Source organism: Bos indicus, chromosome 5, assembly GCF_029378745.1.
Source record: "Bos indicus isolate NIAB-ARS_2022 breed Sahiwal x Tharparkar chromosome 5, NIAB-ARS_B.indTharparkar_mat_pri_1.0, whole genome shotgun sequence".
In the NCBI taxonomy this organism is placed as follows: Eukaryota; Metazoa; Chordata; class Mammalia; order Artiodactyla; family Bovidae; genus Bos; species Bos indicus.
Window position 1 is genome coordinate 30894027 of NC_091764.1, and position 110996 is coordinate 31005022.

General features: G+C 49.5%; 6 protein-coding genes and 1 long non-coding RNA gene across 8 annotated transcripts; 4 read left to right on the forward strand and 3 right to left on the reverse strand.

Annotated features, from left to right (window-relative positions):
- Window positions 1–10925: 10925 nt before the first annotated feature.
- Window positions 10926–13937, reverse strand: WNT1 (Wnt family member 1). The gene is made up of 4 exons (XM_019960036.2): window positions 13834–13937; window positions 12831–13084; window positions 11911–12176; window positions 10926–11414 (listed from the first exon to the last, which is right to left on the reverse strand). The coding sequence occupies exons 1-4, from the start codon at window positions 13935–13937 to the stop codon at window positions 10926–10928; spliced, it is 1113 nt and encodes a 370-aa protein (XP_019815595.1).
- A 6444-nt stretch (window positions 13938–20381) lies between these two features.
- WNT10B (Wnt family member 10B) lies at window positions 20382–25153 on the forward strand. Its single transcript, XM_019960669.2, has 5 exons — window positions 20382–20686; window positions 21565–21684; window positions 21807–22075; window positions 23806–24179; window positions 24695–25153. Exons 2-5 carry the CDS (start codon window positions 21611–21613, stop codon window positions 25151–25153), a joined length of 1176 nt encoding a protein of 391 aa, XP_019816228.2. The 5' UTR covers window positions 20382–20686; window positions 21565–21610.
- Window positions 25154–25277: 124 nt separating this feature from the next.
- On the reverse strand, window positions 25278–31692 carry LOC139183097 (uncharacterized). The gene is made up of 3 exons (XR_011566572.1): window positions 30677–31692; window positions 27816–27987; window positions 25278–25366 (listed from the first exon to the last, which is right to left on the reverse strand). It is a non-coding gene; the product is annotated as an uncharacterized lncRNA (long non-coding RNA).
- A 2401-nt stretch (window positions 31693–34093) lies between these two features.
- Window positions 34094–51953, forward strand: ARF3 (ARF GTPase 3). Its single transcript, XM_070789186.1, has 5 exons — window positions 34094–34309; window positions 46978–47217; window positions 48024–48134; window positions 48368–48492; window positions 49054–51953. Exons 2-5 carry the CDS (start codon window positions 47070–47072, stop codon window positions 49213–49215), a joined length of 546 nt encoding a protein of 181 aa, XP_070645287.1. The 5' UTR covers window positions 34094–34309; window positions 46978–47069; the 3' UTR covers window positions 49216–51953.
- A 7769-nt stretch (window positions 51954–59722) lies between these two features.
- FKBP11 (FKBP prolyl isomerase 11) lies at window positions 59723–63224 on the forward strand. 2 transcript variants are annotated; one of them, XM_019960671.2, is made up of 6 exons: window positions 59726–59976; window positions 60148–60213; window positions 60584–60671; window positions 60988–61021; window positions 61365–61435; window positions 62984–63224. In XM_019960671.2, the coding sequence occupies exons 1-6, from the start codon at window positions 59842–59844 to the stop codon at window positions 63199–63201; spliced, it is 612 nt and encodes a 203-aa protein (XP_019816230.2). In that variant the 5' UTR covers window positions 59726–59841; the 3' UTR covers window positions 63202–63224. The 2 variants fall into 2 exon arrangements, with proteins under 2 accessions (XP_019816231.2, XP_019816230.2); XM_019960672.2 differs by lacking the exon at window positions 60148–60213 and having other exon boundaries at window positions 59723–59976.
- A 603-nt stretch (window positions 63225–63827) lies between these two features.
- On the reverse strand, window positions 63828–72050 carry CCDC65 (coiled-coil domain containing 65). The gene is made up of 8 exons (XM_019960673.2): window positions 71729–72050; window positions 70811–70978; window positions 67568–67737; window positions 66571–66709; window positions 65529–65726; window positions 65113–65331; window positions 64341–64493; window positions 63828–64230 (listed from the first exon to the last, which is right to left on the reverse strand). The coding sequence occupies exons 1-8, from the start codon at window positions 71858–71860 to the stop codon at window positions 63913–63915; spliced, it is 1497 nt and encodes a 498-aa protein (XP_019816232.1). The 5' UTR covers window positions 71861–72050; the 3' UTR covers window positions 63828–63912.
- Window positions 72051–101827: 29777 nt separating this feature from the next.
- Window positions 101828–108783, forward strand: RND1 (Rho family GTPase 1). The gene is made up of 5 exons (XM_019960674.2): window positions 101828–102027; window positions 102789–102876; window positions 105404–105513; window positions 106591–106725; window positions 107671–108783. Exons 1-5 carry the CDS (start codon window positions 101908–101910, stop codon window positions 107914–107916), a joined length of 699 nt encoding a protein of 232 aa, XP_019816233.1. The 5' UTR covers window positions 101828–101907; the 3' UTR covers window positions 107917–108783.
- Window positions 108784–110996: the final 2213 nt, after the last annotated feature.

The window sequence follows — 110996 nt, forward strand, 5'->3', positions numbered from 1 at the left end:
GCACTCCCCCCACCCCCCATTCCGGGCAAGGGCTGAGTCAGCCTGGGTAAATTTAGCCGCCGACTAGGCAGGCGCGGGGGCTTCGCTCATACTCAGTCGCCGAGTCCTGGCCCGGCCCTCGGCCCCGCCTCTGCCCCCCACCCACCCCCACCGAATCCTGCCAACAGCAACTCCGGCTCAGCGTTCCGATCCCCAGCCCCGCTCTCAAACCACTTAGAGTTTTGGTCTCCAATTATCTCAGTGTCGCTCCCCACCCGCAACCGGAGAGACTGGGCAGGACTGGGAGTGGGGCAGGGTAGGGAGGCCGCTGGATTGGACCCTAAACTGGGCGTCTGACCTTGGTTCAGTGAAAGGGGTTGGGCGGCGGGTGGGAGCGGGGGGAGGGCGCTTTGGGGGCTTTGAATCTAAATGGATAACATTGGTCAGAGTCACCCAGAAAGGTCCGTCCATCTCAGAACCTGCCTGGAAACCATACTGCCAGGTTTCAAGTTAGCTCTTGCTGGAGGAAGTGAAGTAAGTAGGGGTTCACCTTGGGCAGAGATCAAAGGTTTCTGAGTTCTGTCTTCCTTCCACCTACAGTTCTAACTGCTGCTGATTCTAACTCCTAAACATTTACTGAGCACCTGAGAAGAACTGGGCACTAAGCTAAACTCCAAGAAAGAGATGAGTAAGACCTGCCTGATGGGGTGAAGGGAAAACACGTAAATAATGATAGATTGAGCAGTTGGTGTTAAGTATTATAAAGAATCAAACAAGGCAGATTGTACAGATTCTATGAGATCATGAAAGGCTCCATGAAGGAGGTAGGCATCTGAGATAGCATTTGGGGAAAGGGTTTCCAAGCAGAGGAGACAGCAAAAATAGAGGCGTGAATGTAAGGGAAATGGTTTGTTTAGGAAATTGTCAAATGGTCTGGTTTGACTGGAGTTGAGGATACATTCAGAGAAGATATGGACGATAAAGGCAGGCGTGAAAACAGAGGCCAAGCTAGGGTGAGCCTGGTCCAGCTCAGGGGTGTGTGCCTTTGACCTCTGGGCCTAAGAATAGGATGGACTTAAGGCTAGGAGGAAGACTGAGGAAGACCAGGGCAGTAGTGAGAGGATCTGCCTGGATTTTGCTGTAGGCCTGGGGCTCCCAGGCTCTGGGAGTGGCAGGAGAGGTAAGATGCATGGGAAAGTAGAGGGGCTAGCCCTGGGGAGGGGGTTCCACAATGCTGCCTAGGTTTCTTTGAGGGTGAACACACAGGAGGCTAGTTTTAAGAGCTTATGCAGACTGCTGTCATTATTAGAGAACTATGGTAGTGTTGTATCCAGAACATGGACTCTGGGACCTGGCAGCCTGGGTTTAAATCTTGCATCTACCTCATATTCGATCTTCCCTTGTAGTTCAGTCGGTAAAGAATCCACCTGCAATGCAGGAGACCCAGGTTCCATTCCTGGGTCAGGAAGATTCCCCTGGAGAAAGAAATGGCAACCTCCTCCAGTATACTTGCCTGGGCATGGACAGAGAAGCCTGGTGGGCTATAATCCACGGGGTCGCAAGAGTCAGACACGACTGAGCGACTAAACCACCACCACCACCACCACCACCTCATACTAGCTGTGTGACTTTGGGCCAGTTACTCGACATCTCTGTGCCTTAGCAGCCTCAGTTACAAAATGAAGTTATTAATAGTGTGTTTTTCATAAGCTTGTTGGGAGGATTAATGATTCAATATGTAAAGCACTTAGAACATCTCCTGGCACACAGTAAGTGATATATGTATTGAACTCTGTTATTTCTCTTTAGGGCACTTTCTTTAGTGTTGGGAGTATTAGGTTGGGAGATGGGAAGAGAGAAGTAGAGGTAGAGGAATAGGAGGAAGAGGCAGCAGAGGCTGAGAGGAGAGGGGATTCCTGAGGTGGAGACAAGCAGCCCCTTGACTGGGTGAATGGTGTACTGAGAGCACATGGGTGGTTGGGATGTCAAGTGCAATACCCCCTCCCCCAGGACTTCCTCCATCTTTGCCTAAGGATGAAATCAGCACCAGCTGCTAAAGATCTGGGAGAAAGGGTAGGAGAGGAGAAGGGGAGAAGCTAGTACAGGCCTGGGGGGCCAGCCCTGGGTGAGCCATATCTCAGACTGGCCCTGCAGGGCCCTGTGGGTGGGAGGCTGGAGGCTCCCTGCTGTGAAAATGACTTCTAAATCTGGCTGCGTCTGCCAGCCAGCCAGCCTCAAGACAGAGGCCACAACTACACCGCACCCCCTACCCCATGTTGGGACAGCCTTGTAGGGACGGCAATGCTGGAGAGTGTGCTCAGGTCGGGGCAGCAGCCCTCAGGTTACCACAGAATGCTCCTACCCTTCCACCAGCCAAGTTCTTCCCAGGGAAGCCCCTTTCTGAAGGCAGCTAAGAGCCCCCTCCCCCTTCAGACTCTCAGGAGAGCCCCGGGACTTCCCGAGATAGATCACAAATGGGTAAATGAAACAAAGAATCAGGCCATAACTCTGGGACTTTTCGTCAGGAGTGTGTGTGTGTGTGTGTGTGTGTGTGTGTGTGTGTGTGTGAGTGAGGAGGAGAGGACAAGGAGAGATGGCTGAACATGAATATGTAGATATTGTGCATTCACTCAGTTATTCATTTGTTCACTTACCCATTGATCATGGATGCCAGGACCTAGGGACACATAAAAGACTCAGACCTGTTACCTATCTTCAGGGAGTTCACACATCTAGGCTGTATGAGAAACACGGGAAGGGATTTGGAAGAGGAAACCCACAGAGTCATCACAGTGCAGGCAGTACAATGTAATATATGTTGATAAAGGCATTCCCACAGGGTCTAGGGGAGCACAAAGGCAGGAATGGCTCCCAAACTGTAACTGCTGAGCAGTCGGAATATACCCAAGCTTTTGAGAGACCAGTCACTGGGGGTACACGTGTTAGTGAAGGAGGCTCAGCCTGGGTCCATTATCTCCTCTGCATGTCCTGGTGTGGGGGCTCCCTCCTTTGAAGCCCCTGGTACAACTTAGCCTCTTTTAAAAGTTCTATTTAACATGGACCATTTTAAAAGTCTTCATTGGTGCATCATTTTTGCTTCTGTTTTATATTTTGGTTTTTTGGCTGCAAGTCATGTGGGATCTTAGCTTCCTGACCAGGGATCGAACCAAACACCCCCTGCATTGAAAGGGGAAGTCTTAACCACTGGACTGCCAGGCAAGTCCCTTACATAAGCTTTTGTGAATCTTTTTAGAGACGAGTTACTTCATCCATCCATCTATCTATGCATGCATCCATCCATCCTTTTGTTTATTCATCTGTGCATCCATACATCCCACCCATCCATTTATCCACCCATTCACCAACTCATCTGTCATCCTTCCATCAATTTATCCATCTATGCATTCCTTCCTTCCTTCCTTCATCCATCCATCCATCCATCCATCCATCCATCCATCCATCTTAATGAGGGCATGTGATACACCTAGCTCAGTGTTGCAAGAGATGCCAAGATGAACAAAACATAGAGTCCATGCCCTCAGAAAGCTAGAAGCCAATAAAAATATGAATAACATACACAGATGTTCCACCCATGGAGCAGCCAGTATGTGCTGTTAGTGAAAGCCCCGCCAAGAAGGTGCGTCAGGAGGCAAGGCCACTTCGCCAAGGGAAATTAGAAGAGCCTCATGAGGAAGGCCGGAGAAGGCAATGGCACTCACTCCAGTACTCTTGCCTGGAAAATCCCATGGACAGAGGAGCCTGGTAGGCTGTAGTCCATGTGGTCGCTAGGAGTCGGACACGACTGAGCGACTTCACTTTCACTTTTCACTTTCATGCATTGGAGAAGGAAATGGCAACCCACTTCAGTGTTCTTGCCTGGAGAATCCCAGGGACAGGGGAACCTGGTGGGCTGCCGTCTATGGGGTCGCACAGAGTTGGACACGACTGAAGTGACTTAGCAGCAGTAGCAGCATGAGGAAGGCAGCTTTGAGATGAATTTCAGCCAGGGGAGATGGGGAAAAGGTTCATTCCAGGGTGTGGGTGAAGGTAGAGAGGTGGGAGAGCACACAGCTTTCACAGGCACTGGGGAAGGCAGAGTTGCAAGGGGATGGGATCCTGGAATGATGTATGGGAACCACATCATGAAGTATCCCAGGAAAGCAGGGATAAAACATTTGAGGACTTCCCTAGTGGTCCAGTGGCTAAAACCCCATGGTCCCAAGGCAGAGAGCCTGAGTCGATCCCTGGTCAGGGAGCTAGATCCCACATGCTGCAACTAAGAGCTTGTGTGCTGAAACTAAAAGATCTTGCATGCCGCAACTAAGACCCAGCTCAGCCAGATAAATAAATATTAAACAAACAAACATTTGAGCTTTAGTGAGAGGAACTGAGGGAGAGATGAGGGGCAGAGAGGTTTTGTGTGATTCTCTACTGGACCATGAGCTACTCAAGGGTAGTGCCTTTGATTTAGTTCTGCATCGCCTATAAGCTTGGCCTGGAGCAGGCTCTCAATAGATGCTGGCAGAAAGAAGGAACAAATGATAAAACTGTGCCACAGGAACATTGGCACAGCAATTCAGGGTCCATATATAAGGGAGGGGTTGCTGCTGCCTGGTGTGACAGTCCTTCCTCTACGCCCCCCACCTGCCAGGGATGACCCTGCTTCCTTTGCTGGGGTCCCTCCAGTAGCTCTCCCAAGAGGCACCACAAGGTGGCGATGTTCCGAGCGTAGCACTGAGCTCTGCCAAGATCCTTGACACCAGTAGCTGGTGAGGTGCCCTTCAAGAACTGTCTGCAGATGGTCAGAACTTCCTTTCAGCAAGCCTTGAGGCAGAATGAAGAGTTTGTGTGCGGCTGTGGCAGAGGAGTCGACAGATCGTAACCCCAACGATCATACAGGCCTCACCTACAGTATACACTCATTTATCCTCACCTATCCTATACGCTCATTTGATAGGATCTACTATGTGCCACGCACAGTGCAGGCTCTTAGAAAAACAACAGTAATCAAGACACAGCCCCTACCCTCAAGGTAGGGGCTTACCCTCTAGTCCTTTCCAAAACTTCCTTTGCTATCTTTCTCTCTCTCTTTCTTTTACACCCCCCTCCACCCACACACACACAAACACACAAACCTGTTCCCCAGGGCCAATCCCCTTGACCTGGGAAGCCATCCCCATGTGAAATCTGCTCTTTGGCCCTGCTCCCCTCTTCACATCCAAGTTTCTCCCTAAGGCTATTGCATGGCCACAGTAGCATGAGCCCTCGGTGCTCCTTCCTGTGATGGCTCCTTTTGCTCTTCCCCTGAGCCCAAGCCTATTCTTTTTCCCCACCTCCCCCACCCACACTACTCTGCCAGCCCTGAAACTTTAGGGCCCTCCGTAAATTATACCTGGTATGGGATAGGGCCTCCTAATACCCTAGAACTCTGGAGGCTACAGGAACATGAAGGTGGGTTCACAGAAGGACCCTGGGAGACGCTGGCACCACCAACACAGAGATGAGGGTCCAGAAAACCAAAGACCCCAGAGGCATGCCCTTCTGTGGCTCGGGGGCTCTGCCAGCCAAACCTGTCCCCAGACAGGCTGCCTTCTTTTCTCACCTGCTTTAGAGGGACCTCTCCCTAGTTGCAACTCCACACCGGTTTGGAGGTGAAGCATTATGGGACATTGTCCACTTTCCCATCATGCTCCGGGGCTCCAGTTAGCCCTTGGCGGGTTTGGGAGAGGAGAGGAGGGAGGGCTGGTGCTGAGAGTGGGAGCCAGGCCCGTCGAGGTCCCGGGAGTGAATGCCGCATTGTTGGCCAGGCCAGAGTCACAGATAATTACCTCAATTAGTGACAATGGGAGAGTAATAAATACAGGCTTAGTGTCTCCTACCCCACCAGGGCTCCGAAGATTAATCCAGGCTGACGGGCGGGCCCTGAAAGGCGTGATGGACAATTCATTAAACTCCCCAAATGCCGCACAACCTGGGCGTGAAGGCTGAGTTAGCCCCCTGGGGGCTGCTCCTTTGTCCCGATTGTGTGTCTCCGCCACCGCAGAGCCGAGCAGCCCCCAGAGAGCGGGGAGGTGAGCGGGGCTCTCCCAGTCGGGCCAGGCGGCGGGGGGATTAGGCCTCGGTCCGGCCCTGGTTGCCCTGGCACACCAGCCCGGCCGGGCTGGAATGTCCGTGGCAGGGAGCGGGCCGAGCGGAGGGGCGGGGCCGACAAGGTGGGGTAAGGGGGGCACATAAAACCAGGGGCAGGAGGAGTTAATTAGACGCCAGCCGAGGAGGGCGAGGGGCCACAATAGGGCTGAGGGGCCGCCAGGGACGGCCCCTTCACTTCCGAGGATTAATAGGGAGGAGAGAGAAGGGAGGGGTTCGGCTCTGGGGGAGGAGAGCTGGAGCTTCCCAGGGTGGCACTGCCCCCTCTTGCCCGGCTTGGTACTTACTTGGCAAGTGGTTGGGAGGCAGGGGGCCCTGGCAGCCGGGGCAGGTACCCCCTAGGATCCCACAGAGTGGCTTTTTCTTCCTTGGGTGGTACCTCCATTGGTAGGATGGTTGGGCAGGGAGGAGAGAAGGGACCCTCTCATTTCTCAGGGAGGTAGTAAAAGCAGGAATATTTAGGGGGGCCCTGTTCTCAATGCCCCACCTCCTCAAACCTACTCTGAGGTGGAACCGGGAGCCTGAAGCTTTACCCTTCCTGATGAGGCTGGTAAAACCAAGTCTGAGGAGGGGCTGGAGCTGGTGTGCATGCATGGGTGTAGGGGCTGCTGTGTGCCTGCACACACACATGCACACACTTGTATGTGCAGACATGCTTGTGCACAGGGCCTGGCATTCAACAGGTCCTCTGTTAATATCTGTGGAGTGAATGAGTGAACTTTGGTGTTGGGTGTGAGGAGAAGCGGCGCTGGGCTCCACCGTGACATGGAGTGAATGGACTTGGGCCCTTTCATTCTGAGCTCCCAGTTATGGCCCAGGGAGGATGAGGGCTCCACCTCTGAGCAGATGAGCAAACGTCCAGGAAAAATGAAGTGGCAGTAGCTCTTTCCCTTTGAAAAGGGAGGAAAAATGCAGTGGCCTCTTGGAAGCCCCACTTCCTCCTGGGCCCCAGGGAACAGGGCAGCCCTGGCTCCTCCCTAGGAGCCACCCCACCCTATACCCTCCCAGGGGATGACAAGGGAGCGAGTTGGCGGCAGTTCCCCGGGCATATTTATAACCTGCTGCTCGCTCACCAGCGTCTGCTTTTAGCCCAGACGGGGGAGGGGGCAGGGGGGTGGTCTGTCTCATGCTGGGCGCCCTGGCTGGGTGTGGAAAGAGTGAGTAAGGGTGAGTGGTGGGCAGCTCTGCATGGATATTCCTGCTCACACCACAGCCAAACAGCTTATTTTCTCCTCATTTTGTTATTTTTCTCCCTCTGGCCTGGAGAGGAGGACTGAGCCAGCCTGAGGTGGGGGGTGGGGGGTGCTAGACCCTGGGGTATTTGCAGCCCCACTGACAGGGTTTTTCCAGGGTGCGTGTGGCAGGGTGTGTGTGGTGCCGGCTTGCTGACCCCCTGGGGACTGTGCAGCCTCAGTCCTCTCAGCTTTTCCGCTCCCCCCAGGATATTTCAGGACCAGTGCCTCCCTCACTCACTGAGCCAAGCCTGTGTCCGGGGTCCCTGCCAGTCTCGGATCCCAACTGAAGATCAGAGGTGGGCGGGAGGATAGTGACCCCCGCCTGGGCCTGCTCTGGGCACTGCTGCTTTCCTCCCTAGGGTTTACCTGCTCCGTGTGAGGATGGCACATGTGATCCTAATCAATAATTAGCTCCTAGGTAGTGCTTTGCAGATCTAGCCCTTTTGCTTTAAAAAAAATTTTTTTCTTTTGCTTACTTTTTTTTTTTGCTTTATTATCACATGTCCCTTTGAGGACCCAGCCCCATTCTGCACTTCCCTACCCCCTCCCTTGAAGTTCCTGTGGCTGGAAGTAAAGGACTTCCATGCTGAGGACATGAGTATGGGAGTCTGTCTTTAAACTTCATGCTTGTGCAGAGGGCTTTACACTTCATTGAGCCTTCACAGCACTGCTTCCATTATCCTGACAATATCTTGATGTGCCTGATTCCCTGGCCAGACTGTATACTTCTAGCAGGCTCCATGGCTCATACATCACTATATCCCCAGCATTTGGCATATCCCTGGCACAGAAGAGATGTCAGCAAGTGTTCAAATGACCCTGTATTTCACGTCCATGTACATGATCTTGTCTGAACCTCATCACCTTCCTGAAGAAGACTAAGTGCCAGTAATCATCCCTGTTGAATAGACAAAGCAGCTGAAGCCCAGAAAGCTACGGAGTTTTTGAAAGTCTAGTTAGGACCAGAACAGGATTCACTTCTTCCTTGCCCTTCTTCCAGCTCCTATGTGTCGGCGCAGCTCAGAGCCGCCCGCCCCCCCCCCCCCCCCCGCCCCAGCTTCCAGGCCTGAAAGCAGATACTCATTCTAGTTCGTAGTGTTAGGAGTTAGGTGAGAGTGGTTGGGGACAGCTGCCAACCCTTTGACTCTTCACCCTGTTGCTTCTCCCCGAATCTGGGTATTGTCTGGCAGGGGCCCACACCTCCTCTCCTACCTCTGGGGGGATCTAGTAGCTCTTTGGATTATAGACTGGACATTATTGCAGGGGGTTCTTTACTGGACACGCAGCCCTGTCAGGTACCTTCTGCCCAGGATCAGTAAGATTTCTATTCCTCCTCCTCAACTGCCCATCAAAGCTGAACTGGTGCTAGCTTGGTGGATGAGAGAAAGGAAAAGGGATATATCACTGCAGGATTGAGCAGCTCCTGGCTCCACTTCCCTACCCCCACACATATCCCAAAGGCCAACAAGGGTCAGAGTTCACACATCCAGGGAGGTGGGAGGCAGCAACAACAGCAAAGAGTCCTGGGGAGAGGGGGAAATTCTCCAGTAGGCTGGGATCAGTCGTTGCCCTTAGGGGGTGGGGTGCTTCATAGCTCCCCCTGTCCTTCAAGCCCTCCCCTGGGGCGGGGGAAGTGTTAGGATTAGAGACTGGCATTAGAGCTTAGCAAGCAGTTAGTGTTTGCCTGAAGTTAGGTTAAGGCTAAGGTTAGACCTAATCCTAGGGAGAGGGAGTGGATTCGAGTTAGAGAGAGGTTTTCGGGCTGTAGGAGAAATTAGTTCTCCCCTCCGATCTGGTGAAATGCACACAGAGGTATCATGTTGGTGTTGTTAGTAACAGAATTCTCATTTGGGCTTTCTATGGGAATGGCTAACCTCATGGTTTGGTTATGGACCACAGTTGGGTTTCCTTTCAGTTACACTGGTTAAAGTCTAGCCTCTATTTGGATTCTAACCCTGCTGTTCCTTTCTTCTCCCCCATTATCCTCTCTCAGCTTTTCACCTGTTCTTTGTAGCCCAAGGTTTGGAAGTTGATGTCCTAATGTGGCATTTCCCTGTCCTGGGAAGGAGAGTGGCTTCCCCGTTGCCCAACACCCTGACCACAGCTGGCCCAGAGAGGCTTTGGGGACCAAAACCTCTACACCCATGAGCCACAGTATCCTTTCTGTTTGGGTTTCTCTTTCTTCTTTGGTTTCTTTTCAGAACACCATCATAGCTACCACTCAGTTGTAGCGATTTTCACAACAGCTCTTCTACATAGGAAAGGCAGGGTCTCCAAGTTTGTTTGTTTAATCCCCACTCAGCAAGGCAAGAAACTGAAGTTATGGACTTTCACAGTATCATACAGCCAATTGGTGTTCAAATAGGAAGAAGGACCCTGTAGCATCTTTTGGCTCCTGACTGGGTTCATCTGGAGACCTGGATCCCCAGTGGCCTCATCAGGGTCATCCAAGGGACAGAATGTCAGAGTCCTCTTCCAGAGTCAGGAAAACAGTCCCTCAACAATGTATCCTATTTGTTTAAAGGAGGTAAGCAATAGTGTGTTCTGGATTCAAGGAAAAGCCACCAAGTCATTGATAAAAATAGAGATTTTATTCTGCAGAGGAAGATACTACATTGGTGGGGGGCGAGGAGCCACTAATAGCTACAGTGGAAGGAAATACTGATTCCGGAATGCAAAGGCATCTTGGAGAAACTAGGAGAGACAAAGAGGGGTCAGAAAAGGCTGGAGAGCAAAAGGAGAGAAGAATGGAGAAGAATTAGGTTGGGGAGGGAAGTGGTCTCTGCAAACCAGGCTGGAACCCAGCACAATAAATAGTTTTTATTTACAACAACCAAACTCGTGGCTTTGTATCCACGTTTCAGTGCAAATTATTTACACACTGATGAGGAGGCAGGACAGGAAGAGGGTAGGAGGTGGCTGAGGGAGGCATGGTTCGCAGCTGTTCAATGGCTCCATGACAGAGGCTGGGAGAATGGCGATATTTCTCGCGGGTCCCCAACATCATTTTCCACATCACCACAGCTGCCCTCTCACCCCGGAACCTCCCACTTCAGCTGTAGGTGGGGAGGAGAAAGGCCCTGATGCCCAGGTGTGTGTTCAGGGTGTGCACCCTTGACAGGAGAAGGGGAAGGGCATGTGGGGACCTGGAGAAAACGGAGGTTAAAAGAGAAGGAAGGAGAAAAGCAGGCAGGTCGCTGCGCCCGGTGGAGGAGGCAGAGCTTCGCGTCGGGAGCTGACCCTGATTGGGGAGGGGACCGATCCTTCTCTCACCTCCCGGCCAAGCAGGGGGCAGTGCAACAAGGGGGTCTCCCGCGGAGAGGGAGGGAGGTAGGTCCGGGGGCGGGTCAATCAGGATGGCCAGAGGGTTCATGCCGCCCCAGGCAAGTGGTTTCAGGAGTCCCCAGGTCTGAGGAGGTGGGAGAAATGATGGGATAGGTAGTAGGAATCCCGGAGTGTGGCTGGAGGGACGGGGTGGGCGCAGATCCGGGTCTGAGGTGCCAGTGGTGAATCTGGGGGTGGGCTTGAGGAGAGTGCTCCCAGGGGCCGAGTCCGCGCAGCGCCTCACAGGCACTCGTGCAGTACGCGCGTGTGCGTGCAGTTGCGGCAGCTGACGTGGCAGCACCAGTGGAAGGTGCAGTTGCAGCGCTCGGTGACGCGCTGCGTGCGCGTGCGGTGGCCCCGGCCACAGCAGAGCAGCTCGCAGCCATCCAGCGCGGGCGACGAGCTATTGCAGGCGCGACCCGCCGTGCCCGCAGTACCCAGGCGTCCGCTGTACGTGCAGAAGTTGGGCGACTTCTCGAAGTAGACGAGGTCGTGGGGCGAGGGAGGCTTGTGAGCCGGGTCCTCCGGCTCCAGGCGCAGCAGTTCCGCCCGCGATGCACGGTTGTTGCCGCGGTTGCCGTAGAGGACGCGCGAGGCACCGTCGAAGCGGTCCCGCAGCACGTCGCCCACTGCGCGCAGCGTGGGCAGCCGCATCCAGCACGTGCGCACCGTGCATGAGCCCGACATCCCGTGGCACTTGCACTCCTGGCGCATCTCGGAGAACACGGTCTAGGGAGGCGGGGGGGTGGGGAAGAAGAAGAAGAAAGGACGGCCCGGGACGCCGTCAGAGCCAGAGCCACCTTCCCGGATACCGCCCCCTCCTGGTCGTCGCCGCGATCTCAGCAAAGGCCCAGGCCTAGCCGAGCCCAAAGGCAGGGAGCCACGAAATGCCCCGCAGAGATTTGGACACCAAACCCAACTCTGCTCCACCCGGAGAATCTGTCTTTGCTTCTCAGCCTTATTTTTTGAACCTGAACAGTGGCGGGCGTAGGCAACACAGTCCATGGCTTACATGACTTCTAACCTCTCGGTTGTCAGACTATCCCTTTCATTCTGTGAATCCCTCCAAGCCCCCGCGCCCTCCGGACACCCTCGCCTGATTCCTTAGCCTAACCTCTAGCCTTAACACCGACCGTTACTTCCCAAGTTCGAGCTTAGCCTAAGGCAGGGACTCCAAGATCCCTGCCATTCCGTTTCGGGTGCGGACACCCTCAAGCAGGCTCACCGTGCGCCCCGCCTCATTGTTGTGAAGGTTCATGAGGAAGCGAAGGTCCCGCCCCTTCTCTCCCGAGTCCACAAACTCCCGGCCGAAGAGGCGGCCGAAGTCGATGTTGTCGCTGCAGCCTCCCCAGTGCCAATCGGGGCCCCCAGGACCGCGCCGCCGATAGTCGCACGTGCAGGATTCGATGGAGCCCTCTGAGCAGGAGCGCGCCACCGAGTGGGTGACCCCGGCCGAGGTGATGGCGAAGATAAATGCTGTTTCCCGACAGCCTATTGGGGATGGGAGAGGGGATCAGCGAGGGGGCACGCGGGGTGCAGCCTGCACCTTCAGGGGAGGCCTTGGGACCTTTGAGTCCCACGCCCTTAGAGTCCTGGAAGCCTGGCGACCGGCTGTGTTGGCAAGTTGGTCTCCCCGCGAAAGCACGTGTGTGGGCACGCTACCTCGTCCACACTTGTAATCACGCTTTACTGAGACTCCGGGCTCATTTTGACTTCTCGGTGCAAGTGGGCAGCCCCGGAGGGAAAAGAGAATAGAGGGGAGTGGAAGAATTCTGCACCGCCAAGAACTCTCCAGCTCACATCAGCGATGCAAGCCTTGCTGGGCTGGAGGCAAGAGAGCAGCCTCGCAGGCTTCTTTTAGAGGGACTGCGGAAAAGTGGTGGCCAGCGAGCGTCCACCATTCAGCACTCCCTTTCGCTGGGGCAGTGGCTCAGAAAAGCTAAGCTTCTTGCCCGAGGCACATGGGTTGAAACCTCCTGGTGGAACGAGTCTGGCCCAGAGCTAGTGCTGGCATGAAGCTCTTGGCAGGCTGATTCTGTGACCCTGCAGATACCCCAGACATCTTCCCTGCACTTGCCCGCCCGTGCCCTGAGGTGACCCCGCGCTCCCCTGGTCCCCGGAAGCATCAACTTGCGGGGTACCCACCTCGGTTGACGATCTTGCCGAAGAGGTGGGGCCCCGAAGCCGTGGGACAGTTCCAGCGGCGGTTCCGGAACTGCCACTTGCACTCTCGCACAGCGCTCTGCAGCCCCCCGCTCACGCTGTGCAGGATCCCCGGGTTCTGGCGGATCAGCCGCCGCTGTTTGCGGCTCAGCAGCTGCAGACTGGGCTCGAGTACCAGCTGCAGACTCTTGGAATCGGTCAGCAGGTTCGTGGAGGAGGCTACGTTCACGATGCCCCTGGTGAGATGCATGAGAGGAGTTCAAGCTCTGGAAGGGGACCTGCACCCTAACCCTAACCCTAACCAGAAAGGTCATGCTCGCTCTGTCCTCTTCCTGGAGCTATTTGCCCACAAGAGCGGGGAGAAATCAATAATAAGGTAACAATTCTGCGCTTAGGCACTCACTAGTTTGAAAGGACTTGGCTTTCAGACTTTTGTGTTCCCAGGAATCTTAGGGCTACTCGGGAACTGCGGGCTGCGCCCGGAGCTGGACAGCGGAGGGATGGAGAGCCCAGGGACTAGATATTCACCTTGGCTCTCAGAGCCTGTTTCCGGACAGTCTGGCTCGCAAATCCTGGCCTGCCGTCCATGCCCACCCAAGGCGTGAAATGCTTGGGAGTTCCACCCGCTTATTGGCTTCTTTCGGAGTGCACGCCTGGCCTTTCTCTCCAGAGGCTGGGAAGCCCTGTAGTGTGACTACCATCGTGAAGCTCCTTTGGGGGTTCTTGGAAGAAGGGCAATGCTAGATGAGAGAGGGCTCCCCTCCTGGAGTATCGTGGGCCGCCGGACGGACCATTCACCCCACTTCAGCAGAGCTGGAATTTCTGGACCAGCTCCGCTCCAGAGCGCCCCTCGGTGTCTCAAAGGGAAGTCAGAGCGCTGGAGGAAGTCTGTCTGCGGACGGATCCCAGAGCGTGGGAGCTGGATGGGGCTGGCCCCTGGCTCTGTGCCCCGAGACAAGTGGCGACCCCGCACCAGCTCACTTACCACCATCGGCCACTGCTGTTGGCGGCCAGGGCTGCAGGCAGAGCGGCCAGCGCCAGCAACAACGCAGCAGAAACCCAGCAAGGCAGCAGCGCCCAGTGCCCCATGGCCTGCCTGCCCTTGCCCGCTCTATGCTGCAGTTGGGGCGGCTTTGGCTGCTGCCCGCGGCGGTGGGACGGGACGCGGCGGTGGCGGCAAGTGGCGAGAGTTCGCAGTCTGGCTCTAACAGCCCTGGGGGCTGGCGACCGGCTGCATGGCTCGCGGTCCCAGCTGGTGGGCTGAGGCAGCCACGGCGGGCGGCACCGCCTCTTATAGTTGCGGCGCTGGCTGAAGTGACGATAGGAGGCTGCCCCGCCGGCCGCACTGTGGCACCAGGGCGCACCGGTCAGGGGCGCAGACAATGGGCAGCGAGCGGGGCCGTGGCTCCCGCCCGTCTGAGGCGAGAGCTGACGGGCTGGCCGTCGGGGCTCACCCCCGCCCCCTGCCCGGTGGCTCCCGCCTCCAGACCTGCACTGGCCGCCGACCCCTCCCCTTGGGACGCCCTCCCACGCGCGCCCGCCTCAGTCCTCTCCGCGTCCGGAGCCCGTCGGGGACCAGAGTCCGCCAGGGGGCGCAGCGACCAGTGTGCTGCGGGGACAAACGGCTAGGAGCTCAGCCACTTCGCTGCCCACTGTGGGGCTGTCCCTTCGACGTCACCCCGGTCCCCCATCCTGAGTGGAAGAAGGAAAGCTGTGGTTCTGGGCAGCAACTCTGGGGAGACTCCTCCCTGCCCATGAACCCCCGACGGCTGAACAGGGAAGGAGAAGGGGGAGACGCGTGGGGTTGGGGCTGTGGTCAGGGAAATCCCAGGGGTGGGTTGGGGTTGGGGGATGAGCTGAGCACACAGAGCCCGATCATGGAGAGAAACCTGAGGCAGCAGAGGTTTGTACTTGTGGGAGGAAAGAAGTGCACAAATGCCTGCCAGTGTGTGCATTAAGTGGGAGAGTTGTAAATGAGACTGCATGTGAGAATGTGCATACACCCATGAGTGTGTGTCCTCATGTACAGAAACTCCATGTTCTGAGGAGGGATTTTAGGAGCCTTTCTCAAGAATCTTGGAATTTAGCTCAGGTCAGAAGGCATCATCGAGTCATCTTGTCACAGACACCCCCTGGGACAGTGCATCATCTCCTATGTGTCAGGAAGGGGGTGGGCAGGAGAGACCCAGAAGGTTGACCGAGGAAGTGTCTGGAGCTGTGTGTGGAGGTGGGTGGATGAGTAGGAGATTAAATATGCATATATGTGTCACTCTCGCCCTGTGTACCTTGTGTCATCCTATAGTGTGTCACCCCATGGCATGTGTCAACCTGTGCATGTCACTGGGGGCACGGGACAAAACCTGTAACCAAGGTGGCATCATAATGGATGAGGCCTGGAGCAGCGGTGACTCTGAGACTGGGCTCAGAAAAGACAGGCATTAGACTAGATGTCAGGTGTGTGTGTGGAGGGGCTGGGAGCAAAAGGGCTGCTGACTAAACTGAACCCAGAGCAGAGAACCTGTGCATCCACATTTCTGCTTCTTTCTGAAAATTTCCACCAAGTTTCTGTCTTCTCCACCTAAAACTCTGGCTCTCTTTACTCTCACCATGCTGGGATACCTAACCCTAACACGCCTCCCTACATCCTCTCAGCTTCAGGGCCCCTCTGCCTCCTATGGAAGGAGTGGCTGCTGTTCCCCGTGTGGGGTATAGGGGGCACTGCCAGCCTGGTTATCAGGCCCCGCCAACACATGCAGTTTGCCCCTGGAAGAGGAGGATCTCCTCCTTTACATCTCTCCTCTCTCTCTCCATTTTACAAAGGAAAAACTAGATTAGGCAGTTTTCCATGGGCCTCGCAGCTAATAAAGGGATGAACGGTAGAGCCAGGTTAAAACCCAGACTGTTCTGACTCACACCCCATGCTTTTTCCACCTTAATGGCTGCTTGTGATTGTACAGCAGTAGCAGGCTGGGGGCCCTTCACCAAACTGGGAGATAAATAGAAATGGTCTTTAGGATCTTCCTGCCTCCCTTTTGATCTTCTCTTTTTTCATCTTCCCTGACTTTAGGATGTTTTTTTGACTGAGTAATGTATCAGGCCTGGTCCCAAAGAGTTCCAAGCCCAGAAATGATCAGGCCTCCCTGCCAGTGCAGGCAAATCACTCTAAAGAATAAATGCCTAATAAGTTTAATGAATCTTCCTGGGGCACTTCCTGGGGCATTTTAAAAGGATGCATATTACCCAAATGAAACCTGATGGAGGTTATTTTCCAGGGGAATATCTTTCCCAGGCCCTTTGCCCCTCCAAGGATTTGACCCTGAGGGACAAGGTGTACTGGCTTAGCATCTTCCAAAGGTCTAAAAGCCAGTGGCCCCTGTGGAGGCCACCCAGCACAGACGGCTCAAGTAAGTAGATAGTGTACCATGGGCAGCTTGCCCTTTGTCCCTTAGGAGTTTTTCCCACTGGGGCCTGGGTCACATCTTTTGGTTTAGTGGGTTGATAAAACCCCATGGAGGAGGGAGCTGGGCTTGAAGACAGGGCAGTCCTGTCTGTGGCCACTGGTGACAAGCACAAGTAAGAAGGGAGGAAAGAAGGATTCCATATCCTTTGTTCCACTATCTCACCCACCAGGAATAGTGGGGAAGAGTGGGAGGGCTCTAGGGCTGGTCAAATTTTGCAGGACCTGGCCCAAATTTATTTAGCTCAAATCATCACCCTATTAATTGTTTTCTCTTCCTTTCCTGTGTCATCAATTTACCTCTCTACTGGATCATACCTATCAGCCTACAAAGATGCCATAATGTCTCCCATCTAAAAAACCCCACAACTTTATTTGACATCACATTACCACCTAAGTGTGCCCCATTTCTGTGTTGTCTTTTACTGCACAACTCAAAGTGTTGCTTTAATCACCCCGGTGCCAGTTTCTTTTCTTTATTCTCTCTTTCCACCACCTTAATCACACCTTTGAACCCACTGCATTTCCTCCTCAAAATCATCCGTGACCTCCATTTTGCTCTACTGTCAAATCTCAGTTCTCATCCTAACAAACTTTTTAGGAATAGCAGACAAAGTTGAACACTTCTTCCTTGAAATAGTCTCACTTGATTCCTGGAACACCATTCCTACCTTCCTGACTGCTCACCTTCTCAGTCTCTTTATCTGGTCCCACCTTTGTACCCAATTTCTACATGACTCATTGGACTGCACCCCATTTCAATCTGGAACTTCTTCTCAGTCTACACTCACTCATTTGGTGAACTATACAGTCTCATACTCCCTACTTTTATCTCTGGCCCTGAACTCTGAACTTGCACATCTAACGCTTGAATAAACATCTCAAAATGTACAATATCCAGAACTAAACTCCCAGTTATTCACTTGCACCTACTCTTTATTCAGTCATCCCCATCCCAGTGAATGGCAACCCCATCCTTTGAGTTGCACAGGATGAGAACCCTAGAGCCATCCTTGACTTGTCTGTTTTCTTATACTCTAAGTCAAATCAGTCAAAAAAAAAAAAAAACAAAACAGAAAACGAAACTCCTGCTCTTCTGTCTTCAAAACCCCTGTAGGTTCCTCCCTCCAGCCACACTGGCCTCCTTGCTAATTCCTTGAACATACCAAGGAAGTATCTGTTTCAAGATCTTTGCACTCACTTTTCTGTCTTCCGGAATGCCCTTCCCTGATATCTCCATATGTTTGTTCCTCCACATCCCTTTCACTCCTCCCCCTATATAAAATGGAATTCTGCCACCTATCTCCTTTACTCTGCTTTATTTATTTTTTGCATCACTTTTGACCATGGATACCTTTAAAGGCTTAAAGTGGAAAGTCAGTAGTAAACTACCCTCTTAAAATAGGAATTGGAGAGAGAGATATCCAAAGGGAGAGGGGCTTTACCTAAATGGGGGTCTTGGGGGGAAGCAGGGGACCAGGGCTGAGAGCTGTGGGCAGAGGAGCCTACCTTCTTTTGAAGCACCAGCAGGTGGCACTCCCTCTTTGGGCTGGGAAGGCATCAGCCTCTGGTGGAGAAGGGTGCAAAGTTCTGTCGTGGGTAATTTTACTGATATGTGGGGGGCAACTGCTGAGTGTTGGGGGTTTCTCTGAAGTCCAGTGCAGTCAGCTGCGAACGCTTTGGTGCCTCTGGGTGGTGGCCCAGGGTGCTGCAGCAGAAGGCGTGAGAGGCGGAGGGTGGGCAGCACAGCTGAGCTCACCGCCGCCGCGGGTGCATCCATCCCTCCAGGGCCTATAATTTGGGTTCCCTGGGCCTGGCCGCCCCTATCAGCAGCTCAGCAATAGATGAGTCACACGGGACCCCGGGCCAAGGCAAACACGGGGGGAGGAGGAGGAGGCTTTTGAGGCTGCACTCAGCTTTAGCCACCGCCTCAGTTGCTGGATCCCCCAATCTCCAGGGACCCCCACTTTTTTCTTTGACCCCCGCCCTATAGAGTCCCAGTGTTCTCAGATTGCTCTTGATATGTCCAGCCCTATGATGGGAAGTCAGCCCCCTACTCTTCCCCGCAGGGGAAGGGGGACCAGCTTGCTCCCACTCCCTCTCTGAAGTAATGACAGCCCCTCACTTTCCCCCTGCTGTCATGGCCCCAACCCTTGTCAAGGTCTCTCTGGTTCCCGCCCCTCTCCTTTCCTGGAGCTGGCCGCGTGCTTGGGGTATTAGGCAATGGGTGTGTACCCACAGCCCTCTCCAGGCCCCGCCTGCCCCACCACCCTCCAGCCGCCTGCGGGTCAGTGCTCAGGCCAGCCGGTCGGGCCGAGGGCACTGGGGGCCAGCTCAGGCCACCCAGTCTGCCTGCCTGTGGCCTCCTGTCCCAGAGCTGGGCTTCTCCTGGGAAAGAAACAGGAGTATGGGTCTTTGGATTTGGGACAGGGCAGCCTGGGGAGCCCGGGGGTCACTAAGATGTTGGAATCTGTGGTAGTAGCTGTGATCCTGGCCCTTCCTTGGCACCTGACTATACCACAGCCCAACAAGGGTAAAATCAGAAGGAGCAGTCTGAAACCTGAGGGAGACTTGGAGTCACATGGAAAAATGCAAGTGTCCAAGAGCATGGGAAACCTTGTTCCCCTCCTCCAGGGACCTAGGTAAAGTTCCAGGCTGACATGCAGGAAGGACAAGGACAGGATCCAAAAGCTACTAAGATAGGGTGCAGATTCTAGTGGTCTCAAAAGCCACACATGGTTTGGTTCTTGGCCCCTAAACGGGAAGCAGGGACAAGAGCCCCTTCTCCTGTAGGGCTTCTCCTCTATTCCCCTCTCCACCCAGAGGTGAGAAAGCAGATAAAAGCACCCCTCTTTGATCACAGCTGTCCGGGGTCAGGAATTAGGGTACTTTCACCTCCCCAGCCTGCCTGCGGCCTGGCACATAAAGGTGATTAATAAATATCCCTACAGATAAAAGTTATTAATCTCTCTCAGACGGCTTTGCCCCCTAGACAGCAGTGCCCCCTGCAGCCCAGGGCAAGACCTGCAGCCACACAGACTAGAGGCTGGCTGCCCAGGAAAGCTGCATGGCCACTACCAAGGAAGAGATGACTGTGGCTGTGGGTTTCAACCCCGTGGCTCTTCTTCCCCGGGGGGCCTGTCTCTGAGTCAACGTGCCAGCCTCGGGCGCGCGGGGCCAGCCGTGCCTTGGGCTGCGGTCTGGCAGGGGCGGGGGGCGGCTGGGAAGCCTGGGGCCCCTCTCTGGCAAAAATAGCCCACAGTGGTTAGAGCTGGGAGGGTGAGTCAGGCAGGAGCGCAGTGGCGCCTAACCCCTTCGCTGCCACTGGAACTCCCTAGGGTGGTTTGCCTCCGTCCGTGCAACCCACGATCAGACTCTGCCTGGCTGTCCTCAGGCTGGGCTCAGTTTGGGATCCCTCCTCTTTCCACGTGAAGCAAGTCTGCGAGTCTGGAGCAGGAATATGGGCCACCCCGGAGTGGCGACTTGGGATCTTAGGAAGGGCAGGGGACCTCTGCTGGCAAGGATGTCTGTGAGCCGAAGGAAGCACAGCGGCAGGCTGAAGATCTCCGGAGCTCCCGGAACCTCTGCCACAGCCAAACTCTGAGGCCAGAGCTGACCCCTCCCAAGGGGCAGGCGTAGGGCTCCGAGGTGGGCGGAAGCCAAGCCACCCAGAAGGGAGCTACTCCCGCCAGCTCAGATTGCCCTGCAGTGCGCTCTCCCCAGGCTCTCGCGCGGAGACCAAGCCAGTCAAGCCAGGCAAGTTCGATCTGAGTTCCGTCTTCATCTGGTCAAAGGCACCTTCCAGTCACTCAGCTATCGGTGGGGGAAACTGAGGCAAAGAGACATGACCACTGGGGACCAGAGGCTTGGCTCTCTAGTCTGGGTCGCCACACCCTCCTTGCAGCCTTGGCGGTCCCAGAGCAGGTGAGTGGAACTCTGGCCGCCTCCCCCTTCGGTGGGGCCAAGCCTGAAACCCAAGCGTCGGGGGAGAGGGTGTGTGAGTACGCCGGGAGGAGGGGGAGCGGCTGGGCTCCCCGGGTCAAGGCGGGGGGTGTGAGGAGTTGGGGTGGGGATGCCCCGGGCTCGGGGAGGGGCCGCAGCTCTGTCAGCCGCGGCAGAGCCGCCGGTGAGCTCCGCGCGAGTAGAGCCAGAGCCCCCAGTTCTGTGCTTGCCCGCTCGCTAGCTTTCTCGATCACTCCCTCCCTTCCTCCCGGCGGCCGCGGCGGCGCTGGGGAAGCGGCGGAGAGGAGTGGCCCTGCCCTGGAAGAATGCGGCTCTGCCGAGGGGCCAGAACCCGACGCAGTCTCCCCACAGTTTGAACAGCTCGAGCCCAGGCGACCCAACCGCGCCTGTGGCAGACTCGGCCCCAGAGCAGCTGGAGGTAATCGGAATTGGGAAAGCAGGGAGGGCAGGGACTCGCACTCGGGGACGCGACAAGCACTCTGGTAGTCAGACAGACACGCATCCGCCCACGGGGGCGCAGAGATGCAGAGAGAGCCCGGGATATTGCCAGAGATAAAAGCCTAGCAAATAAAGGAGTGGCCCTAGATTTGGAGGCCAGTGAGTGGAGAGCGGAGGGGTGGGGGCTGAGGCTGAGGACCTGGTGGGGACCAGATGGGCAGTGCCAGGAGGAGAGGAACGTGTAGTTAGGAAAAGTATCAGACGAAGTAAAGGACTCAGCCGGCACCACGGCCCATTTCAAGAGGGAAGCAAGGTCCCCTCCCAGACTTGTGGCACCTGGAGCCTCCCCTGGCTCCCTAATGGGGCTGCAAAGGGCAGAGTGGGAGCGGGAGCCCATTCCTCCACCCTTTTCAGGGAAGCTGCTAGATGGCACTTGGAGACTACACTCCCCCACCCCGCCCCCTCTCAATCCTGCCCCTAGGCCTCCTGAGCGTGAGAGGGTGAAGCTTTGTTGGGCCTGGGAAGCCAATCTTGGGGCCCTTGAAAAGGGAGCAGTGGACAGGGTAATGGAGAGCTGTTTGTGAGACTATCCAGCTGTTTGCACGTGAGTGTGTCAGTGTGCCGGGCACTGTGTCTGGCTGGGTGAGCTCCAGGACGCTGGCGTAAGTCCCAGTTTCTAGGCCCATACTTCTTCCAGGGCCCAGGTACTCAGGGAATCAAGGGCGTGATCTTACTGTTTTGTTTGAGCGGGATTAGTGGAGTGGCCCTGGTGAGTTAGGAGCGGGAGTTGGGCATCCTTCGGTTGCCCGGGTGAGCCACCCTATTCTGGAGCGCTCCCCAAGTGTCCCTGTCCTGCAGGCCCTGCTCGATCTGCCCATCGGGGCCTTCGGGCCCGGGATTCGACATGCGGGAGGAGCCCCGGCCGCGGCCTCCGCCCTCGGGCCTCGCCGGTCTCCTGTTCCTGGCGTTGTGCAGTCGGTGAGCCGTCCCCCTGTCACCCAGCCCGTGAGAGAAAGCCCTGGGTTAGAGGCCGGTCGGGAGACGTCGGAGGGGGCGCGAAGGCCTGGACCGCAGACCTGAGACGCCTTCTCGGTTCCCAGGGCCCTCGGCAATGAGATTCAGGGCTTGAAGCTGCCGGGCGGCGGCGAGCCGCCGCTGACCGCCAACACCGTGTGCTTGACGCTGTCGGGCCTGAGCAAGCAGCAGCTGGGCCTGTGCCTGCGCAGCCCCGACGTGACGGCGTCGGCGCTCCAGGGCCTGCACATCGCGGTCCACGAGTGCCAGCACCAGCTGCGGGACCAGCGCTGGAACTGCTCGGCGCTCGAGGGCGGCGGCCGCCTGCCGCACCACAGCGCCATCCTCAAGCGCGGTGAGCCTGACCGGGAGAGGCTGCGCCGCCGCCGGGGCTGGGGGGTGGGGGGGCACGCCGACGCGAGCGGAGGCGGGAAGGGACTGGTTCACCACTCCGGGAGGGGCCTCTCCGGGAATTCCCCCCCGGAGCTGCGCGGAGTAGGGTCTGGCCACCCGTCTGGGGCCCCGTGCTTCAGACTTCCACCTGCGCGCTGCCGGCAAGGCAGCTGGGTCCCTGCTCCCCTACCCCAGGGCCCCCCTTTCCTGCCTCCGCCCAGCTGATCTCGGCTGCACCTGTGAGCAAGTGATGCCCCCAGCCCTAGAAGCTTTAAATGCCCCCCTCCTCCCCGTCCCCCAATTTTTCTGCCCCTCCTCTCTGCATGGGACAAGCCCAGGCTGGTGTCCCCATAGCCTCAGCGGGGGTGGGGTGACGCCCCCAACCGTTTAAGGGTTAAACCTTCTCCCCTAATTACTGGGGTTCCCAGGAGCAGAAGCTGGGAACAAAGACCCCGATGGCTTTGAAGCCAGGGAGCATCCCCCTCCTCAGTGCTGTGGGGGCCCCAGGTGGCTCTCACTTGAGCAGGTGAGGAAGCACTGGAGGTGTTCACTGGAGGTGTTCCCCACAGGAGGTCACTGTGGGGCCTGGCCTAGGGGCCCTGGTCTGGAAGTGCATCACTGTCTCTTGCCAGGCCATGCCCCAGTTTACTCCCTAAAGGAGTAAACATCCATCTCGGGCTCAGCCCAAGGGTGGGGGCAATACTTTGGGGACTATGGGGTTAATAGGCAGCTGCCATCTGTGGGGGAATTCCCAAGACTTGTGAAAACAGCTTCACCCCTGGAGGCTTGAGGTTGGGGGATCAGGAGGCTGGGCCAGGAGCCCTGCATCCTGGGACGGGAGAGGCCTGGCCCCTAAAGAGGTGCTCACATCCACTCAAGGCTCCAGAGAGGGAGGCTGCTTTCCTACAGGGCCTGGCATAGGGGAAGGCTTTGATGGCCCAGTGGGAAGCATGTCTATCTAAGCTTGGGGAAGGCTTGTCATCCTGAGCCTCTGTGACTCCCAAAACATAACAAAGAAGTCAACATTTTAAGAGGACCTTAGGGAGAATCACCTCCACCTCTCTCCCTCTCCCAGCATTTTACAGAGTAATAACAGGTTAGGATAAATACAAGGGGCAGTCTTAACAGGCAAATATAAAACTAGAAACTGGAAAGAGGAAGGACAGCTCCACAGCTCCAACTCTTTGAGGATTTTGGGCTGGTGGAGGGTAAATTGGTGAAAAGACTGATTTAAATAACCTTGATTAAAAAAAACAACACAAAACCAAGGCCTCCGCTTCCATCCCACCTGCAGAGCTGGGGAATTTCTAAGGCTTTCAGATATAGAACTAAGTGAACATATCTTCAAAGACCTCAAGGACTCTCTCTTAGTCATCTCTCATCCCCAGGGGTCTTTCCCTCTAGCCTAGCTCTTTCATCCACACTTGACAATCCCAGACTTAAACAGAGCAAGAATGGGCCTCAGGGATCATCTCAATTCATCCTCTCCCTTTATAGATGAGGAAACTGAGACTCTGTGCTTTTAGGTTCCCTTCCTTCTCCTGTGACTTGCTCCTAAACTACTTAACTGGTAAAGGCAGGATCTGGAGTCAGTTAGGAAATTCTGGAATTGCAGGTTGGCTGTTTCCTTTGGCCTCCTTACTCTCAGTGGCTTGTCAGACCTACCCCTATCCACACCCCTTTCATCCCCAGGTTTCCGAGAGAGCGCTTTTTCCTTCTCCATGCTGGCTGCTGGGGTCATGCATGCGGTAGCCACCGCCTGCAGCCTGGGCAAGCTGGTGAGCTGTGGCTGTGGCTGGAAGGGCAGTGGTGAGCAGGATCGACTGAGGGCGAAACTGCTGCAGCTGCAGGCACTATCGCGGGGCAAGAGCTTTTCCCACTCCCTGCCCAGCTCGGGCCCCGGCTCCGGTCCCAGCCCTGGCCCCCAGGACACGTGGGAATGGGGCGGCTGTAACCATGACATGGACTTCGGGGAGAAGTTCTCTCGGGATTTTTTGGATTCCAGGGAAGCTCCTCGGGACATCCAGGCACGAATGCGGATCCACAACAACAGGGTGGGGCGTCAGGTATGTGTGTGCGCAACTTGTCCTGGGTCTTCCTGGCGTTTTTAAGGCCTGGCTAGATTTGAGAGGGCACAGCAGCATAAGAGGATGAGCTGTGGGGGGTGATTGTTACCTGCGGGGTGGCCTGGAGCCAAGCAAGTCACTGCCTTCCCTAGAATTTAGGGGTTCTCTGGGCTAGACTCCCTGGTTTACCAGTGTTCACTCTGGAAAGAGCACTGGACTGGGAGTCAGGGCAACTGGAGCTGAATCCTGTTGCCGACTAGTTATCAGCCAAATCTCTGTAACCAGCTGATTGTTGAAGATGGGCAATTTACTCTCTGCTCTGGCTTCCGTTCTCCAACATGAAATGAGGGAGTGGGGCTATTAGCCGTCCCACGGTGCCCTTTCTCTTCTGATAGTTCTTTGCCATTCTTCCTCTGTTTGTTCCTGCATGTTCTCTGCTCCCTCCCCTTCCTGTACCTCTGTGCTCTGTCCATTTGCTGCCCTCCCCTCTCATTTCTTCCTCGCTGATGCTCTAGGTGGTAACTGAAAACCTGAAGCGGAAATGCAAGTGCCATGGTACGTCAGGCAGCTGCCAGCTCAAGACGTGCTGGAGGGCACCCCCAGAGTTCCGGGCAGTGGGAGCAGCCTTGAGGGAGCGGCTGGACCGGGCCATCTTCATTGATACTCACAACCGCAACTCCGGAGCCTTTCAACCCCGTCTTCGGCCCCGTCGCCTTTCAGGAGAGCTGGTCTACTTCGAGAACTCTCCTGACTTCTGTGAGCGAGACCCCACTGTGGGCTCCCCAGGCACGCAGGGCCGGGCCTGCAACAAGACGAGCCACCAGCTGGGTAGCTGTGGCAGCCTGTGCTGTGGCCGAGGGCACAACGTGCTCCGGCAGACCCGAGTCGAGCGCTGTAATTGCCGCTTCCACTGGTGCTGCTACGTGCTGTGTGACGAGTGCAAGGTCACAGAGTGGGTCAATGTGTGTAAGTGAGGGTCAGCCTCACTGCGGGGCTGGGGCAGGGGAGGGCCACCTTTGCAGCCTTTTGCTCTGATTTCTGTCCAGGGTCAATCTTGGCCCCTGGCAGCTCAAAGTGTCTACCTGGAAACAGCTTTGGGTCAGGTGGAGTCTGTGATGTGTGGCTCTCTCCCCCACAGTAGGAGGGCCTTGTCAGGGAGCTGTCACCCTCTTCTGCTCCTTGAACACCTGAATGGAAGAAGATGAAATGAACTGTGTTGCTCTCCCAGCCACCCAACCTGGGGTCCCTTTAACTCTCATATTCATATTCCTTTTGGCTGGGGAGTCCCTATAATTTGACCACTCTTTTCTTTTGCGGGATAGCCCCAGCATTGTGTGGAGCCATACAACCTATATCCAGAAAGAGACCTCTCACTCCTATTTGCTGTTTCCAAACTCCTCTACTGCAGCCTGGACCCCATCTTAGGGAGTCATAGGAGCCGGTTGTAGAGAGGTTTTTTCTTAGGGAAGGGACACGGTGCAGGGCACTCAAAAACCCTGAAAGTTGTCTGTCAAGGCCCTTAGGGAAGCTGTCTGCCCCTATTCAGATGTTGAAGGGAACCCTCCAAAGGAAGAATTTTACCCAAGACTCTCTGAGCCTCTTTTTCTTTCTTCAGCAGGAGGGGTGGGAAAGGCTAATTTATTGTACTGAGACTTGTTCTTGGTTCTTGTTTGTAATAAAAATAAATTAAGTTCCTGGAATGGTGACTATAGATGGTGATATTTCTAGCCACACTTGGGATCCCGGGCCTGGCTTCTTTTCCAGGTGAATTCTCTTACCCGCCCACACTCAGTGACTTTATGTATATCATGCCCCATTCCACAAAGGATTTGAAATGGTCTTCAGGTGACTCAGTTGACAATTTTTAGTGTGGAAAAAACTGGGTGGGGCAGGGGGACTTCTAGGTGTGAGGGACTCAAGAGGTAGACATAGGCCCCATTCTGGTTCTCTGTGTTCCGCCTCCAGATTTTGCCTTGGCCACTGCCCTATAACAGGGCTTGGATTTTTTTTTTCCTCAACTCACGGGCATGCCTATGTCCAATAAAACTTTATTCACAAAAATGGACTGCGGGGCCAGATTTGGTTCTTCGGCTGTGGTTTGTTTTGACACCTACCCTACACAGTAAGGTCACGTCTGTTCTGGGATTTTCAGGTCCTGAAGATGTCTCACCATTGAACCTGGACTCAAAAATGGCAGGTGCTTTTCTCTGTGGTTCCAAATTGGAGAACTTGATGATAGATGCAAGACTAACGGGAAACATATATAAAGGATTCCTACTTTCAAAATTGGGAGTTTTTTGCTCTGGAAACCAGCAAAATCAGCATGCTATCCCCCTGAATTATTTGTATATGTAGTTTGTCTTTCCTTATCAGAGCTCTTTTGCACTTAATCTCAGCAAAATAGCTCCTTTATCTTTTAAGAGATAACCATAACTAGAGAAAACAGAACTTCTTTTATTCCAATTCCACTTTCTTTCTATTCCTAGTCAAGTATCATTGAAAATAAACAATCATCTTTAAATTCAGAAAAGGAAGCTATAGCACAAATTTAGAACTTTACAAATAACTGATTGTTTATGGGGTTGCAGGATGCTGACTCTGTCAGGTCATCTCCTTGGCCAGGAGATGTAGAAATAGTCCTTTTCACACCTCTAGGCAATAGCTTTATCTGCCCCCAATTACCCTTAAAATCAGGTAGGATCAAGGTAGGAAAGACAGCAAGGGGTGTTGGTTTAGGGTAGTACTTTATGGTAAAACTTGATGTCCTAAATTTTCACTTGCACACTGAGAATTCTTGGTTTGGAAATTTGATGGAGGTAGGCCTTTAGGCACTGACTGAGCTTCGTGTATGCATGGGACAGCAGGAGAGAGATGGATGCAGCTAGAATAGACATAGGATATGAGGGAAAATAATGATAAGGAACATCCAGGCTAGGAATTTCTCACACTCAGGAAGAGGGAAGAGAATGGCCAATGAAATCACAGCAGGACTATTTCGGTTTTCCTCCAGTTCCTTCCTCTGTGCTCTCTTTGGCTCCTTTTCTCTTACTAGCTTTCTCTCTTCTTTCGTCAGACACACTCTGTGGCAAACTGAAGCCCCAAACCACAACCTTGAGAAATTCCAAATGGATTTTGTCAGTGAGGCCAACACTCCCCTCCCCACCCCTGCTCCCGGCACACGCACTGGGCTCAGGCCCAGGCCTGGGGTCAGTGGTGGAGGGGGAGTGTGCAACCCACAGAGCGGGTGGCTAAAATTTCAGCCTTGGTTAGCACCAATGGCAGCCAGAGGGATAGGGAAAGACTGATCAACTGCAGTCAGGCCTCTCGGCCTCCTTCAGCTCTGGATACAGCTCTTCTCCCCTTAGAGCATTAGCCTTTCAAGTGGCTGGGGAGCTGGGGAGTGGCAGTGGCTGGCTTATTGCTAGCTGAGCAGCAACCCTCCTGTCTGTGCTCCTGTTTGCTCTATAGGGAGCACCCAGTAATGCTGCAATAGACACTTCCCTCTCCAGACTCCAGAGGGTGAAGGATAGCAGGGCTGGAAGATTCTCTAGTTCCATTCATCAGTCCTGATTCAAATACCTTGGGACTTGCTGCTAACCATACAACACTGTCACCATTTCCTTCCTTCTATCATACCTGGGACTCAACCTTGAGAGGATCTGAAGACTTGGGCAGGAACACTGACAGGTGTCACCTCCTATCAGAGTCTCACAAGGCATCTTGGTATGGTTGAGGCAAGGGCAGTTGCAAAGCATAATTTTGGTGATCAGTGTGAGGGCATAATCTGGTGGTGTGTGCCTTAAAAAATCTAGGAAAAGAAATGGAAAGAAAAATCATGTGGAGGTATCATGGAGCCCACTCTGCTGCTGCTGCGGCTAAATCGCTTCAGTTGTGTCCAACTCTGTGCGGCCCCATAGATGGCAGCCCACCAGGCTCCCCTGTCCCTGGGATTCTCCAGGCAAGAACACTGGAGTGGGTTACCATTTCCTTCTCCAATGAATAAAAGTGAAAAGTGAAAATGAAGTCTCTCAGTCGTGTCCGACTCTTTGGACCCCATGGACTGCAGCCTACCAGGCTCCTCCACCCATGGGATTTTCCATCCAAGAGTACTGGAGTGGGTTGCCATTGCCTTCTCCGGGAGCCCACTCTCAGTTCAGTTCAGTTCAGTTCAGTTGCTCAGTTGTGTCCGACTCTTTGCGACCCCATGAATCGCAGCACGCCAGGCCTCCCTGTCCATCATCAACTCTCGGAGTTCACTCACACTCAAGTCCATCAAGTCAGTGATGCCATCCAGCCATCTCATCCTCTGCCGTCCCCTTCTCCTCCTGCCCCCAATCCCTCCCAGCATCAGAGTCTTTTCCAATAAGTCAACTCTTTGCATGAGGTGGCCAGAGTACTGGAGTTTCAGCTTTAGCATCATTCCTTCCAAAGAAATCCCAGGGCTGATCTCCTTCAGAATGGACTGGTTGGATCTCCTTGCAGTCCAAGGGACTCTCAGGAGTCTTCTGCAACACCACAGTTCAAAAGCATCAATTCTTCGGCGCTCAGCCTTCTTCACAGTCCAACTCTCACATCCATACATGACCACAGGAAAAACCATAGCCTTGACTAGGTGGACCTTTGTTGGCAAAGTAATGTCTCTGCTTTTGAATATGCTATCTGGGTTGGTCATAACTGTCCTTCCAAGGAGTAAGCGTCTTTTAATTTCATGGCTGCAGTCACCATCTGCAGTGATTTTGGAGCCCAAAAAAATAAAGTCTGACACTGTTTCCACTGTTTCCCCATCTATTTCCCATGAAGTGATGGGACCGGATGCCATGATCTTCGTTTTCTGAATGTTGAGCTTTAAGCCAACTTTTTCACTCTCCTCTTTCACTTTCATCAAGAGGCTCTTTAGTTCCTCTTCACTTTCTGCCATAAGCGTGGTGTCATCTGCATATCTGAGGTTATTGATATTTCTCCCGGCAATCTTGATTCCAGCTTGTGCTTCTTCCAGCCCAGCGTTTCTCATGATGTACTCTGCATAGAAGTTAAATAAGCAGGGTGACAATATACAGCCTTGACGTACTCCTTTTCCTATTTGGAACCAGTCTGTTGTTCCATGTCCAGTTCTAACTGTTGCTTCCTGACCTGCATACAGATTTCTCAAGAGGCAGGTCAGGTGGTCTGGTATTCCCATCTCTTTCAGAATTTTCCACAGTTTATTGTGATCCACACAGTCAAAGGCTTTGGCATAGTCAATAAAGCAGAAATAGATGTTTTTCTGGAACTCTCTTGCTTTTTCCATGATCCAGTGGATATTGGCAATTTGATCTCTGGTTCCTCTGCCTTTTCTAAAACCAGCTTGAACATCAGGAAGTTCACGGTTCACATATTGCTGAAGCCTGGCTTGGAGAATTTTGAGCATTACTTTCCTAGCGTGTGAGATGAGTGCAATTGTGTGGTAGTTTGAGCATTCTTTGGCGTTGCCTTTCTTTGGGATTGGAATGAAAACTGACCTTTTCCAGTCCTGTGGCCACTGCTGAGTTTTCCAAATTTGCTGACATATTGAGTGCAGCACTTTCACAGCATCATCTTTCAGGATTTGAAATAGCTCAACTGGCATTCCATCACCTCCACTAGCTTTGTTCGTAGTGATGCTTTCTAAGGCCGACTTGACTTCACATTCCAGGACGTCTGGCTTTAGGTGAGTGATCACACCATTGTGATTATATGGGTCGTGAAGATCTTTTTTGTACAGTTCTTCTGTGTATTCTTGCCACTTCTTCTTAATATCTTCTGCTTCTGTTAGGTCCATACCATTTCTGTCCTTTATCAAGCCCATCTTTGCATGAAATGTTCCCTTGGTATCTCTAATTTTCTTGAAGAGATCTCTAGTCTTTCCCATTCTGTTGTTTTCCTCTATTTCTTTGCATTGATCACTGAAGAAGGCTTTCTTATCTCTTCTTGCTATTCTTTGGAACTCAGCATTCAGATGCTTATATCTTTCCTTTTCTCCTTTGCTTTTCCCTTCTCTTCTTTTCACAGCTATTTGTAAGGCCTCCCCAGACAACCATTTTGCTTTTTTGCATTTCTTTTCCATGGGGATGGTCTTGATCCCTGTCTCCTGTACAATGTCACGAACCCCATTCCATAGTTCATCAGGCACTCCATCCATCAGATCTAGTCCCTTAAATCTATGTCTCACTTCCACTGTATAATCATAAGGGATTTGATTTAGGTCACACCTGAATGGTCTAGTGGTTTTCCCTACTTTCTTCAATGGGGTTACATCCCAATAAACCCATTGTAAGTTGAAAATATCTAAAGTCGAAAGTGCATGATAGCTTAACCTAGCCTGCCTTAAAGATGTTCAGAATATTTACACTAGCCTACAGTTGGGCAAAATAATCTGACAAAAAGCCTATTTTATAATTGTGTTGAATATCTTATGTAATCTATTGAATACTATCCTGAAAGTGGGAAACAGAGTGGTTGTAAGTGTGTCAGTTGTTTACCCTTGTGATGGTATAGCTGACCGGGAGCTGCAACTCACTGCTACTGCTGGGCATCACAGAAGAAAATCATACCACATGGCCTGGGGAAAGATCAAATTCAAATCACAGAGTCTATTCAAGGCATATCACTTTTGCACCATCATAAAGTAAAAAAAAAGCATTAAGTGGAACCATTGTAAGTTTGGACCATATGTATAAGGAAACACATGGCTCTTCCCTAAAGCTTGAGCCAAAATTGTCGATTTTTTAAATTTGATTTTTTGGGCCTTATTTCTTGTCTCCTTCCAAGAGGAACTAGACTGGTAGATAACTCTGTCTACTCCTTGTCCTCATCAATCCCTGGTATATACATTCACCAATCCCTTCCTCTTATCCCAGTCTGTTTTCGCTCTTGTTTTAACCTGGAGAATAACACAACCCTAGAATGTGAAGTCAGCAGGAGCTTAACTTAAAATCGTGAAGGATGAATGATAACCTATATGATAAAAGAATCTAAAAATGAACAAATATATGTGGTATAACTGAATCACTTCACTGTATACCTGAAACTAACACATTAGTTTAGTAAATCAACTATGTGTGCTAAGTCGCTTCAGTCATGTCCAACTCTTTGCAACCCTATAGAATGTAGCCTGTCAGGCTCCTCTGCCCATGGGATTCTCCTAGCAAGAATACTGGAGTGGGTTGCCATTCCCTTCTCCAGAGGAGCTTCCCAACCTAGGGATGGAATCTGTGTCTCCAGCATTGCAGGCAGATTCTTTACCATCTGAGCCACCAGGGATGCCCTTAAAATCAACTATACGCCAATAAAAGTAAAGTATTATTTTTTAAAAAGTTGGTGAAGGATGATCAAGAACAGACTTGTGGTTACCATATGAGAAACGCTGGGGGGCGAGGTGTGGCGGTAGGGATAAATCAAGAGCTTGAGATTAAAATACACACACTACTATATATAAAATAGATCACCAACAAGGACCTACTGTACGGCCCAGGGAACTCAAATATTCTGTGATAACCTATATGAGAAAAGAATCTGAAAAAGAATGAATATATATATATATATATATATATGAATAATATACATATGTATAACTTAATCACTTTGCTGAACACTTGAAACTAACACAACATTGTAAACCAACTATACTCCAATAAGATTTTTTTTAAAAGATGATGAAGGATGAGAGGACTAATAAGGAGTATGTTTATAACAAAAAGAATTGTATCCTATCCGTCCTGGGCTGTTGCCGTCAAAGGCCTTTGGCGATCCTAAGCTCTGTATTTTAAATGGCAGAAGACTCCTCCAATGTTTTTACAGACTCCTGGAGTGGGCTCATTCTGTTCTCCAAGCCAGGCTTCAGCAATACATGAACCGTGAACTTCCTGATGTTCAAGCTGGTTTTAGAAAAGGCAGAGGAACCAGAGATCAAATTGCCAATATCCACTGGATCATGGAAAAAGCAAGAGAGTTCCAGAAAAACATCTATTTCTGCTTTATTGACTATGCCAAAGCCTTTGACTGTGTGGATCACAATAAACTGTGGAAAATTCTGAAAGAGATGGGAATACCAGACCACCTGACCTGCCTCTTGAGAAATCTGTATGCAGGTCAGGAAGCAACAGTTAGAACTGGACATGGAACAACAGACTGGTTCCAAATAGGAAAAGGAGTACGTCAAGGCTGTATATTGTCACCCTGCTTATTTAACTTCTATGCAGAGTACATCATGAGAAACGCTGGGCTGGAAGAAGCACAAGCTGGAATCAAGATTGCCGGGAGAAATATCAATAACCTCAGATATGCAGATGACACCACGCTTATGGCAGAAAGTGAAGAGGAACTAAAGAGCCTCTTGATGAAAGTGAAAGAGGAGAGTGAAAAAGTTGGCTTAAAGCTCAACATTCAGAAAACGAAGATCATGGCATCCGGTCCCATCACTTCATGGGAAATAGATGGGGAAACAGTGGAAACAGTGTCAGACTTTATTTTTTTGGGCTCCAAAATCACTGCAGATGGTGACTGCAGCCATGAAATTAAAAGACGCTTACTCCTTGGAAGGACAGTTATGACCAACCCAGATAGCATATTCAAAAGCAGAGACATTACTTTGCCAACAAAGGTCCACCTAGTCAAGGCTATGGTTTTTCCTGTGGTCATGTATGGATGTGAGAGTTGGACTGTGAAGAAGGCTGAGCGCCGAAGAATTGATGCTTTTGAACTGTGGTGTTGCAGAAGACTCCTGAGAGTCCCTTGGACTGCAAGGAGATCCAACCAGTCCATTCTGAAGGAGATCAGCCCTGGGATTTCTTTGGAAGGAATGATGCTAAAGCTGAAACTCCAGTACTCTGGCCACCTCATGCAAAGAGTTGACTTATTGGAAAAGACTCTGATGCTGGGAGGGATTGGGGGCAGGAGGAGAAGGGGACGGCAGAGGATGAGATGGCTGGATGGCATCACTGACTTGATGGACTTGAGTGTGAGTGAACTCCGAGAGTTGATGATGGACAGGGAGGCCTGGCGTGCTGCGATTCATGGGGTCGCAAAGAGTCGGACACGACTGAGCGACTGAACTGAACTGAACCCCATTTTAAGACAAGGAAAATCTGTACTGCTGTAAATGAGGAGAAAGGGCATTTCAAGAACCTTCTGTGCTTAGCATTACTAGTGCCCTTCTTGTATGACAGCTGTGACTGTTCCAAGGTAACTCTCCATGTCTAGACCAGGTGCAAAAATGAGTGATGAAAGTGGGAGTGGGCAGGAATAGAGAAACACAGGTGCAAAATCCCTCACTTTCCTTGTAATACTAAAATTCATATTCATCTAGGTATACTTCCTCAAACCACACCTCTGAATACTAGGCCTCAACTGTTTGTCTTTCAAGTTCCAACTTCCTAACTGGCCCAGTGACCAGTTGCTTCCTTCAGTCTCTTAAATTCATCACTCTCCCTCTTCCTTATGAAAAAAGGTCTCTTGATTCAGACCCCCCCAGCAACCTAGTCTTAGCAGTGAGTAGCAACACTGGTGCAGTGAGGGCTCTCGGAGGCCTGCACCTATCCCTGGTTAAGAAATGAAAATGAGAGCTGAAGGAGTAAGGTCCAAAGCAAGAGATATTCACTCATTTTCTGGCTTCCTGACTTTGCCCAAGGAGCCCCAGTCTCCACTGCGCCCACTACGCCGCCTCAATCCTTAAATAACAGGCATAGCCCTGGGGCTTCTCACCTGTTCCCACTGTCTCACCCCCATTCCCTAGCTTCCGCCACCACCGCCCACAGATTCCAGCCCCCACATCGGACCCCGCCCGGACTTCGTCTCCAATACCGGATGCTTCTGCTGCAGCCGCTGCCATGGTGATGAATCTCGCGAGATCTGCCGCTCGCCGGTGCGCAGCTCTCGCGCGATCGGGGAGGTGGGAAGTATCCCGGTCTGGGGGTGGGGGTGCGCCGCACAGCTCCTGTCGCCGTCGCTGCTTCCGGTGCTAGGTGGAGGGCAGGAAGGAGGGAGCCGGGAGCGAGGCCAGGGGAGCAGCCGCGCTGAAATCGGCTGAGGGAGCCGGAGAGAGTGGAGCGAGAGCCGAGCGGAGCCTGTGGGGGCGGAGGCGGCGGCCGCAGCGGCGGAGCTGGGAGCAGGAACAGGTGAGGGGCTTGGAGGAGGGAAGGCGGGTCCGGGTAGAGGAGAGGCTCGGGGTGGGGGCTGCGAGGATAGAGCCCTCTCGCCCCGCTCTCCGCTCGCTCGCCCGCCCGGCACTGCCTGGCATGGAGCTGTGTGGTCCTTCCCTCCCGAGAGCTCGGAGAAGGGGCGCCGGGCCAGCCACACGCCTGCCCCCGCATTTGAAGGACGCTGAGCTGGTGTGGGGGTGGGGGGCGCACACGGTTTTGTCCTCCGCCTCGCACAAGGGGGCGACCTGGGCTGCGGTGAGGAGCCCCTCGCCTGCAGGAGGTGGGCTTTTGAAGGGTCGGGGTTGAGGGGGAGGAAAGCAGTCCTGGGTGAGGTGACGTGAGGGCGGCAATGACTGTTTTGTATTCTTTTCCTATTAAAGGGCTAGGGAATAGCGCTTTTTCCTACCCGCTTTCCGCCTTCACCTTGGTAATAGACCAGAGAGAAGCCTTGCTATGGTGACACCCCTCCCCCTATCGTGGGGCCGGGGTCGGTAGGGGGGTTAGGGATTAACCTGGAACACAGGCTGGTGGGACACCCCAGGGACACTATTCTGGTGGAGGTTAAGCTTTCGGGTCCTGGGAACCGCATGTTGAGAAGAGGGCAGCAGGTGGGGAGCCAGAAGAGAGGAGGCAGCAGAAGGGGGAGGGGGATCTGGTCTTGCTTGGAGAAGAGAGGTGGTGCCTTTCTCCCCCAGGCGTAGCGGGGGCGGTCTCACTGGAGGAGGGAGCTTCTGGTCGCCAGCTCTGAGTTTCGGTCTTCCAATCCGCTTTCTTTCTTTAGGAAGTATCAGGATTCCCGGAACCGAAAATGGAGCCGTTGCTTACACTAGTGTTTGAGGGAAGAAGGTGGGGGTGAGGGGTAGGATGGAATTCCCTGTTAAAACCGGGCCACTTGATTAGCTAAGTTGTAACTTCTCTTTGGGGAAAGTTCCCTTCTTTCTGGGTTGTATTACCGCTGGTCTCCCTCTGGCTAGGCCGAGAGGAGTGTGGTATGTGGTCAGGAGTGAGAAGAAATAGTGAGGTCATCGGGGGAGGAAGAAGTGTAACTTAAAACGTGTCTCCGTCGCTGTTGGATTGGGTCACTCCTGGTCTAGGGCATGAAAGTTTTATTTGGTAGGAGATCTGCTGCAGGAGTCTGATTGCTTAGGCCAGTGCAGCTAGGGTCTGCATACTTCCTTCCCCATCCCTATTCAGGTGGTGACAGTATTTGCTACCATTTTGTCTTGAGCTTGTTGTTGGGTTAAGTGTCTCCATTTGCTATGACAGGAATGGGTCAGTGAATTGGTCATTGTGCATTAGACTTGGGTTTGAATACCATGTCTATAAAAGCCCGTTCTAAGAAAGAAACTGATCCACCTTTTCACAGAATGAATCTTTGACCTTGGCTTCAGCTTGGAGGGGTCCTCTTGTATCACATATTAACATTCCTCCTGCCTCCCCGCATAGAGTTATTGCCTTGGGTAGTAAAAAAAAAATTTTTTTTTTCTTTTGTAGTCAAAATTTTTATGCGTATGTCTTGCTTTTCCAAAGAGACGAAACTTTGAGTGCAGGAATTAGATCTCGTCTTGTGTCCCCCACACTGCCTGGGCACACAGTAAGCTCTCATGAATACTGAATGTGAATGAATAGAACTTAGGTTTTCTTTTCTTTTTTTAAATATTTATCTATTTATTTGGCTGCACTGGGTCTCAGTTGTGGCACTTTAGTGCAAAATGCAGGATGGACCTGGTAACTCTTAGTTGTGGGATCTAGTTCCCTGACTAGGGATCAAACCCGGAAAGTCCTGAATTCCGGATTTCTGACCATAGTTTAAGGAAAGAGAAAGAGATGGCTTGGCTGTCATAGAGAGTTCCTGAAGATAGCTGAGTGAGGGTGTAAAGGTGTAAAGGTCTTTACCCTTTGTAATTAAGGTCTTGGTCTCCACGTTTCCTAAGAGGCACAAAACAGTTGTGGATAATGAAAGTTAAGAGTCCCAAAAGAAAAGTATTAGAACACAGAGTCATTATTTAGCAGAAATCCTAGATCTCCTTTAGACCTAGGTCCTGCAGAGTTGTCTGCAGATTGAGTTCCTGATAATTACGGAGAAGGAAGCCCGTGTATGTATCTGGTACCTGGCATAGAATTGGTGGCAATGAATGGTAGCTGCTATTACTAAACTGAATGCAAGTGTAAAGGAGGACAGACAGCAGGCTAGAAAGAGTGGAAGTGAAGTCTTACGTGCACAAAGAGTCATAAAGTGTGTTCGTCTCTGCTACTTTCTTCCACTGGAGTCATAATAGAGGAAATGGACTCAGAGAACAGTGGGCGGGATTTATTGGTTAGAAGGAAGTTCTCTAAAACCAGGTTTGTTAAAACTGATTCAATGACTGAGGGAAATTGTGGAATCTACTCTCCCATATACCTTTAGAAATGGATTTCAAGAGGCCTAAGACTCAAAACATGTCACTGTATTTCACTCTCCTCACCATTTTTTTTGTGTGGCTACTGTGGAACTTCCCTGACTTGGGATCGAACCTGTGCCCCGTGCAGTGGAAGTGCAGAGTCTTAACCACTGGATCACCAGGGAAGTCCTTCACATTTTTTATATTGCAGTATAGTTGATTGACATATTGTGTTCGTTTCAGGTGTGCAACAGTTTTCTTCACCATTTTTGTTACATGGTATGATAATTAAGAATGTGGACCTTGGAATTGGACACAGTTGGGTTCAAATCATGCCTCTGCTAATTACTAGTTGTATGATTTTGGTGAAATTATTTGTCTCTCTTAGCTTCATTTTCCTCATCTGTAAGGAGTATGATAATGATAGTGTCTGTTCATAGTGTTGGCATGGGAATTAAATGAGATAACATACACAAAGTGCTTAGGGTTATACAAAGCACACATAGTAAGCCTCAAGTAAATGTTAGCTGCTATTAATAATCACCATCATAACAGTAATAATAACATGAGCCCTCAGGGCTGCCTTAAAAAAGAGGAGGTTTACAAAAGAACAACTTGCTGCCTGAAGCGCCTATGTAGAGGGGTGATTGTTACCATGACTTTCTGTGCTGGTCGTAGGCTTATGAGCAATGAAATCTTTTTTCAGCATCAGCCTCACAGAGGCAGCTCCTGTTGGCTGAGTGGGAGGTGAAGCTGGAGCAAGGCAGGGGCCCTGAACCATCAACTGGGATGTAGAGTGAGGATGTGGGGGCTCAGAAATAGTGTTCATAATACAAAAGTCAGAGTGACTCTGAGGTAATGGTTGACTCTTCCGTGAAAGAGCACCCTAATTGGCCTATGTCAGGTGTTTAGATTCCTGGGTCCCATTATTTTAGATCTTGGTATTTTAGCATCCTCCATTTCCTGGGCCACTCTTTTCACTTAGTCATATCTCCTTTAAATGTCTGCCTCTGTTTCAGAATGTACTGTATTACAGTCCAGAGTTGCAATGTCTGTAAATCTGTCTACTATGCCTATTCCAACATCTGTTTCAAGTATAGGTGGAGTGCTAATAAAGGTTTTGGATAATGAAAGGACATGGGGAGCATTTAGAAAGAGTTCTACAAATGTTTGAAGGCTTTGTCTTATAGTCTGGGAAAGAACTGACTGACGTAGGGATTCTACCAAGGTGTTAGAGATTTGTCATGGATTTCTGCAGAGGACCTGCTGCATCAGATGGACCAGAAAAAGAAATGGCTCAAGATATTAGGGATCCACGGTTATCACCATATTCCTGAAGAAAGTTGAAATGACTGGGCATGGCAGATATTAGTTCCTTGACAACCAGGGATTGAACCCAGGCCCTTGGCATTGAAATTGTGGTGTCTAAACCACTGGACTGCCATGGAATTCCCATAACCTGCCCTTTATGAGCTTAAACACAAGCGTGTCAAGCATGAATGTTTAAATTTCAACATGATTTAGGATGCAGAAGAACATTAGCTTTCTGTTGGAGTGGTTTAATTCTTCATCCTCCCCTTTTTGAAAAAAAGGAATCTAACCATACCTTATATAAAATCTTATTTGAAGTCTAATATGTAAAATGGATAAAAGCAGTGCTGCTGTGGTAGTGGTGGAGAGTGGTGGACCATAATCAGAACCTCTCAGATAGTTTTCCCTTTCCCCTAGGCAGGCTCTGAATCCCATCCAAGGAACCTGAGAACATGGAAGCCACTTTGCCAGTTTGTCAGTTACAGGAAAAAGATTGGAGATCACATATAGAATACTGTCTTCCTCAACCTCACGAGCGTTTGCCACCATCAGTAGAACTGAGTTCAGCAACAAGTATATCAGTCACTAGCTACAGATCAGTCATGGAGCTGGATGCTGGGAGCATGAAACATGAATAAGGCACAGTCCCAGCTGTCAAGGGACTGAGAGTCTAGTGTTGTTTTCCCACCTTGGTGTCCTGAGAAAATGGTAACAGTGAAACAGGCATAGTTGCTTGCAACCCGAGATGACCGGCCCATGGGCTCTAGCCACTCTAAGCCCTAGCTATCCAGTATTGATGGGATCAGCATCTTCAGCTGACCTGTATTACATTAAAGGCACATTATTTGGGAAGTTCCAGCTCTGGAAAGCAAAACACACCAAGGTAAATAAAACATTCTGTGGTAAGTCCTAGAGTAGAAGTGTGTTTGAGGTGCTGAGGGATCACAAAAGGCTCTTATCCCCCAAGGTAGGACATTCCCTGTCTTCTGTATTCTTAGGCTGCTCTGTTACAGGTGGCCTTGTCCAAATCATGGCCTCCTGTTTTCATCTGTTCACTGGCAGCTCCATTTTGACATGCATAGTGGGACCAGATTGGGGCAAAGGTTTACTAGGACTTTAGGCTGATTACTCATGGGATTTCAGTGATTTTGTAATTAGGAAGGTACAGTGTACTGGATATCCAAGGCTAGAGATGTGGGCATTGGAGCAGACATCAAATATCAGGATATGGTACAGTTGTAAGGTGGTCAAATTCTAAGAATAGGGCACACTGAAAGCTTTGATTAGAGGGCAGTGCCACGGAATGTTCCAGGGAAAGAAATGAGTCTAGTTTTTATTTGGTCACTGTCTTATCTAGCTAGGTCATGTATTCTGAAACAGACTTGAGGTTCTGTTCTGACTCACTTGCTGAGGTTTGTCTTTGGGAAAAGCCGTACCCTTCTCTGGTGTGTGGGTCTATCAGGGCAGTTTAGAATCCTTCGCTTGACTTTGTGGCTTCCTTCAGGTTATCCTGAACTGGAGTCTTCCTCTTGGACTAGAAGGGAAACTGATGTTTAATGATTCTGACTCAAACCTAAATGCTGTTAGTTAAGTGGAGACTAATTTTAGTCATATGTTCTAATTTATAACAAGGCCATTCATTGATTGCCTAGTAGCTAAGTTCAGTAGGTATCTTTCAGGCCTTATCTTAATTTGACTTTTTCGTAGCCTTTGACCCTCTTTTTTTTCTTTCCTCATTGGTGTCTCTGATGCCTTAGTCTCTTGATTTCCTTTTTACCCTTTTGGTTGCTTCCTACTCTCTTTCCTGGCCTTTTTTTGCTTTAAATGTTGATGTGCCCCAGGTTTTTATCTTTGGGCTTTTCTCCTGTCTGAGCATACACACTCTCTCTAGATACATAGATTAGGATGTATCAGTTGCAAAAGATAGAAAACACACCTGTGAAGGACTTCCCTGGTGATCCACTGGCTAAGAATCCGCCTTCCAAAGCAAAGAACTTGGGTTCTATCCCTAGTCCCGGGACGATCCCACATGCCTCAAGGCAACTAAGCCCATATGCTGCAAGTGAGCCCACCCTCTAGAGCCTGAGCATCGGAGCTAGAGATAGCTCACATGCGACGAAGACTCAGCGCAGCCAAAATAAAAAAAGAAAGAAGAAAGAAAACACCCTGTGGCTCAAATAATTCGAGGATTTATTAAACACCTAGCAGGAAATCTGGGTGAAATAAGCCAGACACAAAAGGACAGGTATTGTTTGATTCCACATTAACGTGGTACCTAAAATAGTCAGATTCAGAAACAGTATAGTGGTTGTTTCCAGGGGGTAGGGGAGGGGCATTACTGGTTAACAAGTAGAGTTTCAGTTTGGGAAGATGCAAAAGTTCTGGAGATGCATGGTAGTGATGGTTGCACAACAGTGTAACTGTACTTAATGCCACTGAACTGTACATTTAAACTTAAAAATGATTAAAATGGTAAATTTTATGTATATTTTACCACAAGGCTTCCCAGGTGACACAGTGGGTAAAGAATACCCCTGCAGTCCAGGAGACTCAGGTTCAATTCCTGGGTCAGGAGGATACCCTGAAGGCGGGCGTAGCAACCCGTTCCAGGATTCTTGCCTGGAGAGTCTCATGGACAGAGGAGCCTGGTGGGCTATGGTCAATGGGGTTGCAAAGAGTCAGGCACAGCTGCAGCAGCTGAGCACACACTCACAGTCTGCCACATGCAGAAGTAGTTCAGGGGAAGAACATTCCTTCTTACAATTTTTTTTGATCTACCAACTAAACACTGGTAGGATCCAGGTTTTTCTGCTCTGATATCCTAGTGTTCTTGTGTCTGTCCCTTCATATACTCAAGATTACTCCAGCATCTCGCCCTTCTACATTAACATCCAAAAGCTAGAGAAGAGAACACTGATATATGTTCTTTTTTAAGATTGAGGAAATCTTTCCCAGTATTCCCAGTAGACTTTTCTTACATCTTATTGCCCAGAATTAGTGCTTGAGCATTTGTGACTCAAATCATGGTGAGAGAAATGAAATGCCCAGAGTCTTTACTGATCAGCTTTCATACCCTAGGTCTGGGGAGGGGTAGCTCATAACCACTGCCTGCCAATGTCTGAACAAATTAGGGGTTCTGTTAGAAGAAAGAAGGGAAGATGGCTGTTGGGGCAGGCAGCCAGTAACTGCTGCCACCCTGAATCTTCCTGGTTCCTCTTGGGGCTTCAGTTATTGTCTATGCACATGGTTCCAAATACCCTGACCAGACTTTTCTCCCGATCTTCAGACCTTAGCACTTCACAATTAATCTAAAAACAAGCATCTTTGCTGCCAGATCTGTTTCTGTAGTGTTTCCAGTCTAAAGAAGTGCCGCTGACTCACACAGGCCAGAAACCTGGGAGTCGTCTTTGACTCTCCTCTCCCTACTATAATCAGCTATCAATCCTGTGAGGTCTACTGTTTTGGTGTTTCAGATCTGTCCTGTCCTCTCTATTGCCACCTCTGTTTCAGAACTTTTGATTTTTTTTTTTTCTTTTTAAATTTTATTTATTGAAAATTTTAAATTTATTTTTTCATTGAAGGATAATTGCTGTACACAGTTTTTTTTTTTTTTTTTTTTTTCTGTCAAACATCAACATGAATCATCCATAGGTATACATATGTCCTCTCTGTCTTGAACCTCCCTCTCATCTCCCTCCCCATCCCACCCTTCTAAGAACTTTGGATTTCTTATCTGTATTACTGGACCTCCCAAGTGGTCTCTTTCCCTCTGTCTTTCCCCCTTATTCCCTAACTTATTCCCTAAACTGCTGTCAGAACGATCTTTCTAAAGCACATATCTGATCATGTTACTCAGTGTTACCTTTAGGGCCCTTCATGATCTGGCTCCTGCTTCCCTCTCCAGCCTCATCCCTTCTTTTTACTCACGATGCTGCATCCACATACATGGCCTCCTGGTTGCACCTGGCTTTGGCTAATCACTGTTCTAACTCATCTTTATGCCTGTGCCTACACTCCTCCCTCTTCCACCTTCCCTATTCTTTAGTGTCTGACTGATTCATATTCTTCCTTTAAGAGTCAGCTCAGGTGTGACCATAGAGTCATGTCTTGGAATTGGCCTTCATCCTCCAGCCTTGATTAACTGCTCTAGCTTTCTGTCCCCATAATACTGTGTGCTTATCCCACTCTTAGCCTCACACTGTAATCCTCTGTTTCCTAGTCTTTCTCTCCCATTGACTGAGTTTCATGAAGGCAGAAACTGTCTTCCTCTGTATCCCTAGTTCATTATACTTAATAAACGTTTAATGAATGAATGGAAACTGACATCAGAAGCTGTTTCTTGGCTTTGGGAAATCTTTGAGTTTAATAGAAGCCATTGGGATACTAATCTACGAGTTCTTGTGTGCTGATTACAGTGCTCTTGAGACAAAAATTTGGAAAGTTTACATAGGTCACAAGCCAGCTGCATTAAGGAAACCAAATACAGGCAGACCTTGCTTTGGTTTCCCTAAATTTTTTGGTCTATTCCATGGGCTGTGCTAAAAATAGCATCTTTATTAGTGATGTCTCAATTTGAAAATCATCTGGGAATATAGCTTTTTTTTGTGCACTCTGCCTGGCAGCAGAGGGTTTGGGAGACTCTGGTCTTCTTTTCCTTTAGCCCATGTAGCCTGAAAAGGAGGTGCTGAATCAGGAGTCCCCTAGGGGTGTCTCAGGACACATGCCTGTGAAAAGAACAGGGAGTGTGCATGGCAGACTGAGCTGTGACTCTCAGAATCACCTGGAGTGTGAGGCAGACAGGCCTCAAGTCAAAGTGACTAAACAGTCAGTGACAGCAACAGCCTGCCTCTCCTGGGGTGGTGGGGGTGGGAGGGAGGGGTTGGGGGCCGTGAGTGATCGTCAGTGAGGGCATCCTCAGGTGAGGTCAGTCGGTGTGCCCGATCCAACTGCACTGTCCAGCACTGCTGCTGCTGCTGCTAAGTCGCTTCAGCCGTGTCCGACTCTGTGGGACCCCACAGAGGGCAGCCCACCAGGCTCTGTGGTCCCTGGGATTCTCCAGGCAAGAACACCGGAGTGGGTTGCCATTGCCTTCTCCATTGTCTGAAAGTGAAAAGTGAAAGTGAAGTCGATCAGTCGTGTCCGACTCATAGCGACCCCATGGACTGCAGCCCACCAGGCTCCTCCATCCATGGGATTTTCTAGGCAAGAGTACTGGAGTAGGGTGCCATTGCCTTCTCCGACTGTCCAACACGGATTATACTAAAACACATTTTTAGAGTTCCTGTTGCTGCTTTTACCACTGATAACAAAGTTTGTAACTGTACAATAGAATGTTGAGACATCCTTTTTGTTAATAGAGATATTGCTGTATTCCATTTTTCATCTTGAGCCACTCACCTTCAGTGTTAACTGCTTCCTGTTTCTCCCAGCCCATGGAACCCTGGTATTTTGCCTTATTGACACAGGAATGCCATCTGTGGCAAAAGAGAATGACTATAGGCTGTACAGTACATAGACAATCCGAGGTTGGTTTGTTTGCCATTCTGCTTCCCAGAGCTGCTTCTAGCAATGCAGTGCTGTGAAAGTGAGAGCTGACTATATAGCCGTAGGTGTATGTTCATGGCACAGAGCTGAAAGTTGCCACCATCCTGGTGGTCGGGGCAGCATGCCATCTGGAAACAGACAGGAGCAAGGAAAGCCAAGACAAGAAAGCCAGCACTTGCTTTGGACTGTTCATCTGAGTCAAGCTCCTGATTATATTAAAGAAGAGTTGTAATGTTGATTAATTTCAAGGCCCTGGGGTGCCATGGGGGACGCATGGTAACTACTTGAATATTTCATTAGTTATCTGCCAGCCCCATTGAGTTTTAAATGCCAAGAGAAAATTTTACCACTTTTAGTCTTCTCGTCTTTTCATGGCTTTCCCAAATCAGTCTTAAGGTCAGTATGTGTGGAAAATGGCCAGGAATTGACAGGAAAGCTGAGCAGCCATCTGTGCACCACATGGAGACACCAAGATACCAAGTACTGCTAGGACAGAAGAAATGATACAAGCCTTAGATGAGGCTTAAATCAGCCAGTGTGCTTGCTTGAACTCCTACAGCGGGGCTTGGCACTGGGAGCAAGGAAAGATCCAAAATAAATAAGAGGCATAGTCCTTGCACATGGTGAGCACATGGTTAAACTGGGGAGACAGTAAAAGCACAGATTTAGAAGGAAGAACTCCACAACATAGTGGCACTTGAATGGTTCAGATAATTCAGGGGTCTTTTTGTAGCTTGCCAGGAAATAGAAATCAGTGTAACACTGGGATCCGCTTTTGAACCAAGACTTCAGTGTGATAGCTTAGCAAAGAAGCATACCAAAGGACAGTGTGTGCATGTTCTGGGGCAAGGGCTCGCTTTCAGCCACTGCTCTACTCACAGTTGGTAATCATTTAATCAGCAATACTTCTAGTCATGAATGATGGCAAGATAAATGTGTGGTATAAATTCAGTTCAGAATCTGGGCCAAAGCCTATTACCTAAGCTTTAAAGCAAAGTGTCATCTGGAACTAAAGGAAAAGACACGTGAGCGGGAAACAAGGTAAAAACTAGGAGGACTTGGGGAAGGTATAAGTTTCTGGAAGTGAAGGCATCAGAACCAGAAGTCTGACTACCACGGATTACCAGAGTTGGTAGGATCTGATCTTACTAGCTGGGTAGGTTTCCCCTCCTGCCTCAGGAATCCTCAGGAATCTGTCTGCCTGGGTGGTTGAGGCAGGAGGGGCCGGGTGGATGGCTAGTGGGCGACTTGGCTGAAGTTGCACCCTAAAGTTGAGCCAGGCCCTCCCCCTGGGGTGTGAGCCCTCTGGGTCAGGGGCTGGGCTCCTCTGTGGAACCTACCCAGAGCACCACGCCTGGTTTATTAGTGAATGTCTGCAGAGGCCTTTGAAGATGAAACACTCCATAAGCACTGATTGTTTGTTTTTTGGACAAACTAGTACTTTGGTCTCCAGGGGCCGTTGATCTGGCTCCTTTTTACCAGTCTGGAATTCACTGCAAACTGAGGAGAGTAGGAAACAAATAAACAAACCTAAAATAGTTTTTGAAAAAAACAACTAAACTCCCACCAAACCCCCGTGCTTTAGCTTGAAAATAGGATTCCTCCCTGTCCATCTTTCACATTCTTGGGTTTGGGTGCACTCTGTCTTGACCTGTTCCTTTGCCTGCTGGGTTTGTGGTATGCATATGTGTACCTCTGGTTCCCAGACTGTGGAGAACGCCAGCAGCTGGCATATGGTGATCGCTGAATAAGCTGCTGCTGACGCATCGGCTCCTGCAGGCACAGAGAGCTGGCTGGCATGGGTGATTCTGAACCCCTGCTTCATTGTTGTTTCAAGGAGTCATTTCTGTGGCTGTCCTGAGCCATCCAGATGGGAGAGAAGGGAAGAAGTCAATGACTCTATGATTCTGTCAGTCTGGGGCAGTGGGCAAAGTGGGCAGATAGGCATTTTGTACTTTGGTAGTGTGCTAGCTGCTCCCTCATTTCCACCAATGATTTATCAGGCAGAAGCGTCTAACCTGAGTGAGCTGCTAGTGAGGTCAGTAGAGACCTTGTGAGTTAATTCAGTTATCCAGCTATGAAGTGTGCCAGGCACTAGTCAAGGCACCAGGAACACAGCAGGGAACAAAATAGACAAGGAACTGACATGACAGTAGGAGGAGAAAACAGTACAGAAGGAAACAAGTACAGAACGTGTCAGACGGTGGTAAATGCTACGAGGAAGAAGCGGAATGATGGGTTAGAGAAGCGTGTGTGTGTGTCACAGGTGGCTGTGGAAGGCCTCTTTGATAAAGGGACAGTCGAACAGACACCTGAAGGAAGCGAGGGAGAGCTCCACGAAGGCTGTCTCGGAGATCAGCCTTCCAGGCAGAGTGAAGAGCAGGGACAAAAGCTTTGAGACTGGAGAGTGTTGGGGAACTGGAGTACGCACAGGGGAGAGTAGGAGGCCTGATGAGAGAAGCGGGAATGCAGACTGTGCCGGACTTTGTAGGCCATGATGGCTTTGGGTTTTACAGAAAGGGAGCTATGAAGCCCAGAGAGGGTTTTGAACAGAGGCACAGCCTGACCTGGTTTTGCTTTTACAATCAGTCTGGCTGCTCTGGAGAATAGGTTGAAGAGGGTGAGAACAGAAGCAGAGAATGAGCTGACGGCCTCATTGCAGGTGACCCTGTGGAGCAGCTGTCCCGGGAGGCACCACGGGAGCCCAGGACCTAGCTGGGTGAGGAATGAGGGGGAGCCTCTCCACACCCCACCTCCCAGCTCTCAGCTCACTGTTGTATGCGCAGAGTACAGCTTTAGCAGCTGGCAGTTCACAGAGTGGAAAGGATCAGCTTTTCTTAGGAGTGCTGCTTTCTTCTTCCTGCTTAATTTTGGTGTGTAGAAGGAAAGTGTAGAAACACAGGAAGGGAAGAAGCAGAATCTCTTGATTAGGGCTGAGAGCATAAACCTTGGGAACCTGACAAGCTTGAACCTTGTCAGGAATCACAAAGAGCCACTCCTTATTCCATTCCCTCCTCTCCTACCTTTTCCAGAAGTCTCAGGGCAAGGTTGGGGGAAAGAGAGGCATTAACGATCTCCCTATGCATTGGGATACAGTATAGAATGGCAGGACTGAAGGGACTTTAGAAATCATCTAGTTCAACCTCCTCCGTTTACAGGTGCGGAAAAGAACAGGTGAAATAACCCATCCAGCGTCACCTGGGTGGATTACTGGCAGAAGCAGGGGACCTGAGTGTTCACTGCTTTGTCTCTGCTCCCAAAGGCTCAGGATCTAAGTGGGCCTTGATCTTCATGGTACGCTCAGGCTCTCGGTTTGTCATAAAAGAACTCCAGCCATGACTGTGGCCAGTCCCATTATCTTGAAGTCCTGACAAGCAGATGGTAGTGAGTCTGCATTTCTTTGCCTAGGATCAAGCCCTCCATACCAGGGTCCAGGCCCGAACCAGACTGCCACTGCCCCCACTGCACCCTACTGTCCTCAGAAAGCGAGTGCTGTGATCATGGGTAACATCTTTGGAAACCTTCTCAAGAGCCTGATTGGGAAGAAGGAGATGCGCATCCTGATGGTGGGCCTGGATGCCGCAGGAAAGACCACCATCCTGTACAAGCTGAAACTGGGCGAGATCGTCACCACCATCCCCACCATTGGTAAGGGTAATACTCAGATGGAGGCTCTCATGCCCACCCCTGAGCCAGGTAGGGGGCCTATTCCTGGATCCCCCACCTGGCCACCGGCAAGTCCTTACAGTCTGTGGGGTTCAGGGAAGAGTGGTTATTTAGCTTCCCCGCAGGTGCTGGGCCTGCCATTTGCACACCTACCCTAGCCCTCTCTGATGCAGGAACTTCCTCACCCTGGCACCCAACAGTGGCCCTCAAGCACTGAGCTGGTTTGTTCTCTGTTGTTTGAAAAGCAGGTGAAGAGCTTTGATGTTCCTGCCAGAGGCCTGGAATTGCTTCAGTTTAGATCCTTGGTGGCCCTGATCCCAGTTAAGACCTGCCTCTGGGAGGGAGAGCATTTGCCTTGTGGAAGCAGCTCTAGATCACCATCATCAGCTGGTTCTGCTTTCGGGGCTCCAGGACTGTCACCCACTTCTTGTTCCCCATTCTGCCTCACAGGCCCCACTTCTCAGCTGAGGCCGACTCGGTGGCCCAGGGACAGGAGTGGGGCTGAGTCATTTCTTTTGCAGGAGAGTCAAAGACTGAGAATGAGTGGGGAAGGTTGTCTCACCCAGGCAGTTGGGAACCTCCCAACTGGCCCTCTTCGTCCTCTTCTGCTGCTTCTCTGAGGTTTTCTTTTTGGCCTTAATGCTGCTAAGTCAGGGAACACCAGGTCTGAGGAGGCCTTACTTTCTTTTCTTTGCTAGGCCTGGGGGAAACAGAAATAACCCAATGGGGCATTGTTTGCAGGCCTGGTATTTCTGGCCAAGTGACCACTGTCTGTTTTTTCCCCAAAGGGTTCAATGTGGAGACAGTGGAGTACAAGAACATCAGCTTCACAGTTTGGGATGTAGGTGGCCAGGACAAGATTCGGCCTCTCTGGAGACACTACTTCCAGAACACCCAAGGTAGGGCGTGTGAATTGCCCATGGACTGGCACGGGTTGGTTGGGTGTGAGCAGAGGGTGGCTGTTGTTCTTGGTTATCAGGCACCAGCTCTTGCCCTGCTGCAGCTCCTAGGGGTGGGAGACAGGAGAAGAGGGAGCAGATACTCGAAGGGTATAAGGAGGGTGTTTTCTCTTTGTGGTGGGGGAGGGGAGTTGATCTGTCGTCTCTGTGCAGCCCATGCTCTGCCTCCCCAGGGTTGATATTTGTGGTCGACAGCAATGATCGAGAGCGAGTAAATGAGGCCCGGGAGGAGCTGATGAGGATGCTGGCGGAGGATGAGCTCCGGGATGCTGTGCTCCTTGTCTTTGCAAACAAACAGGTGTGACATCTCCCTGCCTCTGCGTTTGAGAGAGGGCAGCCTGGCCGTGGAAGTCATGGGATCTTGGAGCCCATTGTGTGGTAAACCCTATGACTAGGCTGTCAATTTGGAAAGTAGGAAATATGATTAGGTGGCTTCTTTATGCTCTTCTTGTCCCCTTCCCCCATCCCAGCTTTACTTAGCAGTGTTTCTGTCCAGAGGGACTGGTGTGGTAGATCCTTTACCTCCAGCCCCTTTGTTATCTCACCTGTTATCTGCTTTAGTGGAACAGCCCTCTCTCTTACTGTCAGATGGACCTGATTGTCTGCCCATCTGAATCACTTCTCCACTTCCCTTGCAACCCCATACTTGGTTTCCAGCTCCTCAGTGGAATGACCTTTAGTGCCTTGGCTCTGGAGTTCTAGGATGATTAAATCCAAAGTGGTTCTTTAGGATCTTGCTCTGGGTTCCTCCACTGAAGAAGGAGGAGAGGGTGCTGGTATATCTGCCTTTGCTAGGTGGGTGCTCTAGAAGCTTCTGCAAGATCCTGAGGCTCCTTTTTGTGTCTCCCTTGTGCTTCAGGATTTGCCTAATGCCATGAATGCTGCTGAGATCACAGACAAGTTGGGCCTGCATTCCCTGCGCCACCGCAACTGGTACATTCAGGCCACCTGTGCCACCAGCGGGGACGGGCTGTACGAAGGCCTGGACTGGCTGGCCAATCAGCTCAAAAACAAGAAGTGAGAGCCAGACAGCCCTATCCGACCACCCCATCCACCCCTACTGTCTCCCTGACCCAGCCCTACCCTTTTCCTTCCTGTTGCCAGTGCGGCCAGAGCCCTGGGTATCATGTCCGCATGCCCAGCAACAGCCTTGCTTCCCCTGCCCTCCCCTCCCCCATCCATGACCAGTCCCCAGTTGCTGTCCTGATGATGAATCATTCCAATTTACCGGATTTAAAACAAAAAACAAGGTTGTTATGGTTTCATGGGGTGGGCCCCCCCCTCAAGCTCGGGCTTGGGAGGTGGGATGGGGTGTTCCCTCCGGTTTGCTTCGTTTGGCTCTAGTTGCTGTGCTCTTGGCATCTGAGTCCTTTCCCTCTCCCTACAGGCCCCTCTTCCCTTCCCCATCTTCCTTTCCTTTGCTGCTCTCCCCCTATTCTACATGGAAATTGCACGGGCCTCTCTGTGTGTGCGTGCATGTGTGCGCGTGTATATACCTGTATAGAGAGATATATATGGGGGCCAAGGAGCAGGTGGAGGAGGTGGGTGCAGCTCAGGGCTTGGAGCAGGACACTGCCCACTCTCGTCTATCAGCTGCTCCTCCCATGCTGGCGAGATAAAGGGAAGGAGATGGAGGGGAGGCTGCCCCAGTCCTGGGCTAGTGTCTCTCCACTGCAGGTAGGTTTTCCTGGATGACAGGGCAGATGACGGCTTCTCTGCCACCATCTTCCTCTATCCCTCTCTCCACCCCACTCAGGTCAGGGGGGTGGCATTTGTCTCTAGATGACTGTTCCCAAGGAGATGCCATTCTGCCCTGCCTTTTTGTGGAAGGAGAGAGGAACCCACTCACTCTTTATCAGCTCAGAGTGTTCAGCTGATCCTCCCCCTCGTCCTTAGATCTGTTCCTCCGAGCTGGAGCGGGGAGGTAGGGATAGCAAGACCATGGGTTGTATTTGGGACCCAGGGCACTGGGGAGAGGGGCTCAGGTTTTCCATCTTCATCCTCTCTTGTTATTAGGAGAAGGTGAAACACAGATCAGTTTCCCTATTCCTGCCTCCTACCCACTCTGTCTTCTGATCTTGGGCCTGGGTGGTTCCCCTGTCCTTTGTCAGAAGTTTCCTCACCCTGGTAGTTCTGCTGGCCTTACCAGAGCCGGCTGGCTGGTTTGCTGAGGAGCAGGGGAGTGGGGTGACACAGCAGACCTCAGCAGCAAGCCATCTCTTCTCCATTTTTATCTAGTCCAGGGCATGCTGAACGATGGAAGTTTCTGTTTCCAGACCCTGAGACCATCCTGCCGTCACTCCCCACTCCATCCCAACAGCCTTTCCCTGCCCTCTCCACCCACTTCCCATAAATGGATCTGGGCATTGGAATGGAGGAAACTGGGCTCCGAAGTGATTGTTGGTGCTGATGGGTTGCAGCGTCTTCCGAGTCCTCCCTCCATTATCATGTAGTTGTTCAGAAGCTGCTGCTACTGTGTCTCTGTCTACAGGAGGCACTTGTCCCTGAGATCCTGGCCTGGGTTCCTGACTTCCGCGGTTTCTGTGAAGCCGTGGCTTTTCTGCGGGCTCCTGTGTGTGCTGGCTGCGCCCTGAGCTCCAAGACGGCCGCCCATAACCTTTTTGCTAATGTCAGGGCCCAGGGCCTCCATAGCATGGCTGAGGGACCCCTTCCCAGAGGGGCTGTCCCAAGCTCCACCCCATGGGGCCAGGCTTCCTGCCACCTTTGTCTACAACAGGCGGATCAGTACCCCCTACCCCACCTCAGATTGAACTGTGAAAGAGAGGTTCCAGGGGTGTCTCAGTGCCAGCTCCTTAGTGATGTGTTAATTATCCAAGATGCAGTGGGTGTATGCAGGTCTCTTGCGCTCTAGGCCTTTGTGTGTGTGCGTGTGTATGTGTGGTTGGTGGCAGGGTGGGGGGAGGGGTTGCTGGAGCTTCTGGTTCATTTTAACATGTATTCACTCCCCTGACCCCACAGATGCTTCCCTCGTATTTTACTTTGCCTTTGTCTCTGTTTTGTCAGATGTTTTTTTGTTCCTGCTCCTGTTGCCTCTGCCTCCTGGAACTCTTTCCTTTGCCTTCTCACCTGCTTCACTGCTGTTGCCTGTTTGTCTCCCTTTTCCTTGGGAAAATTTCCTTAGGATTGCTCACTCTGTATCGTTGTGGTTGGTGAGGACTTTGCCTCCTCTCCTGCCTCACTCCCTCTCTAACCCTGCCAAGTTAGATGTCAGTCCCAAATGGGTTTTTCTCATTTTAGACCTACCCCGGACCTTGGTTTGAGGGCCTTCAGGGACTGGTGGGGCTGAGGGTGTTGGGAAACAGTCTTGGAGGTTGCCTGGGTGCTGCTCAAGGATCTGTCCAGCAGGGGGCAGTAAATGATCTTGTTAGTATGCCAGGCTGCTGGGCCCTCGGCAGGGGCGGTCTTTCTGCATTCCCATTCACCCAAAAGCGCTTTCGGAATTGGGTGTTTCATTCCACTTCTACCCACTCCCTCCCCTACTTTCCTCTGGTAGGTTTAATTTTTTGCTTTCCTTTGTTCCAGGCTTTCTTTTCCCTGGGAATTTCCCCTGTTCCCCCCTAAAAGTTTGTTTGTGGTGTTATAGTGGTAACTGCAGTTCTGAACTGGTTTTTCTCTTCTTTTTTTCTCCTCTGGAATGTAGACTGTATATGTTTAATAACTCACCTTCTCTCTCCTTGCTCAAAATGTGGGATACGCGATGACTGTGACCCTGGTTGGAAATTAAACTTGTTTTATGCAGCTTTGGAGCAGACCTTCATCCTTGATGTGCAGCAGCCGTGGCACAGAGTTTATTGGTGAGGGTAGTTCTGCTTCTGGTCCCCCTCTCCAGACTGCTCTTTGTTTCAGCAGAGGGGTAAAGGGTACTCTGGACTGGGGAGAGTGAAGTGATGGAGGTTCATCTCCACACTGCTTACTGTTTCCCATCATACCCCAAAAGGGAGCTGAAATGAATCAGGGCCCAGAGTTTGAGGGCTTTGTGACTTTGCCCCTCAAGTTGTAAAGGGTTTAACCCTGAACTTAGCCATGTTCATCATCTTCTAGTAGACTTAGGGACTCCAGTAGAGGGCCCTAATGCCTCACACAGCCCCCACTCTCAGATGTCCCCAGCCCTGTGCCTCAGGTGCTTCTAGTTGGACCAGGGTCCCCTCATCCATAGGTTGGAATCTGCTTACCCATCTAGTTCTGGACTTTGGCATTGAGTAAGGTGAAGGGTAAAGGTCTGAGTAGTGTAATGAACTTGACCCTCCTTATAGCTCATGGCCCTGCATCACCTCTGATTTAGGTGTCCGGTTCCCCATTGTCAGGAGGCCAGACCTCATCCAGAGATAATGTTTTGAGGAAAAAGACAAGCCTTGTCCTTCCATCCAATTCCCACCACTACTCTTTTCCTCTCCTGCTGTTACTCAGGCAAAGAAAGGGATACTGCTCCCCTTTCTTGGTGAGGTCTGAGTGAGCCAGGCAGGCCTTCCCCGCTCTCACCACTTAACTAAGCTTTAATGACAGAGGTCTTCCCAACTCGATGTTATGGAAAAGGCACAGGATATAGGCATGTAATAAGTTTGAGAGCCCTAAATACCAGTGTGAAATTATCCTTTGTGTTCAGCTACCTCCCTGCTGCCTCCCCTGGCAATCTTCCTTTTCAGCCCCTCTCTTGCTATTAAAATAATCCATCATGGTTAAGGACCAGTGCATCTGCCCTTATGAACCCTTAAACTACTTCAATCACACATTGCTTTATCAACCCCATAAGCTTTGAACACTACCCACATAACCCTCAAAACCAGGTGATGCTTTCCTCCTCCTGGGCTCCTCAGAAGTCCTGCTTAGTGACCAAGGTTGCTGATAAGTTAGGAGCACTTGCCCAAGTGCATTATTTGTATACTAACAAATAGATAACTTCCAGAGCTACAGCCCTACATAAGATAATGGTAATGGAGAGGACTTTAGCTGGATGGCAGGCCACTGGGGGTCTTTGGACCTCTGACAACTTGGGGAGAGGATGGTCTAGTGCCTCTGTCCCTCAGTAGTCAGTCCAGGATGCCAGGAAAGAGGGGGAGCTCTCTTGCGGCAGTTGCTTGAAACTTCTAGCTTTTGGGGGGATGGAGGAGGACATGGGGAGATGAAAGGGAGACTTAACCTGGAAGGTGAATGTTTAGCATCCAGCTCTTAAGACAAAAGCAACCTTATCTTCCCAGAACACGAATAGCTCCGTATTCATGGCTTGGCCCAGGTTAATCTGGGCAAGGGAGCTTCTGAAGTGAGCCTAGAGAAAGCTAGTGGAAAGCCTTGGATCGGGCCAGGTGGGATGGAGTCAGTGACATGCAGGATAAGTGTGAGTGGGTGTGACTTTCTTGGACTAGAGGCCTAAGGTCTGAAAGCTCTGGGAAGTCACTGCACTGTCTCCAGTTTCAGGTACTTAGATTGGTCAGAGCAGACAGCGGACAGGTATTTATTCTGTACCTTCGTGTCTACAGACCTGTGCTGAGTGGAGTTAAACCATGGTACTGAGGGAGAGACCAGGAAGTCTATTCCTAGGCTGCTCTGGAATCCTTTGGGATAACCACAAGGTACCACATGGGGTAGTGAGAGTGTAGAAGGGATACCCCCTTGCCGCTGCTTGGAGCAGGGAGTGGTGTCTTTGTGCAGGCAGTCATAATATTAAGAACACTCTCTTTTCCAGCTCAGAAGGGCATGGAGATAGAAGGGTCAAAGTCCAATTCCTCCCCCCCCTCACTTTTTTTTTTAAACTGGGAACTGGAGGTTTACAGAGTCAAGCTGGCCACTGGGGAGTCATGGAATCCAAGTGCCTTTTTTCCTCTGCAAGCTTTTCATTCAAATTAGGTTTCCTGGCCTTGATTACTGGGAAGGGTAAGGATGACCCTGAGTTCCTGAGCAAGGGAAGAAAGGGTTGCTACTACTAAGTCACTTCAGTCGTGTCCGACTCTGTGTGACCCCATAGACAGCAGCCCACCAGACTCCCCCGTCCCTGGGATTCTCCAGGCAAGAACACTGGAGTGGGTTGCCATTTCCTTCTCCAATGCATGAAAGTGAAGAGTGAAAGTGAAGTCGCTCAGTCATGTCTGACTCTTAGCAACCCCATGGACTGCAGCCCACCAGGCTCCTCCATCCATGGGATTTTCCAGGCAAGGGTACTGGAGTGGGGTGCCATCACCTTCTCCGAAGAAAGGGTTAGGTGTGAGGAAATCAGAGCCTTGACTGATAAAGGGCGCAGTGCTGCCGAAAGGCCATGGTGGAGGCCTGGAAGTGAGGGACTTGGGCCAGAACTATTCACCATCAAGGCTTGAAGGTAAGTGTCTCCTTGTTTGTGTCACTGTGGCCATGAGCCACGGAAGAGAGTATCTGGGCTCTAGTTTAGCAGCAGATCTGACTTCCGAGCTGAATGTGGTAGAGAGGGCAACACACAAGCCAGAACTCTGCTATCTCTGCCCAGAGCTGACAGCGCGGCCCATACCCGCTTCCTGCCTGACCCTTCCTTCAAAGCAGGTGCATTGAGAGCTGTCTCTGAGGAGATCTGAACTGTTAGGCTAGGCCAGGCAGGAGGTTTGAGAATGAACTGGTCCACCCAGCACTCCCTCCCACATGTTGTCGAGAACTGTCCCAGAACAGAATTGAGTACAAGGCCTTCTAAGGGTTGGAGGGCTTAGCTTGGGGTTTTGAACTACAGGGATTTGGATGCTAGCTTTTTTCTGAGTTCTGAATATAGGAATCCTGCCTTTAGGTAGAAGAGAGGAGATGGAGAATCTGTTTTTGCCTATGCCAGATCTTGTATCGATGGCACGATACATCCGTGGCTAGAACAGCCAAAGGGGATAGTGGCGGGGGTAACATATCATTCCTGGTTATGCACATATAACCAGATGCAAAAAGAAAACATCTAGTCAGCCTGGGTATGCATGGTCCTGAAAATATGGCATTCAATTTTGAACCCAGATACTTAAGTGTTTATTTGTTAGCAATCTGTTAAACATATTAAAACCATTTAAAAAGCAGTGCCTTGCTTGCTATCTGACACATAATAGGCACTCAGCTTTGACGAAGGAATCAACATCATTGTCTTTGACCAAGCTGGGCATGGTGGGTGCCCCGTGAAGCTTGGAAGCCAGGCGTATGTGGTAGTTTCTCCTACTTGCTGACACAGACACCTTTGAAGGTGGAAGCCGCTCCAGGGGTGGCCCTCTGATGAACTTGTGCCTTGAGTCAGGTTGGGCCAGTCTCCACTACCTTTCCCAAGGCCATGTCACCTTTCTCTGCCTGTCCACATGGCTCACTGGTAAAGAATCCACCTGCCAGTGCAGGAGACGTAGGACATACAGGTTTGATTCCTGGGTCAGGAAGATCCTTGGAATAGAAAATGAAAAGCCACTCCAGTATTCTTGCCTGGAAAATTCTATGGACAGAGGAGCCTGGTGGGCTGCAGTCCATGGGGTCACAGAGACATGACTCAAGACACAACTGAGTGAGCATGCACACACAGGCTCCTAACTTGACCTAAGGAGAAAACTCCCTCCCTGGTCTCTCCTGGGTCCAAGAGGGCTTGTGCTGCCCTCTGTGGGTGATACTGTTGCCTTAGCTTTGCCCTTTTCTGCTGTTGCCCTCTCACCCGTTCCCATTCAGATGACCAAACAAAGCCTCCGAGCTGGACAAGACAGTAGCCTTCCACCTCCAGTACTGCACCAGCACGGCATTCAGTGCGGCCCTTTTGCCCAGAAACTTTCAGTGGGTTCTCACTACCATTCAAGTCTCTCCATACCAACTCTTACTTGTCTCTCCAGTTACCTCTGTCTACTCTCCTGGCTAAATCCCTTACTTTAGCCAAACTGATTTGTTCATTTCCCCCAAATATCTGACCCTCTGCCTTTATACCCTTTCTCACTTGTTTAAAAATACCACTTTCAAAAAAAAAAAAATCCCACTTATAGGATCTGCAAAATTACCCGAGCTTCCCTGGTGGCTCAGACAGTAAAGAATCTGCCTGCAATGTGGAAAACCTAGGTTCGTTCCCAGGGTTGGGAAGTTCCCCTGAAGAAGGAAATGGCAACCCCCTCCAGTTTTCTTTCCTGGAGAATCCCCATGGACAGCGGAGCTGATGGGCCACAGTCCATGGGGTCACAAAGAGTCAGACACGACTGAGTGACTAAGCACAAAGTTACCCATGACCTTTCTAATTACAGGAAATGTTTTTCAGGAATTCCCTGGTGGTCCATTGGTTAGGACTCAGCACTGTTACTGCCAGGGCCCCAGGTTCGATCCCTGGTAGGGGAACTAAAATCCCGTAAGTAATGCAGTACGGCCGAAACGACAACAACACAAGGACGCTTTGCTTCTCAGTTTGGCTCCTTTAGCTCTGTTAGCCCAACTCCTTCAACACTTCCCACACATCGTCTTGGATGGCTGGATATCACGTTCATTCATTCAAAATTTTACAATTTATCTTTGTAACCCAAATAATTCCTATTGCAAAAGATTCAAATACTACATAAATGTTCAGAGCAACATGTAATACTCATTCCCCTCTGCTCACTCTGTTCCCAGAGGTAACCCCCCTCAGTTGTTTGGTGTGCATCCTCTAGTTCCTTTTCTAAATATATGTATCTGTCCATATTTGGGAAGGGGTTAAAGTACAAAGGGCTCATACCACATGTATCAGTCTAGTTTTTTTTTTTAACTTAAAGGTATATATGCTTGTCTTGGAGGTTTTCTCTATTAGTATAGTTAGGTTTTCCCTCTAATGGTATCTCAGTATTGCAATAGTATATTTACTCAAAGCATATTTGTCTAGAATCTGTTGTATGGAGGGTATTGTGCAGCTGGCACCTAAGGGACTCCAGATATGATCACAGCCTTGTCCTTGCCATTGGTGAGGTCACTCTTGGGGAGGAAGGAGCAGGAATACACAACTAACTACAACACAAGGGAGAATACAATAAAGTCCCCAAGCGTCTGCCTGAAGTTCAGAAATAAGTCACTTCGAGCAAGGGGATCAGGACTTCACAGAGGAGGTGATCTTTGAGCTTGGCTTAGAGGGAGCTTGACAGGTGAGGGAAGAGCATGAGCTGTGCACAGAGATGGAAACAACGCAGGTTCATCTGACGCCAAGAGCATCATGATGCCAAGAGGATTTGATTCAATTTATATGTAAACATTTATTGAGCATCTAATGTGTCAGGCACCATACTAGGCAATGAGAATATAAAAATGGGAAAAGTGAAGTTCCTGTTTTTAAGGCTTTTATTTTAATGGAATCAAAGCAAAATTTGGAAAGGCAGATTAAGACCAGATAATGAAAGCTTTCAATTGGTATGTCAGGTTGTCTGAATTTAATTCACTGGGCAATGTGGAGCCACGCAGGCTTTTTAGTGGCCAGGTAGATAACATGACTGAAGCTGAACAGATAGCCGCAGTGTACAGAATGGGCTAGAGTAGAAAGAGGCTGAGGGCTTATTACTCTTTGTTGTTTTAACAAGATAGAGGTTGATTTCTACCTCAGTTAAAAGGTACCTGGTGTAGGCTTGGAATGGTGGCGCTGTAGTTATCACTGTTCTCGCATGTAGCTTATGTCCTCATGCTCACCTCATGGTCTGACATGGCTGCTAGAGTGTAGTTCATCTTGTCTACATTCCAGGCAACAGGAAGAAGGAAGGGAAGGAGACTGGGGGAGGAGGTGAGGCACTATGACACATTTCTTAGCTAAATTAGCTCCTTTTAAGCAGCCTCCCTGAAAGTCCAGGACAATATTATGTCTTATTGACCATCAGACTTGAAGGGAGACTTGGAAATAATAGTTTTGGGTTTTTTTTTTAATACAGTTTTTTTGTGTTTGGTTTTGTTTCCTTTTTAAAAAATTTGAGGTAGAATTTGCATACAGTGCACACATACAGTTTGATAAGCATATACCCATGTAACCCACATCCCTATCAAGATATAGAGTGTTCCATCACCCCTAGAAGGAGGCTTTAAAGAAAAAAAGATAACCCAAAAGAGGGACTTCCCTGGTGGTCCAGTGGTTAAGAATCTGCCTGCCAATTCGGGGGACACGGGTTAGATCCTTGGTCCAGGAAGATTCCACATGCTTCGGGGCAACTAAGCCCATGCACCACAACTAGTGAGCTTGTGCTTTAAGGGCTTTCAAGCTGCAGCTCCTGAAGCCCCAGCAGCCTAGAGCCTATGCCGCAAAATAAGAGAAACCACCGCAATGAGAAGGCTGCTCTCCACAACTAGAGAGTAGCCACTGCTCACTGCAACCAGAGAGAACACCCCAGCACAGCAATCCCAAAGAAAGAAAGAATGAAGGATTAATTAGGGTGGTAGCCATGGGAATGGAAAGAGAGCTGGAGAGGCTGTAGAGGGAGAATCCAGAGGAGACTGGTTGGATGTGGGGCAAGTGAGAGAAGAATCATAGAGAAGGCTGATAGCAGAACAAATAGAAACAGGACGCTGGGTGCAAAATCCAGATTGTTACAGGTGGGATGGAGGAGAAAGAGCAATGAGTATGGTAGTGTGTGTGTGGGTTTGAGGTACTGATCAGACATCCAGGTGGAGGCCTGCAGTACACAAGTTGTGTCTAAAATTGGGAGGGCAGTCAGAGCTCATGGGCATCATGGACCGGAGAGATGTTAAGGAGGACAAGGCCTAAGAGGTGACCCCAAACAATGATGACTGTGAGCTCACTGATGGGCAGAATCCAGATACCTAAAGCCTAAGTGGGCAGTGAGGACTTGAATCATGCAGAAGGGGATTGGTAGGGTCACCTGAAATAATAGAAAAACTCCTAAAAACTGAAGTCCTTGCACAAACAAAAGGGGTGTATGTAGCTGCCCTTTTGACAGACAGGAAAAGACCAGGGATGCACCCCCTCCTTACCGTAAACAGCCCAGTGCTCTTTTCATCTAACGTCCCTAAGGGTGGGGTTATGGGACAGCACCCTGCCTCCTTTTGGGTATATGACCTCCAGGAATGCAAGCTGAAAGGCTGGATGTGGGAGAGGGCTGCCATCTTTGACAACTGCTGGGCTGGGGTGAGCCAGTCAGATCCTGCCAAGATAGGTGTGAGGAGACTTAAGAGGAAAGAGCAGGGAGCGAGGGGACTGGACTAGACTCAGGTAGTCCTAGGGTTGAATCCTGCCTCTGTCACCACCTAGCTAGTTAAATTAGTTTAACCTAGTTAGTTAAGCTAAACTAGCTAGTTTAACTTGAGTAAGTTAAAGTTACTTAACCCGAACACTCAGTTCCTCATCTGTGAAATAGAAACAATTATGTCTACCTTTCAAGGTGGTTTTGAGGATTACAGACAAGTGTCTGGAACACAATAGGTAATCGAAAATGTATGCTACGATGTGACTCAGCCCCTCGCTGTGGGACCCAACGAACGGCTAACCGACAGGTCGGAGTCTCACCCTCGGGATCTCAGAGGGCCGGGAGAGCTCCCGTGGCCTCCTCCCTGCAGGAGGTGGGGACTAGGTGGAGGAAGGGCTGCGGGAGGAGGAGCTGGCGCGTCGCGACCCGCCCCGTCCCATCCAGTCTGGCCTGGGCGCCGAAGGAACTGCGGTCCCAGCCCCTGTCATCCAGCGGCTTGTCTTGCGTGCCCAGAGCCTTGCCCGCACCCAGTTATGACTCTGCGCCCCTCACTTCTCCCGCTCCGACTGCTGCTGCTGCTGCTGCTGCTGCTCAGGGGGGCGGTGTGTCAGGCGGAGGCTGGGTCCGAAACCGAAAGTCCCGTCCGGACCCTCCAAGTGGAGACTCTGGTGAGGAGGGGAGAATCCCGGGCAGGCGCTGTGGATGGAGGTCGGGCCCGGTTGCGGGGAAGGTCGGGGTCTAAAGGATCCTGGGAGCGGGGAGGAGGGAGTGCAAGCACCGAATTGGGGGTGCCGCGTCGAGGGGCAGGAACCTCCCTGACTCGTGTAGTGCGATCATAGGTGGAGCCCCCCGAGCCGTGTGCTGAGCCTGCTACCTTTGGAGACACGCTTCACATACACTACTCGGTGAGGGGCCTGGGGGGCAGCGGCGGGGCCCCGGGGGCGGCGCCCCGCTGAAACACGTCAGCTTTGGCTTGGACACGTGGCAAGCGGTCAGGGAGTAACTCCAGCTCTGGGGTCCTCCGGCACGTGGCGAGGGGGAGGGGCGTACCTCTTCCCTACCTTTTCCTCTTCCCTGCTCTTCCGCAGTGAAGTGAAGGGTGGAGGGATCTCCGAGAAGTGCCAGCCCTTTTGGGGCTTCCTGTTCCTTTCTGCCCGAAAGGGAACGTTAGACTGCAGCTGCTAGGGGTTGCGGGCCGAGGCCAGGTGTGTGCGCACCCTGCTGGGAGGGAGCGGTATAGGTGGGCGCTCTAGGTGCTCTCCCTCCCACCCCCAGGGCAGCCTGGTAGATGGACGCATCTTTGACACGTCTCTGACCAGAGACCCTCTGGTTATAGAACTTGGCCAAAAGCAGGTGATACCAGGTACGTGAGCTGCACTTCCCATTCCATTTCTTCCCAACCTAAGCCCATTCTTAGTTTCTTTAACCTCTCAGCTACCTTGGAAATGCCCTCCCCACCCCACCCCAACCCAACCCCCACCCCCACCCAGGGTTCTACCACTCACCTCCGGAGGTTCAAATCCCACTCCTAGTACTCCTCTTGCCGCATACCACATTGGAAGCCAGAGATTTCAGAAGTGGGGAGCTCAACTGAGGGTCATGGGGAATATTTGATCTTCCTCTCCCAGGATTTGGGGAATGTAGATAGCTTCCTATTCATTTGTGTCTTCTTCCTCAAGGTCTGGAGCAGAGCCTTCTAGACATGTGTGTGGGGTGAGTATCTGGGCAGGGGTGGGCTTGGGTGTACCCCTTCTGCATGGGTGGAGGCCGTCTCTGCTCCTAGAGGAGGCAGGAGAATGGGCTCTGGCTTCGTACTGGGTAGGCCCTGGTCTCTGGGCATGGAGGCTCTGGATGAAGCCTCAGGCTTTTTCTGGCTGGGGGTTCTGTTGGTGGAATTGAGACACCTTGGCCAGTCAACCTGTTTGGTGCTCAGGTGGGAAAGTTCTTGTTTTGAGTGTGAATATTCAGAGGGTCTTGTTGGTGGGACTTCAGATGGACTGAGGCGGTTGGCCCACCTGGTTCTACCCCTGGCTATGACTCACATTCCTTTTCTTAGAGAGAAGCGAAGGGTAATCATCCCTTCTCACCTGGCCTATGGAAAACGGGGATTTCCACCATCTATCCCAGGTAATCTGATGAGGCGGCTCTCTGGCTCTCGAGATACCCAGTCCCTGGGATTTCCCTGGCGATCCAGAGGTTAGGACTCTGTGCTTCCAACTCAGAGAGCACGGGTGTGAGCCCTGGTCGGGGAACTAAGATCCCACATGCCAGAGAGCAAAGCCACAAACAAACAAAAAAGAAACAGTCCCTAGGAGCTACAAGGAGCTATGCACTTTGAAGCCTGAGAAGGTCGAAACCCAGTTTGCTAAATGGTGTAGGACTGGCTGATGCCTCCTTCTGCAGGGCCTCCTTTTTCCTCCTCAGATCACCAGCAGGCACTAGAGACATATAACCTGTTAAAGCCACCTGGCTTGTCCTCTGGCAGCCGGCCACTTTCTAGGGAGGCAACCCTTGCTTGAGCCACACGAGTCTGCTGCCTGTGCTACCTCTCTGAGAGCTCTGGGCTGCTTTCCTGTGCTTTCCCTACAACTCCAGACTGTCATTTGTGCAGCCGGCATGGCTCCTCACCACATCTCCACAGTTCCTTTCAGCCTCCACTAGAGAAGAGCTGGTGAAAATGGTCACAGTCAAATAATTCAAAATAAAATAAAAACATTTAAAAGCCAAGCCTGGGGGCCTCCCTGGGGTTCTAGTTAACACTTCCCCTTCCAATGCTGGGGGTGTGAGTTCCATGTCTCTGGGCCAAAAAACCAAAACAAAACAGAAGCAATATTGTAACAAATTCAATAAAGACTTTAAAAATGGTCCACATAAAAAAAAAAACCCCAAAACTTAAAAAAAGCCAAGCCCTCACAGGTCACTGCTAATACCTATTTTTTAAGGCCTGAGCCTAAACAGATTTTCCGAGACACAGATCTCTTGCTTTTGGTTATAAGAAATGTTCCATTAGCTAAAATGAGTTGTACTGGGATAAAAATTCTTATCCTAAGTTCTAGCTTAGAGGTAGACCCAGACAGAGGGTCAGGGGACTAAAGAGAAATTCTTTTACCCAAAGCTCTGTTGCCTCCTCATCTCCAGCACTGCTTGTTTACATTCTCCCCCATCTCACTCCTGTTCATTTCTCCATTCCGAACGTCTTAAACCACATCCTGCCTCTCTAGCCATGTTGAAACACCTGTTTTTTTCTTTTTTTAAAGAGTCACAGTGAGTGTGCTTACTGGTTGGTGACATTTTAAAAAGTCTAGTTTAAGTCCAATTAATTTCAGCCTTGCAAAGATTCTATCCATGTGGCTGTTTAGAGATACATAGTACAGAAGTTCTCTAACTTATAAATGGAGAACGGCCTGTACTTTTCACAAAGGTTCTCCTGTTGTGTCAAAGACCTGTCAGTGAAGACAAGCCACACTTGTATATTTGGGGTAAACATGACTATCACTCAATAGCCTCATAACCCTCCTCTGCCTCTTGCATTAAGAGAACTCAGCCCCACATTTAAATCTTGCCAACTTCACAGATGTTGCTGCGGTGTGGTCTGCCCTCCCTATTTGCATTCAGATTCTGAGCCCTGGATACAGTGCACAGGGATTCTAACCTTCACCTCCTCTCTGCCTCCAGCGGATGCAGAGCTGCATTTTGATGTGGAACTGATTGCACTGATCCGAGCCAACTACTGGCAGAAGCTGGTGAAGGGCATTTTGCCTCTGGTAGGCATGGCCATGGTGCCAGCCCTCCTGGGCCTCATTGGGTATCATCTATACAGAAAGGCCAGCAGTCCTAAAATCTCCAAAAAGAAGCTCAAGGAAGAGAAACGAAACAAGAGCAAAAAGAAATAATAAACAATTTTTTAAAAACTTTGCATTCTTCACCTGATACTTTCTGCGGCTGCCTATGTAAGTGGGAATGAGATAAAGGGCTGAGGAAAAAGGCATTCTTAGTTGGGTTCTGCTTGGCAGGGGGTGGTCGGAGGCTTTGGATCAGTTCTCCTGGCCTCCTCTTCCTATCCTAACTTACACCAAGGACCATAGGATCTCTGGGTACTGAAAGCATGGGTTTTGGCTCCCGTGGTGTCCCGACACCGAGGAGCAATACCTCACTGAGAAGTAAGCGTTGGGGAAGTTGCCTGGCTACTCTCTCTACTCCCTGTGCTTTGTGTGTGCCGGGTCGCTTCAGTCGTGGCAGACTCTTTGTGACCCCATGGACTGTAAGCCCCTAGGCTCCTCTGTCCATGGGGATTCTCCAGGCAAGAATACTGGAGTGGGTTGCTGTACCCTCCTCCAGGTGGTCTTCCCAACCCAGGGATCGAACCCGCATCTCTTACGTCTCTTGCATTGGCAGGTGTTTTTTTTTTTTTACCACTAGTGCCACCTGGGAAGCCCTCTCTACTCCCTAGGGCTGCTGTATGCCTAATATCCTCTAAGTAGACTGTTTAATCCAACATGGAAAAGATATAGAGACCTCATAAACTCCATGGTGATTTTTAATAGCAAAGTCCTTGGGTTTCTCAAAACATTCTCTGGGAATTGAAAAGAGGTTTTCCCCTTGTATCACAGGGTGTGGGAGACCACATGAGCGGCTTCAATGATGTTGTAAGTGGCTGGAGGTTTTTTGTCACCTGGCTGGGCTGTGGGCATGGGCAGGAGCTGGGGTAAGTTGCTGCGGTGATTGACGATGAAGAGTGGGTTGAGCTGGCTCAGCACTTCATCACTCACGGAGATGCCATCCAAGTACTGCCTGAGCATCTCCCGCAGCTTCTCATTGATTTCTAACAACTGAGCACGTCTGTGCCGAAGGCTCAGTTGCTCCAGTTTCACTTTGTTGTACCTTTTCCAGAAATTCTCCATCCCTTTGTAGTCCATTATCACCTGGGAGTGAGTTACAGGGAGAAGGTGTGTGGTAGGATCTGTCAGCAAGTGTAGCCCAGTGCTCTGTCACCCCAGCCTCAGGTGGTGGCCTTGGGCCCATGGAACCTTACCTTTCCAAGCTCTTCATTAAACTCCTCTAGGTCCATTGTCTCTATCTCTTCCTGCTCCTTGGGAGTCAACACCGATGAATAAAAAGGCAGCACTTTTTCTTCTTCTGTTTCAAATTTCCTACATATTTCAGCAAGTTTAAGAATCTTTTCACCCTGTTGGAAGCAAGCAGAAACCTTCTATTAGGAAAGGGATTGGGAAGGGGAAATAGTGGAGTTGGTTACCCTGCTTCAATCCAGGGAAGCTACTTAGCCAAATGGGATACAAAAGTAATACATCCAACACAAAGGGCTTACAAGCACTATTCAGATATTTTATATTCTTCTAAAACCCATTCACTATTAACTCATTAAATTGAAGAGGTGAGAGGTGAGGGACTTCCTGGTGGTCCAGTGGCTAAGGATCTGCCTTCCAGTGCAGGGGACATGGGTTCCGCCCCTGGTTGGGGAACTAAGATCCCATATACCGTGGAACAACTAAGCCCGAGTGCCTCAACTAGAGAGCCCGTGTCCTGCAACCACTGAGCCTGTGCGCCAGAACTAGAGAGAAACTCGCATGCCACAACTAAGACCCAATGCAGCCCAGAAATAAAAGAAATAAATATTAAATAAATGAAATAATACGTGAAAGGCAAGGGAACATGAAATAAAATAGGTATTCCAAGTGTGCACTCAGGTAGGAAGCTGGGGGAAGCCCTCTGTTTTGCCAGCCCCTTTCACTCTGCAGGGAGCCAGGTTCCCTGGTTCTGTTCTGGCTACCCTCTCCCTTTGTTACCTTGTCAACAATCTCCCTCAGGGCCTTGAGGGTAGCACTGCTTTCCAGGGTGAGTTTGACTAAGTTCTCCTGTGCTATTCCCCGGGCCTGAGTCCTCTGGGCCTTAAGTTTTCGCAGTTGTACCAGGACCAACTCCTTGTCTTCACGAATGTCCTGATTCTGTTCTTCACTCTCGCGGCTGTGCACCAGGATCTTGCCTTTAAAAATAATGATGGAATCCTAGAGGAACAGGGTAGATTAGAGGAAACACTTGACTACGTGAGGGTCTTCAGTAGAACAGATAGAAGGACTCTCTGGGGACTGAAATCAGAGCATACCATCTCTCCCCAGACAGTGATGAAGCCCAGGGGAAACGGGAAGAACAGGGGATAACGGAGCAGTTAAAGCAGTGAGTCGCCCAGGTGAGCTGCACTAACCTGTAGTTTCTGTATTTTTTTCATCTGTGCTTCAATCTCTCTGGAGCTTTTCTCGTCCTTCACCTTGAGAGTCTCGAAGGCAATCTTTCGATCCTCTGTAGCATCAGTGTAATTCTTGAGTGCATCCTGGAACCTTCTCCACAGATCTTCTACTATGTTCTCCAGTTGCAGTCTTAGAAAGTGCTTCTCTTCTAAATTCTGGGAAGTGATCCCCAAATAGCCAGTGTTTGGACTTAACCTATTAGCGCCCTTTCTCTGGCACCAACACCTCCCCCTCTTGAACTGTTTGTAGCACAGCATGGTGCAGAGGTTGCCAGTGAAAATGCCTACAAAGACCAGGCAGATGATATAAATAAGTGCTATGGGCTATGTGGGGCCGGTGGTGAATCCCGAAGGAAATGCCCCATTGGTGGGGGGTGGGGGCGGTGAGGGCACAGCTGCTCAGCTCCATGGGAACGTCCCCATTTGAAAATGTGGCCCACTGTTACCAGATCTTTAAATTGTTTAGGGGAAGTTGCAGTTTTGGATTTTCTTGTGAAATCTTCCAATTTTTAAATGTAGAAAGCTTATAAAAGTTTGTATGAAACATTATAGGCCAAAATGAAAACAAAGCACTCTACCCTCCAAACCCAGGTCTGCAGGCTGGCTAAGTGGGCAGCCTCCAAGGTGGTGGAAGCTCTTGAGGCCAAGTGGCAGGAGAACTGGACTTCCCCCCTGGCTTGATCACAGATCAGCAGCCTGACTTTGGCAGGTCATTAAAGTCCACTTTGGACCTTAATTTCTTCTTCTACAGATCACAGGGCTGAAGTGAGAGGATCTCCTTGGTGTGTGTTAGCTCTAAAATGCATTTTCTTGGTATTTCAGATGGTCTTTCGTCCTCACCAATTTTCACAAGATTACAAAAAGCCGCAGGGGTCTACCTACAGTGGCAACAGGCATTTTATTGACTGTATTGGTTAAAGGGATCTCTTCTAGCTCTACTACCTTCAGAACTTTTTTCTCCCTTTTTCCCACCTCCTGCCCATCTGCTCTCCCTCGGTACCTTGTTTTTCAGATCGTCCCACATGCTCTGGAACTCCAGCTTGCTTTCATATTCAGAATCTATGTAGTTCTGCTCCATGGCCATGAAGACATCTTGTAGGTAGTGAATCTCTTTTTCATGTTGGTCAATAATTGTTTTCCTGTAGGAGATAAGATACTGTTCCTGCTCTGAGGCATAAAGCATAAGGACCAATAATGACAATGCAAAGCAGAATGTAATAAAACTATACGAATGGTACAAACTCGTAGGTACTGAAGAAGGATAGAAGGAGCGCAGGTTCTGTCCTTTGCCGGGCCAGAAAAAATGAATAATATTAGTTTGATTTTTGAATAGGAAATATACTCATATGATAAAAAAATAAAAAAGTACAAAATGTTGCAGTGAAAAGTCTCTTTCCCATCTGTATTGCTGATCCTGTTCCGGATGCCAATTTTCTTGCTGTTCACACTGTCCACACTGTTCGCTGAACCCAGGATAGGTAAGCCCAGAGCTAAGAGGTTGGAAGAAGACGCAGACACTATAGGAACTGTAGCCAGGTTTATTCTCTCCTGGCTGGCATGGCAGCCATAACACAGCCTCTCTTCTGGCTGACGCTGCACCCATAGACATAACATAACACAACATAACTGCACACAACCCTTCTGGGCTTTTCCAGGTGATGCTCATATAGGCACACCGCACAAAGGAGGCCGGAACCAACCGAGTACCTCCTGATGCGCATGCGCAGTGCTACAAGTGACCTCAGCAATCACATAATCATTGTTTACAGAACATGGGGCAGAGGGCATGAGACGGTAGGGCGAGAGGGCCTGAATGGTGCCATCTTGTTAATTTCCCCATACTATCGCTATCTTCCAGGTAGGTAGATGGGTAGGATTTTGATTGCTAAAAGTGGGTGGCTGCTTACAGGTAGCATCTTGACATAGGCTCTGGATACGGCCCTGGGCTCAACACCCTCCCCCCCCCCCCCCCCATAGCTCCTCTTAGGCCCCCACACCTTTCAGTCTCAAACTCCTTGGTTAGGGCCTCTAGCTCCATGTTGTAATTTTCCTCTAGGAGGTTGAGCCGGCATCTCTGCAGGGCCAAGAGCTGGTCGATGCTGTGCAGGTGGCTGCGCAGGGCGTGGGCGTGCTGCTCCTCGGCTTCCGACAGGTCCTTTGCTAAAGACTGGGTAGGAAACAGAGTTACCACTTTGGCTGAATGGCAGCTGGGTGAGAAAAAAATGTATTCAGCTAGCTAGTTCCTATTTTCCCTAGTACCTAAATGCCAATTCTTTGGCTCTGGGATCTCGGGTTGTCCCGCTTTGGAATGTAAGAAGCTAGTGCCGGTGGAGGGGCCCTGTGAAAGCATTCATTCCAGTCAACAGCCCCGCTGAGATCCCAGTGGACAGTCAGAATCAATGCCAGTCACCTTACACATGCAGCTCAGTCAAGCCCCCAAGTGTCATCTCACTGAAAACCGTGTGAGAGGTGCCAGGCGAGAACCTCCCTGCTAAGCTAAGTCAACCTATAGAACCCGGAGAGAGAGTGAAATAAATTGTTGTAAGTCGCTAATTTAAGGTGATTTGTGATGTAGCTATAATAGATAATGAGAAGACATCCACTGGCAAAAAAAAAAAAAAAAAAAAGCAACAGTGTGAACATCAATAAGGATAAGAATGGCAATGGGTTAAAAAATATCAAATGTGTTTGATTATGAGTTTATCAGGATACTTAAAAAAAAATCAATTCCCATTAGAGGATGCCAATTTTTTAAAAAAAAACTGGTTTATAAAAGGGAAGAGAAAGAGTCAGGCATTTTTTATATAAATTATACCTCTGGGTAACTGAATGGTAAATGATAGTAAGTATCTCTTTATAGAAGTATTTGAACTAATAAATGAAAAAAGAATGATACTATTAGAAAATCAGCATTAAAAAAAAGAAAATCAGCATTTTGCAACCCACAATGAATTAATCAATAGCTTCTATGAAAGAACACAGCACCTGCAAGCTTCTAGTTGGAATTACCAAAACACAGGAAATACTGAGGACAAAGTAACATGTTAAACCACAATACAGAATACTATGCAGTTGTAAAACACAATGAGAAGCATGGGCTAATGTGGAATAGTCCCCAGGATATATTATTAAATGAAAAAGGCAAGAGGCAGAACACTATGTAATACTACCATCTGTGTAAAAAAAAGCTTTATTCATGCAACAAAAATTACCAGGAGGGGCACTGGGTGGTTGAAAGGCACCAGTGGGAGGGAACTTTTCTGTACATAACTTTTTTATCTTTTGAATTTTGAATAATGTGGGTGAACTACTTATTCAAAAAAGCAAAACAAATTAAAATGAATAAAGCAAAAAAGCCTTTACGAAATGTCCAGATGATCCACTCACTGTAAACTACCACATTGCTAGCTTTTACTTATATGTTTAGTATGGGGCTTCCCTGGTAGCTCAGACAATAAAGAATCTGCCTCTGATGCAGGAGACCCAGGTTCAATCCCTGGGTTGGGAAGATCCCCTGGAGTAGAGAATGGCAACCCATTCCACTATTCTTGCCTAGAGAATACCATGGACAGCGGGGCCTGGCGGGCTACAGCCCCGTCAGGGAGTTGCAAAGAATTTCGTGGGGTCGCAAAGAGTCAGACATGACTGAGCGACTTTAGTATGGATAAGATCTTATGAAATAGGTGCTGATAATCGGAGACTATTCACTCACTCAGCTAAGGTGTACTAAATCTGCTCTGTACCAGCACTGTGCTGGATACTGAGGATTCAGAGATGAAAAGACTTTCACTGTCTCCAAAGGAGTCTGAAGTCTTGCAGTAGAAAAGGTTATATAAACAGAAAATTACAAATAAATTCTGAGAAAACAAAAAAACAGGTGCAGATTAAATTCCCATTTTATAAAATTTGAAAAAATGTTACAGCACAACATGGAAAATGCTATGAGGTTGATGATTCCCCAGTGATAAGGGGATAGAAAAGACAGAGTGCACTGGGGAAGGCTTCATAGTAGAGATGTCATTTGTGTCACTCTTGGAGGAGGAGTAAGAATTTGCCAGGAAAAATGAGGAGATAAGGAAAAGAGAATTCCAGACAGAGGGAACAGCATGTGCAAAGCCACAGGAAAGAAGGCTGGCTCTATGAAAGGTCCAGGTAGAGGCCAGATCATGAAAGGCTTTGCTGTTCCTTCTGTGGAGGAAGGGAGCCATTATTTATGGAGCCACTACGGAGATTTACACAGTGGAGTAACAGGAACAGATTTTTGTTTCAGAAAGATAATCCTGGTCATTGTGTAGACAATCAAACACTGGAAGATAAGAAGTTATTGCAATAGAGATAATACCCAGGTCTCAACTACTGCAGGATAGTGGGAAAGAGCAGGGTGTGACTTATTCAAGCAGAAGACTTACATAAGACTTAGTACCAGAAGTCAGGGATGGAGGCCAAAGCTAGAATGATTCCCAGATTCCCGGGTTGGGTGATGGTGAATGGCACCAGCCACCCAAACAGAGAGTATGAGGAAGACCAGATTGTGGAGTATGGGAAAGGGGACTGGAGAGAGGAGGAACTCATGAGTTCAGTTGTAAGAACAGTGCAACAAACACGAACAGATATTGAGGGATCCTAAATATAGGGACTTGACATTCAAGAGAAAAAAATCCCTTGCAGAAAAAGATGGTATGTACTCAACTCAAGAACCTCCCAAGGGCATAAAGTTAGCTGATTGAATTGGTTAGAGATCTAGAACTGCTCTTACGGATGGAGATCTTCACAACCTCATCCAGGGCCACTGAAGTTGAATCCAAGAGGCCACATGGAATTGGTTGCATAAAGCACTGGAGTGGGAATCAAGAAATCCGTGCTATAGTCACAGCTCTCTCACTGACTAGCTGTGTGACCTTGGGCAAACTGCTTCTCTCTGGAACTAAGCCTTCTCACATTGAAATGAAAGTTTAGGACTAAGTTCAAGTCATTGGGTGATGTCTACTCTGCCTTTCAACTCTAATACTGTATAGTACTGGTTTGAGGCAGTAGATGATCAAGGAGAATGGCTCCTCTAACAGAAGGGGAGGGATGACAGCTCAGTATTCTATTTTTCACTTCAGTGAAATGAACGATAGCCTAGCAGCATCACAGCATGTGTCTTGGGAGCGCTTTAACATGAATTAATTCACTAGGCCCATTCTATTAAGAGATCAAAGGCAGTCATAATCAAGGGTTTCTTTGGGAAGAGAGCTTGCCTTGATGACACTGTCCTTGCAGTCCACCACTCGTTCAAATGTTTGGCTGAGGATCTCAATGTCCTTATGAAGCTCTCTTGTCTTGATTTCCCGAAGGACCGTTCTCCACTGTGTGTTAATCTTATTAAGGTTCAGAGCACTGTTGTGCTCCTCCTTGGCCAGCTTGTCCTGTGGGAAGGAATAAATATATCCCACCCCACATACACACCAGAGGTCAAATGGTGAGATGGTTAGATAGCATCACTGATTCAATGGACAAATGAATTTGAGCAAACTCTGGGAGATAATAGAGGACACAGGAGCCTGGAGTGCTACAGTCCATGGGGTTGCAAAGAATCAGATATGACTTAGCCACTGAACAACAACAACAACTCCAGAGGTCAGGGCTAAAAGCCCTGATACAGTACAACAAACAAGATCAAACTTAGTTTGTCAACTAACATCTTACCCTTTGTCTTTTCTGAGGGACCCGATGGCTAACATTCAGGAGTTTTTACTCTTGTTTTGGGAGGGTCTTAAGTAAGACAGGATCTGCCCAGTGGCATTTTAGGGAGGGCTATGGTGAGTTTCCTTCTGGATGGAGGCATCAGAGCAGGACATTGTTTGTAATGGCTCATCTCGAGGGAGAATATCAGACTTTCAGATGGCTCAGACATATGATAGCACCTACTATCCCAGTTCTGGGGCTCAGTAGTGATTGTCCAGCTCTATGCCATCTCCCTACCTCCATGCTTCACAGAGAACTGCTCCTTCCCCCATACAATATTGCTGAAATCTAAGTCTATCTGGGTCTTAAGATTTCCAGGGGGAGGGGAGGCTACCATGAAAATGAGGCTGCCACAAAGACAGGGTCAAGGCGACAGGACCAGGGCAGGGGGTGGGTGGGGTTGGGCAGAGAGTAATGCAAAAACCCATCACCTTCAAGAACTGGTTCAGGAGCCTCTCTTTCTTCTTGGCCATCTCCTCCTCTGCCAGCAACTTCTGCTGAAACAGAAGCAGCTGCTCCTCATCCGACAACGGCACCTTGGCTTTTTTCCCTTTCTTAGACATAGCTGAATCTAGACGAGGATCCTCCACCTGCCACGGCCAGCATTAAAAGGGTAGGAGGAAAACGTCCCCAGAAAAGAGCCTTCTGGGACTGCCCCTGCAAGGGAATGTGACCTTAGATCTCAGACCTCAGGCTAGAGAAAACTTGGGAGAGCGGTGTGGCAGGGTTCCCAAGCCAAAGGACGCTTCTCCGTCTCCTAGCAACGGAGATCTCACTAAGATGGCGCTGTAGCAGCTAAGAGAAGGCGCCCGGTCTTGGAGCGCCCTCTGCTCGCTGGAGGACCTCAGTCAGTTTCTGAGAGAGGGTCGTTTCCTCCTCAATGAATATTCTAAAAATCTTTTGGGGGTATTATTTTTCAGTAATGGCCATATGTTAAAATATATGTAATAACTAACTTTTGAGAGATATGGAGAAACAGGAATCTTCACAAACTGTTGGTGGCAAAGGTAAAATGGTAGAGCCATTTTGGCAGTTCGGCAGTTTCTTAAAATGTTAAACATAAATTTACCTTGTGATCCAGTAATTTCACGTTTAGATATCAATCTAAGAGAAGTGAGAGTGTATCCATATAACGACTGTCACAGGAATGTTCTTAGTGGCTTTAGTCATAAAGAGTTCAGTTCAGTCACTCAGTGGTGTCCGACTCTTTGCAACCCATGAATCGCAGCACGCCAGGCCTCCCTGTCCATTACCAACTCCCGGAGTTCACCCAAACTCATGTGCATCGAGTCGGTGATGCCATCCAGCCATCTCATCCTCTGTCGTCCCCTTTTCCTCCTGCCCCCAATCCCTCCCAGCATCAGGGTCTTTTCCAATGAGTCAACTCTTCGCATGAGGTGGCCAAAGTATTGGAGTTTCAGCCTCAGCATCAGTCCTTCTAATGAACACCCAGGACTGATCTCCTTTAGGATGGACTGGTTGCATCTCCTTGCAGTCCAAGGGACTCTCAAGAGTCTTCTCCAACACCACAGTTCAAAAGCATCAATTCTTCTGTACTTAGTTTTCTTTACAGTCCAACTCTCACATCCATACATGACCACAGGAAAAACCATAGCCTTGACTAGACTAACCTTTGTGGGCAAACTAATATCTCTGCTTTTTAATATACTGTCTAGGTTGGTCATAACTTTCCTCCCAAGGAGTAAGCATCTTTAATTTCATGACTGCAATCACCATCTACAGTGATTTTGGAGCCCCTAAAAATAAAGTTTGACACTGTTTCCACATCTATTTCCCATGAAGTGATGAGACCAGATGCCATGATCTTCGTTTTCTGAATGTTGAGCTTTAAGCCAACATTTTCACTCTCCTCTTTCACTTTCATCAAGAGGTTTTTTAGTTCCTCTTCACTTTCTGCCATAAGGGTGGTGTCATCTGCATATCTGAGGTTATTGATATTTCTCCTGGCAATCTTGATTCCAGCCTGTGCTTCCTCCAGCTCAGCGTTTATAATGATGTACTCTGCATAGAAGTTAAATAAGCAGGGTGACAATATACAGCCTTGACATACTCCTTCTCCTATTTGGAACCAGTCTGTTGTTCCATGTCCAGTTCATAATAGCCCGATTGAAAACAACCTAAATTCCAAAAACAAGTGAATGATGGACAAAATATGCTCTCTCCATACAGTGAAATACTATTCAACAATAAAAAAGGAACAGACTATGCATGCATGCTACAATGTGGATAAACCAGAAAAGCATACTCAAAGAAGCCAGATAAAAGAGGTCACATAAATTTCCATTTATGTAAACTATCCAGAAAAGGAAAAGCTATGAAGATGGAAAGTAGACTACAAATTATTAGGGGTAGGGGGTGAGGGAGATTAACATTAAATGTATATGAGAGATCATATTGGGTTGATCAAAGTGTTCTAAAACTGATTTATGCTGGAGAACTTGATGAATCTGGGATAAAAGCATCATTGGGTTATATGCTTGAAAAGGGTGAATTATGATATGCAAAATGTGCCTCAATAGAGTTGTTTTAAATAGAAGATATAATACCTGGATTGGAGTTTTTCAGAGAAACAGAGCCAATATTTTAAGTATATAATAGATAATATTTAAAATATAAATATTTAAGATATAGAATATCTATCTTCATCCATTTGATGTTTCAATCTGAGTCTAGAGGCCAGAAGGACCAATGTCCCAACCAAGCAGTCAGGCAGAAGAGTTCCCTCTTACTCAGCCCTTTTTTTCTACTCAGACCTTCAACTGATTGGATAAGACTCACCTACATAAGGGAGAGCAACCTGCTTTACTCAGTCTACTGATTCAAATGTTAATCTCATGAAGAAAAACCTTCACAGACTTACTCAGAATAATATTTGACCAAGTGTCTGGACACTCTGGCTCAGTAAAGTTGGCACATAAATTTTACAATCACAGGTCCACCTCTTGTTAATACACATCTTCTTAAACCATACCTAATCTCCAAATAAAGCCAATGACAAGGTCATGATACTTAAATATTATAATATAAAGTCAATACATCTTATGTTACATGATAGGGAATAAGAAAGGGGAAAAACGATTTTATTTTTATACACACACATTCATAACAAAATGAGGAAATATAAAAATTGTAGTTCTGCAATTACAGAAATCACATTTCTATAACTGGTCATGTTGTTGTACTGGGAATTTATAACTGCCTTCTCCCACTACTCATATTGTATTCTTTCTGCCTTCAGCAAGCACCTCAGCTAGTCATGGCTCTTTACCTGGTGGGGTGACCCAAACTCATTCCTGAAGGGTCTGGGCTGTTAGTAGTCCTGCCTGGATTGCCACTGTTGCTGGTACTGTAACAGAGTCTTCAAAAGGCCTTTCCACCATTTGATCAAACCAGTAGCTTCAGGATAGCAGGCAACATGGTAAAACCAGTGAATCCCACGAGCATGGGGCCATTGACACACTTCATTTGCTGATAAGTAGCTTCCATGATCAAAAGCAATGTTGTGTGTAATACCATGATGGTGGATTCAGATCAGATCAGTCGCTCAGTCGTGTCCGACTCTTTGCAACCCCATGAATCACAGCACGCCAGGCCTCCCTGTCCATCACCAACTCCCGGAGTTCACTCAAGACTCACATCCATCGAGTCAGCGATGCCATCCAGCCATCTCATCCTCTGTCGTCCCCTTCTCCTCCTGCCCCCAATCCCTCCCAGCATCAGAGTCTTTTCCAATGAGTCAACTCTTCGCATGAGGTGGCCAAAGTACTGGAGTTTCAGCTTTAGCATCATTCCTTCCAAAGAAATCCTTCTGTAAATCCACAGAATGGTAGTTTGGGCAGAAGACTTGCATGCAGAGAAGGCAAATGTATATCCAGAGTAAATATTTATTCTATTAAGAATAAAACACTGCCCCTTCCATGATGGAAGTGGTCAAATGTAATCAACTGTTCACGCAGGAATGGTACCATGCAGGGGGCCCAGTGTTGGTCTCTGCTGTTGCCAGATTGGGCACTCTGTGATTGCCTTAGCCAGGTTGGCCTTGGTAAGTGAAAAGCCATGTAGCTGAGTCCATGCATAACCTGTCATGGCTACAATGGCTACTTTGTTCATGGGCCCGTTGTGCAATGACATGGGTGGCTGGGAAAACAGACTGACTGGTATTCACATAACAGGTCATCCTATCCACTTGATTATTAAAATCCTCCTCTACTGAGATCACTCTTTGTGATCTTTTCCTTGGAACACAAATACCTTCATATTTTTTGTCCATTCGGAGAGTTCTATCCCATAGATCTTCCTCAAGTTTCCGTGTTACAAATTTTCCAATCACGTTCCATCCAAGTCCCTGACGATTCAGCCAAGCCATTGGCCACAGCCTAGGAGTTGATATACAGTCACATGTCTGATCATTTCTCCTTTCAAACAAAGTGAACGACCAGGTGCACTGTGCGACGTTCTGCCCACAGGGACCACTCCCCTTTGCAGTGCCCTTCAGGATGTCCCTCAAAGGGGCTACAGTATTGCAGCTGTTCACTTGTGGGTGGTGCCTGCATATTGCACAGAATTATCTGTAAACCAGACCTGAGTCTTCTCTTCTTCCATCAGCTGATCATAGGGAACTCCCTCTAAGGCTATGGGTGGAGGCTAGAAGAGACAAATTTGTGGAGCTGTGAGAATCTGGACCATTTCTCCATGTAAATTACTTGTACCTTCAGGGTCTATTCAGGCCTGATCTCTTTTAGTAAAAGTGAAAGTGAAGTCGCTCAGTCGTGTCCGACTCTTTGCGACCCCATGGACTGTAGCCCACCAGGCTTCTCTGTCCATGGGATTCTCCAGGCAAGAATGCTGGAGTGGGTTACCATTTCCTTCTCCAGGGGATCTTCCTGACCCAGGGATCGAACCCGGGTCTCCCACATTGGAGGCAGATGCTTTAACCTCTGAGCCACCAGGGAAGCCCCACCTTAATTTGGAAGGAAAGTTATGACCAATCTAGACAGCATATTAAAAAGCAGAGACATTAATTTGTCAACAAAGGTCCGTCTAGTCAAGGCTATGGTTTTTCCAGTAGTCATGTATGGATGTGAGAGTTGGACTGTAAAGAAAACTAAGTACAGAAGAATTGATGCTTTTGAACTGTGGTGTTGGAGAAGACTCTTGAGAGTCTCTTGGACTGCAAGGAGATCCAACCAGTCCATCCTAAAGGAGATCAGTCCTGGGTGTTCATTGGAAGGACTGATGTTGAAGCTGAAACTCCAATACTTTGGACATCTCATGTGAAGAGGTGACTCATTTGAAAAGACTCTGATACTGGGAAAGATTGAGGGCAGGAGAAGGGGATGACAGAGGATGAGATGGTTGGATGGCATCACCGACTTAATGGACATGAGTTTGAGTAAACTCCGGGAGTTGGTGATGAACAGGGAGGCCTGGTGTGCTGTGGTTCATGGGGTCTCGAAGAGTCGGACATGACTGAGCAACTGAACTGAACTGAATTTGATGATGGAGTGCAGCTTTGCACACCCAACTTTATGGCTTGGTGGGTCAGTTCATGATGGGCAGCTCAGGTCACATAGTGATTTGGAGGCCCATGGTTAAGCATTCAGTCTCTACTAAGACCCAGTAGCAGCCAAGAGCTGTTTCTCAAAAGAGGAGGAGGGGCTTCTGTGGTGGCTCAGTGGTAAAGAATCCATCTGCCAATGCAGGCGACAGGGGTTTGATCTCTGGTCTGGGAAGATCCTACATGCTGAGGAGCAACTAAGCTCGTGCATCACAACTATTGAGCCTGTGCTCTAGAGCCCAGGAACTTCAGCCACTGAGCCCACACTCTGCAGTTACTGAAGACCATGCACCCTAGAGCCTGTGATCCACCACAAGAGAAGCCACCATAATGAGAAGCCTGTACAATGCAACAAAGAGTAGCCCCCTCTCACCACAACTGGAGAAAAGCCCACTCAGCAAGAAGACCCAGCACAGCCATAAACAAACAATTTTTTTTAAATAAAAAAGAGGAGTAGTCATCTGTGGAGGATGACAGGACTTGGCTCCAGTATTCTAAGGGCCTGTGTGGCAAGTCACCTCTTGAGGCTGCCAAATACTTCAAACAGCATCCCAGTCTGCCACTCCCGCTTCAGCACCATTGCATCCACTGGATTGTGTGGCCCACACGGCACAGCAGCAGAGCTTGTGCAGCAGCTTGACCTGTTGCAAAGCCTTCTCTTGTCCTGGTCCCCCTCAAAGCTTACAGCTTTTCAAGTCACTTGGTGATCAGGCCAATATAACACTCCCAAATGAGGAATATGCTGCTTCCAAAACCTGAGGCGGCCCGTTAAGGTGTCGTACTCCTCTGTTGATTGTGGGAGGGGCCAGAAGCCACAAGTTGTCCTTCACTTCAGAAGGGATATCTCCATGTGCCCCACACCACTGTACCGTTGAAATTTCACTGACAGGCCCTGGACTTTAGCTGGGTTTATTTCCCATTCTCTGACACACAAATGTTTCACCAATAAAAACCAATGTCTGGGGACTTCCCTGGTGGTTCAGTGGTTGAGAATCTGCCTTCCAATTCAGGGTACATGTTCAGTCCCTGGTTGGGGAATTGAAATTCCGATCACTTCTGGGCAACTAAGCCCACACCCCAAAACTAGAGAAGCCCTCTCGTAACAGCCTCTGTACTGCAACACAGACCTAGTGCAGCCAAAAAAAAAAAAATTGAAAAAAAAATACAACGTCTGGGGAATTCACTGGTGTTCCAATGCTTAGGATTTTGCACTTTAATTGCTGAGGGCACAGGTCCAATCCCCTGGTTGGGGAACTAAGATCTCATAAGTTGCGTGATGCGACAAACAAAACAAAACCAATGGCTGCAATAGTTGCTCCTTCTTGCTCACTAAGTCCAATCTGCATAATGTCATCAATGTAATGGATAAGTGTGATATCTCCTGGTTTTGAAAGATGTCAAGCAGAACATCATGCACTGATGAACAGTGTCAGGGGAGCATTCCAACTACATGCAGGAAGAGCTAAGATCATCACAGTGCTGACCACCAGGAATAGAAGTCTAAGCACTTCTGCCCATTGCATGTTGGTATCAGAGTTGCCAAGGACAACAATGTAGTCAAGCACTGGGTGGAACAGTGCGTCACTCACATACAGAAGAGATAGAGCAAGATCACTTCAATAGTGGGGACTTCCCTGGTGGTCCAGTGGTTAAGAATCTGCCTGCCAATGCAGAGGACATGGGTTCGATCTCTGGTCCAGGAAGATTCCACATGTCATGAGCAGCTAAGCCCCTATGCCACAACTACTGAGCCATCCTCTAGAGCCCACATGCCACAGCTACGGAAGCCTGCATGCTCTAGGACCTGTGCTCCACCACAAGAGAAGACACCGTAATGAGAAGCCTGAACACCATAACAAAGAGTAGCCCCTGCTCACCACAGCTAGAGGAAGTCCATGCACAGCAATGAAGACTCAGCACAGCCAAAAATAAACAAAAATAAATAAAATAAATAAAATTTAAAAATAGTGAGTGTTGGTCCCCAGTGGCCAGTGGGTCCCCTCCTGGAAGCCGAAGCTGGGCAATTAGCCCACACGCACCCACTCTGGTGTCAAGTGAAAGACTCCTCCCCCTGCCCATAAAATCTGAAATAGCTGGGGGCAAGCCTGAGGACTAGTGCTGCATTTGCTTAAGCAGAACACAGGAGTACATTGAGCAGGATACAGAGAGATTCCCACACAAGGTGATAAGCTCATTCAGGCTGTGTGGGCTCTTTACCTCCTATCAGGCTGGATGAATCACAAGCTGGAATCAAGATTTCTGGGAGAAATATCAATAACCTCAGATATGCAGATGATGCCACACCTGGCAGAAAGTGAACAGGAACTAAAGAGCCTCTTGATGAAGGTGAAAAAGCAGAGTGGAAAAGCTGGCTTAAAACTCAACATTCAAAAAACTAAAGTCATGGCATCTGATCACATCACTTCATGGCAAATAGAAGGGGGAAAAGTGAAAACAGTGACAGACTTTATTTTCTTGGGCTCCAAAATCACTGAGGATGGTGATTGCAGCCATGAAATTAAAAGATGCTTGCTCCTTAGAAGAAAAGCTATGACAAACCCGGACACTGTATTATTAAAAAGCAAAGACATCACTTTGCTGACAAAAGTCCATCTAGTCAAAGCTATGGTTTTTCCAGTAGTCATGTATGGATGTGAGAGTTGGACTACAAAGAAGGCTGAGAGCTGAAGAATTGATGCTTTCAAACTGTGAAGTTTGAAAACTAGAGAAAGTTTCTCTAGAGAAAACTAGAGAAGATTATTGAGAGTCCCTTGGCCAGCAAGGAGATCAAACCAGTCAGTCCTAAAGGAAATCAACCCTGAATATTCATTGGAAGGACTGATGCTGAAGCCAAAGCTCCAATACTTTAGCCACCTCATGCAAAGAGCCAACTCATTGGAAAAGGATGAGGATGAGATGGTTAGATAACATCATCAACTCAATGGACATGAGTTTGAGAAACTCTGGGAAATAGTGAAGGACAGGGAAGACAGATGTGCTGCAGCCCGTGGGGTCTCAAAGAGTTGGATACGACTGAGCAACTGAACAACAACAAACAAGAAGGAAGTGTTCCAGGCCCAGCGTCCATTCTTACATTGCGGATTGGGAGTTGAAAGGTTGTAAGTGTTGGCTTTTTCAGCAAAAGGTGATCGAGATCCCTGTGAACTAAATGATGACACAGGGCTGCAGAGGTGATATACCCCTGAGGTAGAATTGTGAAGATGTATCACTGGCCTTGCCAGCTGAAAGCCAGCTGCTTCTGGTGGTCCAAATTGGCAAAGATGGAGAAAAAGGCACTTTCCAGATCAAGAGTTCCATGTCAGGTACTAAGGGCTTCCCAGGTGGCTCAGTGGTAAAGAATCTGTCTACCAATACAGGAGATGCAGATTCGATCCCTGGGTCAGGAAGATCCACTGGAGGAGGAAATGGCAACTTACTCCAGTGTTCTTGCCTAGATAATCCCATGGACAGAGGAGCCTGGTGGGTTACAGTCCATAGGATCACAAAGAGTTGGACGTGGCTGAAGCGACCGAGCACGCACATCAGGTACCAAAGGATGTGTTAATTTTGGTCATGCAATGAAAGCACATCTGGCAATTAGTCACCACCTGGTTAAGCTTGCAATAATCCACTGTCATTCTCCAAGATCCATCCATCTTCTGCACAAGCCAGATAGGTGAGTTGAATTGTGATGTGGTGGAAATGACCACTCCTGCGTCTTTCAAGAACTTTAGGATGGTAGTAATCTATGTGTAATCCCTTCAGGAATGTGGTATTGCTTTGGTTCACTATTTTCCTAGGCAGAATCAGTTCTAGTGGCTTCCACTTGGTCTTTCCCATCATAAAAGCCCTCAATCCACAAGTCAGGGAACCAGTGTTGGTATTCTGCCAGCTGCTGAGTATATTCCAATTGTGCATTGCAGAACTGGGAAAATACCCATAGAATGGGTTCAGGGACTCATTAACCCACTGAGATAGACTTCATAGCCTGGCACGCTACAGTCCATAGGGTTGCAAAGAGTTGGACATGACTGAAGTGACTGATCAAGAGCATGTACTGCAGTATGCCAGTCTTCCCTATCCTTCACTACCTCCCAGAGTTTGCTCAAATTCATGTCCATTGAGTTGGTGGTGCTATCTAACCACCTCATCCTCTGCTGCCCCCTTCTCCTCCTGCCCTCAATCTTTTTCAGCTTCTGGGTTGCCCAGCTTCAGGGTCTTTTCCAATGAGTTGGCTCTTCAAATCAGGTAACCAAAGTATTGGAGCATCAGCTTCATCAATGATCCTTCCAATGAATATTCAGGGTTAATTTCCTTTAGGATTGACTGGTTTGATCTCCTTGCTATCTGAGGGACTCTCAAGAGTCTTCTCAAACACCACAATTCAAAAGCATCAATTCTTCAGCACTCAGCCTTCTTTATAGTCCAACTCTCACATCCATACATGACTACTGGAAAAACCATAGATTTGACTAGATGGACCTTTGTCAGCAAAGTAATGAATTATCCTCCAATTAAAAATAAAATAAAACTTAAAGTAAAAAAATGCATTGGGAAGAACAGTTTTTCTTTCTATTATTTGGAAAGATTTGTGTCCAGTTGGCTTTATTACTTCCTTAAATGTTTGGCAGAATTTACTAGTGCCACATCTGAGCCTAGTATTTGATTCGTGGGAGTTTTTAAAACAAGAGCTTTATTGAGATATAACTCATACCATACATTCATCCCCTTAAAATGTACAGTTCAGTGGTGTGTTTAGTACATTCACAGAGTTGTGCAATCATTGCCACAATCAATTTTAGAACACTTTCACAACTCCAGAGAGAAACTCCAAACCATTAGCAGTCATTCCCCTTTTGTGGCAATGTTTTTCATTATAGATTCAATTAAGAGTTTTATGCTTCCTTCATGGTCAAACCCAAGACTCAAACTTCAGGACTAGCTTTTCCCAGAGACTCCTGCTCCAGGATCAATGTCAGCAAATGATGAGGCACTTAGCATCTGTGGCACTGGGCTGGGATGCAGAGAGGACATGAGTGAACAGGGCAATAAACCCAGGTTCTTTAGAAACCTGAGTTTTAGCACCAGGTTAAAGCTCAGCCTTTGAACAAGCTTCAATTCTCCCCTACCCGCTTTGGTTGCATCATGAGGCATGTAGGATCTTAGTTCCTCAATCAGGAATCAAACTCACACTCCCTGCATTGGCATCATGGAGTCTTAATCACTGGATTGCCAGGGAAGTCTGGACCACTAGGGAAGTCTGGACAACTAGGAAAGTCCCAAGCTTAAATTCTGAATCTGCATCTTTGCCTATCAAGTAGGCAGAGTAATCTCCTTTCTATTTTTCATGATTGGGGTGGGACAAATAAGAGAAACCCACTCCAGTATTCTTGGGCTTCCCTTGTGGCTCAGCCGGTAAAGAATCTGCCTGCAATGCAGGAGACTTGGGTTTGATCCCTGGGTTGGGAAGGTGCCCTGGAGAAGGGAAAGACTACCCACTCCAGTATTCTGGCCTGGAGAATTCCATGGACTGTATAGTCCATGGGGCTGCAAAGAGTTGGACACGACTGAGCAATTTAAAAGAAAAGAAATTAGAGAAATGTGTGTGAAATCACTTTGAAAATTGTGAGGTATTCCAGTATTATTGAGGGCTTCTCTGGTGGTTCAGATGTAAAGAATCTGCCTGCAATGCAGGAGACCAGGTTCAATTCTCCGGGTGGGGAAGATCCCCTGTAGAAAGGAATGGCTACCCACTCCAGTATTCTTGCCTGGAGAATTCTATGGACAGAGGAGCCTGGTGGGCTATAGTCCATCAGGTCACATAGAGTCAGACATGACTGAGCAACTAACATTTTCACCTTTCGCTTACTTCAGGTATTATTGATGGGCTGGCAATTTAGCTAAGGAGACATAAATAATATAGAAATATAAGCATGGGCAACAATACATTTTTGAGCACTCGCTGTGTGCTAAGCACTATATTAAGTGCTGTGTATGCATTACCTCACTGGATTCTTACAATAACCCTGTGAAGTAAGTGCTGTTATTATTCTTATTTTACAGATGAGAAAAGTGATGCTTGGAGGGATTAAACAACTCACTCAAGGTTATAGAGTTAAAAGGACAGCACATGGGGAGGGGCTGGTCTGTCTGAGCTGACCAGTAAGCCCATGAGAGGACGGCCTTTATGGTCTGTCCAGAAAGCTGCTCCTCTTCACAGGGTGCAGGTTACTCCCGTAACCCTTATAAAGCAATCTCTCCCCAACCCTGACGTCTCTGGCCCTCTCCCCATAATTTCTGTGAATGTCTCCTTTTTGCCCTTCCTATGCACCCCACCCTGAAATTCAGATTCTTCTCATAGCTTCACAAATCAGTTCTGGGATGCTTGCAGAGGCTCCTGTTTCCATGGTGATGTGCGGAGGCTGGTACCACACACGCCAAGGGTAGGCGATGCAGAGAATTGGCTCAGGATCCAAAGGAGTCGGCAGTAGCCAGGCTCCGGGAAAAGAGATCGATGAGAAAGCCGAGTCTGAGTGGCTGGACCTCCCTTGGAGCTCCAGAAGGATTTCCACCCCCACCACACCCCTGCCCTCCTCAAACTCCTAATTTGGGTGTAGACCATAGGAGCCCAGGGGAACGGACGCGGTGGGGGCTTTGACTTGTTTGAAAACAAAGCGTAATCTTGGGAGAGGCTACCCAGTTGGGGGGCCCCCTCCTCCCCTGACCCCTCTGCCACACTCTCCTCTGCCTGCTCTGACCTCGTTCTTTGAACCGCTGCCGGGTCGCTGAAGGGGAGCCCGGCGGCCAGCAGGGGGCAGAGTCTCCCTCCGTCAAAGCTTCTGCCGGCCTCCATCCTCTCTGCTCCCGCCACCCCTGTTCTCACCACGATTATTTTCAGCTGACAGGCTGCAAAGGCGCAGTAGGTGGATTTCAGGACAGAAGGGTTCTGGCAGGGGCTGTGAGCGGCTGATGCTTTAGTCTTTAGACTGTGCGCTAGGCTGGGGAGAGGGAGTGCTTAGGGCCCCGAGTCAGGGGCCGAAGCAAGGACACTTTAACTTCTACTGGCAAAGATTTCCTCTGAGGTTTATTTTGATCCGTTGAAACACCCTAACCCTGAGGAGGAGGCTTAGTCATCCACTCAATAACTGTTTATCGAGTGTCAACGATTATATTCACGGATGGATGCATCCAATCAAATCGAGTGTTTGCGGAATGTCCTTAACCTTTCCGGGGGGGGGGGGGGGGTGGCGGGCAGAGGAGGGGAAGTCACATATCCTTTGAGATTATGATAAAAAAAATACAGACTGTCTCCCAGAAAGAAGGCACTGCAAATCTAGAAATGCTGTTGTGTGGTTTGGGGAATCCCATAAACTCCTGGGAGTTCACCCACGGGCCTCAGGACTTAAACTCCTGGTTTACTGTGAGCCCTGTGCTGGGCTTTGAGGGTACAAGACAAATGAGGTACACATATCCCCACCCTGTCTGAGCTTCAGAGGCTAGTGGGAGACACAGATGATTAAAGACACTTTTACATGTTGAGGTATGGGGAAGTCATTATGGTTTATGCGTGAGTTAACTTGAATTTGATGCTAATTAGAACAGCGTGTTTGTGGCCTATCAAACATACATTGTACATCTGCTTTAATTATTAAGGAAAAGGGCACACTGACCAGAAGTAAAAGAATGTCCATGTTAAAAATAAAGATTAAATACCTCCCTTCCTGAGAAACCAGTGCTGAGTACTCCTTCAATGATAAGACTCCCTTCCCAGGTGCCAAGGCCATACTGACTCACTCTGTACAGTGCCGGTCTGGTTTTTCTTTTGAAACCTTGAAGGAAGATATCCCTGACTCTTTCGATGTTCTTTGTTCTGTGCTGAAAGCTGTGCTTTTCTGAACAGCTCCTCAGAGTTACCTGAGAGGCTGTCTTCCTGGCTGTAATCCTCAGTTTGGCTCAAAGAAAACTTTTTTCTATTGCTATTACAGATCGTTTATTGATTATTTTTCACTGACACAGGACAGTAAAGAAATGCTTAAAATACAGTGGGGAAATTCAGGAGACCCACCAGGACCTAGACCAGGGCCCTTACAGAAAGCTGAGACCTGAAGATGGAGCAGGAGCTGGTCAGGCAAAGGCTTGAGGGAGAACGCATTGGGCAGGAAGGAAAGCACAGGGAAACCCTCTGAGAAGAGGGGACAGCAAACCTGAGACGCCAACAGGAGGCCCGTGCAGTGGGCTCAGAAGTGCCAGGCGGAGAACGCATGAGAAATGGGGCTAGAGGGTGAGTGCCATATGCAGCCCCTGGGATGCGACAGGGAACAGGAGACAGCTGCCGCCCTCAAGGACACTGGCAAGCAAGCTGGTGGTTCTGCTGTAGAGGGGCGAGTTCAGCACCAGGAGTGAGCAGAGCATGCTGTGGGAGTGTGCAGGAGGAGCTGTATACCCAGTCTTGGGGATCGGCCCAGGGCCCAGGACGTGAGGCTCAGTGATACATATGGTATATATCCAGAATACCCTCAGCCTCTGAAAACAGCCAGAGGATGAATGGGGAGGGAGCAATCACAAGGGCACCTCGGTTTGACTGCATCCTATCGTTAGGAACACCTTTTATGCTGGGGGTGTAGAGGGCTCAGCTCAGCTCTGCCTACTTTTTAACTTCAGAGTTGAGGCCAGAAGCAGCCTTGGCTAGAAAAGTGGGTGAGGAGAGACAGCAATAGACCTGCCGTCCCCAGCCCTTGCTGTAGGTTTAGGGGTGGAACAGGAAGAGCACCGGATGAGACGGGCAAGCAGGTATTGCAGTGACTTGTTGTCAGTGATTTATTTTAACAAACACTCACCTAGGACTTACTGCATGCCGGGCACTGTCCCAAACACTTAATCAATTTTCATTCATAACACTTCTAGGAAATAGGCATGATCTTCAATGTCATTTTACACCCGGGGAAAATGAGGCACAGAGCAGTTAAGTGCCTTGGCAAAATCAACTAGCAAGGGACAAAGCCACCATCGGGACCCAGGCAGTCTGGGCTCTTCACCACTGAGTGAGGCTACCTCTGGAAAGGAAGGCAGTTGCAAGAGCTAAGAATTGAGCCTGGGCCTCCCACACGAGAGCTGAGAATTCTACCAGTCCACCTCCCAAGACACTGATACAGCACTTGGAGACTTGCTCTGCAGGAGGTCCTAGGGCAGTGGGAGGAACACAGGGAATGGTGAGGCCTTGGACATCTGCTAGACTAAGGCTGAGGATCCAGGACTGGAGAGGGGTGACAAGCTAAGTAAGAAGGTCAGAGGCAGAGTAAAGTGGACTCTCCTACTGCGGTCCCTGAGCGCCAGCCCCTTCCTCCCTTAGCACTGTCATCTCTAGCCATTCTCCCCTCATTCACAACGTTTTCATCTTGCTGTTCTTTCCTGCCCCCAGGGTCTTCGTACTTGCTGTGGCCTCTGCCCTGAACCACCCCACCCCCTGCACACAGATACACCCTCCTCATGTTTTCTCAGCCTCACTGTGGGTTTTTCAGAGAGGCCATCCTGGATCCCATCTCTGGATTAGGTTATTCTGTTATACTTTCATAGTAGTAACCTATTACTTCCCTTTATAACCTATATTATAATTTGAAGTTATAGATCCAATTGTGCTTGATGCTTGATTCTCCTGTTAGACCACAAGCTTCCTGAGGACAAGCTGCTGCTGCTGCTGCTAAGTCGCAGCAGTCGTGTCCGACTCTGTGCGACCCCATAGACGGCAGCCCACCAGGCTCCCCCGTCCCTGGGATTCTCCAGGCAAGAACACTGGAGTGGGTTGCCATTTCCTTCTCCAATGCATGAAAGTGAAAAGTGAAAGTGAAGTCGCTCAGTCGTGTCCTACTGTTAGCGACCCCATGGACTGTAGCCTACCAGGCTCCTCTGTCCATGGGCAAGAGTACTGGAGTGGGTTGCCATTGCCTTCTCCACCTGAGGACAAGGGCTCCACTCTATTCTCCACTTTGAACTTTGCTTATGGACTTCCCTGTTGGCGCAGTGGATAAGAATCTGCCTGCCGATGCAGGGGACTTGGGTTCAATCCTGGTCTGGGAAGGTTCCACATGCAACTAAGCAACTAAGCCTGTGCCCCACTTCTACTGAAGCCCAAGTGCGCTATAGCCCATGCTCCACCACAAGAGAAGTCCCGGCAATGAGAAGCCCATGCAACGCAACGAAGAGTAGCACCCGCTCTCCACAACTAGAGAAAGCCCACACAAAGCAATGAAGACCCAGTGCAGCTCCTCAAAACACAAACAAAATGAAACCTTGCTCTTGGCATAGTGCTAGACACATATAGACACTCCATAACATTTTGCTAAATGAGTAAAATGAGTATATAAATTTAGGAGGATTTCAGAGGTCTACTGGTCCAATGCTTGTTTCCCTCTATCATATGCCCAGTAGGCAGTCATTTACTTTCTCTTTGAATATGCCTAGTGTCAGATAACTCACTACTTCACAAGATGCCCATTCCAGTTTTGAAGAGATTTAATAGAAAAAAGGGAAAAAAAAAATAGCATCATGATGGTTTAGCAGGTAAAGAATCTGCCTGCAATTTAAGTGACGCAGGAGACTTGGATTCAATCCCTGGGTCAGAAAGATCTCCTGGAGGAGGAAATGGCAACCCACTCCAGTATTCTTGCCTGGAGAATCTCATGGACAGAGGAGGCTGGGGGGCTACAGTCCATGGGGTCACAAAGAGTCAACACGAGTAAGCACAGCACAGGTAAAAGAATAGTTCTTTCTTATTAAAAAAAAAAACAAAAACAAAACAGATTCCCTGTTATTTCTTTGTCCTAGTTTGGCCCTCTGGAGCTACATGCAATCAAGACAGTCCTTTAAGCACTTACAGACAGCCATCCTCCTCGCCCCCTCCACCCTCAAGCCTTTGCTGTGCCACCTAAACAGTTCTTTCAGCTTTGGAAGCCTTGGTTTCTTAACCCTCTCCACCCTGGGCTCTTTTCTCAAGAAACACCCACTTTGGTCAGCACTCAGAATGTAGCCTCATTTATGAATTATTAGCCCCTACTCTCAGCCACATGGCATAGGTGCAGCGGGATGATGGAGGAGAAAGTGAGAAAAGAAAGCTGTTTCTTTCTCTCCGGTGTAAGCAGGGATGTGATTCTCCAGGAAACAATATTATTAATGATGGTTGGGGCCCCAGGCTAGTTCTGAACCAGATGTATGGCTGTTAGCTGCATTCTGGGTCAAGTGGCCTTTCTGGACCCTTTTCTTTGGGGAAAATGTGTTTAGGTTCCAAACAACCAAGTTATATATAAACCCTTTAGATAACCAGCTTACAAATTGGGAACTGCTTCTAGAGCAGTATTTAGGTAACACCGAGTGGGAGAGTGAAGGGACGAGAACAGAGTGGGTTTGTTCAGAAAAGTTTCCAAGAGGTTTTCAAAGCAAAGGCAGGGAAAGTGGAAAGGCACACAGGCTTCAGAGCCAGACAAACTTGAGTTCAAGTCACAGCTTTGCCATTCCTACTGGGGGAGGCCCAGCTGTGGTCACCTAACTTTCCTTCGGGTTCCTGTGTCTAGAAAGACAACCATTGCAGAGTTGCCTGACAAGTGTTGATGAATGGTAGGTATTGTCAGGCTTTCAAAGTGTAAGTCTTTTCCCTTGAGGTGAGGTGTCACGATCCATGACTTACTAAGACCCTGACCCCAATACGCAGCTGGCTCACATGTTCATGCAGGAACACCAGCTGATTACAGAGGACTGTCCATAAGGAGATGTTCCAAAGCCTGGTGGGGGTAAAGGGGGTTTCAGAAAGAAGTTGGGTGACAAAGGCATTGAGGGTCTGAGTGTCCCCCCGAACAGGTGCGTCAGTGCACACCGTTTCTGTAGAGGTGTGTGTCTGTGTGGGCCCTGTGAGGCGTGGTGACTGTGCATGCCGGCGTTCTGCCAGTCAATGGGACTCAAGAGACTCCCCTCCTTCTCTCAGGCTCCATTACTCAGCTCTCGGCAGTCCCGCTCTTATCGCTTAGCTGTCTGCCCTCTGGCCTCTTCCCTTTGTTTACCAGCTTGGCTTGCTTTCTCCTCTGGGAACAAAGGAGGTGTTCAGTTCTGGGCAGTGCCTGGCTCCAGCTCCCCGCCCCCACTCCCTTCCCCTCTCCCCTGGAGCGTTGCCCCCCACTCCCCCTTCCCGTCTCAAGCAGACCCCTTGGTTCTGAGAGGTTCCTTCCCACAGTTCCATGGAGAGACGAGGCTGGACACCTTGGTCAGCATTCCCCTTTTTCTCACCCTCTAGCCCCATTCCTGTCCCCAGTGAGGCCTCTGAAGCTTCACTTGCATGGGCTGGAGGCAGCTCCTCTCCCCATTGTCTGACCAGGATTTGGAAGCTCTGGTTTCCATAGCAACCCCTGGGCATTTAATTAAAGGAGGAGGCCTTCATCTCTTCTAGTCCGGGCAGTTCCAAATCTCTGCCCGAAAAGGATACCCTGAGGGGGTGAGGGAAAAGCATTGTCCTCTAGTATAGCACAATTCTGGCTTCTCCACAGCACCCAGTATAGCTTTCCCAGCCCATCCCCTCCCACCTGCCAGCCGTCTCCCCACCACACCAGAGCAGGCTGGGGAAACCTCACAGACCAGCCAGGGCAAACCCCAGGTCCCAGAATAGCAGGGTTCTGGGTCGGGGGACTAGGTAATTTCTGTAAGCCACCCCCTCTTCTGGCTTTGTTTACTGCACTAGTGGATTGGAGATGGGATGGGGTGGTGAAAAAAGTGTTGTTAGTCAGTTGTGTCTGACTTTGTGACTCCCTGCACAGTAGCCCGCCAGGCTCCTCTGTCCATGGAATTCTCCAGGCAAGAATACTGGAGTGGGTAGCCATTCCCTTCTTCAGGGGATCTTCCCGACCCAGGGATTGACCACAAGTTTCCTGTATCACAGACAGATTCTTTACTGTCTGAGCCACCAGGGAAGCCCCTGGTGAGATGGGATGGGGGTGGGAGCTAATTCAACACTGGCCCTACCATCTAATTGCTCTTTGAAACCCCTGGAATTGAATGTAAAATGTTGTATATAAATTCTTATAAGCTGCAACTCTTGTTGTCTAGTCACTAAGTTGTGACCAACTCTTTGGCGACCCCATGGACTGTAGCCTGCCAGTCTCCTCTGTCCATGGGGTTTCCCAGACAAGAATACTGCAGTGAGTTGCCATTTCCTTCTCCAGGGGATCTTCCCAACCTAGGGATTGAACTCTCATCTCCTGTGTGCTTTCATCAACTCCACAAAGGGATCTGTGATCTCAAAAATTTCCCTACATCTGTCATTTGCTAGCTTGAGACCTTTGGCAAATTACTTAACCTCTCTGTGCCTCTAAGTCCTCATCTGTAGAGTAGGGTTCATAATTCTTACTTTGAAAGATGATGAACACTTGGTAAGGGGTTATTCTTGTTACAGTTATTATTACTATGAGAGGGGGCTAAATGGAGGACCCTACCCCTTATTCGTTCCACACCCACAGCCCCTCAAGATGACAGGTCAGCCCTCGGTAGAAGGCTTTCACCTCCTCCTCCCTCCTCCCTGTCCGCCCCACCCCAGACTGCTGGAAAGTGCTCCAGACTCTGATCGGAAGTTGGCAGCTTTCAGGAGCTCGTCATGAGGTGGAATTTCCAAGCTCCAGTAACCGAGTTATCCGGGTTCCTGAAATTCCTGACTCCGATTTCTCAGCTGTTGCTGTGACCACTTTTTCCCATTTCTGGTTAGGTTAGTTTGTGTGTGTGTGTGTGTGTTTCCTTTTCGCTGTATTTTTAGACTTCGGAAAAAATAAACACAGCTCACACACTAGCACCTTCCTGATCTTTCGGATCTTCATAGGCGTGGGGGTGAGGGCAATTCTTTCCATGACCGTGACCATTCTTCAACCCTGCCCCACCCCACCCATCCTTACCTTCTGTTGAGAATTTCCAGCCTTATCCCATCCATCTCGCATTACCGCCTCTCCCATCCCCTCAACACTGGTAAATGTTGACTGTAATGTGAACCTTCTGGGTCTTACATCCTTTCTATACTTTTGTCTTGTTTCCCTCTTGTTTTCCCACAGTGGGAAGCTTCCCCACTGTGGCATTCTTTTCCCTCCCTTCAGAAGAGCCACTCTATTTCTGTGGTTCAGGGCTCATCCCACTGTGACAGCACCTGATTCAAAGGAGGAGCTGGGGAGTCCAGTGAATCTAGGAGCCCACACCCCACCAATTAGGTTTAGGCTTCATCATCAATAAAATAGCACTTACCTAAGGCTCAGTGGGCTTCCCAGGTGGCACTAGTGGTAAAGAACCTGACTGCCAATGCGGTAGACATTAGAGACGTGGGTTCGATCCCTGGGTTGGGAAGATCCTCTTGAGAAGGGAATGGCAATCCACTCCAGTATTCTTGCCTGGAGAATTCCATGGACAGAGGAGCCTGGCAGGCTATAGTCCATGGGGTCACAAAAGAGTCAGACACAACTGAGCGACTAAACAACCAGAGTTGTAGCGAGGTTGAAGTGAAATAATGCAAGGAGAGTGCGGAGCTCAGGTGCCTTGCAGGTGGCAAAGGCCTTAATAATGGACCTGAGGGTCCTCCAGGACGCAGGGCTGTTTCTCAGGCCTCTTTCATTCAACCCTGTCCCCTGCCAATCAGAGCCCTGAGCTGGACTCACTGCCGCCTGAAGACACAGGTGACGTCCAGAGGTGGCGCAGGAGAGGTGCCGGGGGAGGGCTCAGGGTTTTCTCTTGTGAAGGCAAGAGACAAGGATTTGGATTATCCAGTCTGGAGAAAACTGGAAGAGGGAAGGAAAGGCTTTTAATAATAATAACAGACTTCAGGGCTCTCTGTGTCACATTCTGTTTTCTCTCCCTCAGGGAAGAGGAAGTGCTGGGGTTGGAGCGTCTAGGAACTGGCGAGCAGAAGCATGTCCCAGCTGTGCGTGAAACCCTGGCTCAAGAAATTCGAAATCTCTGCCAAGGCTCACAGAGGTTGCCTAAGGTCACAAGGCAGTCGGTGCTGGGCCCTGGACATGGACGCAGACCACAGCCCACTGAACGTGGGCCAAGGCTTTCAACCCACGCGCTGCGGCCAGAGGCCCGGAGGCCCAGGGGGTCAGATGGGTTGGCAAACCCAGTGGAGACTCCTGATTTGCTTAAGAGTCCCATCCCCAGGAAGTGGTGGAAAGAACACAAGGTAATGCAGTATTGCCACCCCCATTTCAGAAAAACCAAAGCTCAGTGAAAGATGGAGTAATTCACCCAGTTCACATAACTGGGAATGGCTGGCACCAGGATTCGAACCCGGGCCTCATGATCTGAGCCTGGGCTCTCTACCTGTGTGGCCTCTGGATGTGTGGAGTCTGGTTCTCAAGCTAGCGGGGCTGACTCCGGAGCAGAGATGCTAATGAAGTCCCATAGCACCTCTTGGACCCTCGGAGGACCGAGGACTGAGTGAGACAGTGCAGGTGGAGCCCAGCACACAGGACAGCCGTGGCGGCTCTCCTCTATGTCTGGCTGGCTTCGGGTCTGCCTTTCCACTATTTGCTCTGTGCCGGGGTTTATGCCCTTGGCCTTCACTAACCTGGAAGCAAATATCTGTCCTTCCTCCGTGTTTGTCCTCGTCAGTAAACAGGATTGTGGGTTAAGGGGTGACTGCCTGACCCTCGCAGTCCCACCCATGCCAGACTCTGGTTGTCTGGGGCGCATCCCCTGGCGTGCCCTGGAAGACTGGACTGGGGGTGAGCCGGGAGGCTCCCAGAGAGCAAGTCCAGACTCATATTTTGTATAAGGATGCTGAGGCCCAAAGAGAGAGAGTCCGGGTCAGGGTCATTCCTTCCATCTGTCCACATTCACTGAGCCCCTGCTGGGTTCCAGATACTGTTCTAGACATTGGGGATATGGCAGGAAATGGTACTGAAAAGACCCCACCAAGAGGCAACGTAAGAGATGCAGGTTCGATTCCTGGGTCAGGAAGGTCCCCTGGAGGAGGGCATGGCAACCCACTCCAGTATTCTTGCCTGGGGAATCCCACGGACAGAGGAGCCTGGCGGGCTGCAGCCCATAGGCTCGAAAAGAGCTGGATGTGACTGCAGCGGCTCAGCAAGCACACGTTCGAGTCTGCCATACCAGAGTGGAGGAGAAAGACAACAAAAATAGGTACACAAAAAACACATGCCAGAAAAAGATCGTGGTGACCAATGCCAGAGAACATGAAAGGGAATTGTCAAGTGGTTACTTCAGTCAAGGTGAGTTCTCTGGGCAGATGACACTAAAACCCCAGATCTAAGGGATGAAGGGATACCAGTGGGGACCATCAAGGAGCAGGGTGCTCCGGAAGATGGAATGCAGCTAAAGGTTCCCAGGTACAAGCAGAGTACATGGTACTTGGTAAAGGTGACTGTTTGGGGAACTTTAATGTTCTTTTTTTTTTTCCCCAGGAACTTTAATTTCATAGGGAGCTGTCATGCTGGGGGAAGTCTAAGGGAGGAAAGGCACTCAGGAACATGGGAGTGAGCTTGGAAATGATGTGAAGGCTGAGCCACACATACTCCCTTTCCAGTTTCCCAGGTCCGGCCACTTCCTCATCCGCTAGTGTAGTATGTGTGTGTGTGTGTGTGTGCGATAAATATATATTTATATGTAACTGTATGTGTAGATAAAGTGTGAATGTGTCTATGTTTTGGGCTGTGATGTAACGTGTTTCTTTTTTAAAAGTGTTTATTATTATTATTATTTATTTGGCTGTGCTGGATTTTAGTTGGGGCTTCCCTGGTGGCTCAGGTGGTAAAGAATCTGCCTGCAATGCAGGAGACCCCGGTTCGATCTCTGAGTTGGGAAGATCCCGTTAGTTGTGGTATATGGTGTTTTCAATTTTCGCTGCAGCAGGCAAACTCTTAGTTGAAGCACGTGGGATCTAGTTCCCTGACCAGGGATTGAACCCATGTCCCCTGCATTGGGAACATGGACTCTTAGCCACTGGACCACCAGAAAAATTCCCGTAACAGATTTCTGACTATGACATGTGATAGAAAATTTGAGAGCCCTGATTGGAGGAAGCAAAGGTTCAGCATGGCTGGAGCACAGTGGGAGAGGGGAAGAATACAAGGGCAAGACAAGTCATGCATGGTTCTGAAAGCAACTGGATGTTATTCAAAATGAACCTGACCCCATAAGACTTAAGCGGAGACTGGACATGACCCATGTAGTTTCTTGGTTTTGTTTTTAATCTTGCCTTTTAGAAATAGATAAACTGAATCTCCTTATAGTTACTCTTCCACCAAAACAGATTTGCCTTGCTTTTGCTGGCAAGAAATTGGGTTGGGGGGAGGCAGAGGAAAGTTATACTTCTGTCCACCTTGCCAGATCAAGAAGGACCTCCTGGAGGGACCCAGGAGAGGGGGCACACAAAGATCCCCGGGAGGCTGTAATGAAGGGTTGCAGAAGGAGGCCCAGAGGAGGGCGGGGGAGTTGCTACACTAGCGGATGAGGAAGTGGCTGGACCTGGGAAACTGGAAAGGGGATATGTGTGGCTCAGCGTTCTCATCGCTTCCCGGCTCACTCCCATGTTCCTGAGCGCCTCTCCTTCCTTAGACTTCCCCCAGCATGACGGCCCCTAGCACCTTGGCCCTGACCAAGCCTTGGTGGTGGCAAAAGAAGGCAGGAAGCCCTACCTGCTGCAGTCTTACCAGGGTCCTCTGATCCAGGTACCTGTTTCAGGAATGGTGGCTACACTCTGGCCACACACTGCTCCTCTGTCCCCCACTTCCAGCCCACAGCTCAGTCCAGACCAGGCAGAACAAGGTTTCCCCAGGACCACTGTCTTTACTGGGTCCCTGTTTCCCTTCCTGCCCCATCCTCAGCCATCTTTTCCCTCCTAATTCTTAGTCTAGTTCAGGTAGCTTTTATTTCTGTCTCTTCCTGTATAGGCCTTTATACACACACACACACACACACACATGCATTCACTGGTCCTCTTTTTCCATCTCTTGCTTCCACATCATCCCAATTCCCTAGATCATTCCCTACATACTACCAACCTCTCAGCATCTTATTCTTATTTTAACCATAGCTCAATGCTACTTCCTCTAGGAAGTTTTCCAAGAAAATTCTCCATTTTCCTTTTGTTTCTGCTTCTAATCGCTCACTAGACTCATACAACACTCAGCGCTCGGGAAGAGGAGCAGAAGAGCCCAAGAAAGAGAAAAGCCACAGGAGTGGGCCTGGCCTTCACAGCTAATCTTTGGTTTTCTCCTATGGAATATAACACTTTCACAGAATATCAACATCAAGCAAGGCTACCCAATGACCTAAATAGATCAAGAACAAGACCTCGCTGTAGTCACATCCAAACACAGACAAAAACAAGAAATTGTCCAACCCATAAAAATGAACAAACATCCCCCTGTTCTAGCTCATACGAGTGGCTGATGCTCCTTTACCAGTCACAGCGTTAGTCTTGCTTCATTCTTATTTACTAAGGTACCACTATGGTTTAGAACTGAGAAGGTAGGGACTTCCCTGGCGGTCCAGAGGTTAAGACTCTGTGCTTCCACTGCAGGGGGTATGAATTAGGTCCCCGGTTGGGGAACTAAGATCCTCCATGCCAGTGCGGCACAGCCAAAAAAATAGAACTAAAAAAAAAAAAAAAGTTACCCAATTGTAGAATCCACCAGCTTCCTGACAACCTCTAACCCAGGGCAACCTTGCTTCCCTGCTGCTACTGCTGCTGCTGCTAAGTCACTTCAGTTGTGTCTGACTCTGTGCGACCCTGTAGACGGCAGTCCACCAGGCTCCCCTATTCCTGGGATTCTCCAGGCAAGAACACTGGAGTGGGTTGCCATTTCCTTCTCCAATGCATGAAAGTGAAAAGTGAAAGTGAAGTCGCTCAGTCGAGTCCGACTCTTCGGACCCCATGGACTGCAGCCTACCAGGTTCCTCCGTCCATGGGATTCTCCAGGCAAGAGTACTGGAGTGGGGTGCCATTGCCTTCTCTGCTGCTTCCCTGACCTCTCCCCAAATCTGCAAATTGAAGTCCAAATCCTAAGCCTTTTCCTGGATGCCCCACAGTTGGTGTGTGTTCTTCTCCTTGATGAAATGAGTTCACAAACCCAATTCTGTTTGACTGTAAGTGTCTGCTGGTAGTCTTCGGCTGGAGGGCACTGACAATCAAGAAAAAACATACAAGTATACTTGTGCGTATTTTTTAAAACTCTGAACTCCTACGTTTTGGTTTTTAAGTGTATTTTATGATATTTTAGTACCACATTCCCTTTCCTAATTATGTTCTCAGGCAAACTGCCCCACCCCCTGAATCATCTGCTTCAGCTGGTTACATTGATTCTTCAGTCCTTGGGCGAGCTGAGAATTTTCCTGCATCTCTCCTCTCCGGTATTTAAAAAAAAAAAAATGTTGTCTGTTTATGTATTTGACCACCTTGGGTCTTAGTTGCAGCTCTCGGTAGCACTTGCTTCAGTAGTCACAGTGCTCTGGTTTAGTTGCTTCACAGCATATGGGTATGCTAGTTTCCAGAGCAGGGATTGAACCCACATCCCCTGCATTGTCAGGAGGACTCTTAACCACTGGAACAGGGAAGTCTTGCCGTCTCCAGTCTTGTATTAAAATTGAGGCCCAGGAGAAACCACTCTCTTAGATCAGACTTCCAAGATCACCTAACCAGATCTGACCTCTCCCTTCTCAACACTCCTACTGTGCTTGTTTCAGTTACCTGCCAGGCTCTTGTTTTATCTCCTCCTCATAAGCTGTAAACTCCATGAAGATGGGGACTGAGTCTTAAAATCCTGTTTAGCACTCTAGTAGAGTGCTCCAGCTAAAAGGCCCCGTCGAAGGGTCAGGTATTCCCATGGCTAGGAGCCAGAGATCCCTGAGATCATGAGAAGTTATGGTTTAGAACTGAGAAGTGGAGCCCCTGAGTTGTATTAAGGAGGGGTGAGTGGGCCTTGCCTTCTAGACTCCTGGGGGACACAGGTGGCAGTGTCCCTGGGAGCTCTTTGTAAGGATCCCTAGGGCAGAGAAAGTCCTGGGTTTGTGTACTCTGTGCTAAGAGTCAGAGTGGATTTGAATTTGCTACCACCCTGAACACCTTGGTGTATTACGTCACTGTCCTAGATAAGGACCTTATCAGAGTAATCAGAGTCAAAAAAAGATAGGACAGCCCTGAGCTTTGAAGGTGTGGTACACACACACACACACACACACAAACACATACACACACACGCATGCACACGATATCCAGGCTAGTGGCTTTTAAATTGTGTTCCCTGGAGTTTGTCCCCTAGAAGTACCCTGGGAGGCTGAGTGAGTCCCATCCCAAGTCCCTAATTCTGATTTAACCACTGAAGTTTTGTTTTTCATCTTTTTGTGTTTGGGGATACTGCATGAGATGTAATTTGTAAAAGTGTTTAATGTATGTTAACAATACCATGGAGATGCAATCAGCAAAATCCAGAATATGGAAGACACTGTAGAATAAACAATGTGGTTTCTTCATCAGGTAAACTATAGGGGAAAAAAAGGAAATGGAACCTATGAAATAAAAGATGCTTAAGAGCCATACCAATGAAATTCAGTGAGTGGACTTTGTTTAGATTCCAATTTAACTAAATCAATGAATGACACAATTGGGGAAATTTTAGCACTGACTGACTATTTGGTGATTTTTAAGGAATTATTTATTTTTAGTGGGAATAATGGTATTTTGATTATGTTAATGAAGAATCTTTTTATTTTTCAGATAAGTACTGAAATCTCTATGGATTAAATGATATGACATCCAAAATTTGTCTTACAGTTGTCCAGTGAGGAGGTGTACAGGGAGAAGCTGGGTGGGATAGAGATGAAGTAGGGTTGTGAGGATGATTGTTGGAGCTGGGTGATGGTTACAGATGGGTTCGTTGTATTTTTGTATTTCTTTAAATGTTTGAACATCTCCACACAATAAGTTTTTTTTAAGGAAAAAAAAACAAGTTAAAGGAGATTGTAAAGAAAATTTGAAATTATAAACTTACTTATTTATTTTTTAGGTAACCGCTTTGGACTTCCCTGGTGGCTCAGTGGTAAAGAATCTACCTGCCAATGCAGGAGACATGGTTCCAGCCCCGGTCTGGAAAGATCCTACATGCCGAGGAGCAGCTGAGCCCGTGACCACAACTACCGACCCTGTGCTCTAGAGCCCGTGCTCTGACACGAGGGAAGCCACTGCAATAAGAAGCCTGCTCATCGCAACTAGAGAGCAGCCCGCACAGCAACAGAGACCCAGCACAGCCAAAAATAAATAAATAAATAAAATGTCAGAAAAAGTAACAGCTTTATCAAGATTTAATTCACATACCATACAACTCACCAATTTAAACAATTCAGTGGTTTTTAGTATATTCACAGAGTTGTACAACCATCACCATAATCAAGTTTAGAAGAGTTTTGTCACCTCAGAAAGAAACCTCACACCTATTGGCAGACATTCTACATTCCCCCACAGCTTTTACAGCCCTGCTGCTGCTGCGTCGCTTCAGTCGTGTCCGACTCTGCGACCCCATAAACGGCAGCCAACCAGGCTTCCCGTCCCTGGGATTCTCCAGGCAAGAACACTGGAGTGGGCTGCCATTTCCTTCTCCAAGTCCTAGACAACTACTAATCTCCTTTCTGTGTCTTTGGATTTGTTTTGGATGCTTCATACAAGTGAAATCATATAATATATGGCCTTTTGTGACTAGCTTCTTTCACCTTAGGATAATGTTTTCAAGTATAACCTTGTTTTAAATTTTCCTGCTCTTATAGGAGGGCTTCCTTGGTGGTTCAGTGGTAAAGAATCTGCCTGCCAGTGCAGGAGACCTGGATTTGAGTCTTGGGTCAGGAAGATCCCCTGGAGAAGGGAATGGCAACCCACTCTAATATTCTTGCCTAGAGAGTTCCACAGACAGAGGAGCCTGGCGGGCTACAGTCCACATGGTTGCAAAGAGTCGGTCTTATAGGAAAAAACAACATTATACAATTATTACTCTGGCTTTGGATTTTTAAATAAAGATACATGGAAGAGGTTTAAACAAACTTGGGGGAGGTAGTCTAACTGCTTAAAAAAAAAAAAAGGCTAAAAACCCCTTCGTTAGTCCAAACCTTTCACCTTACATTCAAGGAATTAGGGGCCCAGAGAGACTAACCCAAACACACATAGTTTGTTAAGGACCGAGCTGGTCCAACATCTAGACCAGCTGAATTTTGGTTCCATCCTCCTTTCATGTTGCCACACTGCCTTCTGAATACACACACCCCCCACATGTCCCACCATAATTCATAAACATGTGACCCACAAAATATCTTCGGAGACACATCTTGACAAGGTGGAGGGACCTAGAGAAGTCTGGAGAGCTCTCCCTTCTGCTCAAGGTCAGTTTTACTTCAGCCCTGATCCCCAGGAGGCCCCATGATGGGGGCTGCTCCGTCTCATGGCTCAGGCTTTCTGCTTTCCTCTCCTGAAATGCAACTGCTCAGGGAAGAAGCAGTGTTAGCACCAGTTCCCCGAATTTCTACCTCAGTGGACCTCAGGAGTGGCAATCTTGTTAGAGGAAGTTGTTTGCATAGCAAGAACAGTTTTTACTTATTTGAATATTATTTGGAGTGCCTCGGGAGGGGGTCCGTGTAGGGGGAGGCTGGGAGAGAACATGGGGAGAGAGAGGGATAAAGCCTTTGGGGCTGCCATTGGAGGGAACCCAGTTAAGGGTTAAGAGGCTGTATGGGAACCCCACTGGTGCTTCCAGAACTGAGTTCGGATGAGACGGAGGGAGGGAGACACCAGGAAAAAGTCATGCTGAGGGAGAGGACTCCAGGCTGAGGCAGTCTGTGATCTTACAGCTGTTCCTGGAACACTCCCAAACCATGTTTATGGGCAGCTCAGAGAGGCTGTCAGGCTGCTGCAAAAGGGCAGAAAGAGGACAAATTCTATAGACAGAACATTATCTTAGGGCTGAGGATGAGACCTGGGGAATGGTAGGGGAAAAGAAGCTTCCAGAGAGCCTGCCTGGGAGAGGAGGGTAACCAGCCAATGGTATCACCCGGTAACTGTCTTTCTACCCTGGAGATTCCCTGAAGTGATCCCTGATCCCTGGAAGGGGGGCCTTAGGGCAGAGGACAATGCAGGACTTAGCCCCAGGACCCTCAGCCAGGCAACTTGGACTAGACGCAGGAGACCTAGGTTTGATCCCTAGGTGGGGAAGATCCCCTGGAGAAGGGAGTACTACCAACCCCAGTATTCTTACCTGGGAATTCCATGGACAGAAGAGCCTGTCTGGCTACAGTCCGTGGAGTCTGGGAGGTCCCAAAGAGTTGGACACAACTGATTGACCACCTCTTTTGGGGCTTCCCAGGTGGTGCTAGTGATAAAGAAGCCGCCTGCCAATGCAGGAGACATAAGAGATGCAGTTTCAATCCCTAGGTCAGGAAGATCCCCTAGAGGAAGGCATGGCAGCCCACTCCAGTGTTCTTGCTTGGAGAATGCTATGGACAGAGGAGTTTGGTGGGCTACAGTCCACAGTATTGCAAAGAGTCAGACGCTGAAGACTGAAGCTACTTAGCATGCACGCACATTGATTAGGCCACAGTCTCAAAATACTCTCCATTCTCCTGTCTATAGAGGGCGTTGGCAATCCTGTCCCTTTGGGACCAGGGAAGATTTTAAACATCGTATGTAACAGGGAACACACCCCCCTCCCTGCCCCAGTGGGGTAGCAGTGATGGCAAGTCAGAGTAAAGCTCAAAGGGAATACGGCTCAGCCTGTGCTCCAGAGGCACTGGGCTTCACAAGGTGAAGGGACCTAGAGAAGAAGTCTGGAGTGCTCCGCTTTTGCCCAGGGTCAGTCTCACTTCAATCCCTGATCCCCCAGGAGGCCTGATCTAGACTGTTTAGGTTCCTGAATAATCAGTAGGTTATTCAAGCTGGTTCTGTCTAGTGGAGAGGCGGTAACATGAAGGGCTCTCAGGGCCAAGGGCTGGCAGGCAGTTACGTAGCTCATCTCAACCTCATTTTGCCCTTCAGCTTCGGAATCCCAAAGTCCCAGGCCCATTCTTCCAGTCTGGACTTCAACCAGCTGACACACGCAGTACAGCAGCGTCAGTAGGTGTCAACCTGAAACTGGACCTGTGCCTGATTCATCCAGGAAGCTGAACCCAAGAGGTAGAACAAACACCCCTAAAGCAGCTCCTGCTAGGCCTGGGGTGAGAGGTTGTCTGGCCAAACAGACAGCAACTTTGTTTGTTTTGCCCTCTTCATACCCCTCCCCACTAGCCAGACTCCCTCATTCCTTTCTCTGTGCCCATCTCTGGGTCAGAAGCTCTGTGGGTTTTTTCCAGATGACGCAAGAAGGTTGTTTAATTTATGTACTTTTTAGTGAAGGTGATTTCTGAGGAAGAGACTTGGGTGTTGAAAGGGGTCCAACCGAGTTGATGAGGGGGTCCAGCAGGAGCTTCTGTGAAGAGAAGCCAGAAGTGGGAAGTGGTCCGAGTGGGGATTGGATGGAACAAAGGGGTCAGAGATTTCTGGGACCACCCCTTCCCCAGGGAAGTGCCACCAGTCCTCAATTTAGGCAAGTCCTGTTCTCCTGGGACAATTCCAGCTTGACTTCACTATCCACATTCTTGGCTAGTTTGTTGTTTTTGACACTAATTGGTGGACACTCAAGACCATTAAAGTTTGGTTGATTTCCCCCAACCCCAATCCCGATAGAAACGCAAAACAACGTGGGAATTCCCTTTCAGAGGAAGCAAGAAACGGTGCAGCTTTAAGAGAAAGGGAAGGGAAGAAGAGGGTTCTGACTCAGATCCTCCTGCCATTGGCTGCTAGAGGGGATCCCACTTCAGGGATTGGCTGTGACAGAGTCCGCCTTCTCTTGTGATTGGCTCAGCCAGGGCAATATAAGGTGGCCGTACTGGCCTCTTTCTCAGTTGGAGAGAGGCAGGGAATCCGGGTGGTAGTGTGCTGAGACGCACCTGGCATAACCCTCTCCGAGTCCAGCTCCCGCGGAGGCTGCAGCCATGAAGGAGAGACGGGCCCCCCAGCCAGTCGTGGCCAGATGTAAGCTCGTTCTGGTGGGGGATGTGCAATGTGGGAAGACAGCAATGTTACAGGTGTTGGCGAAGGACTGCTATCCCGAGGTGAGTTGCTCGCCCGCCCGCTGGCCACCTTTCCTCTTGACCGCCTGCTGCTGCGGGTAGATTCCCACCTGCCCAGGGGAGCTGTTTCATCCCACCCCACCCTCCCCATCCTCAGCCGCTTTCTGGCTGGAGGACCGCCCTGCCTTAGCTTCCCCTGAGACCTGTTCCACTTCTGCCGCCCAGCTGGCTCCTCCTCACCTCTTCACCCATAGGTCCCTGATCAAATCCCCTCCTACCTCTCTCCATCCTGGAGTCTGCTTTTGGGAGAGGGAACTGGAGGCATTTGAGAGTCAGGGGTTTCTTCTTGACGTAATACCTGCCGTCCCTTCACCCATTCTGTGCGCTTGTCCCCAGGCAGGCTTCTGCCGCCCTGCTGGTCCAAGGGACCTGTGGGGAGAAAAAGAGCTAGAATTGATGTGTGGCTCTGAAATTTGAAGACAGGCAAATCTGGGGACAAGAGGAATCCGTGTGTGTGGTGTGTGTCTGTCTGTCTGTCTGTCTGTGGTGTCTCCCTGACCGACAATGGGGAGATTGTCCCTGGCAGGAAGTCTTTTACATTTCTCACTTTGATGGAGCAAAGTGCCTGAGCCTCTACACCCATCTCTCCTGTCCCATGTGGTCCCTCCTGCCCCAGGTATCCTCTCCTTTCCTGCCATGTTAGTGTCTCACTAGGGTGAGTGGCTTCTTGTGTAGCCAGAACTAACTGGAGGGTTCTGAGGGTTGGTACGTCCAAGGTGTGAATAGTTCCTCTCTTTTCACAGACATACGTGCCCACTGTGTTTGAGAATTACACAGCCTGCTTGGAGACAGAGGAACAGAGAGTGGAGCTCAGTCTCTGGGACACTTCAGGTAAGACTGCTGACCCCAAGTGCCCCTTTCCCACCCCCACTGGTCTGTTGCAGTTGCTGTCTCTTAGAAATTGTTTTTCTCTCTGACGGGGAGAAGGAGTATGGTGCTTGCCTGTAAACTGAAAATAAGAGACCTGAAGATTCTTTGGTGGGGGTGGGGCTTGGCTAACTCAGTTGGCTCATCCAGGGGTGCAGAATGGATGAACCCCAGAAGCTATCACTTTTCTTGGTCTGGCTCCATCCTTTAGAGAGCTGGAATGGGGAGGTGAATGGACCCCAGAAGACTACTGGAGGAGGCAGTTAGGGCTTCTGCATTTCCACACTCTGCCACCCAACACACGCACTCACAGCCTTTACTGCCCCAGAGCAAAGCCAAATAAAAGGCAGGAGGCAGTGGTGGTTGTGGCAGGGAGACAAGTCTGTTTGGGGGGAAATGTTGCTCCTGACTCAGTTTTCTCTTCTGCATTTCGTCTCTGGCCACTGCTGCCTGCCTGCCTGCCGCAGCTCAGCCCCACTGTCATACCTCTGCGGCTGAGGGATGAAGCGATGCATCGTCAGTGTTTTGGAGGGTGGGGGCTCAATATGGGTCATGGTCATGTTGTACATAGCAGGGGGGTGTTGGCTCTGACTAGGCTGAGGTAGAAGATGCTCTATCTTTCTGGAATGTGGAAAGCAATGTTTTAAGTCTCTCATCCCTAAACCTTCAGTGCTAGGCTATCCTTTGCTTTTCACTCTGACCCCCTTTCTAGACTGAGCTCAGAATCATAATTAAGGACTGAAAGCCAGAAATATGAGAAAGAAAATAAAATCCATTTCTCTTCAAAAATGCTGAGTTTAAAGAGGAACTATAAATCACTAGGGGTTTCCTGTTACATATAAATATGCCATCCTACTCCTCCAAAGATCTATTATTCCCATCATCCAATTTTGAGGATTGGAAAGACTGGAGGTAGGATATGGGTAATCAGAAAATGAGACACCCCCTTGCTCCCCACTCCCCAAACCAGGACAGAAATTCCTCCACCTGATATGCTTCCCTCTGTTGCAGTTCCAGGGGTTGGGAGCCAGGATTCTGATTATCTGGACTGTGCTATGCTGGCTGGATTGAGCTGGAATGCAGCTTGGCTGCATGATACATGGTTTTTCATCTGCTGTACTCTGCCCACCTCTCAATCTTCCCAGAATCTTCCTGCAGCTCGTCTCTTTTCACTACCACCGTCCCCAAAGAGCCCCTCCCCCTCCTCCCACAGTCAGAATGCAGTCCTTGAATCCCAGTTCAGATAATGGAAAATCAGCAAGGTGGTCTCTGTTCCCTGTGCCGCATCCTCACCCCCCAAGTTCCAAAAGGATGCCGGCTGTCCTTCAGCCTCAAACTCCCTCTTTCAAATGAGATGCCCGTAAGGAAGGAGGAATGGCAGGGGTGTGTGGGATGGGGCTTCCCAGCACTGGGGCCATTATTCACTTGCTGGTCTTAGAGGAGGGGGATCGCTTAGAGCCAGAAAGGAGGCCTCCTCTCCTCCTTCCCCAGTGCTGCAGTGTTCCTTTTGCTCAGTGATACTGTGATGAGACCCCACTTTATCCCTCAGAGAGGGATGGGGGTTGATTACTGAAGGAGCAGGCAGTTATCCCAACTCCCCTCTACTCCCTTTTTTTGAACAACCACCCCCCTGCCTCAGCTTGGATTCCCCCCAGTTTCCATGGCGATTGCGGTTCAGGGAGAGGGGCTGCTTGCTATTCTGAGCACGGATTGTCTGGGTTCCAAAGCTGCTACTGTTCCTTCTCCAGGGTGGAGGGGGGCAGGTTCAACCCCCAGCCTTCTCCCACATTGCACCACCTGGGTCTGCACTGCCTACTCCCCTCCCAGCCATGGACCCTTATTCGAGAGCCTCTAAATCCCAGCTGTTGGTGCTGCTGTCTTTGAGAATGCCTCCCTGAGATCTTGGGACAGGGGGCTGCAGCTTTCCTTTTGCTCTTTCCAGTGTAAGCTGATTTGGGTGGGAGGACCAGTGGGACCCTGAATTCCTGATGCTCTCCCTCCCCTGCCTGCCTCCTAGAGTTCTGACCCCATGGCAAAGAAGCAGGGCAGCCAGTTATATAACAGGCAGATGTGTTTCTTCACTGGGGAGACCCTGAAGCAGAAGCCAGGAGCAGAGGTTAGACAGCAGGCAGACTCTAGAAAAGAGACCTTAAACAAGGCCTGATCTCTCTGCACGAGTAGGAGCCGCTTCCCCAGGGACTCGGAAAACTGGTGGACCTTCAATGAAGCCCACTGTAGGAGACCCAGACAGGGCCCGATTATACTTCACCTCCCTTTTATTTTGCCCCTTTCCCTTTTTCAGGATTAAGGAAGATGACCTTGCACTGTCTCTTGGCAGGTGGTCAGGTCCCAAGCTTCCCATTGCAGCACGTTCCCCTGGGAGATAGGTGGGGCCCTCTCCCTTAAGGGACCAAGCGTGCTCTTTGGGTTTAGGCCTCTAGGGGAGGGAAAGTGCCATGATTTACCATCAGCTCTCTCTCCCCGCTACCAGGGTCTCCCTACTATGACAATGTCCGTCCACTCTGCTACAGTGACTCAGACGCAGTATTACTGTGCTTTGATATCAGCCGTCCAGAGACTGTGGACAGTGCACTCAAGAAGGTAAGACTGAATGAATTCTACCATCTCTAGCTCAGCTGGAGAACAAAAAGGAATCTTGGGACCTTGTCATCTAACCCCTCTTGTATAGGAAGAAATTGAGGCCAGGGAAGGAAGAGATTTGCCCGAGGCCACACCATTAGCTACAGTTCTGGGACCAGAGGGGCTTCCCAGGTGGTTCAGTGGTAAAGAATCCGCCTACCAATGCAGGGGCACGGGTTCAATTCCTGGATCAGGAAGATTCCCTGGAGGAGGACAGGGCAACCCACTCCAGTATTCTTGACTGGACAGTCCCACTGACACAGGAGCCTGGCAGGCTACAGTCCATGGGGTCGCAAAGAGTTAGACACAACTGAGCGACTAAACACTGGAACTAAACCCAGATCTCCAGTCCCTCTTCATCCTGCCTTTGCCCCTATCCTGCACTGATCTGCCAGAGGCCCAGCAGGGGAGGGTGGTGCTGGAGACTCAGGAAGTGAGGGTTGAGAGTAGGGAACTTTCTGGTGATATGGTTTGAGGGTTGGAGAAGGGGCCTTTGGGTGGCAGCTTTACAGACCTTGATCCCAGGCCTTCTGGGACTTAGCCAGGCAGGCGTGAGCTGAACTGTTGGTAGGAAATGCCTCATTCATGGTAGTAAGGTCTACCCATACTGAGGAGTCCCAGGAAGCCTTGTGTAACTAGCCCAGTTTCCCAGAAGACTCTGGGATTATCTCCTTCCCTTGGAAAGAGACTGGTTGGCTTCTTCTTGGCTTTCTGGACTTGTGCAGCCCTTTGGGTTGAGGGGGTGGACCCATGCCCCATATGCTTGGCGGAGAGTGAGAGATTTGTCCCTGTGCTCTCTTTGGAGACTGGGCCATTGAATTTGGGGACAGGCTCTTGGGTCAGCACTCCTGTGACCCCAAAGGCTGGGCAGGAAGATGATGTAATTAGTGCAGTGGCGATGCTGTGACTCACAGGGAGGGCTGGGCTGGGGATAAGCGGAATGGTGTATGTGATGTTGCCAACTGGGTTCCTCCGGGTGTCCGTCAGCCACTGACTGTCCTTCCTTCCTCCTTCCTATCTTCTTGCGCGGCTCTTCAGTGGAGGACGGAAATCCTTGACTATTGTCCCAGCACCCGTGTCTTGCTTATTGGTTGTAAGACCGACCTGAGAACAGACCTGAGCACTCTGATGGAGCTGTCACACCAGAAGCAGGCACCCATCTCTTATGAGCAGGTAGGTGTGTGTGTGTGTGCACGAGGGCCCATGTGTGGGCTGGGAGTTGAGCTGGGGAAGGCTACAGGAGAGGGCTTGGGAAATGGCTCTTGCTCACACTCTTTCACTATAGCAAGAGAGAATTGGTATTCTGGGGTGCCATCTGTAATCAGCAAACTAGTTACCTGGACGGAGGTAATGGATACCAATTTGCTCAGATTCATACTTCCCAGGTGGTGCTAGTGGTAAAGAACCTGCCTGCCAGTGCAGGAGACGTAAGTGATATGGGTTCCATCTTTGAGTCAGGAAGATCCCCTGGAGGAGGGCATGGCTAACCCTCTCCAGTGTTCTTGCCTGGTGAACCCTGTGGACAGAGGAGCCTGGTGGGCTACAATCCAGAGTTGCACAGGGTTGGACACGTCTGAAGTGACTTAGCATGCACACAGGCACATACTATAGTTTTTCAGGTGAGCCATTCCTGTGTGCCAGTGTTTCTCAAGTGGTTTTTTGTGTGTATGTGTGGACCACCTTCATTAGAATCACTAGAGGTGTTTGTTAGAATTCCTGACTCCTTATCTGCAGAGTCATTCTGGGAGAAAAGTATGGAGTTACATTATAAATTAAGTCCCTGGATAATTTCTTATGCACATGGGAAGGTAAAGATCATTTCTTTAAACCAGTCTTTCACATTACAATCATCTGAGGAGTTCTTAAAAATACTAATTCCTAGGTCTACCCCCAGAAATTCTGATTTACTTGTTCTGGCATCAGTATGGTTTAAAAATGTTCCAGATGACTTTAAGGTGCAGTCAGGCTTCACCTTCAGAAAATAATCAATAGAGAGTGGTGGTGGGAGCCTGGCAGTTGGGTCCCTTGGAGCAGCCCTGGGGAGGACCACTACCCTGAGAAACCAGGGTTTCAGAACCATTTTGGATCACTGCATGGATGACCTCACTCCCCCTGCAGGGCTGTGCCATTGCCAAGCAGCTGGGTGCAGAAATATACCTGGAAGGCTCGGCTTTCACGTCAGAGAAGAGTATCCACAGCATCTTCCGGACAGCATCCATGGTGTGTCTGAACAAACCCAGCCCAATGCCCCCGAAGAGCCCTGTCCGAAGCCTCTCCAAGCGACTTCTCCACCTCCCCAGCCGTTCTGAACTCATCTCTTCCACCTTCAAGAAGGAAAAGGCCAAAAGCTGTTCCATTATGTGAAGTGGGGGTTGGAGAGGGGAGACAACCTCCCACTTCCTCCCTTGGGTTGCAGAGGCACGGGGAGAGGGAGGAGGAGACAATTTAGGACTCTGGACATGAGATTTTCAGATGGCCACGGTGAGGGCTCGGAAGGAGACAGGAACGAGACAAGGAAAGAGCCAGGCCCGGCTTGAGGACCTGACACTGAGAAAGAACCATCACACCCCAAGCCAGGCACTAGGTGGTGGAGGGGGCGGCTGCCCCAGTGCCCTCTGCTCCAGTGGCAGAAAAGGTGTGGGGGTTTGGGGGGCATGCTGGCCTCACGGCTTTGGTTGGGGGCCTACAGGAGCCTCACTTCAGCATCATGCCTCTTCCACACAGCGTTTCCATGCAGGCCAGGGGATGGGAGGGGTCCCTGAGCCCTTCCCTTCCCCTCTGAGGAGGCTGCAGAGGAGTGGAGAGTGGGGAAGCCGAGAGGCAGCTCCCTTGGGAGCTGAGCCCAGGTGCTTCATAACTGGTAACTGAAATCGGAAGGCAGGAGCTGGTCAGAGCCACTGAGAAGGAAACCTCATCTTTGCATAGCCCATGCCTCATGGAGAGGTGACATCATACATTCGCATGCTTCTCACCTGAGTCCCCAGGGTCCAAGGGAGAAGCCCCAGACCCCCTTCTCTTGCAGTGTGGGGGTGGTGGTGCTGCAGGAGGCAGGGCTGGGTGGGGATCACCAGACTTTTTCTGCCCTTGGGGCAGTATAGCTGGCATTTGTTTTATAGACTCTTGTCTTTGGAGTCGGGGGGAGGGGGGAGTGTTTCAATCTGTTCTATGTTCTGTGTTTAAAGAAGAAAACCTATTTATTAATTAAATATATAAGACATACAAAGAAGTTGACTCCGTTGTCTTGGTTTCTTTCTTGGTTTCCTTTGGTCTCCGATACTGAGGAGAAAGTGGTGCTGGGGTCCTTTCTGTGCGTTGCAGAGGGGCTGCCTCCACTGTTCCCTGGCACCTCCAGCAAGGAACTGCTCCCTCTCCCCACATCCCTGCTTCATCCCTTTCCCCACCCATTTCCTGCTAATCGAGTGATGATCTCCTTACCTCTGGAGCAGGGTTTCTCAACCTGGGAACCAATGACGTTTTGGAGTAGCTAATGCTTTGTGGTGGGGGCTCTCTTGTGCACAGGAGGATGTCTAACAACATCCCCGGCCTCTCCCTGCTAGGTGTGTATAGCACCCGAGTTGTCCCAGCCAAAAATGTCCCCTGCGTTGCAGGTAGACTCTTTACCATCTGAGTACCAGGGAAGCCCAAAATGTCTCCAGATGTTGCTAAATGTCTCCCAGGGCAAAGTCATTTGGGGTTGACAACCATTGCTCTAGAGAGTCTAGAGGAGAGAGACAAAATCCAGTGAAAGCATCAGATGGAGAGCCAACCGCACCCCTATAGAAAGTGGACAGGCTGAAGCCAAGGCTGGGAGGTTCCAAGGGTTCAGGTCTCCTCTGAATTCAAGGTGAGGTGATGCCTTTTGCTTTCTTGACCTTCTAATTCCAAGGCCTGTTGATGGCAGCTCAGGGGCCTTATCATCTCTTCTCTTCAGCTGCCTATAGCTCCTTTTTTCTAAGGTTCATACTGTACTGGAAATAAAAATTTACTGTGTATTGCGTACTTACTATGTGCTCAGCATTGTGCTGAGTGCTTTACCTTATCACATTTTTTTTGATTTAGTATTAAAAAAATCTTACGGTAGTTTATTTACAATGTTGTATTCCAGTGTACTGCAAGGTAATTCAGTTATATATTATTTTTCTTGCCCATTATGGTTTATCACAGGATATTAAATATAGTTCCCTGTGCTTTACAATAGGGCCTTGTTGTTTATCCACCCTATGTATAATAGCTTGTATATGCTGATCCCAAATTTACAATTCTTCCCCCTACATTATCACATTTCACCTCATAAATGAAAATAACTAACATTTATTAAATGTTTACTATGGGTCAGGTGTGCTTATAAGTTCTTTATGTTACTTATTCTTGTGATAATCCTATGATGTACTAATGCCATTCTACAGACAGGAATACTGAGGTTCAGAGAGATTAATGTGCTTAAGGCCACACAGCTAGAAAGTATTAGAACCTGGATACAAATCCAGGTAACCTGGCTGTAGAACATGCACTTAAAAAAATGAACCATTTAATTTTTTTTTATTAAAAAAAATTGAATGTCTTTAAATTCTTTAGTGCTGTGCAATTTTTAAGTTTCACACACATGATTTCAAATAATCCCATATTCTTCCCCCCACACCAATATTGCCCCTTCACTCTCCCCACTGGTAACCAGTAGTTTATTCTCTACAGAACATGGACTTTTTACTGGTCTGCTATCCTATGGTTGTAGTGGTGTTAGTTGCTCAGTTGTCTCTGACTCTTTGCGACCCCATGGACTATAGCCCGCCAGGCTTCCCTGTCCATGGGATTTTCCATGCAAGAATACTGGAGTGGGTTGCCATTCCCTTCTCCAGGGGATCTTCCAAACCCAGGGATTGAACCTGGGTCTCCTGCATTGCAGTCAGATTCTTAACTATCTAAGCCACCAGGGAAGCCCATGCTCTCCTATCCTGTGAGGCAAATGGTCTTATTATCCCTATTTTACAAATGAGGAAATAGAAAAGCCAGAGATGCCATGTAACTTGCACAAGATGGTACTCTAGTAAATAGTGGAGTCAGGATTTAAACCCAGTCTCAGTGTTAAACTAATTCCATGGGTCATTTACTGCTAGCCATGTGGTACTGAAATAGGAGACTATACTTATGAACCCTAAAAGAATGTAGTCCCTTTGTCTCCATCTCCAAAGATGCATATTTGTGAAAGAGCTAGCAAGGGTAGGACAAACCATGCAAGTATCCTTTTTAAAAAAAAATGTTTTTTTTTTTTTTTGGCTGCACTGCTAGGCATGTGGGGTCTTAATTCCCTGACCAGGGATAGAACCCCTGCCGTTTGCATTGGATATGGAGTCTTAACCACAGGACTGCCAGGGAAGTCCTGCAAGTATTCTTTAATAAACTCAATGTCTCACAAGTATCATGAGAAAGCTATGTGCAAGTACTAG

Coding starts and splice junctions, on each gene's coding strand:
- WNT1 (XM_019960036.2), bottom strand. CDS start 13,937: ATGGGGCACTGGGCGCTGCTGCCTTGCTGGGTTTCTGCTGCGTTGTTG. Junction 12,177..12,830: donor CGGCAAGATCGTCAACCGAG/GTGGGTACCCCG, acceptor CATCCCCAATAG/GCTGTCGGGAAACAGCATTT. Junction 11,415..11,910: donor ACAATGAGGCGGGGCGCACG/GTGAGCCTGCTT, acceptor CCGCCTCCCTAG/ACCGTGTTCTCCGAGATGCG.
- WNT10B (XM_019960669.2), top strand. CDS start 21,611: ATGCGGGAGGAGCCCCGGCCGCGGCCTCCGCCCTCGGGCCTCGCCGGT. Junction 21,685..21,806: donor TTCCTGGCGTTGTGCAGTCG/GTGAGCCGTCCC, acceptor CTCGGTTCCCAG/GGCCCTCGGCAATGAGATTC. Junction 24,180..24,694: donor ACAACAGGGTGGGGCGTCAG/GTATGTGTGTGC, acceptor CTGATGCTCTAG/GTGGTAACTGAAAACCTGAA.
- ARF3 (XM_070789186.1), top strand. CDS start 47,070: ATGGGTAACATCTTTGGAAACCTTCTCAAGAGCCTGATTGGGAAGAAG. Junction 47,218..48,023: donor CACCACCATCCCCACCATTG/GTAAGGGTAATA, acceptor TTTTCCCCAAAG/GGTTCAATGTGGAGACAGTG. Junction 48,135..48,367: donor CTACTTCCAGAACACCCAAG/GTAGGGCGTGTG, acceptor CTGCCTCCCCAG/GGTTGATATTTGTGGTCGAC.
- FKBP11 (XM_019960671.2), top strand. CDS start 59,842: ATGACTCTGCGCCCCTCACTTCTCCCGCTCCGACTGCTGCTGCTGCTG. Junction 60,214..60,583: donor CGCTTCACATACACTACTCG/GTGAGGGGCCTG, acceptor TCCCACCCCCAG/GGCAGCCTGGTAGATGGACG. Junction 60,672..60,987: donor CCAAAAGCAGGTGATACCAG/GTACGTGAGCTG, acceptor TTCTTCCTCAAG/GTCTGGAGCAGAGCCTTCTA.
- CCDC65 (XM_019960673.2), bottom strand. CDS start 71,860: ATGTCTAAGAAAGGGAAAAAAGCCAAGGTGCCGTTGTCGGATGAGGAG. Junction 70,979..71,728: donor TCCTGAACCAGTTCTTGAAG/GTGATGGGTTTT, acceptor TCCTTCCCACAG/GACAAGCTGGCCAAGGAGGA. Junction 65,332..65,528: donor AAAAAATACAGAAACTACAG/GTTAGTGCAGCT, acceptor CTGTTCCTCTAG/GATTCCATCATTATTTTTAA.
- RND1 (XM_019960674.2), top strand. CDS start 101,908: ATGAAGGAGAGACGGGCCCCCCAGCCAGTCGTGGCCAGATGTAAGCTC. Junction 102,028..102,788: donor CGAAGGACTGCTATCCCGAG/GTGAGTTGCTCG, acceptor CTCTTTTCACAG/ACATACGTGCCCACTGTGTT. Junction 102,877..105,403: donor CAGTCTCTGGGACACTTCAG/GTAAGACTGCTG, acceptor CCCCGCTACCAG/GGTCTCCCTACTATGACAAT.